The sequence below is a fragment of the Ananas comosus genome, linkage group 8, assembly GCF_001540865.1.
Source record: "Ananas comosus cultivar F153 linkage group 8, ASM154086v1, whole genome shotgun sequence".
NCBI lineage: Eukaryota > Viridiplantae > Streptophyta > Magnoliopsida > Poales > Bromeliaceae > Ananas > Ananas comosus.
Window position 1 is genome coordinate 11,559,188 of NC_033628.1, and position 102,869 is coordinate 11,662,056.

Here is a 102,869-nt window from a genome sequence, read left to right on the forward strand (position 1 = left end):
GAAAAATATTCATAGGGGGGTTACGATATGTAAAATGACCATTTTGCCCCTCGCCATTGTCGTCTTCTTCCCCATCTTCCTCAGCCCCCCCTTCGTTCGGCTGCGATTCCCACCTCAATCGGCCGCGATTTCTCTCCATTTCCTTCTCCACCTGCTCCCCTTCTCCTCCTGCACCCTCGCCGCCCTCGATTTCGGCGACAGTAGGAGAAAACCGAAATGGGCGACAGTAGGAGAAGGGCAAAGAAGGCGAAGGTGAGGCGGCGGAGGACGGCGAAGGGGATGTGGGTGAGGGCGAGGCAGTGGAGGACGGCGAGGTAGCTAGGCGGCGAGGCGGCGGCGAGGTGGCGAGCCGGAGGGAGTCGAAGCAACAGGGAGATGGCGGAGGGATATTTTCGGCATAAAAATATATTTTTTAACGGAACCTTGACGGAACCCTAACGGTAGGGGGTGAAGTGCACATTTTTTATTTTACAGGGGGGCAAAGTGTAGGTTTTTAAATGTCAGGGAGGGAAAGTGAAAAAGCAGGTTATTACAAGGAAATTTTCTGTAATTTAGCCTTCACAAATTAATAAAATTATATAGGTTAGTGAGGGTGGAGGAAAACTTGCCACGTGGCAAAATTATTGAGAATTCATATAGATTAATAGATTATATATTTTTTATGCCAAAAACGTTTTCAATCTTCTCTTCTGTTGCCAAAAATGGTGGAAGGCAAAATAATTATTTTGTCATCACAATTTACACTATACCCTTGTGACCATTTTTTATTTTACAATGAGGCAAAGTATAGGTTTTTAAATAACATAAGGGTAAGAGTAAAAAATTGAATTTTGAGGGAGAATTTTTATGTAATTTAGCCTTTAAAAAAATCATAATCCTAAATATTGAATACAAAAATTGGGCTGTACTAAAATGCACTTTTGACTGAAGAAGCCAAACAAATTTGTTGGAAGATGCAGGGGTGAAGCAGAAGAGATGGAATCATCAGCGGGAGGGCGGCGGCGGCCGTGGGAGGCAGCCGTGTGCACGATCGTGGCGGCGGACACCGTCGACTTCTGCTACCGCGCCTGCTCCGTCTGCGACCGCTCCCTCCCCGCCGACTCCCGCTGCCCCCTCTGCGCCCCCCGCTCGACACCCAACCCCCCTCCTCCCTCCACGCTCCTCTACCGCCTCCTCGTACTGTAACACCACCACCCACTCTTTTTTCTTCTTTTCTTTTTTCTTTTTTTTTGGCATAATATAATAATTTAATAGTTTGAGTTTTTTTCTTACGAACGACGATACCTAGTAGTTGTCGATTGCGACGGGGGAGAAGGTGATGGTGGTGGTGTGCTTCGACCGGGCGGCGCGCGCTCTGATGGGGTGCTCCGCCGACGAGCTCTCGCGCTTCTGCGCGGCGCACCCTTCCGCTGCGGCGAGGGCCGGGGAGGTTCTCGAAGGGGAGATGTGCCGGATGAGCCTGCAGGGGTCGAAGAGCGGCAACGCCGAGCACCTCCGCGTCGCGTCCGTGGCGCCGCTGCGCTCCGGCTTTCGCCCGGTTATCGACGCGCTCAGGAGCGTCTACGGAGTCGGTGCTTCAGATGCTCGCCAGTAGAGGAAGAGATGGATGTGCTAACGATTGGGATCGAAATGCGGTATATATTCATCGGCATGAATTCAAAACCATAGTTTCCTTGTAGATTTGATCGTGCCTTTCATTTGCTCGATGAAATGTTTCATGGCGTTTGCTCCGTGAGTGTAAACGTAGTTTCGCTCAACGAAGCTTAGCTTACTGTATTGTTCTAAGTTGATGGATTAATTGATCACGTGTATGATGTAGGATTTTTTTTTTTTTTTTTTTTTTTTTTTGGTATGATGTAGGATAGGATTTTGGTCGCAGGTGTTGCGTTTGCCATTTTGAACGGGTGGTGAGAACAACTGCTCCTCCTCTTCTAGACAGAGGGAGCTCATGAGGCAGGAATAAATCTCTTACTTTTGCTGGAAAAATAAGCAATTGGGTCGATCTGCTGTTAGAGTAATTTGGACCTATGAAAATAATAATCCTATATAAGGTTGTTCGTGGTTGTAATCATTATGAAATGATGTGGTGCTGTTTCATCTTGTACAATTTGGGCCTTTTATTCAAATGCTGATTAAATATCTGAAAGTGAAAGCAAAAGAGCGGATTTTGTTACAAGGTAGGCATACTTAGTTATTACTAAGAGTAGCATGTCTAATCTTATATTCTCCATGTATTCTCACGGTTACACAGAGTGTAGCTTAATTATTCAGATCTATCGTGAACATAGCTTAATTATAGCATACACGGACATGGCTTAGCTTAATTATTCTGATCAATTGTGAACTTTATTTGGATCTACAAGGACGGATGCAGATGCATGTTTATGCGAGTAGGAATCATACATTGTCATCGGCACAATGACTAACAGCCATTTGCACAATTGCACTGCCGGTACCTCCATTTGGTAGATTTTCTATTTTGAATATCTATGGAGATGAGAAACACCTTTTTTCTCTTTTCACTTTTAAAGAATTTTCTCAACCAAATAAACCTTTCACCTTCTCTGAGTCTAAAAAAATAATGTGGTATTACAATGAGATGCATCACATAAACTACTAAAAAAAGTTAACTCGATTTTATAGACTGAAAGACTCGTGTACATATTTGCTAAGTAAGAAGCCAAACAAGATCCACAGATCAACCACCCAGTTAGAAGGTCTTTGGTTTTGAAGCATTTATCTTAATCACCGCCTTTATGCGAACAGAGCCATTCGTATGACAAAACACATTAGCACAAGTATGTCTCATCAATCAAACAGTTATTAAATAAGCAGATATTCAAACTACAGAAGCTGCTACTGAGACGTGAGTCATGAAGCAAGATAACGGTATCAGACTTAACGTGTAATTAGATTTAATGATCAGCACGCCCTAATTCAGAAGGGATTTCAGCGAGCTTTCCCTGAGTCCACCTCTTCAGCATCTCTAACGCAGCATTAGGTTGATCCATAGGAACCATGTGCCCTGCGTCGTGAACCTGTTTGTACATAACAGTGTAACATTCTTCGGTTAAACACCCACCTTTTTTCTTAAAAAGAAAAAAAAAAAAAAAAAAAAAAAAAAAAAAAAAAAAAAAGAAGAAGAAGAAGAAACCAACACTCCAACAAGTTAAAGGGCCTTCTAACTCTGGTGGAGTTTTTGCAGAGGTTCGGTGCCAGTAGAGAGCTGTTGAAAACAGCAGTAAAACCTACCCGCTACAGCAGATGCAGAAGCTTTCTAAAGCAACTGTTGGGAGTTAAATTTCACTTCAACTTTCTGATGCCATAAAAGCTCTACATATTTGTTAAGCTTTACAGATTTTCTTCACCAAATGTTCGATACTGCCTTTCAAATTAGAAAAAAAAACTGTTCCAAAAGGTTGGCCAAACAGGCACTTGAGATGGAAATAAATGGTACCTTCAAGAAACTAAGTGGTCCGTGGCTTTTCAACACTCCAGCTTCTACTCCGTCCACCATAAACGGTACTTCAGATGAGGAGACAAAATCTTTCTGCCCAGACCACTCCATGGAGTGGACCCATCTCGAATTCCCTGCTCAAACAGCCAAGTAATTCAATGTGGAATAACAACAAGGCATAAGATGGTTAAAAAAAAAGAAAGAAAGAAAGCAAGAAACTGAAAAGGGTTACAGTTCTGGACTATTGGAATACTCTAACATATGAATTATTAACAAAAGAGCTGGATTAGCTAATGATTACCTAGCCAGTTGCAAATAAGATCATATTCTCCAGCGTAGATTAGCATGTTGATGCCATCCTCAAGAAGAGCAGGGATTCCTACTTCAAGATTCCTCATCCAGTCTGTGAGCAATGCCTGGTACACGGTAGGACTGCATGAAACAAAGTCTATGTTTCCAACTCCAAGGGTCTCTCTAACTGATTTCAAGTTGAGGAACTTTTCCATATTGGAGAAGTCGTAACAGAGGTCTCCTACGCATGGCTTCCTAATGTCATAGTACTGCATAATAACATAACACAGTGAGGATTAAGTTCAATTTCCAAGTGCGGAAACAGAAAAAGAGTCTCTCAGATTTTCTCTAACATTTGTTGTTCCAGCTATCCTCATGATGGAATTGAATATAGTATTGCAAACCAAATACGAAGCCAAGCAACTTATAGTCCCTGAGGTACCTGCAATATAAAAGCTATAGTATGAGACCCCTAACATGTAAAACTTAAAAAGGCAGAGTCAGATAATCTATGAGGCCTCGGGCTTTTTCTCTTTCAACAGGCGAGAGACAATTTACTCAACAACCAATGGAAAGGAACAAAGATTTTAAGTGGTAAACAAAGAAGTGGAACAAAATGAGTAAAGAAATCACAGTAACCAACAATAAATGGAAAGTGGGTATAAGCCATTATGATCTACAGCCAGTGTTTCTAAAGAACCTGCACATAGTGAGAACTTATAAAAAGGAAAAAAATGAAAATGCTATGAAAGTTTATCAAGAGTTGAAATGTCAGAGTTACCACAAAGTTTGATGGCTAGTTGGCATGGTGGATAGTACTTATTTATTCTTTTGTAGTCAGATGTACTGATTATCCCCATATCCAGTGCATAATCTGTATATGCTTTGTATTGGATTTCTGGATCAGTAAGCCCATTACCGATAGCAAAGCCCTGCAAACCAAAGAACCTGTAATCTCAGCTCTACAAAGTGGAGTTTGCTTCGTAAGACTAGAAAAGTACCTTGAGATTAATGTGAATGCCCTCGTTGGCTTTGTTTCCTTGGTGTACTCGACTTGCAAAAGCAGGAATATAATGCCCAGCATATGATTCTCCAGTTATGTAAAAGTCATTGTCAGCATATTCAGGGTGTTCAGAAAAGAAGGCCTGCAAAGAAAAAACATCAAAGTCTGACAATTCTGTTTGGATCATAACAGATTAGTAAGGCAGTGTAACAGAACTAATTGGTCCATTATGGAAGCTAAACACTTACTATGACAAGTCATAGACAAGTAGAAATAAAAAGGATCTTTAATCTTTTCACTAGTTCAAAAGAGAAGAGCATGGTAAAGTGCTATGAGAAGGAAAATAGCAGACTGTTGGAATGGAAAAAGCACTTCCTATTAATTGTTCAGCTAGTATAATTTGTGTCTATTAAGGTCAAATCCTCACTAAATCAAAGTGACGATTTCAACTTCCACATCTAATTACAAACTATTTATTTCTTGACAACAAAGAACTCAATCCGAAAATACAATAGACAATTCCTATACTCGTAAATCCAGCCTTCAATAGGTAGAAAGGATAGTGCTGTGTCAGACTACTTAATTTTACAAAGGTATCGATACAATTTTCACTTAATGTGTACCTGCAAAAAGTCATAGAGGTCATTACTAACGCCATTTTCATTGTGACGAATATCACGCCTATCTGAACTGTAGCTGAAACCAGTTCCGGTCGGCTGATCAACATAGATAAGGTTTGATGCCTGCGAAAGACATTAATACAAAATTGTGTCATATATAGTGTTAAGAAAAGAACTGACAAATATCCATCATCCTGTTATATTTGGCTTTTGTTTATGACGAAGGAAGATTTCTTACATAATACAGCATCAAAGACTTTCAAGTCTATACGTATGATAACTTGGTCTTTTGAATTATATGTATCTGGCACGGAAAGGTCATTTATTCGGCATAAATTGTGTTAGACATATTAGAGAAACCACTTCTTCTGTATTAACATATTACTTTTCGCTGGATAACGTAACCATACTCACCCCCTATGTCTCTATTAAAAACTCCACCACACAGTCAACCCCTCTTCTTAAACAAACTTCAAATGACGGTCATTTTTATGGCATTAATCTGAAACTAAGCATTACAATCTAGGTATGTACTTACTATATGTAGAGTTAAAGAATAAAACCAATTATAACACATATGTTGAGATCAAAACCAAATCTAACTTAAGCGAAGATGGCTGCTGTTGAATTAAAGCAATTAATTACCAAACTCTAGCAATTTTACTCTATACACATTGAAAAGAAAGAAAGGAAAAAAAAAAAAAAAAAAAAAAAAAAAAAAAAACATAAAGAGGAAGCTACACCATGAGCGATCAAGGCAAGACAACAAGTTTTATCTTCATACATCAGGAACTTAGTAATAGTTGTGAATTTTTATTCATTTCAGAGATGAAATAACAATTAAAACTTGAATTAACAAATAAAAACAAATATACTATACCTGATCCCAACCGAAGTTATTCCAAACAAGCGACATGTTATCCGCAATATGGAAAGGCCCATTCTCGTAAAAGAGAGCCAATTCACTGCTGCATCCGGGCCCTCCCGTCAACCATATAACAACAGGATCCTTCTTGCTGTGCCGTGATTCAAAGAAGAAGTAGAACATCCTACATAAAAACCAAATCCCCAGTTCATAATCACATCCCCAATTCTCATCAATTCCCACCTTTACAACAACAATAACCCATGAAATAACATGAAATCTCCCAAATTACCGACAAACCCTAGGATCAAAGCCCTAAATTGGGAAGATCCCGTAAAGAAGAAGGTGGGGGAGCATCTAACCTCGCACCATGGGTGTTGGGGAGGCGATAGTAACCGGCGTGGTGGCCGAGGTCGTCGACGGAGACCCCATCGGAGAGAGTTGGGAACGCAAAGCTCCTCTCCACGATCCTCTTGTCGCCATGATCGGGGGCGGAGGCGTCGAGCTCCGGGGAGGCGTCCTTGGGGAAGAGATTGAGCGCTCGGATGAGCTTCTCCGCGTGGGTGAGGGGGAAATCGACGGAGGAGGGGAGGCGGAGATCGTCGGGGAGGGAAGGAGACGCGGCGAGAGCGCTGGAGACGAGGAGACAGGAGAAGAGGAGGAGAGGGAGAAGGAGAGAGAGGTTATTCGCCATGGCCTCTGCTGAAGGAAATGGGAAAGGAAAACATTGGATTCGAGGCATATAAGAGGAGCGTAGAGTCCGATGTTAGATGAATGAAACAGGGAAGAAATTAAGCCTGAACCAGGTGTATTATACAATCCATAGACTACTCTTAATATTTAGTAATAATTAATATTATTATTATTGTTTTTCGTTTGAATCAGGAGCCCAACAAGTATTCATTCAAGATATAGCTTGATTATAAATATACACAATGTTTTCGGAGAAGTTCTTAGCACAATTCCATACAAAGATTTTAAAAAAATGGTAAAAAAAAAAAAAAGACAAATAAATGCTAAGATCACCATAAAAAAAGAATATAAAATTATGAATTGTCAAAGTTAACTATTTGTACTTCAAAAATTTACAAAAATCAATGGTATGAAAAATATATATATATGGTATTTAATATATGAAAAAAAGTCTCAAAATTTATGATTTTAATATATAGAAAATTTTAACGCCTCTAATAAAATAAATTTGATTGATAGTATTATAATTAAAATTTTAGGCGTGCAGTACACATGGTGTATCAAATACTTTCCGATAGAGACAGAGAATGATGCGGGAACGGAATGCTAATAAGCGGGAACAACTCACCATCGTAAGAGGTTGGGAACAAATTGATGCGTAAGGGAGAATTGCACACTGAGGTTCATCAAGAAATTAACTAAAATTAAAATAAGCCATTACTTCGTTGCTAATTCTACAAAAAATTAGTTAAAGGCCCTATTTCAAAAGTCAACATAGGAAGAAACTAGTAGATGAATCTCAACTATGTTATGGCCATCCTCTTTTTCTTCAAAAATTTGTAAATATTAAAAATTTCACAAATCTTCCGCATTTCCCACACCTTGCACTATCATTAGAGAGTGAAAAATAGAGAGTTTGATGTCCCTACCTTAAGGTCAAATTTAAATGCATAAATATCTTATTTGACATATCTTTCTAATTTAAATAATTTTGACATTTGATAAATAATAAGTAATAATCAAATGCCCAAAATTAAATTACTATATTTAGTATTCAAATTATTTTTGAATAAAATAAATTACCACGTAACAAAATATACTATCCTAGTAAATTACAAATATCAAGATATTTCATAGAGCAAAAATCAAACTCTTTTCTTATAACCGCACCAGAAAATTTTTACACCGAATAGACTAACAAACAGAGCCTTTAAAAGGTAGAAGCAAGAAGCAAGTTAAAGGGCTGCTGAGGATAATTTCGTGAAAACAAACGGCCATCAGAAAAAAGTGTGACCGTTGGAGGAAAACCACAAGCCTCACCTGAAACAAAGAGGTATCACAGTTGCGACCATTCATCAAACTTTCCATTGTTATCATCACAATATAGAAGCAAGAACAGCATGATTTTATTTCTGTTGTTGATTTCCTCATCTTCAGGTGACTAGTTTCCAGCCAGGTGGCCACAGTTCAACATATTGTTCTTATGTTTTATTCTATTTTATTTTATTCTTTCACACCACAAATTGTATATGCAAAAGAAACTACATAGATGACCTTACCAGTGTATATGTATAGTTGCCCCAATTTCCTCTCCGGTCCATTCTTTTCATACAGCAGTTAAAAAAAGAACCTTAAACGAAGGAAGAAAGGCCATAAGGTTGAACTAGTAAAGAAGATTCAAAATGAAAAAACTCGAGCAACTAACCAAAAGAAGAAAACCCTTCGTCATTCTAAAAAAGATTAAAGGTTTACCTGGTAAAGAGGATTCCCAAAAAACAAAAACAAAACAAAAAATGTACAATACGTTGCAATTGATTCTTTGCCACCTAAGGAAGAGCACCCTATGCATGCAGAGGCATTGAGCTAATAGAGGTGAGGTTTCTGGCACGATTCACAACAAACACCAGTGACACAGCTACAACTACAATCTTTACGGAAGAATCTCATAAGCAGCTTAATTAAAATACTATATGCATCAAAGGCATCAAAGATGAGTATAGACGGCAGGGCCAAAAGCTCGCTTATCAAAAAACCATATTTACAGAAACAAGAGCATGATGTGAAAAACTAAAAGCTACTGAACACTGAATACCTGCAGTTTCTCCTCGCTCACACAGCCGAGGAATCTCGGTCCTGTAGGGCACGTTGCATACCTTAAATCAAGGATTGGAGATCTATGTGGCTTGAGAACAGTATACTCCTGAAAGGAGGGAAGGCTCCAAATGCGCACTCCATGTAGTAATTCATCCCCATAGGCAAAAAGCGAGTGGCTACTTCTAGAGGATATTATTGCAGACTTGCACATACGAAGTCCGCTCACGTTGCCATAACCGACTTGGTCTTTATGAAACGAGGTGCCATTAACCCTCTTGATGAGGACATGAGAACCTAACTTTCCTGAATTAGAAAGCATAGATGAAGGTGATACTGATATCTGAGATGAAATGGCATTGGCATCATTTGTCAAGTCAACTTTAGGGCGAAAGGATGCTACTATATCATCACTTGATGGACTGCCACAAGCAAGAGAGATGCATACACCTTGGCTTTCCATTTCAGGTATCAAAATCGGCCTGAAAAGAAGTGCGGAAAAGGAAAATGTCAATGATGTGTAAAGTAATGCAGTAGCATGTCAGAATGTGCCTAGTTATTCATTCATCAAAAGATCAACTGGAAAAATCATCAAGTAACACAGTTAGTTTGATAAGCAAATAAAGTTTACAATTAATATGGAGAAGACCAGGTCAAATTTTACTTCAATGGCACTAGGGGCAACAAAAGCTAGAGTAGAAGGGTTCTAAAGTAAAAACTAAATTCAACAAACACTTGAATTACAGATTGACAAAAGAGAAATTTACTATTTGAAGCCATTACCAACCTTTCTCCATTGCTATTAATGTCCCACAAGCAAGTTCCTACAGAGGAAGCTGTGAGGACTTTCTTCATTCCATTCTCATGCACAATAGAGTGTATGGTATGAATTGGATGCATAGACAAACCATCCATAGAGTGCATGGGCACTGCTGTTTGACGAACATCGAACACCAAAAGCATACCATTCTGAGGAAATAAAGGGGAGAATTAATTACCTAAAGTCTGTCTTCGAAGAAAAATTATTAGCTAAAACAACTATAAGGAAACTGCATGAAGAACCAAACCTGCAATCCAGTATAAATATGATATGAACTGCTGCAATCACCCGAACAAGACCAGGCAGGTGCCTAAAATTATCAAAATTGATTTTAATAGGCAGTTTTAACTAAAGCATCACTATGGGAACATAGTTAAGCAAGTCAGAATCAGATTTAAGAAAAAAAAAGGTATACAAACTTATCCAAATAAAAAGGCGAGAAGCGAAGGCTAAGATCCACAAATCTAAATTAAACCTTAGAGGCTATCCACTAAAACACTATCACATATGATGTCTTTGTGTAAAACAATAATATCGAAGGTATTATACGTAATAATAATTTATAAGCACCTTCTTTTCAGGTAGGAAGTGAACAGTTTAATCTACATCAGACTACATAGTAAAATAGCAGCGAATTTTAAATTCGTGCCAATATAAGAGTGCAAGGAATCACCGGCAAATTGTACTGGAGAACAAAATTGTTGCTTGTCATGCTGAAACCCAAAAAATCTGTGTTAATAATCCCTTGAGCAATATACCAAAGTAATCCAGAAAATCCTTTAATGAACAGTCATTCAAACCTGAAAAGCGACAATTTTCTGCCTAGCGATGCAAGAAGTGCAAGCCTGTTAGGAAGGATGTGGAGATCCCTAATAGCTTTAGTATTTGGCGGAAGCTGAATCTTCTCTATTTCCTGTGGAACTAACAAGCTAATCTGCATGAAAGAAGGATTATACAGCAAAATACACTTTCCTCAGAAATTTTAAACAAGGTATAAGTTTCCAAGGTCTTGAATCACTGGTTAAAGCTTCTATAAAAATACCTTACTAAGGACATGTTCCCCGCCCAGTCCAGGTGCCTTCCCAGAGACAAGTGCAATCCTGCTAGGCGCATCTATTCCCATAACTCGAGCTCCATCTATCGTTAATTCAATCTATCAATGGAAGGAACAAGAAAAACAATGAGGATAAAGCTAGTGCAATCTGCTCCTTCAGCAGCATGCTTTTGTTAAGCCTGAAAGAACATGCAAAATTAACTTAGCATGTACAAGAAGGTAACATCGCAAACATAACTAATCTAATCTGTATATATTCAACTTAGTTAATATACTCAAGAGTTTTGACTATAACTGGAGACATTACTAAACAATAGGTCGAGTGAATGGATGAAATACCAAAAGTTTAGTGTAACAGTGTCAGGTCATAAATGCTCTGCACTTTTCTTGTAACTAAACAGCTGATAAGTAAACTTACAATGGTAATTATGTCTAAATGCTACAAACGATCTTATAGATTCTACATCCATGCACATACATAACCTTCTTTTTCCATTTTAATCTTATTCCCTTCTAATTATATATGTAATGGTTAATCTGTTACATCATTTAGATTACACTTGATTTACAAAATAATATACACAAAACAATAAAAGTTAAATTTATGTTTGGCCCAGATACACTGAAAAATTTAACACCAAGATCTACTCATTCATTATAAAAACAACAAATTGAAATACAATTATGAAGATGGTTGACCTGTAAGACAAAATTGCACAGAGAATAACTACCATCAGAACAGTCACTGGACATATTTGCACTTCCTGCAAGAACATATCCAATCATAGTTAATAGACGCTTCCTTTAAAAGTTATGCCAAGATACCAGACAAAACAGCCATACTGTCCTGCAAAAGAATTACCAGAAAAGGTTCCAGCAGCAGACTTAAGCCTTCGGTCAACATGTCCGACATGTGCTCTGAGTATTGGTCCACTTGATGAATGTTCCAAGCATGCCAGTTTCTGCATAACGAGAATTATGACAAACCTCCCAAGGTACAAAAACAATCATTGAGTAAAGCAATATAAACTATCCATTACCTGTCTGTCCTTGGAACTTTCTCTCACTATTGGACGCTTCTGCAAGCCATACAGCAAAACATAAATAATCACAATGGGGTTAGAGAAATTTAGGACTGCACTATCTACCAAAGTTTCAGAAGTCATGAATCCTGTCAGTAAAACTCAAAAAACAACTTCTGAATAATACCTTGTGTTTGCTTATCTCCTCCAATAATTGTTCTCGCTGCATGAAAGTTTGAAACACATTTAATAACTGATATGCAACAAAAGAAGTTCTTATAATACTTCTACAGCAAAAATGAGGACAGATAGCTTGAAGCGAAGTAGCTAACTCAACATATCCGGAGTCAAAGCCACACGGCACAGTTCAAGAATGTAATTAAAACAGTCACATATTACAGAGCCTTGTTCCATTTTTTCATTTAGATTCAATCTTTTTTGGACTTGATAAGTTTGCAAATTACAGCATATATCATCATACTGTGGCACTTAATAGGATACTTATTTACTCAAAGAAAAAGGAGAATAAAGGGCAAAACCAGCTATCAAGTTTCCATTGATAAGTTTCACTATCATTCATTTATACAGATGATCCTCACAGCATGTAAAAAGTGAAAATGCTAAACAAAAAGTGCAAAGGAATACCAATTGAGAAGCTTCAAACAAGTTAAAAATGTTAACAAAATAAAGAACAACTCATCCTACCAAACAGAAATGATAAATAAGTACAAAATGGGCATGCATGACTCACCTCTATCATAAGGGATTCATGTTTTTCTCGTAAAGATTGCAATTCCTGTACAGACCAAGAAGTTCAGATATTAGAATGCCAAGCATGTCTCGAAAGAACAGTAACAAAACTCGACCTTTTCCAGATCATCATTTGGCACAACTATTAGTGGTGCATATAGATTAATAATCTCCTTTTGACGGAATTTCCTATTACACTGAGGACACTGCAAAAGATGAAAAAAAAGAAAAGAAAAAAAAAATCAGCTCTGCAGACAACAAGGAATTCTAAGTAATTAACATTAGTTAATATTCAATATAGAGTAACTGAATGTACCTTCCCTATTTTCTTTCCACACTGATGTAGCCATCTCTCTAGGCAAGATCTACCATACACATGTCCACAAGGAATACAACTATATTTAGACAATTAACCCATTAGAACAAATGCAAAGAACTTTTCTTTTAGGATCATAAAAATGCAAAGCCACTAAGCAGTGTCGACAGACAAAATATAGCAAGTCTAACTCAAATTTCAGCTCATGAGACGATTGATCATAGGAACTAATGCTATAGAATACATGTGTATCCATTCCCTCTTAATTATATCCTTCTAGAAAGTCTCTAATATTATTTAGCGCATACTCCCATTTATTGGCCCTAATATCCTATAATTTAGCATACGTTTGAATCACCTGGTCAGCAATTCAACCTGAATTGTCACTTAACCTCAGCTAAAGGTTAAAATCCAATCTAGGTTACAATGCCATCTAAATTTTTCTTTACAGTTTCCTTCACAGTCATCCTACATGTCAGGGGAAAAAAAATGCAATAGTTCTAGTCCTTGCTCACTGTTTACCTCTAAGATAACAAGAACGCAGTCATTAATCTCCTTCTAGGAACCCAGAAATTCCAGCATCAAAGGGCCAAGAAGCTTCATTTCCGTGTTTCAAGCACGATGTTTCGTAACAATTAATGTCGTGCTTGGAGAGATGGCATACAATACGTTTCAAGAAGATTCGAAGAACAAACAGTAATAATAACTCCACGACAATTCCCACATAAAACAAACAAGAACTGTAACAAGAATGTTAATCATCAATTCATGATCAAGATTTTCTTCCTTACCAGACCCTGTGAAGACCCTCGGAAGTCCACATCTCTAAACACACGGGGCAATTGGGGACAGAGGGCTTATCCAACCCAGCCCCATGCGGCGTCCCTGATCCCGCGTTCTCCGACCCTCCACCTCCGTGGCTCTCGCAATCATCCCTTCCCTCCTCCTCACCCTCCTCATCCTCTTCTTCCTCTTCATCTTCCTCTCTCTCTGCTGCATCTCCCCCTTCGTCCATATCTTCCACATTCGCCATGAACGGCACCACTTCCACCTCCCATCCGTCGCCTCCGTCACCCTCCTCCGGCACCACCATAGCCGGATCCGAGAACGGTAAACCCATGTTTCTCCCGGCGGCGTAGGCGGCGACTAGGGCTTGGTATTCCTCGTAATCGGCGTAGGGATCGTACTCCTCTTCGCTCTCCCTGTTGGGGTCGTACTCCTCGTCGCTCTCGTCTTCGTCCGCTTCTTCTTGGCCGTGAGGTTCCCTTCCTGATTCGCCGGGAGGGTTATTCGACGCCATTGGAGATAGAGAGAGAGAGAGAAAGCGAAAGCGAAAGCGAAAGCGAAGAGTTTAGGGTTTCTTTCGAGAAGGGGAACCGGAGCGCTTAGGACAGGAGAAGGTGAGAGGGTGAGAGGTGCGTAGGAGGCGGGAGAGGAAAGAAGCGAAAATGCAAAGTTTGGCGCTGCGAACTCTCCCTGCGTACTCTCCCTGCGTTTATATTTTGCTGGGTTTTCCGATCCCGTTAAAGAAGTGGGCTTTTTGGGCTTTCACTTTGTAAGGATTTGGGCTTTGATCTGAAAAGAACAGTAGCTCGGGCATCGGCATTACCTGTCGATTTTTCTATTTTTATATCTTTATTTTAATCTTTAATATTTTCTCCCTTTTTTTTAAATAATGAGTAATAGTATGGAACTATGGATTAAAGATTTTTTTTCGGATAAGCTATGGATATGCCGGTATGCATGCATGAAACCATTGAAAAGAAACAATTAGTTCACCTAGTAGACAAGGCACATCAACAGCTATACGAGGATTCATATGCAATATGAAAATCAATACTCTTCCTAAATATCGACTTTGGTATTGTTTTGTAATGGAGAGCGCGTGCTATAATGGATCAGTTTAAGAATTATAGGATTGGAAGCATATTATGCATTTGTCTCCTGAGATCCAACTGCATAGCCAATCATGAAAACCCAGCCCATGCAACTGGTGATGCACTTGTCTCATGAGATCCAACTGCATAGCGAATCATGAAAACCCAGCCCATGCAACTGGTGAGTTTTTTTGAGAGATAGGTAGCACGCTACCCGCTTCATTTATTTCATTTATAAATAAACTTAGCTGAAAATGTGAATCAACTAGGATTCGAACTTAGGACCTCAAATACCAACCACCAAGCCTTTTGTCACTTGCTCTAGGAACAGTTGGTCTTGAGAGAGCTTTTATGTTGGTTCATGTGAGTTTTGTTTTTTCCAAATATCATTACTTTTCAATTTTTTGTACTGAGGCTCTATTTTGAAGCATGGTGACGGTATGTTTGCAGCGCATATTAATCATTCGAGCGCAAAATTGATTGTTTCGAAATTCAACATAATTCCTTTCAATACGAAAAATGGTTTCTTATAGTGCCTTACCAACTACAATGCCAAACCAGGCCTTAACCATTTGGACAACAGGCCCTTAGAAAAGAGAGTTATAAAAAAACAAAAATAAAAAATAAAAAAATCCTATGTAGATCTAGTCCACTCGACTTCAATTGGGGCCGATTCATATAGCGCGCCCAATACGAGCCCAATAAGACGATCTCGGTGTCTCCTACTGGACTTGAACTTGGTCGGGCTCGACCCGTTTACACAGTAGACTCATTCGCGCCGACCACTCTCGAGTGCCGTGCTCCACAAGCTAACCAATACGCTTTTCCAGTTAAAAAAAACCCATTAACCCGTTTCACTAAAACCTCTCCACTGCTTCTTCCGTGTTGTTTCTCGGGCTTTCTTCGTCTCCCTCGCGAAGAAGCGAAGTAGATCCCAATCTCTCCTCCTCCTCCTCCTCGTCCTCCTCCTCCCATGGCTTCTCGCCTCCTCCTCTCCTCTCGCATACGATCCCTCCTCTCCCCTCATCTCCGCTCCTCCTCCCTCCTCCTCCACCCCCACCCCTCTCCTCCTCCCCCGAACCGCGATCCTCTCCCTCTCCTCCTCCTCCGCCGCCCCGCGCGCGGCAGCTCCAGAACCGCCGCCTCTGGACCTACGCCCTCACCTTCGGCTGCGTCGCCGGGTTCATCGTCATCGTCCTCAGCAACTTCCAGGACCAGCTCGTCTTCTACATCACCCCCACCGACGCGCTCCAGCGCTTCGCCGAGAATCCCTCGAAGAACCGCTTCCGCCTCGGCGGCCTCGTCCTCGAGGGCTCCGTCGTCCACCCCTCCGCCTCCTCACCCGAGATGGAGTTCGTCGTCACCGATCTCATCACCGACATCCTCGTGCGCTACGAGGGCTCCCTCCCTGACCTCTTCCGCGAGGGCCACTCCGTCGTCGTCGAGGGCTTCTTGCGCCCCTTCTCTGCGGACGTCAACGGTCCCAATCTCGCGGGCCCCAAAGTGTCGGAGAAGGCGAGGAGCATGGAGTGCTTCTTTAAGGCCACCGAGGTGCTCGCCAAGCACGACGAGAAGTACATGCCCAAGGAGGTGGCGGAGGCGCTCGAGAGGAACAAGAAGAAGATGGAAGCTGCGGCTGCTGCCGAAGGTTCGGCGGAGAGGAGTTGAAATACCCAACCTTAAACCCTAATTCAGGTTCTTACCAATATTTGATACCTCATCATTCATTTGATTATAAGTTTTGCCGAGCTTGATTAAAAAGTTCTAATTTTAGACCAATTTTTGGGATTCTGCGGCTCCTAGCTGTTGTAATGAGACAATCCACAGTTTTGTACTGGGAATAAGAAAAAGAGATGATATCATTTTTTGCTTCCCGAGAGGCATAGATGTGGAATTCAGATGTGGTTGGTTGCTTAATGATCTGCAGTAATCGAATAGATATATGATCTTACAAGTTCTTCTTTTGTTATTGCTCGTCGTGATGCGTTCTTGCCCTAAATTGCTGCCCAGGGTTTGCGATTCTTTTTTGGCCTATATGCTATGATTCATTGTATTTTTACTATATAATCCATGTGAAAATGAAAAACTTGACTCTATTCTAGTAGTCCATTTAAGAACTGTAGGCCCATGTAAATAGTGAACACGGCTGGAGTAGGTTTCTTAACTTAAAATTACTTCCCAATTTAGTTATACATTTTTCCTTGATAATATAAGTATGCAAAGAATTTACTTCCCAATTTAGTTATACATTTTTCCTTGATAATATAAGTATGCAAAGAATAAGGTTTTTCCTTGTCTTTTCTCCTTCTCTACTTGTGAACCTTCTCCTTCCGAGCTAGATTATTATTATTATTATTATTATTGGCGTAAGGTTTGCTACGCCAGTCATTGTGTGTTAAGTGCTTTATTATCCCTGTAAAATTTTTATTCAGTTGGATCGATAGTGATGTTGTGTATCAACATGTCCACCAAGTAGCATAAATCAACGAGCCCAGGAAACTTGCATGGTATAGAATTCCTTCTGAGAGTTGAAACTGTAGCAGAACTTTTGTGTGGAGCTGATCAAGTTCTGTATTAGGTTTTAACTAAAAACATTGAAGTATAAGTTTTGTGTGGAGGGGTTTCTGTCTGTAAGGTTTTAACTAAAGCTTACTCTTGAGGCCAACTTTGTTGTGCGTAAGAACATAATGTTGCTTTACCGATTGTGTTATTTTACTGTTGTTTTTCATGAAGTCGTGGACTTATAATGGATCTCAGGTTCTTGTTCAGTTCAGAAAATCCAATTTCTGAACAAGGTTTACATTATCATTGATTATGAAATTCAGGGTAAATCTAACTACAGTATGCTCAATTGCCATTTGTTAACTGTACAAGTACAACATCAGAGCTTGAAGTTCTCACAATTTGAGTATCAAGCGTATCCTCCCCATAACATGGTAATATCAAGCTTTTTCCTATATGCATGACCTTATCTCGCTTTTTCCTAAATGCATTACCTTTTCAGGCTTCCTATTCGCTCCCGCTCTTCATGGTTACATATCTTTCTCCAATCCTTTCACATCACCAAATTCACCACAATACCACATGCAAAAGACCAAAATAAATGAAAACCCAACTCATGTCTAAGCCTTTTGACATGCTAGGGTTTTTGTTATTCATACTTGCTTGGAAGTCAAAAAGTTACTCTGTAGCTTATTGTTTTGATGCCGAAGGCCAATAGAGCTAGTTGATGCTCCTACCATGTATTATTAGTCAAAATGTCATTAGGAAGAGGATGATTAAACACCAGTCTGCTTCTATTTTGCAAAGTTTTTTGTCAATCCTATCTGAAGGAAGAGAGAGAATCGTTGCAGGTTTTCGTACTTAGATCAGTTTTGAGACAAGTAGTTTACTCTGAATATAAATGTTCAGAGTCTAGTTTTAGTATGTGAACATGAGTTAATAATGGGTTAACAACCCCAGCGAAGGTAAATTTATAAAGACCTCAAGAGACTCTGGCACATACAGGAGTTTGAACCCTTCTTTTACTTTCAAGTTTTATCCTCTTTGGTCAATATGCTTTCCCGTCCAGTTAAAATGCATATACTAGAGTTCTTGTTTCGAGCTGATTTTGAAATATTTGCATAATTGCATGTGTATTGATCCTTTCTGTATCTTATTTAAAAATAACCAGAGCAACTGTCGTTGTTATAACTGTACAGTTTCATGATTGATTAGTGAATGGTTACTTGACTCAATATTTTTCCATTTCCGAAGGTGCTGGAAAATTTTGATTCTTTTTTAGGTTTAGCTTTAGCTAGAGAAAACGGAGAAGCATTTGTTACGTAGGCGATTCATTCATCAGGTTGAATCCACTATGCTTTTCCTTTTTGAAGTTTGTTGAATCTTCATCTCGAATATGGTACACCTTGATTTGTCACTTGTTTTTCCTTGTGTGTAATGCTTGAACTCGTACTTCAAAATTATCACAATCAAATGAACGGGTACTGTTATTTCGAGAGATTCTGACCTTCAAAAATTGAAGGATACAGTTAGTAAATTTATGGAGTTAGTTGATTCAGTTTTTTTTTTTTTTTTAAAAAAAAAAATTTGGACTTCTTAATCATTCTTAATGATCAGCGCTAGTAAGTTTGAGCTCTTTTTTTTATCCTTTTCTTTTTAATATTGTGGAGAGGAACTATTGTTAAGTGATTTGTATGATTTAGTTGAGAATCTGTATCATCCGACTTCGGGCATCTGTTAGACCTCTGGTCTCTAGATTTACTTGAAGTAGTGTTGGTTGGATACTCCTGTTTTGAATAATAAGGTGTTTACGGGCAACTTCAGAAAAAAAAAAACTATAGTCCACAGCACCGGAGCAGGGCAATCTTAAAACTATTGTGTCACCTCTCTTTGAATCATACCTATTGAATCATCTCAATGGAAAATAACTGATTATTTTTGTAGATTGCAGCATTTTGTTGCAAGAAATTGGAGACCAACAACGAAAAATGATGTCAAAGTCGCTAAGAAGTTAATGAACAGGTCTGAAACTCTAATCAATTGGTTTCTTATTTTGGCGTAAAATGTTTCAAAATACGTGGTTAAAATATGGACACATTGAATGAGGCAGAACTTAGAAATTAATAGAGAGAAGGGAGTCCATCTTAGACATGTCTTGGTTCAAACCAGCTCGGGTGCTGTTATACATGTGGTTCAAACCAGTTTACAGGTCAAATAAATGAAAAGTTTTTAAATCCTTTGTTCAAACTTTTCCTTTATTTGACCTAAATCAACTCTCAAGTGGCAAAAAAGAACTCGGACGCACGATCTTAAACAATTAAGTAAGAAATTAAAAAAAGTTACTAGCTGGAGGTTGACCTCAAAAGAAGTGTGAGATTTGATCCCGCGCCATGCTACTGTGATCGTAGACACACCATTTGGACATAATCTTTCAAAAACTTTTTTTATAAAGGAAAAAAAATGCTCCCAATAGGCAATAATCACATGCATGCTGCTTCCTCAGTCCCTCATTATGTGGGGACTCCAACTGGCCTAAACAGTAATGAAGCTCTTAATCTTAATTAACTGGTTCGTCAAATTTAGATCATGGCAACTTTGAACCCGGTAGTTGATTTATAGTTCGATAACTTTGCTATAATTATAAATCATGTTAAAACTTAGTTTGAGGTAGATGTTACTCCTCCTAATTATTAATCTGATTGAGAGGGTAGTGCAAGGTTGCTTAGAATAATGAATTGCATATTCATAAATAACACTATCCATAGTCTGATTAAGTCCATGGATTTTTCTCTCCTGAAAACTTCAAAGACAGATAAAAACTATTTCACTAGAATAATCGAGCATTTTCAAAATGATATAATTAAGGTAAACACGTACAAAACTTATTAGAACCATGGGTCATTTTAAGTCGGCAATTCAATATTTTCAAAATTTTAATTTTAATATTTAATCTTTCAATTTATGTAATTTGATTCAGACATGTTGACTTCAAATTTTAAATGTGTCTTTTATCTTTATAAATTTAGGTACCATATTTATTTAGCTCTTACAACTATAAATTCATTAATATAAGCAATTGGTTTAAATTTCAAACAAAGTATAATTGACCGGCTCAAATAACATAAATTTTAAGAAATAAATAGTAAAATTAAAATTTTAAAAAATTTAGACAATCAATTTAAAATGGTATTTGAAATAAGTTCACCTACAATCAATCAATTTACCCACGAAAACGAATGTCCATTATGAAAACATCTTTGCCATTTTTAATTACTAAACACAATATCAAATGGCGTCATAAGATGTATATGATACCACACCCACTGTTGCTTACACAGATGGCAAAGCGTACGAACAATCCATTACAGCAGAATAATTCCCCACCTATAAAAGCATAACGACGTTAGAAAAGTATAAGGACGCATAATAATAAGCATAAATCGGTTTTGGTTTGTGAAAGCGATACTCCTGCTACCAACCGACCCAAAACTACCCAAAAAAGCGATTTCACCAACAAAGAGGTTTAAATTCACAAACTTGCAGGAAAAGCACCCTTTTCTAACTTCCGAAGAGAGATTAAAAATAATCCATTTCAGCTTTTATGCCACCGCAAAAGAAGGAAAAAGAACAGTATAGTGACCTGCAAAGTGTAGCATGTGAACCAAGCTCTTGTGAACTCAATTGTTGAATTATTACACACTCCAAATCAATATCTCTCCCCCCTTGTTAAATATTGGTATCAATAGACGAGGACCACAACAACACCCCATTTATTATCATCCTCTAAAATATTAAAAAATTAAATAAATAAATGAATAAATTATCCCTTCCTCTTTCCCTTCTCCTCCTTCCTTTCCCTTCCTCCTCCTTTCCTCAAAATCCTTCTACGTACAGCTTAGTTGAATAGTTTTAATAATAATAATAATAACAATAATAAAGAGTAGTATTAAACAAGTGGGTATAAAAAAAAAAAAAAAAAAACCACTTCTCCTTAATTTTCCCTTGATCTCTACTCCATCCACTTCATCTGAAAATTCCATTTCAACCTCTCTGGGTTTCATTAATATTTTGCAGGTGGTTTTAAACTCGGAAAATATGAGCTTCTTCTTCCCCAACCACCACTCTTCTTCTTCTTCTTCCTCCTCCCGCATGAAGCTGCTCCCGAGAAGAACCCACCACTTCCCCCATCATCACCACCACCACCACCAGCACCACCACCATCGGCGTTCCCAATACTTGGAGAAGCTCAAGAAGTACTACAAATGGCTCCTGTGGCTCTCCCTCTCCCTCTACCTCTTCTTCTCCACGGCGACCTCTTCGTCCCCCTCAAAACCACCCCTCGCGCCGCCCTCTCCGACAACCCCATCGCCACAACAACTATTACTAGTAGTACTAGTAGTAATACTAGTGCTTCGTCGTCGTCGTCGCCGCCGCTGCGGATCTACGTGTACGATTTGCCGGCGCGGTACAACAGGGACTGGCTGTCGAATCCGCGGTGCGGGAGCCACCTGTTCGCGGCGGAGGTGGCGATCCACGAGGCGCTGCTGGCGCACGGCGACCGCGCCCTGGACCCGGCGGACGCCGACCTGTTCTTCGTCCCCGTCTACGTCTCCTGCAACTTCTCGACCCCCACGGGCCTCCCCTCGCTCCGCCACGCCCGCCCCCTCCTCTCCTCCGCCGTCCGCCTCCTCTCCTCCCGCTTCCCCTTCTGGAACCTCTCCCGCGGCCGCGACCACCTCTTCGTCGCCTCCCACGACTTCGCCGCCTGCTTCCACCCCATGGAGGACGTCGCCGTCGCCGACGGCATCCCCGATTTCTTAAGGCACTCCATCCTCCTCCAGACCTTCGGCTCCCGCCGCCCCCACCCCTGCCAGCAGGCCGCCCACGTCGTCATCCCTCCCTACGTGTCCCCCGACATCGCCCTCCACCTCCCCCCCGACCCCGCCGCCGTCCCCCGCGACATCTGGGCCTTCTTCCGCGGCAAGATGGAGGTCCATCCCAAGAACATCAGCGGCCGCTTCTACAGCAAGTATATATATATATATTTTTTTTCTTTTTTACCTTTTTTTATTTAATTTTAATTTTGTTTATATATATATATATAGGAAGGTGAGGACGGAGATATTGGAGAGGTACGGGGGGAACCCGAGATTTTACTTGAAGCGGAAGCGGTATGCGGGTTATCGGGCGGAGATAGCGCGGTCGGTGTTCTGCCTGTGCCCGCTGGGGTGGGCGCCGTGGAGCCCGCGGCTGGTGGAGGCGGTGGTGCTGGGGTGCGTGCCGGTCGTCATCGCCGACGACATCCGGCTGCCGTTCCCGGAGGTGGTGCGCTGGGAGGAGATATCGCTGGCGGTGCCCGAGCGCGACGTGGCGCGGCTCGAGGCCGTGCTCGACCACGTGGCGGCGACCAACCTCTCCGAGATACAGCGCAACCTGTGGGACCCGGCCAAGCGCCGGGCGCTGCTGTTCCACCGCCCGATGGAGGAGGGCGACGCCACGTGGCAGGCGATGAGGGAGCTGCGCGCCATGCTCGGCCGGTCCCGGCGGAGGAGGCGGCCGCGCGGCGAATCCGGAGCCGACACGTGGAGGAGGTAGGATCTTTTCGATGCGCGGTCGCGGTGGTTGTTGTTTTTTTTTGTTGCTGTTGTTGTGGGCATCAGCTGGCCTGGTTTTTTTTTGTTTTCTTGGTCTACTCGTCGTGGTCACGACTCACGACTCACTAGAGAGAGAGAGAGGAATGTGGGCCCCGCCTCCCCGCTATACAGTTGTTAGATTAGATAGTACGTGCTGAGTTGGTACTCCAACACGCTGTTTATAAATTTTTTATTTAAAAAAAAAAAAGAAATTCAACAAAAGGACGTGAAGAAGACTAGATCCATTCAACAAAAGTAAAAAAAAAAAAAAAACAAAACAAAAGCCTGGATCTCAATCCGTTTGACGTGTATCTGTCTGTTCTTAGTAGAAGAAAAATGGATGGAGTTTTCACACTTTTCAATTACAAGTCATGGAACCACCTCTGCGGCTCTGCCACTCTATTATTATGATATAATAATAATGATATAAGAGCAAATCTTGCTAATATATTCGAAAGTAAGTGTACATTTTGTACTTATGTTAGGTAAATTGCAAATTTGGTCCTCCAACTAGGAGAAGTTTGCTCCTTTAGTTCTTCAATTTTTTATTTATTACAATTTCTAACTCAAAACTGTTAAAATTATTATAAACAAACTTCATGATTAAATTTAGTTAATCAACTATTAATGTGTCGCTAATATAAAAATGATATAACAGTATTATAATTGATGATACATATAAGATATTTTATTATTTTTATGTCAGCAACATGCCACATTTGGTTAATTAAAGTGGTCGCGAATTTTTATCACAATAATTCTAAAAAATCGACCCAAAACTTATAACAAAATTCAAGTTTAAGAACCAAAGTATCTTGCGCTCTATAGTTTGAAGAGCAAATATGCAATTTTTTCCCTTTTATTTTTTCAAGAGACCGTGCACGTACACTAAAATGAATGTAAATCTTACCCCTCTCGTATCCAAGGGCCAATTTTCTTTTATTCTTATCAATGTTTTGTTTTAATACTAAAGATTTTGAGTGACAAGATGTGTATCTTACATCTATTGTGGAATGTGCCGGTAATGTTTTTCTCTTTTCAATCCAAAGTCTAGTTTTTCTTTTTTTTATTAGTCTTATTGCTTTCGTAATTTTTTTAATACTAAAAATTTAGAAGTGTTGTCTACAATTTTTGAATTAAAATTTACATGCAAAAGTGACGGGTACAAATAGCATTCCTCTTTATGGTATTCTTAAATTTGAATCTGTGCTGTACTGGGCCGGGCTGGGTCGCCTAAAATTAAACCATGGCTCAGGACGGCCCATAATCCGGACTGGGCCGGGACGTGCCGGCCCACGAGTTAGTACTTTTCCTTGGATCAAAATTTTATTTTTTATATATATATATATATATATATATATATATGAATTTAATGAGTTTATTAGTTATCAATTTCTATTTATCTTATTTTTTGCTAAAAAGTATAATTATAATTGTTAAAGTTGATAAGTTTATGTAAAATTCTATTCAAAAAAATGAAAAGGAAAATAACAAATACCAAACAAGGAAAGTGTCTTGACCCTACCGAAAAAAAGATAGGGAGATCATAAGTAGGGGTGGAACTGGGCCGGGCTTGGATCGAGTTATACTATACCCGAGCCCGGCCCCAAAAAAATCGGGCTTAGAGTCCGGATTTTACCCAATTTTTAAAAAACTTAAGACCCGGCCCAGGCCCAAGTCAAATGCCCAATACCCATCGGGTTTTGTGGAGGCCCACTTGATATATTTGTCACATAACACAAATATAAATTTTTTTGTATAAAATAAAAATAAAATAAAATATTCTCATATTAAATAATGTATATTATATATAATGTTAAGATATATGAATATAACTAAGTAAAATAATAGGTACTATATATTTTTACTTATAGATATGTATAATTGTATGTAAAAATATTATTTATAATATATACTCATCTGGAAACTAAATATTTAGTTATATTTATAACATATCATCATATATATATTTCTTATATGGACAAATATATTATATGTATATAACCAAATATCTTATTTGTACGGCTCGGGCTGGGCTTGAACATGTTCAAATAGGCCCAAATTTTTTCGGGCTTAATTTTTAAGGCCGGGTCAGATCCAAAATTATAATTTGGATAGCCAAAGTCCGGTCCATACATGGCCCATCAGGCAGGACCTTGTTTAGGCTCGGGTCCAGTTCAACCCCTAATCATAAGTTAAAATAAGGCCCACCATATAAGTACTACAATAGCTTTTCCTATTTTTCTGGTAACTTTTTAAGTGAAATTTCTATGTTTGTGTAACTACATGGTAAAAAGAATTCACATTTGAATTGAGTAAACAAGCAGTAAAATATGAAAATATCATAATTAATTATTCTTTGTAGATATTAGCCCATAACCTAATCCTGGTTTTCACTGCTCCTCTTTCTCTATTAATTCGGTTTTAAGTATAAGTATTATTATGAACTGTAAAGCGGTTTGTTAAACGAATGGATGCATGCGATTCCAAGGCTAGGGAGCAGTTACTTTTCTTTTTTTTGTGTACTAGCAGTGCCTGCTAACTTGAGAATAAGTTTATTATATAACAACCACCGACCGTCCCTATAGCAAGTGGCAAAGGGCTTAGTGGTTGATACTCGAGACCCAAGTTCGAATATTAGTTGATTTACATTTCTAGCTAAATTTATTTTTAAATGAAATAAATGAAGCGGATAACGTACTACCTATCCCTCTCTAAAAAAAAAAAAAAATTTATTATATAACAGTCACATACTCACATCATATTTATTTATATTTATATTTTATATGAATCTTGAAAGCAATTGGAATGATTATATGAATCTTGAAAGCAATTGGAATGATTAAAAACGCCACGCAATTAATAGGACCACTATATTTTGGACTTTTTTTTTCTATCTTGGACTTTATTTGATCTTTGGTCGCATCCCAGTTGCGTAAGGCCCGTCCAATATAGGAAGAGCAAAGTGATGACGCGGCACAATCACAACCGTCCGATATACGGGCCCACGTGTCGGTCTCACAGCCATCTCATATAACCGTTACACTGATTCCTGTTCCCAGGCTACAGATCCGAGGTATCGCAAGACGATACTCTCTCTACTGATGTATAAAATCCCAGATACTTCTTCTTCCTCGTCTATTCACTCACTCTCTCTCTCTCTCTCTCTCTCTCTCCTCTTTATCAGCGTCCCACGGAGATATTTCGCGACGCTATGAATCGCCTTCAAAGCCTCTTCATGTGAGAAATTAGCAACTACGACCTTTAATTTTCTCTTTATTTAAGCAATTCCTTGTTTAATTTTAAGCAAATTTTGAGCAGGGAGTATCCGATTTTGGGTTCGAGATCATCGATTCGACCTACGCAAACCCTAAAACGCCATTCAAGAAGACCTCCGGCTTTGAATTTGGCATGTGATTAGTTCGATTTCTTTCTTTGAAGAGATTATATCTTGGATTTGGATTTGAATATGTTTTTTTTTTTTTTTTTGTCAGGGGATGGTTCGTGCTGATCTTCGAGCGAATGTCGCCAAGAACGTAAGATATTTCTCAAATCGAGTAATTTATTTTCCTATTTTGTGTTTCTTGGGAAAAGTTCGCGAAGAACAAGTGTAGTACGTTTTGAAGAGTTGTTTTCATACCGTTGTTTGATTAGTATACAGAGAGTTCTATGAACGTGGGATATCAAATTTTGAAACATTTCAGAGAGGGTTCTATGAACGGGGTATAATTTTCTGAAAAAAAAAATTAGGTACAAGGAGGTGAAGATATAGAGCTTATTGATGAAGCCCTAGTTTCAATCATTGCGTGGTACAAGATTTTTTTTTTTTCTCTCTATATGATATGCTTTGGGGTCTTATGTTGTTTTCTTAGTCGCAGACCATTAGTTAGATGATGATATTATCCTGTTTGTATTGTTAGATGCTGTAATTAAATGATGATGTTATCCTTTTTGTATTGTTAGATGCTGTAAAAAATGATGATTTTTGAACTTTTTTTTTATAATGCTGAACACATCAGCACAGTTCTGGAGAAAGAATCACCAAAATTCAGCTTACGCCATCGTATGTTATATGGCTTTGTGATAAGTAAACCAGTCCGGCTACCAGATTGCGAATTGCTAGCTAATGTTGTTTATTCTAGGCATCGGAAGGTCTCCTTTTTTAAAAAACTTTTTTGGTTGACAATGGATAGACTTTTTTAGGCTCATTCTGGTTCTGCTGCCAGCACTGAGAAGAGTAGCTCTGAGGCTGAAGATGTGAAATCAACGATATATAGCAGTAATATGACGGAAGCGATGGGGGCAGGTAAATTTTTATAATTTTGATGCTTCCTGTCCTTACTTATCTGTTGGTTTAGCCAATATCAGTTTGCGTCTTGATCGAGAAACACCGTTCCTTCAAAGAAAATGCAAGTTTTGTTTTGTTTTTTTTTTGTTTTGTTTTGTTCCTTTCCTTAATCTTTTCTGGCATGCATGATGAGTATGACGAATCAGTGCTGAAGCATATTTTTGAAAATTGTGATTCAGTGTTGACATATAGGCATGAACTTGGAATGAACTACACTTTTATTCGACCAGACTTGATTGTCGGCTCTTGCTTACAGGTTCTTTTCTCATCTTCTTTTCTTTTTTCCTACTAAGCTTATTTCTTTCCTCTTTTCTACATCATTATTTGATGTTTTTAAATTGCAGACCCCATTAGATGTCGACAAGCTTCAGAAGATTGGAGTGAGAACCATTTTTTGTTTGCAACAGAATTCAGACCTTGAGTATCCTGGCGTGTTGATAATATATCGTAGTTATATCTTGAACTTTTGAAATAATGTTTACCTGAAATTGGCGATGATAACAGCGATGACAAATATGTACCATCTTTGGCATCCTTGAGGAATGATTTGTAGTTTTAAGCATAGTTGTCTAACTTACTAAAAGATATGAGAGTAAGAAAAGCTCTGCGGCTGTTGTATAAAATCATAAACAGATAAAATAAAGAATTGCATCACTAAACAATGTTCAATTGGGCATAAGTTCTTTAGAATGAAGAAAGATCCAATTTCCTTTCTCCATGCTTAATCTTTTGCTGTTAATAAAGAAAATATTTTAATTGATATATTTTTATGCTCTGGCATATGATCCTTTTTTGACCCCTGCTATTTGTTTTCTGCCATTCTTTACTCATTTGTTACTTTTAGATTGGTTCTTCGACTTTGGAGAACTTGCATGGTAACAGGAGATAATGGGCAAGCATCTCTGTTATTTGTGTTGCTTTTCTGAAAAAGATGTTTCAGGACTAACATTTTTCAGACCAGGATGATAGAAAATTTTAAATACTAAATCAAGTTAACAGTGCCGTCCAACATTTGGAGGAAGAAACTTTAATTTATTTGTTGCAGCTATGTTTTATGTGCTAGTGCACATGGTTACTTCAAGGACCTTTTGTTGTTAAAGCATCTGTTTTGCATGCTGTTCCCAATGATGATGTTTGGCTGATCTTGAGGTTCTTGACCAGAGGCTGTTCATTGTCTGATTTATTTTCTGACACATTTATGTAGCGAAGAAATCCAAATTGAGTTTATTCAATTTCTAAAGTTTTGTATGACTCGTAAGTTTGAGATGCCATTTTAAGTGATCAGCAACAACTGAGAAAAGCAGGACTTATTAAGGACTGGGAACTAATATTTTCCTGTGAATAGCTTTCCTCTTCTTGCTACAAAATTTTGAAATGCCTTCAAGCTGATAAAGCATCTATTAAAATGATGTATCCTTCACTGGCGACTTCAGATACTTTGGGGTTGATATTGGTGCCATTCAAGAATATGCCCTGAAATGCAATGGCATTGAGCATTGCCGTGCTGAAATCAGGTGAAGTTGCTTTTCGAATTCATTGGTAGCTCTATCCTGTTAGCGGACGTCAACTGAATGCCTTTTCTAGCTTGTCTTCTTTTTGTGGATTATTAATTGTATCCATTGGGCATTGATCAAGTTATTTTGTTTACCTATACGCGAAACTAGAATTTTATATATATATATTATATTGCCCATATCTGAATTAATCTTGTGTAGCCTTTCTTAGTAGTTAATTTATCTTGCAAATTGTTTACTTTAGAGTAAGGTAAAATAGCAAACTCCTATAGGTTATGAATTGTCTACTTTATCTATGGCTACTCGTTTACCTTGCCAGCTAGGTTTCGATCGGCGGTCTGTTTTTACCATGGATCTTAATCCATCTGAGTTGGTAAAGATAATTTGCGGACTGTAGAATATTGAAGCATTTTGTGTATTCTGGAGAACTGATATGTGAAGTCTGCTTATGTCCTCTCTTTCAACATTGGGAAACAATATGCTGATGCATCTTAGAGATGCTTGTGTACTAAAAATCGTGTCACCAAATTCTAATCCCTTATCTTTTATCATATTTTATTGGCATTTTTTTTTCTTTTTGTTTTTTCTTTTAGATGAAGCCTTCCTACTGTTATCTGGCATCATCGATATAACATGAATTGTTAAGATGCCCAAAGTCTTTAGCATGCATGACAGATACTTTGAAGTGTTAGGCTTCTACATGTTCTGATGTGAGAGAAAGCAGGGATTTTGATGCATTTGATTTGAGGATGAGGCTTCCTGCTGTGGTAAGCAAATTGCACAAGGTTGTTAACCGTAATGGTGGTGTGACTTACATACATTGCACTGCTGGGCTGGGACGGGCCCCTGCTGTTGCGGTATGGAAACTAGTTCATTAATGTCAAAATCACTTTCTTTTTACTTGCTGTCATTTTTTTTTATCCTTTCAAAACTTGATTTGCCATTGTAATCCATCAACTTTTGCTGGTAGAACCAAATAGGTGCTATTTCTTGTTGCATTCCTTTTGCAGCATTGTTTCAGTTCTTGTTAGTTTGTGAAATTGATTGAGAATTGAGAATTGAGAATTGACTGGAAAAATGAACTTCCGTGAATTTGGTGTAATGAATTATAAAAGCCGGATATTGTTGGGTTGGGTATGATCATACGCTATGTTATTTTCAAGCTTTCTTTTTTCTAAAAATATGCTGTGATTGGATACTTCGAGCGTCTATTCCTGTTTTGCCTCCCAACTTGATTCGTATGCATGTGCAAAGATGTAATAATTAGTACGATAATAAACCTTAAATATTAATTGCAAAACAGAAAAATATTCTTATAACTTGATTTAAGGATTTTTGCCACATTATAGTCCTATTCCACATAAGTTACTAATGTTACTAGTGAATATAAACTACATATGAAGGAAGACTGTTTATTTTTCTTTTCCCTAGACTTGATGGACCTATTTGTAACACTTTCTGTGGTTGACTGAAGAATCAAGAATGCTTAATCATTTGTGGGAACATATGAATTTTCTTTATTCATCTTATAAAACTTTGATGTTTTGAAAATACTTTTGATCTCTTGTCTGCAAGTGATTTGACTATTAAAATCAAGCAACCCACTTTCCTCGTATGTTTCTTCATCTTCAATAATATGTTTGATCGTTTCTTGTTATACTCTTTAAGTTTATTAGTTGTCAGTTGGTAATTTTGACTACATTATCTAGGTCGAAATTCATTTCATATTTTTTTTTTCTTCAGCTGGCATATATGTTCTGGGTTCAAGGCTATAAGCTTGGTGAAGCACATCAGATACTACTGGTAATTCTTACCAAGAAGTGCTTAATGTATCTTGCTTAAAAAAATGAGTTCATCAAATTTTTCGATATGCCGTAGCTATAATCTTGTTCCTCATGTCAAACATTTGCACTTGATCTTTAGACTTTCCCTGGCTTAAAATGTGGTTAGGTTTGCATGCTTTTGTTGACAGGATGTTGTTCTTGACCGCTTTCAGTTGTTTCCTGTTAATGTGTCATTGTTTTGTCAATGTGACGTGCCGTTTTTCTTTTGGTTTTTGTGTTACTATTTTATCTGTTGATAAAAATATCATGATTTCGCCAATCCCAATCCTTTAAAATAGTTATTGTCTCTGTATCTCTAAGTTCTTAGTGGTGGTATTTTTCTGTTTCTCTGCCGCAAAGTATGCTTAACATCTTTCTCCATGCGAGAGTTTCTTTCATTCTCTTCATATTAACTTGCTGTATAGTTTTTTGGTATATTTTATATTAAAACTACATAATTGGGCTAGTGCATGCTGCATTTCAGTTGGATAATCAATGTTTGTGGGAGGAAAGGGTACTTTCCTCTCCCATGTTGATGAATTTTCTGCAGATAATAATAAATGAATGTACTGTTTGATACTTCAGCCAATATGATTGATCACATACAGAATAAAACCTCATTGATTGGTGCAAACCCTACTATAAGTTGCGTATATTTTTGGTGACTCTAGGTAACTATATGCTGCCTGTTTTGTATCATCTTTTTTAATTTGAGTTACGTCTTTCTCTGTAACCGTTAATGTAATTACCGATACTTGAGTTAGTTTAACTTAATGCAAAGAATTATTGCGTGCTTTATACTCTTGACTTACATATTTTCCTCTGTTGGTGTTCTGGTAGAATAAGCGTGCTTGTTTTCCAAAACTGGAAGCCATCAAGAGTGCAACTGCTGATATAGTAAGTCACGCTATCCTTGTACTTCATTTAATGTATTACGATGGTTTTCTCTCCAGGTATTGTAACATGTTTCTCTTTAGAAAAACTGAAGACAGTACTGATACGTCTATAAGTTGGATAGTGCTGTGATTATTCTAAACTGTGGCTTATGCAACTTTCAAGCATACAGAAGAACCAAGTAAAATATTTGTTTGTTGCCCTTTTGGTCTTTTGAAGAAAATACTTTCCTCTATAAGTTGATGTACAAACCTGAAATATCCAAATCCTGCTTCCTCTGTTTATTTAACGTAACATTATAGTTTGTTTTATAAGTTCTTACTCTAGATCATATGAAGTCTTATTCCATTAGCATCCGTCACCACTGTTGTTTCATATGGTTTATTTTCAGCATATGCGAGATTTCGGGATGGGCAGTTTATTTTTTAATTTTTCTTTAATTTTTGTTTTTCCAGTTCCGCAGGAATGTTCTAGGACGGTTGAAACTTTGAACATCACCTGAACAGTTTCATTCATTTCATGATGTATAGACTTGTTATTTATTACTAATTGTCATTGATCTGTCCTTATATTCAGCTTACAGGCCTATCAAAGAATCGCGTGACTCTAACATGGAAAGATGATAGTTGCTCCTCAGTTGAAGTTTCTGGACTCGACATTGGATGGGGGCAGGTAACCTTTTCACCGTGTTCTTCTGGCCATAAGGAAAGCTTAGAAAAATGCCCATCATCTTAGTCTTTCAATTTTTCAAGTAGATATAATCTCGTATTCATGCCCGTTGTCATGTAGTTGGTTCATTTTTGCAATTTTGAAGAACAAGGTAGTTGTAAGCTGAGAAAAGATTGAAGCGCTAAGATGGAAGCTCTTTCTTCCGCAAGAGTATAACATTCCAGTTTCTTCACTTGAGTTGCTTTACATGTTCATGACAATTTCTCACTTTATTTAGAGAATTCCTTTGACATTTGACAAGGAGCAAGGGTTATGGATTCTTGAGAGGGACCTACCTGTGAGTACTCGAACTTTTTTCTGGTGACTATTTAATGTTAGACGAGAATTTTTCCTTTGATGAGCTTCCTTCAACTTCTTTTCATTATTCTCGTATTATTGTAATTCCTTGTTGTGACTTACAAACAATAATTTGGCATGGTTGATGAAGTGTTCTATGAGTAAATCTACTTAGAGATTGCGGTCATAGTGATGTATTTAAAATTTACCGTTGTCTCTTTGTACATTATCAGCAAGGACACTATGAGTACAAGTATATTGTCGACGGAGTTTGGACATGCAGCAAGTTAGAACCACTAACAAGCCCCAACAGTGATGGGCATGTTAACAACTATGTCCAAGTAAGACTGTACTTAAGCGAGGATTTTTTTTTCTTTCTTTTTCTGAATCAAAAATATTTATTTATATTGAACGATTTTACACTGCTTTCTTTTCTTGCAGGTTTTCAATAACGATTCAAGTGCTGAACTGCGAAACCGATTAATGGCCGAAGATGTTGATCTGACAAAGGGGGAGAGGGTGATGGTTAGAGAATATTTAGAGCAACTACAGTGAGTAACAAAAGGTTAGTTTGATTGGATGCTATAAACGGCTTTTTCTTTTTTCTTTTTTTCTTTTTTTTTTGGGAAAACTTCAAATACCACCCCCTGCGCACTTTTTCACTTTAGTACTTTATGGTTTAAAGTGTATCAATTTAGTACCCTGTGGTTTCACACTTTCTCACTGTAGTATCCTGTGGTTTAAAGTGCATCAACTTAGTACCCTATGGTTTCATTTTTTTCTTTTCATCGGCTCCTCTGTTAATATTTCGTTAAATTATATACAAAAAACTTCAGATATCCGACCTAGGTTTATTGAATATTTACTTTAGTACCCTTTAGTTTTAATCTCGTCATTGATTTTTTTTTTCCTCCGTTAATATTTCATTAAATTATATACAAAAAACTTTAAATGCCCTACCTAGATTTATCGAATATTCACTTTAGCACCCTTTAATTTTAACTTTGTCACTGATTTAACGAAAAAAATTAGTGAAATGGATAATAAAAAGAGAAAAATGAAACACGGGGGACTAACTTGATACACTTTAAACCACAGGATATTAAAGTAAGAAAGTGCGAAACTACATGGGTTAACTTGATACGTTTTAAACCACAGGGTACTAGGGGGGTATTTGAAGTTTACGTTTTTGGGTTTTTCCAATAGATGATCATTAATGATTAGTCATTTTAGATCAGATCATGGAGCAAATGATCGCACTTTAAATGCAGAGGCGCTTTAAGGATCACTGATCATTGAGCATGGTATGTATAATATTTGTATAGAGATATAGAAGTAAGTTATTATTCGTAAGCTGTAATAGAAATAAGTTATTATGTGCCTGCAACATTCTACTATCTACTTGCATGTGCTATTGTTGGATCGACTCCAATCCTGGGTTGGTGTAATTCACAGTTTGAGACATTCGCCACATTTTCATGAATCAAAGTATCCAGTCATTTAATATACCTTTTTTTTTACGAAATTTTATCTCCTTGATGTAAGCTACATTTTCTATGGGATTTTTTTTTTAATTTAACCTTTTAAAAATTTATAATTCGCCAAATAACTTTGTAAAAAATTTATTTGTTGAAATAATTTTATTTTATCCGATTCACTTGGTGGGTATAAAAATAATTAAAAGGCGGTCAATTATTTATACATTTTAATAAAATTTAGAAGACGATAAATCATTCACCGTCTTTTTTTTTTCTCTAGTAAGAGTAGTAAATGATTCACCGTTTTTTTCTTAAAATGCAAAACGGTGAATAATTTATTATTTCTTTCTATTCTTATATATAATTTTAATAATCACACAAAGATTTCACCAAATTATATATAATTTTAGTAATTTAAAATATCCTAACAACTTATCAATATAATTATAATCATAAATAAAAATTTAATAATCCTCAAACAATTTTAACGGCTTCGAAAAAATTTTCATGACTTATAAAAAAAGAAGATAACAATATTTGGTATTGGAGATTCTAACTTAGAAGCGTATTTATTTTATATTTTCAGCAAATTCATTCCAATAAATAAATAAATAAATAAGGCGAATAGTTTATTATTTTTCTCTCAAAATTTTTTTTTTGTAAAAAAAAATAGTATAGACTGTGTCATGCGGTTTTCCAAATTGCATAAAACTTCGTATTATGTAACGGTAGGCTTCTTCGTTTCTTCGAATTAACAAACGAAAACAGCAAAGGAGTAAGTCCATTGCAAGGTAACTTAATATTTAAGGTATAAGTGTCCTCGGAAAGCTTACGTTTAAAAATATAGTATCTTAATACTGGAAAATTTTTCTCCTTAATGAAAACTTTTATTATGAGCCCAACTTCAACAGCTGCATTAATACATAACACGACTCTGAAAGTTAAGGTAATCACACTTTTACAAGAACCGTTTAGCCTGTAAGATGCCGTATATCGAACGGGTGGATCAAAAGATCCTCGATTCGCACCGAGTAAGGGCCTCGGTAGAACAAAATGCTATGTTTTGTGGTGCTCGATCGATCAATATCGGACTCGGATCTTGCATATGCTTACCATTCGTTTCGGCTCACGATCCGATTGCTATCCCCGCCGCATCCACGTAAGCCACGTAAGCCTCGGAAGGGTCAGCTGCATGCTTTGGATTTGAGCATGAAAATGGACTGCACGTCTAATTGCGATGGTGTGCGCCTCACGTTGTCTTCAACCTCCCTCCCACCCCTCTCTATAAAAAGAATTACATAATAATACTTCACGATCTAAGGGGAATTAAGTTGGAATGGAGAGGCGTTTTTCGATTGTGGCGTCGCTCGTCGCTGCGGCGGTCGTCGCGGCGGTGAGCTTAAACGGCGCGGAGGGATGGTCGACTTACGACGCGAAGGCGTTCCACGTCGTAGGGAAGGTGCTGTGCCAGGACTGCTCCAAGGGTTGGAACCAGTGGGCCCACGGCGCCACCCCTATCATAGGTATATCCCCATAATTTACACAATCATAACACCACCACCACCGATAATCTGATTGGCAGCGAATATTCTTATTTTCGAACATTCAATCTATATGTATATATGTACTATATATCTCCTAACAGGGAGCAAGGTTGGAGTGACGTGCATGGGGCCGCAGGCGCGGGTGCTACTCCACAAGAGCGACGCGTGCGACCGCCGCGGTGAGTTCGACGTCGTGGTCGACAAGTACGTGAACGGCGTGGAGGTGAACCCCGAGGAGTGCACGGTGCGGCTCGTCTCCTCTGGCTGCCAGAACTGCACCGTGATGACGAACTTCAACGGCGGCAAGGACGGCGTCCGCCTCTCCCGCCCTTCCACCGTCTACCCCGGCCGCATCGCGTACAAAGTCGGGCCCTTCTACTTCACCACCCCCAAGTGTGATTTGCCACGCAAGTAATCGATCTGGAATTAATGGACTGAATCAAGGAGAAGTGCAACCAATTTAATTGGTTTTTAATTTGAACACGTAATAACGGCTACGTGGTGTGTATGTTTTAGTAATTGGTGTTGTTTGTATTAAGAAATTAATGTCCAATCATGTTAATCCCCAATCCCCAATAGATTTGTTGTTGTTGTATCTCTTCCTTTTCCAAAGGGCTTATATTTGAGAATAATTAACACGGCACACTTATCATTAGTAAATATTATTATACAAATTAATACGTCTATAATCTATTTGGTTGGCTTTTGGGACGATGTTACCGGGAAAACTTTTTCTTCGGATCTCTTTATAAAAGATAATATTGGGAGATATTAAGATTTTCCTACTTTCTAATTATTTTTTATGTTGCAAGAAATAGTTTAATCATTAAAATTTAAAACACTAGTTGGATAATAGTTTACACCAATTTATAATTCTTTTATAAAACCGTTTTGAAGAATTTTGCTTCGATGCAGGGATCGATGGTAGTTTAGATTTGTGAGGAGTGTATGTGTTTGATTGACAAATCAAATCATGCCAATTTCGAGTTTATCTTAAGTATTTATAATTTTTTCTTAGATGCTATCTATTTGAGTTTGGAGGATTAAATACTAATTTTGGGCCATGTAGGTACGGTATGTGCATAATATTATATATCATATATGCTAATTTTTGCGGTCTCATAGTAAAATAGAAAAGCATAGTTTGTATGTAATCTAATCAGAAAACCAAAAAAAGTGTATTTTATTTACTTCTTTGATATCAAATAAGTACTTAGAATTGGTCTAAATAAATTCGTGTTCAACTTCACTTACGTGCCACGATGTCTAAATTTGTTACCCTACTCTTTTATGTCTATTTTCTATTTTCTGATGAATAAAATTAAACTGATGTTGATCCAATCCAAACCAACGTAAGCATGGATCGAGTTTGATTACAAATTACTCCTCAATCCATATATCAACATTCCCTTCGAACCTGAAACTTAAATAAAAAATCCCGCATTATTTTAAAGAAATGCGTAAAGATATAAAATTATATATAGCTAAATAAAAATGTGAAGTGGTTGTTGTTGCTAGTTATATTGAAATTACTCTTTTATCCCTGAGGTATATTACTGGTTGCATTAATTATTAAGTAGCCCATGCCCCGTTTTCAGCTTATTTCTGTTTCTGTTGCGGAGAGTGATGAGGTCGCTGTTTAAGACAATTCGAGCTTTCATTAATAAATTAATAAATAAATAAATAAACCCGTGAGTGAAGGGCGACGGTTGTTGTTAATCCAAATCAAGAATCTCTTCATCAGCGTTTGGATCTCCCCCCACCCCACATCCACCCCTACTATTTAATATTTCCTGAGCTTCCCTTTCCCCACTCTCTCTCTCTCTCTCTCTCTCTCTTACTCTCACTCTTTCTCTCTCCGCCCACACCGAGCTCGCTTCGGGGAGAGGGGGGGGGAGCGATGTTTCCAGGGGTCTCGAGGAGGGGGCCGCCGCACATTGAGAGCCCTAGATTTCCGATGGGCGGCGGCGGCGGCGGCGCCGGGCGGATGCCGGATCGCGGCGGTGGCGGGAGGGGGCGGCGGAAGGGGGTGGTGCGGTGTCGGAGGCAATGCTTCTTCGGCGGGCTCGTCGTCGTCGGGCTCGCGTTCCTCGCCATCGCCGTGTGGCACGACCGATCCGTGGCCGTCGACGAGCGGCTCCGCCGCCTCCGCAGTGGAGGCGACGGGGACTGGCGCCGCCGCCGCCCCGCGGGGAGCGTGCTCCGCTTCGTCCCGTCCTCCCCGGCCCGGTGGTGGTCCGAGGAGGAGGGGGGCCTCGACCGCGTGAGATCGGAGCGGGCGATGGACGGCATTCGCCCGCCTAGGTTGGCGCTCGTGAGTGCTTCTCTTTTAGATCTTTGCAGATTAGGGATATCATGCTTGAATCAGTTCTTGATCTCCTGAAATAGGTCTTTGATCTCCTTAATTAGCTTCTTGCTTGGAGTAGTCGATGCGTGGATGCACGGAGTTCGCGTAACGATTTTAGTATTTTACTATGTCTCTATCACTGGGAAACAGTGCCTCCTTGTACTGTACTGTTCTAGTCACGAAGATGCTCGCCTGAGGAGTCTTAGGCTATTGGTTAAAGAACTTACACGTGATAAATTTAGCTGTTCTTTGTGCTTGCTTCCCTCTGGATCGTCTTGATAAAGAATCTCTTATTTGCGATTCAATTGTAGATAATTAAATACAAAAGAATTATAGGCCTACTGGTTCATGTTTGATATGGTCGTTGATTGTGTGGAATTCATTCCTGTTCTCATTAATTTTATATCAGCTCTAATCTTCCTACTGTGTGTTGCCTTTATGGAAGTTCATGTCATTTTCTTGATAGAAAATGTTTTCTCAATTTTTTATACCAAGGATCTTGAATGAAGAGTGTTAGGTTATTAGGTTATGCCTGAAGTTGGTATCGGCTGCCAGGTGTTGGTTCTTGATCTAACCACGGAGCTTTTGGCCTCAAAATTTGTTTTGTCAGTTTTTGTTGGACAATTCTCACTTACTCTTGTCATTTATTGTACAATTTTTTTTTGCCATTGCCTTTTAAATCTTACTTAATTTGCATTCCCTCAATTACCCCTTGAGTACTATTAGTTTCTGAATTTAATGTACTTGAATTTCATCCATAAAAAATTATCTACGTGACAAATGGGATGTGGCCGCTTTTTGCTTACTAAACAGGCACTTCTCTTAAGATCCTTTTGCATCAATGTTGTGATGCTAATGGACCCCATATGCTAGAGTATTATTATAATTATTATTTTTTGACAAAGGATACGAGTATTTTCTTACAAGTACTTTTTCTATAGCTACTCTTTAGGTTCACAAATAAATCCGCTGAAACCATTTTGATACATCACCCAGATAGCATATATGCAAGAAGAAAGTTTATGGCTTGGGGAACAAGTAGCACAACTTTTCTTTTTCTAAAGTGTTATAAATCCTAACGAGACATCCAACAATTGCAAAAAGCTACAAATTTATATACTTAAATAATTATCCACTATCCGGATTGTTATTATTATACCCTATTATGTTATTAATGGTTTTTATCGCGAGATTTGAGTTTTGATACAATATGGATGATGAATGATACAAACTCTGCTATGAAACTCGGAAAAAGGAACTCGCAGTTTTGAGGTAATCTAAGGAAAGTAAAACTTGACATTTGCCTTCAGCTTGTAACTTTTGTGTCATAGTGATCATTTAGATGTTATTAATCTCTATTTGGTTTTTAATATTTATTTATCAAACTTTGGCAAGTGTAGAAGTGAAGAGCTTCACCGACTTCTTAAGTTCCATTTGATTTAAGGAACTTTCAGAGTCGCGTAATTTTTTTTTTTTCTTACGAGGATTAATCAAGTTGGAATTTCACCAAATCCATTTATGTTTTTGTAATGTTTTGGTTACAACTTCTCTTTTATTGGATACAATTAAAGAACCTTATTACCGGGTAGCTAATTTACCTCCTTAGGTTCGTCTGTTTTGCTTGTTTGTTTTAGTGTGGTTATTCTGTGGAAACAGTAAACCTCTTTTGCTGTTGCCGAATGATGACCCTAGAGTCTTGATGTTGGACCACATTGTTAGTCATGACAGTTGACAAGCAATTACCATGCCCTATATTACTGCAATGAAGGTTTGTTCCTATGTAAATATATTGATTCTTCTTGCTGAGTTCTTTGGTTTCCTTTCAATTTGTGACTTCATAAGTTCTATAATTGAGAAAACATTTTTTTTTCTGTTGTACAATGATATATCTGTCTTTCTTGACTAATCTTGTTTCTCTAATTGTGTCAGGTCATAGGAACTATGGATGTAGATTCACAATCTTTGATGCTTTTGACTCTGGTGAAAGGTCTTGCTGAGCTGGGATATAGGTTCACTGTGAGTAACTTTATAAGCCCTATAGGGGATCGTGCATTTAATGCAGCAGAATCTCTTTCGTTGGGCTGCTTTTTGTGTATTTTCATTATTATTCATCTGTTACAAACTGATGTAAATTACTCGCCTGATATTTGATGATCCTAGGCATATGTATTTTACTGTTTGGGAAATATCAACAAAATATTTGGGGGCATAGGGGATCAGAGGCGGGTTATTAAACTTACCATGGTTCTTGCTTTTACGTCTTATTTGACTGGCTTTTTGCCCTTGTCATTTGAAATGTGAAAATCAAACAGGTTTTCACATTAGTGGATGGAGATGCTCGTTATTTGTGGGAAGTTTCTGGTCACCAAGTATCTCTTATAGGATCTGAGAGCTCTGGCTTCATTGATTGGTCAAAGTGAGTTTAACCCTTCAAAATGTCATTTTCTATAATATTTCTATATTCAATTAGCTTTTCTTCTCATGTTGGCTATTTGATAACTTTCTGATAAAATCTGTTGCTTTTCCTTTATATAATTAGTTATGAAGGCATTATTTTGAGTTCTCCGGAAGGCAAAGGGCTGATTTCAAGGTGCGTTCTTGTTTGGCTATCCAGATAATTGGATGAGCTGTAAATTAGTCTATTTCTTTTACTTGTCAATGTGCATGTTTTGCATGAGTGATTTTCATTATTTGTTTATATTGAGGTTCGAAAATTATTTGCTCATTTTTTCCAATTGGCCTTTCTCTTCTGTTTTTGATGTTTTTTGTTGCGCAACAATGCTACACTGCTTGATGATGCAACTAAGCTATTCTGCACTATTTTAGCCTTATGCAGGAACCATTCGTGTCTGTACCAGTTGTCTGGATTATTCAAGAAGACATTCTCGGGCAGCGTCTAAAACGTTATGCAGAGGAGCAGCAAGATCTTATGAGCCAATGGAGAAGTGCTTTTAGGAGAGCTGATGTTATTGTATTTCCAGATGTTTCCCTTCCTGTATGTACTCTGTTCTCTTCTATTGCTGACAGATTTGATCGAACCTAAAAGCAAAGAGTGACTAACCATTTTTTCCAGATGCTGTATACTTCGCTTGATACTCGGAACTTTATTGTGATTTCTGGATCTCCGGCAGATATCTGGGCAGCGAAAAGCTACAGTCCATCTATTTCCATAGAGGATTTGAGGGAGTCTTATGGATTTAGCGAGAGAGACCTCATGATTCTAGTTATTGGGAGCAGTTTCTTCTATGATGAAATACCATGGGATTATGCAGCGGCCATGCATGCCTTAGCACCACAGATTTTAAAACTTACAAGGGTATTAGAAAATCAAGTAGAGTTTGCCTTTTTGTTTGGGAAATCCACGGACGATTATGGGTCTGCCTTTCAGGTAATAAGAAGTTCAATGAGTCTTTTATGCTGTCTTTTTGCTGAGCTTCCTCCAACTAGTATTTTCTTGATATTTGGTTCTTAAAGATAAGTTATTTAACCATCAAATAGCTGAGTATCTATTTCTCTAAGCCAACTGTATTTTTAATAAAATCATGAACACTAAGTTGTTGCCTGTACTCAGAAATATAGAGTGATGATGAACCATTTTGTGCCTTAATGTCCTTTGTTAGTTTCTTGATCTGTATGTCTGACCAACATTTTATATAGATTCTGAAAATAGTCAGCTTTATTTTTCTTAGCGACTATTCTCATTTGTTAATAATCAACTCCTTGCTCACTTGTTCTCTTATTTACCTTACTATCTGCTCTACCTTATATCATTTTGTATACTGTACTGCTTTTTTGAGTAATTTGCTGTTCACTCTCTTTGTGTGCAAGAAATATTCTGTAAGTTTTAGAATCAATCATCACTTTAAGCTTGGACTATGGAGTTGCTTGCTGTCGGCTGAGCCGCTATCATGAAGCGTGGGTCAATATTTTACTACCTATTGATAGCTTCTTTCTGTTTTTCTTTTCTGGATAATGAGACAATAGTTAACAAATTTCATATTCTTCTTGTCTATGAATTTTATTTTCAGTGCTGCTGTAGCTGCAAACTTTAAAATACTTGGTCACATTTAATGATTTAATCTCACAACAAACTGTATTTTGTAATATATCTTGTTTGCAATATTTCTTGTGATATCTTGAATCCTTTTTGAAAGAGGGGCTAAAGAGCTTGACCCTCTAGGGTTGTATTAACGAGAATATATAAAGGATAAGTATACAGGTCAACCTATTATAGTAACTAGAAGTACCATTTAGACCTACATCATATATGGCAATGATACACAATACTAAATACAGACCTACACCATATATGGCAACGATATACAATACTAAATGTAGACCTACACCATATATGGCAACGAAACATAATACTAAATATATCGTAACATCCCCCCGCAAGCTAAGCATCCATCGGACGGATGCGAAGATTGGTCCACATAATTGAGAACCGAGAAGTCGACAACTGTTTGGTGAAAATGTCAGCAAGTTGCTTATCAGAAGAGATATGAACTAAGTCCAAATCACTAGATTGGACTCCTTCCTACAAAAATTGATGATCAAGTTCGATATGCTTCGTATGAGCGTGGAGATGATTGGCAGCAAGATATGTGGTGCTAAGATTATCACATAGATACAAATAGAGCTCCATAAGGAGACACCAAAGTGACGAAGCAGACGTTGGAGCCAAACTATCTCTCGGTAAGCGTGTAAGCCATAGAACGATACTTCGCTTCAGAACTAGAACGATAGATAGTACGTTGCTTCTTAGCCGACCACAAGATAAGATTAGGCCCAAGAAATATGCAATACCCCAAAGTAGACCTTCCTTGGTATCGTAACATTTTTCTGTCTTGACTTGAATAAGATCAATCATTTTTTTTCTGTTTTCTTTGTTTCTTGATACATGCGTTTTCATAGTGGGGATGTGATTTTAACTGCCTACTCTTGCAAATATGTTGACTTAATATTTCCTATCATATGCTTATTTAGCAAGATTGAATTCATCATTGTTCTGTTGGATAGGAGCTTGCAACACATATGGGTTTTCCTGATGGATCTGTGAGGCGCTATGCAATGGATGGTGATGTGGATACCTTGCTAGCTATGGCCGATATTGTCCTCTATGGTTCCTTCCAAGAGGAACCTAGTTTTCCTTCATTGCTGTTGCGAGCCATGTCCTTTGGAGCTCCCATCCTTGCTCCTAATTTGACTATTATTAAGAAATATGTGAGTGAAATTCTTGATCAACTCATTTTTATTGTATGTAAACTATTAACTAGTCCAATCTTCTCCTTTTAAAACCAAGTTCCTGTTGGCAGGTTAAGAACGAGGTGCATGGGTTCCTTTTTCATCCTAGTGACCCTAGCACATTGTCTAGAGCATTCTCGCTTGTCATAGGACAACATAAATTGTCTACGTTAGCTGGTTCTGTTGCTTCCAAGGGCCAATCACTGGCTGAGAACATGCTAGCGTTTGATTGTATCTCTGGTTATGCAAAGCTTCTTGAGAATGTACTCCAGTTTCCTTCAGAAGTAATTCTTCCAGGTCCTGCGTCTGAAATCAGACAAGATACTTGGTTATGGGATTTGTTTGCAAAGAAAATCAGAGAGAAAAAAGCGCAATACGAGAATCATGGTAGTAACTACACAAGCATTGTGGATTTACTGGAGATACAATCTGCTGAAAATCTCAGGGTTGCAAATGATACTTCTGTTGATGACTACCCCACTCAGTTAGATTGGGATGACCTTGCTGATATGGAAATATTTGAAGACATCGAGAGACGAGAACTGCAGGAGGTGAACTGTTCATTTGCTGTGACCAGCTATTGTTTTCTTGAATCTTCACTGCAAAAAGACTAAATATTAGTTTCATGCTCCTAACATATTTCTTCACCTGCAGCTTGAAGAAAGGGTCGAAAGAACTTCAGAATCGTGGGAGGGCGTGTATCAGAAAGCTCGGAAAGCAGAAAAGTGGAAGTTTGAAGGAAATGAGCGAGATGATGGTGAACTAGAAAGGATCGGCCAGCCAGTTTGTGTCTATGAGATTTATAGTGGTGAAGGAGCCTGGCCGTTTCTAAATCATGGTTCTATGTTTCGAGGAATCACTCTTGTAAGTTCTATTACTTGAACTACTTTTACCATGCACTTTGTATTATTTTTCATCCGCTTGATTACTTGTTGCTAGAAGCTACCATTTTAGAGGGTTTTCTCGAAGTATCTTTTTTTCAGCATCCCTACTTTTCTTCTATTGCCCTTCTTGTGCATTCTAGAATTTATTATTCCTTTACGTGCAATTTATTGGCTTCTACAAATTTGTGCTTGCCTAATTTTTATTTTTAATTTTTAACGGAGGGTTCATATGTGCTATCTTTTCTCACCATATATGTATGTTCTTGGAAGGACTGAATTGCTAAACTGTTAATATCTCAATAAAGGTCAGAGTATTGGGTGGCCATTAAAGCCTTGAAAGATGGCTTTCAAATTTTAGTTTATCCCGTGCATTGGTACAGGGCTTGGTAGAAACTTCATCTCCCTGTTACTTATTAACTACCAGATATAAATTGAAAATTAATTAACGAAGAAATAGCAATTGCACCCCACTCTAACTTGCTTAGTGACCCTGTATTCTATAGATCTAGCTCTTATGTTCTCTGACGTTCATTAAATTGTTACTTCACAGTCCAAATACCATCATGTCAATGTTTTGTTGTTTTCAGTATTTCATAGTGTGCAGTGGACTACAATTATATTTCGCAGCATGATATTATGTGACTTGTAATTTCACAAAATAACTTTATATACATACACTATTGCAGTCCAAGAGTGCTAGGAGATCAAAATCAGATGATGTGGATGCTGTTACTCGGCTTCCAATTTTAAATGAGACATACTACAAAGATATCCTTTGTGAATTTGGTGCCATGTTTGCTATTGCAAACAAGGTGGATAGCATACACAGGTTACCATGGATTGGTTTCCAGTCATGGCGTGCTGCTGCAAAGAAGGTATAGACCAAATTCAAATTATTCACTATGTTTTGGTTTTGTGTTATCAAACTTGTTTGTGGATGCTTGTTAGGCATTGTTTACAAATTTTTTTTTCATTTTTACTGTTCCTTTAATTTTATATGTTTTAAGGCATCTAGGAGTCAACTCTGTAGTTTTGTTATCATTGCTTAATTTATAATTTCAAGTTAAAGTAAAAAATAAATTAAGAACAATAGAGTTACTACTGCATTCTCGTTTTTTCCTTGTCAAACAAGAAGTTACAGATTACATAAATATATATTTTGCAAGATATCCAACAGAGAGTGTCATTCCCTTAACCATATAGAACTTGAAGAAAAATAAAAACAAAATCAAGAGGAAATCAGGAAATGTATACAATGGTGAAACGGGCAACAAGAACAGATTTCTGATAGTCTCACTGTATCATGCAAGTTAGAAAACCTATATTTTGACTTATCCTTTAAATCACACAATTTGCTGATTATGAGATAAAAAAACTAGGTCTAGATAGAAGACATAATTTGTTAGGTGCATTTCCTGCTGGGAGAAAAAGCACAGAAGGCTTAAATTTTATATTATCTTTTATCGGTGGAAAGAACAGCCCTGGATTAGAATATTAGACTTCATTGAATACGAAAAAGAAAATTCATGCTAAATTAGGAATGGTGTTTTTCCTCCTGTTTACCTATGTTAAACCATCGATTATACTAAAAGCTTAAGCTTACACTCACCCTCATGTCTGGGCTCGAGACTTTTGAAAGGCCTAAGGTGTGGGGTTGAATTAAATGGGAGAATTAGAAGTAAAGCTGTCCAAAATACCCGATATCCCATACCCGACCCGAACCCTACCTGGACTTGATAAAAAATAGATAGTATATGGGTAAAAAAATTACTCATTAAAGTTTTAGGTATAGGTCTGGATACTTTATACCCATAACTGATTTGGATCCGACTTGAACCCGACCTTTTAATGGGTAGGGTTCAGAAGAGTTTTCAAATCCGGACCCGAACCCGAACCCATACCCTGACCTGGTGAAATACCTAATAGTAAATAAAAGGGATTTAAAGTTGAGGGATCAATTTCAATAGGACTTATTGATTAAGGGTCTTTGTGTATTTGCATTTTAGTGAAATCCCAGTCTTTTTGTTTACTCCTCTTTTTTTTTTTTTTTTTTTTTACTCATTTTTTTTAACCTTAGCTATTCTGTTTACTGCTTGAATCTTTCTTGAACGAATTTTATTGGACTGGGTGCAACTCATTAGAACGCGAGTTTTCTATAGTGGGAGGTTTATGGTTTGTCCATAAATTGTTTAATAATGTCTATAAAAAATATATGCATACGTGTACCTATACGCGATTTAAACACGATCCGTATCCGGTTTTAAGTGGGTAGTATACGGATAGTCACAATCCAGACCCACTCAAAAAGATCCGATGGGTATATTATTAACTTAAGTACCTAGACCCGGATCCGACCCGAAATTAAATGGGTAGGGTATATATATTTTTTCTACCTATTTTTTTTAAGGGTACGGGTACAATATATCAACTATTCAGACCCGACCCGGTCAACGGATACCTTTAACTAGAAGTTTGTTGGGTTTGAACCCGGGACATCGTACTTCGATACCATGTTAAACAACTAATTATTCTGACAGTTTAAGCTGCAAGAAAGCTGTGTTTTTTTACTTTTTTTATCTTCCACAAGTAGGTTTATTTCGAAACACAATGTATTGGCGAGAGATTGCTATTTTTTTTTCCAACCAGGTTTCTTTGTCTAAAAGAGCCGAGGAAACCTTGGAGGAGATGATGCTGGCAGACAATAAAGGAGATGCCATCTACTATTGGGTGCCAGTGGATATGGATCAGGATGATGCTGAGAAAAATATGAATCTCAATTTTTGGTCCCTATGTGATCATCTAAATGCTGGCCGTTGCAGGTGTAATTTCTATCTCTTTTATGTCTTATTTCAGTGTTTGGTGTCTCTTTTACTGTCATTAGGTTGATTGCCTGATAAATTTCTGCAGTGGTCAGTTTGAAGGCGCTTTTAGTCTGATGTATGGTCTGCCAGAGAAGATGTCTGCCCTGCCCCCAATGGTTGATGATGGTGACCATTGGTCTAGCCTTCATAGCTGGGTGATGCCAACTCCATCATTCCTAGAGTTTATCATGTTCTCTAGGTAACTTATTCTTGGAATGTTATTGGTGTGGTCACTATCGCTCCTTGGCTTGATGCTCGATCCGCTGCTTTTCAGGATGTTTGTTGATTCACTTGACAGCTTGAATAACTATGGCAGTCCGGCTACATGTATGCTAGGATCATCAAATCCAGAGGTCACTTGTTCTTTTTCTATGATTTTTTTTGGTTTCTGTTGAGGCAAACACGTACGAACGACCATCTAGTTATAGGTCATTTGGAAACAGGTTTCTGAACTTTAGTTTTTTTTTTTTTTTTGATTTGGACCCCCCAATCCCTGTTGCTTCTTCTTTTGTTTTTTTAAGTGAATCAGTATCTGATTCTTGATTTCAGAAAATTCCATCATAACTTGTCTTCCTCATCGTTTTTTGACAGAAATCTCTGTAACTTGACTGAGCATTTCTGACATGAAGCAATATTCTGCAGCTTTTTTTAAAAAAAAAAATTACAGAAAGACAATTATCTGAAATCAAGTAATTTTTTAGTTGAAGGGTTTATACAAAATACTTTCTACTCCAGGGATCTGTTTTCCAAATATCCTATAGTTGGAATGGTGTGCGTGCATTTTTTTTTATTTTCATGGTATGGTATTAAAGTTGCGTATTTGGCGATTTTTTAACCTCAGAAAAGACACTGCTACTGTCGTCTGCTGGAGCTCCTTGTGAATGTCTGGGCTTACCATAGTGCCAGAAAGATGTTTTATCTTAACCCAGTTACTGGAGAGGTCGCAGAGCAGCACCCTCTCGAGCAAAGAGATATGTGGTTGAAGTACTTTGACTTTGCATTACTGAAGAGTATGGATGAGGATCTCGCAGAGGAAGCAGACGATGGCTTAGAAGTGAAACTAAGTCGCCGTTGGTTGTGGCCTTTTACCGGCGAAGTGCATTGGCAAAGGATCTTCGATAGGGAGAGAGAGGAGAGGTACAGGCGGAAGATGGATAAGAAGAGGAAGGCGAAGGATAAGCTTTTAGATAGGCAGAAGTTTGGATACAAGCAGAAAGCCTTGGGACAATAAATCAAAAGATGATAGCAACTCAGAAGAAGGGGGAAAAAAAAAATCACCAATAGTAACAGTTAGATCCCACCAGATCACATTGGATTGCAATAGAAGGATAACAAGTCAACATGGATGTTGAAAAGATTCACGCAGTTAAGTTTGGTAATTCTCGGTCGGACTGGATTTACCAGGAATGACGGTGTCAATGTGAATATATTCTTTTTGGCCCCTTAGTTTCATCTCCGAAGGAGTATGATGGTACGAGGAGCTAGGCAACACAGATTCATAATTCTTTTGTTGGTTCCCTTTTATTGCTGATGACCCGAATTTTAGGATCTTAAAAGTAGCTTACCACTGATTGTTACGTTTTCTCCGCTGATTCTTTATTACCTTATGCATAGTTGTAATATCTGATTCTTGTACATGGACGATAGTAAAGGAAAGTTTTGATGGGAAATGGTCTTCTCGGAAAGGTCATAGTGTCATAGTGGTTGACTCGTTTTAACTCTGTCATTTTCTCTCCCTCAGCAAGTGGCTAGAATGCATTTTTGTTCCCTCAATATTCTTTATTACTCAATATTTTCTTCAAGTTTTATAGCATTTTGATTGATATTGGCGTCATCTGACAATTGATTTGCAGATCACAAAATGGCATCTCAAATTGTCAAAAGCGCATTACTCTTCGTAAGAAGAAAATATGTAAAAAGAAGAATGCGGTTATTCGGTATGCCCTCTAATGTAAGCTGCACATGGTTGGAGCTTACAAAAAGACTTCCAGGTGATGCCATGGCCCATGGGTATCTTCTCAAAGTGAATTTTTAAGATTACATTGTAAGTGATACTAGACAAGAAAAGTAGATTATATAGAGAGAGAGAGATGAGCTAGTGTCATAGTATATAAACAGTATTTATTATCAACTTTTTCACACTTGCATTATTATTACTACTTCATCAATTTTTACTAAATTCCAAGCATTCAATAGTCAAAAACTTGATAGTAAATACTATTTTTATATTATCAATAGTATTGTAGTTGTCTCTATAAATATATTGATAAATAGAATGAACAAATGAAATATAGATTTTTTTAAAAAGGATTAGTGAAGTTGTAGGATTATAATTTAAAATAGGTCGTAGACCTGCCGTTGTCTCGGTGCGATAGAAAGAAGTATATATTAGACACCAATATAATTTACCCATCGTTTGTGCGCCGATCCGTTCCGCGCTGACCAATGGCAGTAGGGTTCTTCATCTGGTTTACTGCAAATTAAAAAAAAAAAAAGTTAGAAGAAATAGATAAATAGATAGATGCCTTGCATTGCCATTTTAATTTAATTTTAGTTGAATAGTCATCTTCGCAGTTCCATCTCGTAACTAATCTTTTCAACCTTTCATCCTCCTTCTCGCTCCGCCTCATTATTATTCGTCATTAGTCATTACTTTCCCTCTTCTATTTTCCCAACACCCCGCCGAAGCCTTCACAATCCCGACTCCCAGTCCCTCCCTCCTCCCCCGTCTCGATCCGACCGCCGACCGACCACCCCAAAAAAAAAAAAAAAAAAAAAAAAAGGAAGAAAACCCTAACGCGCGGCGTGGGCGTGGGCGTCGGCGTCAGTGTGATGGGATTGCGGCGGGATCGCGCGAGCTGAGGATGCGGCGGGAGAGTGCCTTGTTTGAGACGCCGGGGCCCCTCCTCTTCCTCCCCTTGCTCCTCATCCAGGGGGGCGGCATGGATCTCTCCAGGGTCGGCGAGAAGCTCCTCAGCTCCGTGCGCTCCGCCAGATCCCTCGGCCTCCTCCCCTCTCCCTCCGATCGCCCCGAGGTCCCTCCCTCTCCCTCTCCCTCTCCCTCTCCCTCTCCCTTCCTCGCTTCTTTCATTCTGCTTATTCGCTGATCTCTGATCCGTGACGCGTAATGTATCGGACGAAGAAACTTGGATCTCGATCGTTCAATTTTGTGTTCTAAATCAGAAAAATTTTGAATTCAACTGGATTTACTGTCGTTGGAGGTATTGTAGTAGTTTAGTGCCGCGTAATTCTACTCTATTAAAACAATTAATTGTCGGGAGGTAATGTCTGAGATGTTTTCTGTCTAAATTTCGATTTACAGAACGTCATTTATTTCTCGTCACGAAACTCTTTACTGATTTCAAGATTCCGGCGCAGCATCTGATTGTGACATTTTCTTGAATGGAACCCCGAAACTGAAAAAAAAAAAAAAAACGAAAAAGAAAAAGAAAGAGAAAAAAAATTGTAGAAAATAAATGCTGATTGTTTTTGGTTATTTCTCTGTAGGTTCCGGCTCGGGCGGCGGCTGCTGCTGCTGTTGCTCGTGCTCTTGCCGGACTGCCTCCGCATCAAAGAATCAGCCTCCCGTCAAGTTCTGACGAGCTGGTTTCCATTTACGGAAGCTACCCTCAAGATCAAACTATTGAGGAACTTGAGGAAGACTTCTACGAGGAGGTTCTGTTTGACCATTTCTTTGCTATAATCTTATTTCTGACTGAGATTTGAATACTTACTTAATATTCCTCAGTTTGATTCATCTCCAGGTTTTTAACTTTATGTACATTTCATTTCGTGACCTTGTTTGTGAACTTTTTTCATGTCTCCTTCTGTCTGGTTCCTACATGAGTTGTAAAAATTATTTACCGGTATTTACTTGCAGGTTTTTGATCCAGTTAGGTACATTCTGGATAATATTCCGTCCGAAGAGGATGATGTTGCCTACCTCGATAAGCAGGTTAGCAAGGGCTGTTCTTTTTCTGGCTCTTCACTCTGCAAAATTGCTTTTTAATTTAAATTTATTACATTCTCAGGTTGATTTATGATTTCTTAAGTTTTAAGCTTTTAGTTGTATCATCATTTTATACAAGATTTCTGGCCTTGTACATTCAGTTGTTGTTGTTGTTTTTTTTTTTTTTTTTTTTTTTTTTTTTTTTTTTTCCAAAATATTTTTTATTGTCTTTCTTCTTCTACACCTTTTTTTTTTTTTCCCTCTCTTGTGGAATTTTTTGCAGTTTCTCGATTGTAAAATGATGCAGTTTCTTGCTTGATATATGCATTTTGCTTAGTAAGAAGCTTGTATAGGGCTCTCAGTTTTATTACTTTCAACAATTCTTAAATTGCTTTCTGATGAAATACTACTGTGATACTTCCGCAGTCTACTCTTAGATTAGCACAGCTTGATAAGATCGCTGAACGGCTATCACGCCATGTTATGGAGCACCACGAAGAAATGGGTATGTTTCTTATCCAAATTTAATGCAAAGTGAGAAGTGTTGTTTGTCTGGAACTTTAGACGAGGTTTACTTGATCTTTATTGGATTCATTTCTCTTACATGATCTTGCATAGTTTGTCATGAAATTCTATTTCTTGCTTGTATGTCTTCTGTAGAGTGAATTACCACCTCGTTTCCAGCATCTGAGCACTTTCATTTGCTTCTTTGGAGTTCCTTTAATGCTTATATATGATATGATATTTATGTGTAATACATGTCGCTAAATGCTGGAATATTATTCTGTCATGAAGATTCTGTTGCCATGTAATTTAGCAGTTGCGATAATTGTTGCAAGCCTTGAAGCTTCTATAACTCTGATTGGATATATTTTTCTCACTCTGCATTAACTTTTCCTTGTTAGTTTTGTATTATCTGTTGCTTTTGATGTACCAAAGTCCAGTCCCTTTTAATTGGTAGTAAGTGTTCACTTTGATCATAATATATTAAACATTTTCACTCTAGTGGAATTTTCAAATTTCTGATGCTTTTGCTTTGATCAGTGAAGGGGATGCAATTAGTGATGGAGCTAGAACAAGATCTGAAGGTTGCCAATGTCATCTGCATGGTATTATCCTAAGGAACTTACTAAATTAGTAAACACTTTTTCAGTAAAGCTTAACAATTATAATTTTGTAAATGTTGAGGATACATTTTTTATTTAGTTGTAATAATAGTTGGTACTTCTTTCAATCAAATTAACAGAATGGAAGAAGACACATAGCCTCGTCAAAGTATGAGGTTTCGAGGGATCTTGTTGTGAACACAAAATCGAAAAAGAAACGAGCTTTACTGGTAATCATGCTATTCCATATTATTGTTGTCCTTTGTAGATGGCATAACCATTGCAGTAAGTGCTTGCTATGTTTTTCTTGGTGTTCTTGAGTTCATTGGATTTTGCTTTCTTTACTGGCTGTTGGAGCTGTCCGCGCTGATTTTCTGACAATTCACTTACTATTCTTATTATTGCCTCCTAATTTTCTTAGAATCTGACAACCATGATTTGCTTATTATTTAATGATAGCATGATTAAGTGAATCTAAATGGAGGAATCGTATCCACATAACCCGGACCAAATAATTGAGACTGAAGGCTTTGCTCTGTTCTTGTTGTTCTTATTGCTTAAATGAGTTTTTTTCTCTTTTATCCAAGGCGTTAATATTTGTTGTCACCATGTCATTATATTGGGAAGAAAGATGCTTCTATTTGTATATAAAATATCGACATGTAACTATTATCTGATTTATCTGATATAAGTATTTTATTTTTCATTAAATTTTTGAATGCTAAAATCATTTTGTAATTAGATATGCTGCTTTCTATTCTATGCTTTAACTTCTGCTAATTGCATAAGCTTAATAGATATTCCTTTTTTTAAAAAAATATATGAACAGTTAGGTTTAGTTTGGTATTGAGGTCTATCTAACGCTATTAGATAAAATGGAGTTGAGGAAAAAGCATATAGGGATATGCTTCTGCGTTCTCCGGTGGAACCGCAGAAAATATATCGTAACTGACTCATTGCGATATGTGGAACACAATATTACGTATGGAAACAAACAGAGTATTTTCCCATCGTCGTTTCTCACCACACGTAACGCAATCTCCCCGCAATCCCAAACGAAGCCTTAGTGAATCTTGGAATACCTAGCACTTTAACCATCTCGAAAGAACTTTTTGTAATTTTATTATTGAGTAATACGTGCTTCTCATTTTTTGATGAGCTCATCTCGTTAACAGCGCTACACATTCATGTTTCTTCTTGATCTAATGATGATTCGAGGTGCATGAATAAAAGGTGTAAAATTTTTGTACTTAATGCAGGACATGCTTCCAATTCTTACCGAACTTCGCCATGCATTAGACATGCAGATGGAACTCGAATCTCTTGTTGAGAGCGGAAACTACTACCGTGTATGTTTTGTGTTGATGTGTTCCTTTAATGTATATGCATCGTTATGCTTTTTGTTCATGTTATGATTAGATTAACCATTTTGTTGCTTTTCTTTCTACAGGCATTTCAATTATTGCCTGAGTATTTGCAAGTTTTGGATAATTATTCAGAGCTATCTGCTGTCCAAGAGATGGGCCGTGGTGTAGAGGTCAATATTAACTTAATCAAAAGCAAGTTTACCATTTTAGCATTTTTAGGGCAGATAGAGAAATACTTTATTTCCTTACTGAAAATGCAACTTGTCAAAATTTTAAGTAGTTTAATATTTCATAGTGATTTGTTTTTTCACTTGCTATGACTTTCATTTATTATTTTATCTCCTATATGTTGCTTCAAATTTGATGCATACTGGCTTAGATTTCTGATGTCAGAATATTGACAGGCATGGCTAGTGAGGACAATTCAAAAGCTGGATTCACATTTATTAGGAGTTTGTCAGACATTCAAGGAGGAAAGCTACATAACCGTCAGTATATCCATGTGTTGGTAGTGATAGCTATAATTTTTTTTTTTTTTAAGCACTATTTGCAAGTGTTGAGCCTAATTTCGTTTCATTATTTCCATATCATTTCACTTGTTATGGAGACTTATCTGCATAAATATCATCACTTGTTCTATTTACAAAATCATGTAGAATCAAACTACTGGGTTGATTTATGATGAGATACAAATTGATTTAGCCAAATGTATGTTGATGTTTCAACCTTGAAATGCCTTGCTTACGTTTCTAGTCGTAGTGTTGGAATGTTGATTGCTACCACCTATTTGATTTGGAGTTTCCATCTTTTTAAAGGCAATTTCATTGTTCATTAACTATTATTTGGTCTTCATTTTGTTTGTTAACCAACTGTCAAATACCACACTTTTTAGGCAGTTGATGCATATGCATTAATGGGAGACATTGGTGGTATGGCTGAAAAGATACAAAGTTTCTTTCTGCAAGAAGTACTCTCTCAGACACACCTCGTGCTGAAAGACATGGTGCAAGAGGTACTAGCTTTGATCTTCAGTTTCTTTCCTTGGCTTATTAACTTAAATCCAAATATTCAATTTATTTCTTATTCATTTTTATGTGCATAGAGTCTTGGTTACATTTTTGTGCACTAACATGGCCCAATCAATTAAATATTTATTTGATCATCACGTATTATGTCCCAGTGCATAACTTTTTATTTATCTCTTCAAGCTCTTCCCAGAAAATTGTCGCATGATATGTGGACAATTTATTTGTCCTCTGTTTCAATTTTTCCTCTGTTCCCATTTTCCTCTCTGGTCTCTTTAAACAAAAACTGTAGACTGCTTTGGCGAATACAATGTTTAGAGTTACCATTTTCCTTACCACATCTTACTCCAATAGTTTACCTAGCATTTCTCTCTCACATGCTTTCGTGGATACTTGATATCGTGGTAGACTTGTAGTGTTCTAAAACCTTGCCCAACAGCTTACGCTTGCTCAGAGAGAGGCTTATTGGGTATCATCGAGTTACCACTAGCTTATAGATACTTATATAGAAACAGCATATTTTTCTCCTTCTGTAGGGAATCAATTTACCAGTTTGCTATAATTTCCGATGAAGAATTGTCCTGACATCCTATAGTGATGTGAGATGCTCATTATGTTGGCATTTAATATGAGACAATTTCCCTTGAGCTGCATGCTTCTGTTGGCTGTATAAGATTAATGTTCTATATAAACCAACATATACTGCACGTATAACAGAGGATAGTTAATTCTCCCTTCATAATTTGCATTCTTTAAGCATTTTTTGGGTTGTTGCGAGTGGAATCTATTTGCAGTAATCTTTTGACTTGTATTTGAGGTACCATTTCTTTCTAGAATATTTTCTAAATGACTTGTTATAATGGCAGGAAACTGGAAATAGCTTGCAGATAAACAGGTGCATGCTATATCTTTCAGTTCATTTCTTTTGTTGCACAATGAAAATTCTACTTGTAACTTTTGAATCTGGATTAGCTTACTTTTCCTGAGATTAGAGATTTTATCTGAATGTTCAGAGTGAAGATATTATCTTATTACTATGTACTTCTTTGTTTTAATATATAGGTTCTGGAAGCTATTGATATAATAATTTAAAACAAGCATTAAAGTAGGTTAAGTAGGTTATAATTCAATTTGCAAGTAAACTGAAATCTCATATGTTAGCACTTGGGTTTCATGATAGTGATTAACCATCGGGAACTTGCCGAGTGGGGTTCTTTTGTGTGGAAGAGTCGTAGTTGAATAAATGAACATAAGTAGTTTAGAATTTCTCTTGGATTTTTTATTTCTAATTTTTAGATTAAATGAATATTAACTCAAGTTTTATTGTTATACTTTGTCAACTTGAGCTCATATTTCCTTAAAATAATTAAGCTGGGAATTGATATAGTTTGCATTAACTTTCAATAAATATTGTTATAGATTCAGTTATGGTGCATTCTTACTTGTAGAGAGTTGTACTGGGGGTCAATACTTCATGAATATTTTGTACTTTTCATCCGTGCACTAGCGAACCCTATTTATACTGGTTTTGGTTTTAGTGTGCAAAAACTTTAGATGCTTTTCATTTTATTGTTTTCACTTTTTTGTTATGATGTTAGCTTCTGGATTGTGTGGGATGATTTGTCCACACTACCGACTGTAACCATGTGTTAAAGTTCTCTTTGTACATTTATTCATTTCCCTTTTTCTACTGCAGACTTACATACAGTGACCTCTGTGTTCAAATCCATGAATCCAAATTCCGGCAGTGTTTGTTGAAAACCTTAGAGGCATTATTTAAGCTGATGTGCTCATATTATTCTATAATGAGTTTTCAGCCAGAAGAAATGGTAAGGAGGTTATCTCATATTTTGCTGGAACAACTTGTTCTCGTAATTTCATTGCTATTTATAAGCTTGAATCGTGTCTTCATTAATTTGGTTGAATCGAATCTTTTAGAATAAGTAAGTCATGGAGAATTTACCTTTCTCTCATGTAGATTAAAATTTTTTGTCCGTGCAATTATACTCTACATTCTTGTTTTTGTTGATCATTTATATACATCCTATACTTTCTATACTGATCATAGCATATGCCTGGTTGCTGTAGGATTTTGAGTCCGAGACATCAAATACTGAGCTGAAGCAAAATACTGTATCTCATAATTCAGAAGGAACTTTAGTTGGTTCAGGTGCAGGGGTTTTTAGCGATTCGGGCGTGCAAAATGGATTTATTTGTGAATCGGTGGTCACCAATGACAAATTTGATGAGTCAAGTAGTAAGGGAATAACACCTCTAAAGTCTTCTTCATTACATACTGAAGCAAGTGCTTTTAACACTATGGAATCAAGCAGTGATTCTCCGTTTTATCAGTTGAGAAAAGAGGCCACTGCATTTGTTGCACACGCGCTCGAAAGAGGTCGAAGAAATCTTTGGCAACTCAGTACTAGTCGTGTAACTGTTTTGCTGTCTTGTTCTGCTGTTTGCTCAACTAGTACTCACCAGTTTTTAAGAAACTGTGAAGACCTCAATATATTTATTTTGGCTGGCGAAGCATTTTGTGGAGTGGAAGCTGTTGAGTTCAGGCAGAAGTTGAAAATCGTTTGCGAGAACTATATAGTGACTTTTCACCGTCAAAATGTATATGTATGTTAAGCTATCCTAGCACTTTCTTCTTTCATCCGAAAAGCCTTAATATCAACAGTTTCTTTCAGAAATTCGAGTTCTTTAGGTTCTATTCACTGTTAGTTGCATTTTCTCATGTTAGCTGCATTTTGTATTTCCATAATGTATAAATGGGGTACCAATACTGATCACTTTTCAGTTAATATGTGAAGGCAAATTTTAAATCTCTTTGTAAGACCTACTTTTCCAAGTTTTCTTCAACTGGTTGTTTTCATTACATTACAACTGCATTTTCTGATTTTTCTTATCAGCTTTTGCTCATCTACTTTTTGCCTTGTTTGAGTAGTGTTGTGTTATAGCATTTTTCCATGTGTAGCACATCGACAGAATTTTGTTCGGTATTCCTTATAGACGATCTTATAATTAGCGATTGGGTGATGCCCTTCATTAAGCTATTACTTCAAATCCTTACCCTCCATTGATTTAACTTTGCTCGATTGTAATTTTTTTTTTTTTCCCCCTAGAGACATAAGGTTTTATCATTGAGATTGAAAGTGCTAATTGAATGAACAATATCTGACTACTCATAAGAACTTAAAAGGAAGCGCCTTACAGAATGTTTGTCCAAAGTCAAGTGTTCTCTATTCATAGAGGCCTGTTTGGCCCTTTTGTAGGGTGTAATGCTGTTTGAAGAAGTTCTGGCTAATGGTACTGTTGGAATCTAAATTTGTACTTCCTGCAACAGAAACTTCAGAATTTTCTCTTTACCAAATGCTCTGTGAGAGGCTGTTGGCCACTGAAAGTAGAAGCATAAGCAGGGCCATGGAGGTCCACATTAAATATGTGTATGGTTTTCAGTTGTGCTTTTTTTTTTTTTTTGAATATTTGTCTATGTAATGGTTTGCATGTTGCGTTTTATAATTAGTAGTTTTTGTGCTTTATTACCATTTACCATTGAATTTTTGTTTCCATATCTGCATTCCTGGAACTGATTTCAATAATCACATTTTACAATTAGCATGGGCACATCTTTAAAAGCTAAAGTTTGTGGCATTGCAACTTGGGTTGATTTTACTCTGATTTCAACAGTTTCAGTTTTGGTTTATTCCTCATGTGGAGGATGGCTTTACATCATGTTGCTTACAGTTTTTCTACCTTTTCTGATTGTTGTGCTGTATCAGGCTCTCAAGATGGTCCTGGAAAAGGAATCTTGGGTGAAAATGTCAGCTGAGGCACCTCAAGTAATCAGTTTGGCTGGCCTCACTGGTGATGGTGCTCCATTAGTTGTTTCTTCTCTTGGTAGTACATCTGCCATGTCGCCTAGCTATAGGAGAAATTATGACGATAGTGGAAAGCGGAAGAATGGGTTTGCATATTGGCTTAAGACTGAAAACCCTTTCTCTTCAAAGCTGGAATATGGCTTGAAGGAATCGCCAAAGGGTCGCCTATCAGTCAATGGGTCGGATGGCCCAATATTAGATGGTGGCATGCAAAATAATAGGACACCTGAACAAGTTCATTCCCCTAATCGTGGATATGGAAGTAGTTCTATTTTGGAAGATGAAAATGAAGATCTTCTTGCTGATTTCATTGATGAAGATAGTCAGTTGCCCAGTAGAATATCAAAACCCAGAGTTGTGAGAAGCAATTCTGCACATTGGAATGATGAAGAGATTTCAGCCCAGACAGGGTCTTCACTTTGTCTATTAAGGTAATTAGCCTACATAATTCATGCTAAAACATTAGAGATATCTTATTATACTTATCCATTTTTCTTGGGACTGAAGCTGTTCTGAAACATGAATCAGGTTGATGGACAAATATGCTAGGCTGATGCAGAAATTGGATATCGTCAATGTTGAGCTTTTCAAGGTTATTAGTTATTAGGCAATCTTCTGAAGTTCCTGCTTCCAAACCTGGCATGGAAGTTTTTGAATCTATTTTGTTCTCATTTAGTAAATAAATGCAGGGCATCTACCAGCTATTTGGCATATTTTATCACTACATCTTTGAGACATTTGGGCAGCACGACAGAAACCAGAATGGCAAGTACTTATCAGATAATTTATCCTGTGAGGATCTTCTTCTGCTGTAATTGTTATCTTTATTGGCTTTGATGATTGATTTTTACAAGTACTGTTCTTACGTTTAACTTCTAATAATTATTGTTATATCCAGATCGGTTGAAAACTGCTTTGTCAAAAATTACGCAAGATTGTGATCAATGGATCAGACCTCAAAGTGCGTCTTCTTTAATCTCATCACCTTTGTCGCTGAATTCAACTTTAACTCAAATGGATATAATGCCTACTGTGCCACCCAGCACATTATTCAGCCATGTGCCGAATACCTCGTTTGGTTTAAAGGTATATTTCTACTGTGGATTTGCATAAAAGTAAAAAAATTAAGAAACTTATTGTCTTGCTAGAATGCATATATTTTAATATGAATGAGTTGCTTCATGTTTTAACACTTCTTTAATGATGCCGCAGGAAAGATGTGCAGCGACTGAAACAATATCGTTAGTTTCGCGAGTATTGAATAGATCTAAACCTCACCTACAGTCAATGTTGTCACAAAATAATTCTGCCATACTTGAAGATTTCTTCCGAAATTTGGTAATAATCCTATATTTCTTCTTCTTTTCTGTCTTTCTTAGATTGGCCAATTCTAGGCATCTTGTTTAGTTACTTTTTTTGATGCAGGTGGATTCTGTTCCAGATCTGATTGAGCATATTAATAGGACAAGTGCACGTGCTCTACTACATATCAATGGGTACAATATTCATAAGAGCTTGAATGAGATTCTGCTGCAGATCCTTTTTTATCCAAATAGAACTTTTGATCCTTGTAATATGTAGTTGCTTTTCTTTTCCTTGCTTCAGTTGTATTTTCTGGGCCTTCTACTTCTCTACTAGTTTGTCCATAGTTCCTAGGGGTATTATTTATGGGAGAAATGTATCTGGCCACCTGAGCTGTTGCACTTTTGAAAATAGCATTCCAAACTTTCAATACTTAAAAAGCACTATCTAACTATCTTTCTGTTTTAATGAACCTCATCCCCCTTGTTTCGTTCAGTTATCCTCACAGATGTTAGTTAAGTCATAAATGATAGTCAAATGAGAATGCACCTAAAGTCACTTAGGGATTCATATCATTTTGACGAACAATGGTGATAATACTATCTCAGGTATCGGCCTATGGATTTACTTCTACTATTAGGTCTAACAGACTGACCGCCAAACAATTACTTTTGTTAAGTTTTAAATAGAAACTTTGATTAAGAATGGATCTAACATGCTGTGAGCTGTGTTTGGCTGAAAATTCTGAACAAAGTTAACATATTAGAAACTTATAAAGCAGGTTTCCTAAGATTGGCCACTGTTAAGGCAAAAAAGAAGCTGACTTACAATGGGTTGATTTTCACTATGTTGTCTTTGACTTTAGCATATTAGGTATTACATATCTGGAAAAAGCAGCCTGTCTTTCTTTAATAGATCCATTATGCATTTTTCACTCACCCTTTCTAACATGTTTACCACATTCAGGTATGCAGATAAGATTGCCGGTGCCAAATGGGAGGTGAAAGAGCTTGGCTTGGAACACAATGGGTCTGTCATTGCTTTCTATCTTTCAATGTGTTTGAATATTAGATAAAATTTTCTTACAGTGACTCACTTTGTGTTTTTTTATAAGGTGCTCTATCTTATTTTTTATTATCGTCTTGTTGATGATACTATCAATGGCTTACTGGCTTAAAATTGTTTACTCATTATTGATATATAGATTTACTTTCAAGAAAATACTCACCTATTGAAAGTTTAAATTCATATCTTGTAGTAGCATTTGATTACCTCTTGATATCGACCTGCAATAGCATCATAGACCTCTTTCAGCTTTTGTAGATGCATAATTCTACTGAAAGTTGAGCTTTGCAGTCAAAACTATAAAATTGGTATATGCCAGAAAACATGAGACTGAACAAAACAAATATTGCTGCATAATGTGAAACTTTTCTTCAGTACTATTTTGTAACACCTTTAAAGATGTTTGCACTATAAGATGTATTTTCAAGTGATTATAACTGTAGGATAAGTAAATTGCTTTTTTTTAGCATTTTGAAGATGTTGTGATGTGATGTGTTCTCAAGTGATTTATTGTTTTTCATGCGGATGTTTAATTGTTATTTTATTCATACGTCTCTTATGTTAATAGATATGTTGACTTACTGTTGGGAGAATTCAAGCATTACAAAACAAGGTTGGTTCACGGGGGAATCCCTAATGAGGTATTTACTCAACTTGCAGCCGCCATGAGTTATTATCTATGTTTAGCCAATGCCGCTCAAATGTTAGCTCCTTCTGCTCTCTCATAAGTGTTTAGTTTTCACTTCATATATTTGTATATAGTTCTTTTGCCACTGTGATACAACTCAGAAGCATTTAATCCTCAATATGCAATGAGCAGCATTTAGGTATGCTGGCGACAAATATTCCTTATGGAATGTGCAACATGTAGGTGATGTGAACATATTTTCCATATGAATATACTGTTGTTAATCATTGTCAACAATGTTTTAAGGATACCTAGGAGAGAATGAAAAGTTTTCTCTGGCCAAGCCATTGTAAATGCGTCAACTAGTTAGCAGTGCAGGTTCTCACTTGTGGGTCATACAGTGAAAATCTTAGTTCGATTCTTGGTACCAAGTGTTTGGCAAAAAGAAGGGTTTCTGTTTGCGAATCATATGTAGGTACAAGGAAAGGCCTCAACATTGAATTTGGTTTAAATACCAAATGACATCATAAAATAATAAAAATCTAATTGAAAAAAAAATGGCAGCAGCACCAATGTGGAGGAAATCTACATTCTTTGCTACCAATCAGTTAATAGTGAATAATGTCACTGTTTAAACTTTTGATTATCAAGTAATGGTACCTCTTATTGTTGTCATCATCAGATCCTACAAGGCTATAGCTTCTGTTTTATGATCAGCAAAGTATTGTCTTGATTATCTGTTCAACTTTACTGCTTTCCTTTCTTCTTTTTTTGGGTAAAATGACATCTTTTGCGGTGCTTGATCTTGTTCCTGGTTTCCAGGTTCAAGACCTCCTTCTGGAATATGGACTTGAAAATATTGCGGAAGTCCTTATAGAAGGCCTATCACGAGTAAAGAGATGCACCGATGAAGGACGAGTATTAATGTCGCTGGACCTTCAGGTTTTTTAGACCTATGACAAGATACCACTGATTTTAACACAAAGGAGGAAAAATGAAGGTAGTGCTAATTCTGCTCTTTCTTTCAGGTGCTAATTAATGGGCTGCAGCATTTTGTCTCCGTGAATGTGAAGCCAAAGCTGCAAATTGTCGAAACCTTCATCAAGGTAACAAATAGTTTTCATTATTGAGTAGATACATACTAGGGAAATTTTCTCCATAGGTTAAAAACCATCTGTAGTATATTCTCCTAATTATTTTGAGAGCCACAGCAGAATGCAAAACAGCACAACAGCACTACTAACTAATCGTGCATTCTCCAATAGAGTGGACTGTTTTTTCTCAGTTATTCATTAACTGTTTTTCCTTCCTTACCAGTATTAGTAGTTAGTTGTGGTTTGCTTGTGTGTTTTTCACATCTGCCATCGATAATTGTTGATAATTTTTCACTATTATGATCACTGTAAACTCACTGGCGCAATTTATGCACGTGATGGAACAGGCCTACTATCTCCCAGAGACCGAATATGTTCACTGGGCACGCGCTCATCCTGTAAGAAGATATGCTTTAAGTTGTGTGGTGATTCCAAAGTTTTTGACGGTTTAATACTTGTATAATGTTCTCAATGCGCAGGAGTACACTAAGAGCCAAATCGTTGGGCTAGTAAACCTGGTAGCAAATATGAAAGGGTGGAAAAGGAAGACGAGGTTGGAAGTTCTGGAGAGGATTGAAACGGGATCGTAGATGACGGCCTGCAATTTTCCTCTTTTTTCCTTTTTTTCCCCCTTGCGGCATGTAGAGTTGTAATTTCATTCTTTTGCACTTCTTTTTCTGCTGTATTATAGTTACGTATAGTCCCTGTCCCTTTCATCCGGGTTGTATATCTCTTTGGACTGCTAACATTGTATCATATCATCTAGGAAGAACCAGGTTTATCCGAAATGGATCGACTCAGATGATAATATAGATAACTTGTTCCCTGTGAAGCGGGGGAGATGCTCGAGCGAGAGATCGTATCGAAATAGATGGAAAAGAAGAAAAGTGAATTGAGATGTAATTGAATAAACTACCGGCGAAGTGTCTACACTTCCAATTTGATATGAGAATGTGAGGTACTGTTGCCTGCTTCTGCTTCTGGTTGGAGACACACATTTTCTTTTTTCCCTTTTTTTTCTTTTCTATCCCCTGCTCCTTCAATCTCTATTATTGTTTTGTGCTCATTCACCACCTGTACTAGCAAACCTAACTACTTAATTTCTCTTCTCCCTTTGGTCTCTCTCATCTAATACGACTAATTAAGAAATGTTGTGATCACTTTTCGTTTACTCTCAAGTAATATGAAATGAAGTGATAGATCGACACAAGTAAGGATAGAAAGCATTTTTCCTTGCTATGTGTTCCGAGGATGTATTTCACGGTCTCTTTAAAGAAACATCAAGCAGAACGAAGTTCGAAAAGTTTAAACATAGATTATTTCGCTCTAATAACAACAAGACACCAATCTTTTCCAACAAAACAAAAGAGAAGAAGTTAAATAACCAAACAATAACTGGTTCGTTAACAACCGCCGCCGAGTATAATTCATCTACTTGTCCGTTACATACATAAAACACGTACTTAACATCAAGAAAAGCTACACCTACACAGTATCATCGCAGAAGAAAACGAACTGCTAAAAGCTACCACCCTGTGGCCGTCGCAGCCTCTTCGCGCTGCATTCCTTGGACCGTAGCCAACTTTCGATCTCTTCAAGCCTCACGCTTATGAGCTCCAGCTCCAGCAGCCTGCGCTTGCACGAAGGTGCTCTCGGCGGCTTCTTCGGAGCCGGCGGGCAGCTGGTGACTTCGAATGCCAGCCTGCTTCTTCGGTCGGTCGGCGTGCGGCATTCTTCCTCCTCGTCCCGTGCCGTCGAATGATCGGCAAACGGCAGCACGACCGAGATCGGCTGCAGGGCGAAACCCGATAGAGCGCGAGAGAACTCCGGCGAAGCAGACATCGTCCGAGTAGTCCTAAGAAAGATAACGACCTCTTGGTATTAAGAGTCGCTATATATATATATATATATATACACACACAGGTACGTAGGGTGTGAAAAGGGGTGGGTACGAGACTCGTGCGGGGGAAGGGAGAGGTGCGGCTTCTCCTAGCTTTCCTAAGAAGCCTCTTCAGAAGAAGAGGTAAAATAAGAATGGTGGTTGGTTTTTTTTTTTTTTAATATTATTATTATTATTTGATCAGATGTTGTCGTCGTCTTTTCCGGTTGTTGAAACGCCGACACGGAACATCGGATCCCCCTGGGCTCCAGATAATCAACTGTGCGCCCGTGGACTCTGAGATTTATGGCCAGTGTTTTTGAATTTTGGATGCTCTCTCGGAGAGTTTAAATAAAAAATAGCTCTCAAATACATATTATTTAACTGGGGAAATTGCTTCCAGATAATTACCTATTTCGGTTGTCTAAAATATTACTTAAAAAGAATCCTGTAAAGAAGCTAGAAACATTTGTAGCCGTAGGATCATAATAGCATCAAAGCGGGCCCACACAGCATGGGGGCAAAACAAAACGAGTGTAACATAGGATGCCGCATGGGGATTTCAAAAGCGCGTCGTGGACCGATATTTTCAATGCCAAGGGCGTTGCGTCGGTCGCGGCGCTTTTATCTCTTTTTGACAACTTCGCACGTGAAAAATTATTACGATTAAAAAACTCGGCACGTGGGAACCACGCGATAAGAATGGCGTTTATAGTTTTGGGTTTCAGCGCCCACATTTTTGGTTGAAGTGCCTGAGTCATTATTACTTATCCGGTATTTGAAAGTGTTTTTTAACCTAACAAATTGAGCAAAGAAATCAGTAATTCGTATGATCTTTCTTTGAGACTTGAACTATAATGAGCGTAAACTTGGTGTTAAAACTGGACCCGAACAGATTTAACTCGAGCCATCCGAGTCTCTGACTTACATTTTTGCTGGTTGGATCGGGCCCGGCATTGTTTTTATCATTCGGCCCGATAAAAACGCCAAAACTAATCAACTTTTGTTGTCGATTGCCCCGGCGCAATCTCCGCATTTCGAACTAGACTCGGACCGACAGTAGATGTATAATTCTGGGCCGTAGCGGATTCGGTTCCCGCAAAGGCCCGAAATCCGGCAGCGAGGGATGGAACAAGGGCTTATAAAGCCTATAACGTAGGGCCCATTTTGGTTCTGTGGTAAGAGTCGTGGAGTTGGTTCGTGCGTTTTAATGGGCCTTAGTGTGGTGGAAAAGAGCCAGAGCATCTTGGGCCGTGGGCTCTAATTGGGCCTAACAGAATCCCTCGGTCACATAGACTTGTTTAGATCTCACTTCATGCATGGTTCTCTATTTCCTTATTTTATCTGCTACGCTATCTTAGTTCGAAACAGAGTCCCACGGAAAGTGTGTGAACTTAAGACTAGGGTGGGCACATGAAAATTTTTTATTTAAGATACTTTTTTTTATTTATTTTAAAAATATATGGTATTTGATGGATAATCCAATTAAATAAAGACACGTGTACAAGCATTTAAGTATCCGTTGCTCGGCCCTCTTTACAGTGTACCCCGCCTAATCCGTTATACGCTCCTTCATCGGACTCCCACACCTCTTCTCCATATATTGATGATGTATCCCTCCATTTAAGGAAGAGGAGGAGCGTCGGCGAATCGCCATGGCGTCGTCCACCATTTCCTCCTCTTTGCTCTCGCCCCCTCTCCTCCCTCCCTTCCCAATTCCGCCATCCTCTCGCCCTCGCCTCCGCCGACTCCCTACAAAAACCCTAACTCCGATCATCTCCTCCTCCCACGGCGGCGGCGGCGGAGGAGGAGGAGGAGGAGGTGGAGGTGGAGGTGGAGGTTCGTGGGTGAGCCCCGATTGGCTCACCTCGCTGTCCCGCGCCCTCTCCCTGTCGAGCGACGACTCCGGCATTCCGATCGCCAACGCCAAGCTCGACGACGTCTCCGACCTCCTCGGCGGCGCCCTCTTCCTCCCCCTGTTCAAGTGGATGCGCGACTACGGCCCCGTATACCGCCTCTCGGCGGGGCCCCGCAACTTCGTCGTCGTCAGCGACCCAGCCGTTGCCAAGCACGTGCTCAGGAACTACGGCAAGTACGCCAAGGGGCTCGTCTCCGAGGTCTCCGAGTTCTTGTTCGGCTCCGGATTCGCCATCGCCGAAGGCCCGCTTTGGACGGTATAATTCTCCCTTTTGCGCATTCTCTTTTATTTTATTTTTTAGAAGTTTCTTGATTGGTTGTTGAATTCAAATATGTGCATTTGAGATGCTGTGTGATGAATATCGATTTCTTTCGTGTTTTGGACATATGATTATGGTTAGATCAAAATAGGGGTTAAATCTCGAAAGGAGCTTGTAAGCTTCACTGATAGTATGGTTTGTCGAAAACCTCATATGGGGAAGCGTTTCTCCTCCTGTTCCTAACTGTTTTCATTGGACATGCAGCTTGATGTTATGCTGATTTTTCGTGCTAATTAATTTGATATTATGATTTTTAACATATTCATATTATTGGTAAATTTAAATATTTAAGTCGTATTAAATGTGGGTAAATTGCATCAGTTGTCCTCAACCTTCTAGCATAGTTCAGTTTGGTCTTAACCTTTGCATCCCATTGCAATCTCCTTTTCGTAGAATTCGTCCATTAGTTTGAACTGTAATGTCCACTACACCTTGGAACTGCAATGTAAACAACTTGAATCAGTTGTGTAGTTGAGTTGATATTGCTTAAATGGAACTAACTAGGACTTGTTTGTCAAATTTACGGAGAAATTTAGAGGACAGACTAGGAATGCAGCTGGAGATAAAAGTGGAAATCAATCATACTGAAAGTATGCTAGAAGGTTTAGGGCCCATGGTGCAATCTACCCCTTTAAAATTCTTACTGTAAACAGATATGTGTTTGACAATCATGCCAACTTGTATGTTGCAGGTGAGACGCAGAGCAGTTGCCCCATCTCTTCATAAGAAATATCTGTCTGTGATGGTTGATAGGGTTTTCTGCAAATGTGCCCAAAGATTAGTGGAAAAACTTGAGAAGTCTGCTGTGAATGGCGATGCAGTAAATATGGAAGAGAAATTTTCTCAGTTAACTTTAGATGTGATTGGTTTGTCTTTATTCAACTACAATTTTGACTCCCTTACATCGGATAGTCCAGTTATTGATGCAGTTTACACTGCACTGAAAGAGGCCGAAGCTCGTTCTACAGATATTTTACCATATTGGAAGGCAGGTTCTTACTAATTCTCCTTTATATGGGTCAATCCTTAGGGCTACTGGTCAATCCTTAGGGCTACTTTTACCATTTTTCTTCTTTCCATCTGTGCATTAATAGTCTATGGCAAATGTTTCCAAAGCATGGCAAAGGGCAGGTACGTAGCTTACCTGCTGCAGGCACTTAGCAGAAGGCAGCATTGTTCTTTGTAATGTTTGATTTTGACTCGTTAGGATAGAAAGTTTAAATCCTTAAATTATGAATGAATTTAGTTAAGTGAATAGTCGTATATTTAGATGGCTGAGGGGCCTTATAGATTCAGAACTTATCGTCAGTTGTCTCGACATGTGGATATTGTAAATCAAATAATCAAAGTTGGCAAAGTATTAAATATTCTATTGCTAAGACAGGTTAGCAAACTACATTTGTAGTTTTGTACTTTATAGAATTCCATATGTCTGTATTTTCAGAGATATGATACTTCTATAACTGTTTAAGCAACTCAAGATCATTACTTTCTGATTTTCATTTCTAGTCTAGTAAATCTGTTTTTATTGGCTTTGTTTTTACATTGTCTCGCCTTTGTTGTACATTGTCCAAATTGTTTTTGCTGGTTTATACTTTCAGTTTCTGATTGTATCATTCATTTAGCAGATTGACTTTCTTTGCAAGATTGTACCTAGGCAAATAAAAGCACAGAGAGCAGTAAGCATAATCAGGAAGGCTGTTGAAGAGCTTATTGTAAAGTGCAAAGAGATTGTAGAGTCAGAAAATGAACAGATTGAGGGAGAAGAATATGTAAATGAGACCGATCCTAGCATTCTTCGTTTTCTGCTAGCTAGCCGTGAAGAGGTCTTTCAATTATCTTAAGAGTTATGTTCTCCGTTTACTTTAAAAGCAATATCTGTCTGTAGTATGGTTGTGCAATAGAAATTGACAAAGATCATTTTCTTTTGAAATAGTTTTTTCACTGCATTGTTTATATTTGTTCTCTCTGCTGTGTTAGGCATCTCTACAAGGAAACCCAGATGTAGAACTACTCCTTTAGTTTTGAGGATGTTTAGTATACTTCTGTCAGTAAACTCATGCTAATAGCTAGCTCCATATCTTGGGAGGTTGCATTCTACTTTTGACATATCTCATCTCTGCATGAGCACCGTTAAAGTAAATCACCAACATAAATAATTGCAAGTTAATTTTTTCAGAAAAATTGAATAACAAATTACTTGTTAAAGAGCATCATATTGAGTGATAAAAAGAATATTCATACAATAATATGATTTGCACCTCAAAATTGTCCTTCTGTTTGTTTCCTTCCGTATAGATACTTGTAATAGCACAGATGTATCTAATATATGTTTATGCATTTGGCCAGGTTACTAGTGTGCAATTGCGAGATGATCTTTTGTCCATGTTGGTTGCTGGTCATGAAACAACTGGCTCTGTATTAACATGGACACTCTATCTTTTAAGTAAGGTACTCTATCAAGAACATTGGATTGGTGGTAATAAAACAAAAACTAATCTAATACTGATAAAAGTATTAGCAAGTTGTATTATAAATTTATAATAGAGAGACATAATTTTGTTGAGGGAACATACAGAACGATTTAAAAGGCATGCAATTTTGGTCCTAATCAATCCTTTCGTTTATCATTTTACATGCATTGCTTATCTATTGATGGCTTTACCGTGCTGAAGAATCCAGCAGCTTTAACAAGAGTCCAAGAGGAGGTTGACAATGTGCTCCAAGATAGACTTCCTAGATATGAAGATGTCAAAGAGCTGAAGTACTTAATGCGCTGCATAAATGAATCAATGCGCCTTTACCCACATCCTCCAGTATGTTTCATATACTTCTTAGATGTACAAGGTCATATTATTGGCATCATATTGCTGTTCTGTTTTAGGTGTTAATAAGGCGAGCTCAGGTTGCTGATGTGCTTCCTGGAGACTATAAGGTCAATGCTGGTCAAGATATAATGATCTCTGTGTACAATATACACCGCTCACCTCAGGTACTTGCTTTATCCCACTATTGCGTGAAGTTTCTTGTAACTGGGCTGATAGAATCTTCCACTTTTTACTCTAAAGAGTTTATCATGTTGGGTCGTATATTCATATATCTGTTATGGATTCACAGTTAAACTGTTAGTTTATACAAAAGTTATGTTAGTCATTTCACTTTATCTGAAATCTGGCGTAGATTTTTTTCCTTTTTTTTTTTTCTTCTCATTCTAAAACTTAGATGTTTCACCTTAAACCACTGAATATTAATAATTTATTATATACTTAATTAATAAGAGTGAGTAGCTTTTTCCATCTTATTAGAATCTCTGTTGATTTTTGCAAGGTCTGGGATAGAGCAGAAGAATTTGTTCCTGAAAGGTTTGACTTAGAAGGACCAGTTCCAAACGAGACCAACACAGATTTCAGGTTTGTTATCGAGTTTCTTGTAGTGTTGTCCAGGTGTCATAGTAAAGGAGTTTCTTACAACTACCTAGTAAGATCACAGCTTTTTGTGATTCCACAATCATAGTTTCTGGCCAAAAAGTCAGCTTGTTCAGTAGATATTATTGTCCATATGCTTAGTCTTAGCTTATTACGTCTGCCGTTTTCTGACCTGTCATAGGTTTTGTTTAGATTTATTCCTTTCAGTGGAGGACCTCGTAAATGTGTGGGGGACCAGTTTGCTTTGCTAGAAGCAATTGTAGCACTGGCAGTTTTCCTGCAGAATATGGATTTTGAACTGGTCGCTGATCAAAAGATCAACATGACAACTGGGGCTACAATTCATACCACTGATGTAAGTGGGCTGTTTGCATCATTTTGTATTTCTTTCATATTTAATACTGCTAGGCTGCAAATCTATAGCAAATTGACTGGAAATTATTATACTGTGGAACAATTTATACGCGAACCACTTTGGGTACAGGAACAATTTATCTATTTAACTGACAAGGGTGGCCACTTGCCTTTTATGTGAATATACTAGTACATTGTTAAAAGCAAATCTTTACTTTCCTAATTCCTACTGACTGCAAAGCTCAAGTTCTCAATTTCACAATTTTTGAACCAGACTTTAAAGCTGAAGATGTCAATTAAGTTATTCTAGATTCGAGTTTTCATTTTCCTCTTGATTTGAGGCATATGAGTTTTTATTGGGCCAAACTCAAATATTTGAAGCTTAACGCCTAGTTATTTTGAAGTAATCATTGAAGCTTGCCTCTATCCGTGATTACCCTTTTCTTTGCGCAGGGCTTGTTTATGAGATTAAGTCCACGGAAAGTTCGGCATGGGCATGCTTTAGCATTCAGGTAATATCTCTTTCATCACTAATGCTTCATTTGTATTTACGCATGCAGAAAGACACTGATTAAATACAAAATGGTGTTTTATTCAGTGAGCGGAATAATAGAATATCTGCCAATTTTTAAGCAATTGAATCGAGAATTGATTTAATTATGCCATCATGCCATCAAGCCATCAAGCCATCAAGGGGAGCTCAGATAATTAAATTCCCATTACTGCAAGAGTTCAGGGGTAAGAAAAGTCGCGCCATCACGGGCAATAAGATATGCTCGGAGAAACATATTCTTTTTTTTCCTTGTGAGGAGCATCTTTCTTATCTCAATTTGCTGATACGGCACTGATCAACTTCTATATTCCATATTTGATGATTGATGAATTATTTCCTCTTCTTCAGTGAATCAAGTTAATTGGATTAAAGCACAGTAAGATACAAAATAAAAAAGGGCATAGAAGTATGCTAAGTGGTTGGTGTGAAGTTCTAAGAATAGTTACTGAGGAAACTGATGGTTCAAGTATCATTATAAGAAATTTTCAGCTAGTCTCCTTAGCTGTATTGGGTGATATAAATGGATTGAAACTTTAGAATTTATATACAAATTATACTATTCCAGCTACTTATGCTTGAAAAGGTCAAAAAAGGGTGGCATATATCTAATATTTCCTATAATTTCTTATCATAGCATATTTCTGTTATTTTTCAATTATTTTTTAGTGCCTTTTCAACTGAAAAAGTCGGTCATTGGGATTCCCATATACTTTAATTTTTTTCTTTCATTTTTCTGCTTTATTCCTTTGAATTTGCCTATATGGATGCTTGAGCACTCTCTATATGTTTGCGCAGCATGCGTGACTCCTGGTATTTATCTTTAAATACAGCTTATGCTCTTCCTTTATATTAGTGATCCTGCAAAGTTTACATTCATAATCTTAGTGATTGTTACTATAATAATGTACATCTGCGAATGCAACCTCTTTTACGGATGCATGCACACGCATGTAAAAACACATGAATTTGTTGGTATAAATCACCTCAAATTTGCTGAACCTTAATAGTTTGAAGGTCTCTTTTTAGATGAAAGAAAATAAAAAAAATTCATAAAGCGAGCATGATCTCCAAACGGGTAATTACATGCCCATGCAAATGCCTACAAATTCGTCCCTCGAGTGCTGGACCAGTGCGTGGGTGCCTACAAAAAATGGGACCAACGCAGGTGTGGTACGAAACTAGTACTTGCACCAAGTGTATCTGGACAGTTCGTGCAACACACTGGATGCTCTATAATAGTTTAACGATAGGTGTCTTAATATTAACATCTAATCAAATAGACACTATCTATAATTTCCATCGGTTTAACTTGCACAAGATTAAATGGCTCCTGAGAGCCCATTAACGCTCTTGGTTCAAGAATGGAGGGGGTGGCCAATGAGTATAGTAACTAGTAAATTTGAGCTTTCTAAAATTTTAGTTGGTGATTTGAAATTAATCTAGTTTAGGAAATATTTGGGGTTTATGGAAAATAAAAGATAATCGACGATACGAGTGAATTCAGTACTCTACTTTATCAAATGTAATTACTTTGGTTATTTGTAAGGCTTGGATGATCCAAGCTACAATAATAGAGTTTGGTAATTGATAAGTATATCCTAACTAATTCTTAAATAGCATGGAAGTACATGGTTCGTGTACATATCACCGATCAAAAAAGTTATTATGAGCTAGACAATGAACTACGCTCCAAGAGCTAGAGCTATAGCGAAATTAATTGGATGCTTCACCTGGTACTGGAGCATAATCATTACTCTTTTATTACTTCACAGCAAAAGTGCTTAAACAAAGGAAACTTGCGCATGCAGTAATGAATAATAGATGTAAATTCACAAGATTCAGAAAAATTTAGCCAGATTTACTTTAATAGCTTTCAAAGCGCAACATTTAAAAAAAAAAAATAAATCCAAGTGAAAATCCAAAATCCATCATGCAATCTGCAATATACAGATACAAACAGGAAAGAAACCAAAAGAAAAGGGGAGTAAGATTAAATCACTTATTGGGAGATTAATGATGAATAATGTGCCATTAGTAAGTTCATCAAAATTCAAAATCATCAAAAATCACCAAATGACCGGCTGCGAAAGAATGGAAAAATACAATTACAGCATCGATGAACATAACATACAAATTCCGCTGAGAAACTCAATGCCCTTGCAATTTAATCCCTTTTTTCTCCTCCTACCTACTTGTTACAGTATGGAATATGCTCGGATTACCTCAACGATGGGTGCGCGGCACAAAGGACACTTGCCATCCCCACGAACCAACTCATTTGCGCACTTTGAACACGCACACATGTGCCCACATCTGAAAACAGAACTCGTATACATCAATATACAAAACATTAACTGTATAAGTTAGGCTCGTATTTGAGTATCTAGATGTGACAAATAAACCGACCTGTAAAGAAGGGAGTCGATATGACCATCACAGCAGACACAGCAAGTCCCTTTCCTCACATGACTCCATTTCGATCCATCCTCTGATGTCTCTGCACCCATTCCTGTTGATTTTTTCCAAATGTCATTATTCATAAGAGAGGAATTTGGCAATTGTCGAGTCATTTGGCCCATGCTTTGAGCTTTTCCCACTAAAGAGAATTTAGACCTTGATGTAAGCACATTCAACTACCTACTTGCTTATAGCGACATAAGTTACATATTTATGATTGTAACTCTTTGAGGAGTGCACATTCTACAGGTGCTATAAATCAATCTTGTTAACACAATTTCTGCAATATCTGCATGGACCAAGAAAATGTTAACTGACCTTGTCCTCCTGCAGATCGATTTAAAGCAGCTGAAACTTCCTGTCTGACCGAGCGTTGTAACTCTAGTTGCATATCCATGCATGCTTCTAACATCCGTTGCAAATTACTCATTCCCTGCTGTAGTCTGGCCATTTCAGCCCTTAGATCATTGATGATTTCCCAATCCTGCACCAAAAGAAGTTCGGTATCAAACACCCCTAAACAAACCTGTAGCAAGGAACTAAATTTCAAAAGATTACCACAGAAGAAAGTTCACAAGTTTTTATGCTCTTGTTGATTGTCAGGAATTTAGAATATGCAGGAAAGATATTTAGCACAGATAATGCATCATACAAACAGATTGCTAAGGCTCATGATTTGGTATGCTATTGTGCAACATTTTGAAGTATATATATTACTTAAGGAGTCAAACATTTTGAAGTATATGTACTACTTAAGGAATCAAACATTTGAAGCTCCAAGTTAGAGAAATGAATGGAAGATTTTATAAGCTATATAATCAGGGAAGAATAGCACACAATTTCTGTTCGATGCACGCTCTGTCGAGTCCAATCACTACGATGTAATTCTGAGGGCCGTAGAGGTGGGGGAGGAGGAACTGGAGGAGGTTGTAGCACAAGTTGAGGTCGAGAAACAGGATCCTGCTGAGCCTCGTTTGGATTATCACCTTCATTCTCAGCTTGATCTTCCTCAAGCGAAGCAGGAGTTGGCAATGTTCCTTCAAGATCCCAACCGAAGGGAGAGCGGCCTTGTCTTTGAACATAGGACTGTATTAATTGGTCCAAACTTTCACGGAAGCTACTGCTAAGAAGATTTGAAACGCTCCGCCTGCAAAGTATGAATGGGTTGAACTGATAATGGGCCAATGCATCACAAAGATGTTAAGAGTTTTCACAAAAAGAAGCCACCATCTTTTTTTGGGTTTTGCAAGTTTGATCAACGTTTTTGTTTTTTATAATTTTGGCCCAAGTGTTCCTTTAAGGACTGAAATATCCCTAACTCTCCTTGTGATGAATATATGCATCAAAGATTCTACAGAGGGTCATTCTGATCAACAAAAGATAATTTATTGAAAGTTACAAAAACAAACAAGTGAATAAAAGTTTCGAATGGACTTCTTTCGAAAAATGGTCAAGATCTTATGCTTTCTGAAAGAGGAGAATTACCTGCTTAGTAGCTCCCTGAGCTCCATGCCATAGACATTGTCATCATCAGGAAGACTAAACCTGCTGATTCTTCTGCTCGGAATGGACTGTTCACCTGTTGGAGGATCTAAAATTACTTCTTGCCAGTTTGTTACAGACTCTCGAGTATCATCCTCATGCCAGTCCTCGTTCACTTCTTGGAAATGGCTATTCTCTCCATCTTCATCTTCAGGTATCTCACGTGCCCATTCATGGTCCACATTTTCCCGCCAGTTCATAACAGGTTCTTCCTCAGTCCCCCCTCTTTCATGAAGCCCTGCACCATACTCTTCCTCTCGCCAATTTTGTTCTTGGGAAACTGAATCTCGCTGTACACTATCAACATTTGATATGCTTCTGTTTGGGATCTCAACAGTTGTGTGCACCTCTGTTTGTGGATGTACCTCAGTATTCTGAACGTTAGTTTGAGGAAGGATGGGGTTCTCATTTAATTCCTCTGATGCCATAGTCCTGTGAGACTCATCATTTCTCGAGACATTTGTGTTATGACCCTGTGGCTGGTCATTTCTGGAGCCATCATTGTTGCGCATACTAGAAAACTCTGAATGGCTACTTGCTTGACCACGGATAATGTTTTCAAGTCTGAAGCGAAGTTCTTCCCTAGTTCGAGAAGAATAGTATGTTAACATGGGGGACTTCCAAGCAACAATGGCACTGCAGCACTATGTCCTAGGAAGACGAGATAAAAATTCAAAATGCACCTAATTTTCTCTTGGAAATCACTCAAAAAAAAAACCCCTCTTGGAAGAAGACAGTCATGATATTTTACGCTGATCTAATTAAATCTGGAATCTGGACTAAATGGGATGCCGAATCAATATGACTAAACAGAGGAAGGAGGTTATTGGCATATCTGATATTAGGATTGGTCAAAAACTCTCTGAAGGTTTGTAGGAAAACAGATAATGGTCAAAATTGGCATAGTAGATTCATAATAAAGCAAGAGAAAAGTAGAGCTCTATATAGGTTTGGTTTTTCAAATTAAACATACTTGACTGTAATGCTTATCTTAAACACCCATAACTATTAACTATAGGAGTAAAAATTAACTTAATTTTAATAAAATGTTCTAGAACTAGCTAGTTGGCTTCCACTGGAAGTATGACGAGCCATGAGAGCATTAGGCAACGTTGAGACCTCAGAAAGTAATTTTATTGTGCAAGTCAGAAAAAAACAAAGGTGAGTTTGACATTAGATCTATTACATGAAAGGGATTTTTCTTTCTAACTTTTTCTTTCTTTCCTTTCACTTTAAGGAGGGTTCAAGGATGCGTATGTCTCCTATTTTTTTGTGGGCTCAATATTTAGTGCTTAATCTTGGTAAAAGAATAATATACTCTTGACAAACTTCTAGTGCACAATTAATAGAAATTAATGCATGTTTGATAGTAATCCAAATTGCAGTCAAAAGGTAAATTAAACTTGATCTGGTTTCTCTTTGAAGCACGAACATCCAAAACAATGTATTCTTGTAGGTTAGGACATGGAAAAGTATTATTATCACATAAGAGAGACACAAACCTATCTGCCTAGCGCCGATGGGGAAGATAGGTACTGCTAGGAGCAAAAGTCACATTATCAGTATCACAAAAAGGGTGAACTAAACCATACCTCAAGCCAGAGACAGGATGCCGCTGTCTCAACAGGCCTAATTCTCGAGCTGCCATGGATGGTGGTCTCTCATCCTCTGCAGGCCTTCCATTACGCAAGAATCTACCTCGAAGGAATGACTGGAAAACGGCTATTATCAGACCCCTTAGACCAAAAATTTTACAAGCAGAACATCTACTTACCAATGCTTAGAAGCTACAAGTAAAACTTTTAGTTATGTGTTTCCAGAGGGAAAGTGTGCTCACAATTCCAGGAGTATACACTGTAACTTAGTATGCGAAAGTTTTATTTCATCATGGCTATAGGCATCTGATTAAACATTAGATGGTTAGGGCATTTGTCATGGTTGACTGCCAGATGTTTTTACGACAGAAAGGAAAAATTGCGTTACATAGTACGTAAAATAAGAATCTTCAATCGTTCTATGTAATTGATCTCTTTTTAATGAGTAGCGACAAAGTTAGATTAAGTATATTGACAAATTGAAAAGCCAAGCATTTACTTTCAATTTTATTGCCTACCGAATGCATTTCAAGAAGAGATTTCGAAATAGCAAGCAAATCAAATAACGGCCAGGAATCGACAACTGCTATGTTGATCACATAAGATTTTAAGGAACACATGATCTAGTAATTAAGATTGAAGATGATATACAAGGTTGGTTGCTCAATGACCTGGATGCGCTGCCGGTGAGCGAAATCTGAAACGGCGCGATGCTCCGACAATCCCTGAAGCTCACTCTGCCTGTCTCTAACAATCCGCATGATGAGATCGAGCCGAGCTTGCCTTCCTCGCAGCCTCAGCAGGTCTCTCCTCGCATTCTCCGGCTGACCCTCCTCGTGGTCGGCGGCCGGCAATTCCCTCTCCTCTCTCCTACTCCTACTCCCTGGGGAGTCTCTCTGGCTCACCATCTGAACCCACTCCCTCACCAGCCTCACCCTCTCTCGTTCGGTCTCGCCGAGCCACTCCGCCCTCGGGCTATCGCCACCGGCGGAGTTGCGAGACGCCGCCGACGAGTCCGTGGTTCCGGTCTCCGCCGTCCAACCCCGAAGAATCTGCCTCACTCTCTCCCTCTCAACGTCGCCGAGTTCGGGGGATTGCTCTCTGCTGGACCCCCTACCGCCGTCGTCGTCGTCGTCGTCTTCGACGGGAAGCCGTGGGGCCCAGCGACGGGCTTCGGCAGCGCGGCGCTCCGGCGGGGCGGGGGCGGGAGATCGCCTCCGATCCCCGGCGGATTCGGCGCCCTCGAGCTCGCGCCAGCGCTGGAGGACTGAGGAGGCGCGCGCGGCGGCGGGGCGCTCGACGGGGGAGCGGGACGCGCCGCGGGACTCGCGGAGGAAGGAGGCGTCGAGCATGGACACGGTGTGGAGCCCCGCGAGCGCCATCAGCTCCGACTCGCGGTTGCGGCGCTCCATGGTGGTGATCATCATCTCCTCCGCCTGGCGCGCCACCCACCGGCTCATGATCCGCGACTGCCGCCGCGCCGCCGCCGACGTCTCCGCGATGTCGTCCCCCTCCAGGTCCGACCTCCGCCTCCGCCGCGCCACCTGCTCTCCTCCTCCTCCTCCGCCGCCGCCGCCGCCCTCGTCCTCGTCCCCGCCGCCGGAGCTGCATGCGGCGGCGGCGGTGGCGGAGCTCATGCACCCGTCGATGTGGCCGCGGACGAGCTCCTCGAGTCCCCGCCGGAACTCCCGATCGGCCGCGCCCTGCTTCTGACGGAAATCCGCCATTCCCCTTCCCCCGCAACCTCCGATCGAACGCGTTAGGGTTCGCGCATCAGGGCGAAGAAACCCTAGCGGAATCCGATCGCAACGAGCATTTCCTTCTTCGGGTACTTATATAGAGAGTAGAGCTCGATTAATGCTTCGACATTCAGTGATTAAAAATATTAGCTAATGACGTGGTTGGGAGTGAGTGAGGATTATTAATAAACAAGACGAATACTAGGAAGAAGAAGGATAAGAAGAATAAGAAGAGGAGCGCCTCGTCGCAGATCCCAATATGAGAATGAGGCAACGAAGAGAGAGAGAGAGAGAGAGAGAGGAGCGGAGAAGAGGATGAAGCGAGAGGGGAGGAACGAGGGAGAAGCGGCGAGTAACTAAAGAAACGAAAAAGGGGGAGTAATATTCTATATTTTTTTTATTAATTATTTAAATTATTAATTAATATTATAATAATCACTCAGCGTCCACGTCGTAATTCCGAGGGCACACTGATGGGCTGCCACGTGGATTTGTCTCTTTCGATATCTTTTCACGAGACCAAGGGAAGCCGAGGAGTGCGAATTATTATTATTATATATATATATATATATATATATATATAGAGTAGGACTACTGTGCTATTAGAAGCACAGCAGGGAGGAGATATTGAAGAGAAATTTAAGGAGAAGAAAAATTGAAACACTTAATTTCTCTCCAATATCTCTTCCCCCTTTTATTCAAATCACCCATCAAACTTGATGGGTGGTTAGAAAGTTAGGCACATAAATATTGCTGTGCTCCTAATAGCACAATAACCCTACTATATATATATATATATATATANATATATATATATATATATATTTTGCACTTAGTACTTCCAAAAAAATAATAATAATAACATATGAACTTAATAAGATTTTATTTGCATAAATAATTTTTTCTTTTTCATAAGAGCGCTTAACTAGTATTTTTAAGTTGAACACGGTGATTCAATCATCGCGTTTAAATACGGTAATTGAATTACCGTATTTTTTTGTATTTTATTTGTCACTAAATAAAAAAATTAAAGTATAGATATGAACACGATGATTCAATCATCGTATTTAAAACAGTAATTAAATCACCGTATTTAAAACGGTAATTTATTTACTATATTTAACTTAAAAATATATGCAAGAAAATGATGATTTGTGCAAATATAAATTTATTATGATCATTTATAAATTTCTTCTAGAGAGACTAAATATTAAAAAGTCCTTTTATTTTAATTATTATTATTATATTATTCTGTTTGTTTGAAACAGTCAGAAATATAGCTTGCTGGCTACTAGAAAATTATTTTCCGTTCATTTAATTATAAAAATAATTTAATTTGAATAAAAAATTTAAAATTATATTAAAATTAATATTTTCATTTTAAAATTTTTATATAAAAAATAAAAATTATGAAAAAAATTATCTTTTATAAAGCATTATTTTTCATGTTTTTTATAGAATCCTAACACCCTATTAGAAAATTAGAAGCAAAAAAGTTTTATGTGTCACACTTATTTAAAATATAATTTTAATGTGTAATTATTATATTACTTTTTATTGGATTCTTATTTATTACTTGACACAATAAAAATTAATTTGAAATAATAATTATATCTATTAGAGACAAAACAAAAATATCATAATTATTGGGAGGTGGAATTTTATTGGGAGTGGAGTAGGTGTGGAGGGTGCATGTGAATATTATTATTATTATTATTATTTTTTTTTTACGAGAAAATGGTTTTGTGGCTCGAGCCCAACCATTGTTTTGCTCCATTTAAAACGGTCAACATGATCCAAGAACTAGCTTACAACAGCTATAACTAGAATTAAGAGCAGAGATTCATTTTTCTAATTTAAAATTCGCATTTTTGTTTGCGAAACCTTTTTACATCTATTTGTAGAAAATAAAAATATACTTAAAGAACAAAAAAAGATAAACTAGTACCACACTCTCCGTAGTTTATCACAACTCTTCTATAATCTTCCCAATTGAAATCGTGATTTCTAATATTTGGGCAACTTTCTTTTTAAAGTGTATTTTTAGAGTACCTTTCTCTTTAATAGTTTTCGGTCGTAGATTGTTTAAAAGGGTTATTCACTTGAGAGGTCGGTTTCTCTGCAATCAATGTGCAAAATAAATCTCGCACACAGAACGATTGAAACGATTGAACCGTCTATTTGTGATAAGATACCTTTAGATTATCCAATGTAGATGCTCTGAAATTATTTAATTTGTACTCAAAATAGAAAAGCATCTTATACCCTACTTGGGATCAAAAATGAGATTATGTTATGTGTGACAAAAAATATAATAAATTTTTTTTATGTGTGTATATATATATATATATATATATATATATATATATATATATNATATATATATATATATATATATATATATTCTGAATATTGATCAAATTTAATATCGAAACGCTTAGAAGTAGAAGTTTTGTGTTTTTAAGAGCACAACAATCTTATACAAAGTTTTTTTTTTTTTTGTGTGTAAGAATTTAGTATTTATCACAATGGATGTTCTATTAGCAGTTAGGCAACTTCAATCAGGTCATGTGTTTTGATATTTATATATATTTTTACTATTGGAGGACCCCATTTGTGTTCGAAATTGTGCAAGTTATTTTATGAGGTACCGTGGATAGATGTGTGAAAATAATTAATATCATCCTTATCAAATTCAAACACAGTCAAAAGATGCTGCAATTCTCACTGTATTGGATCCCTGATCAGATTCTGAGATAAGCAATGGTGGAATAATTTAATACTGATATATTTTATCCCAAAAAATTACAAATTCTCAACTTGTTCTACTATAAAAATACAATTTTAAAGCTTTCTCCCAGATGAAACAACCCTAGAGAGCACCTGTGATACGGCTCGTTTGGCCAAAAATTTTTTTCTCTCGATTTGATAAAGAAAACTTAAGAAATAAGATTCGCGGTACATGGTCTCAAGTTAATTTTTTTAAAGTTACCACTCTGTAGTTTTATTATCATCAGGAAATATTATTTTTATTTTTATTCAAACTTTTTTTTAACGTCTGGACTTAACTGGAATAAAAAAAATTATGTGAGCCGAGGAGTCTGAAAAAAATTCGAATAAACGAAGAACTTTTTTATCAAATTACTATGCCAAAATTAATGTGAAATAATTGTTGTTATTCAGAAGCACTAAAATCTGACTTTTTTAATATTTATATTTTAACAAATTGGTATACCTTAGAAAAATTCAAATCCTTGGCCATATCATAAGTAAAATTAATCTATTTACTTGGAAACTTGGGCGAAGTAGCAAGAACATGGCATAACTTTCGGTCAAATTTGAAATGATAATTTCTCGTAGTTTCAGGTGTAGATTTCAAAACCAGGTGTTTCTGACTTTGCATAACTTAATGATATTATAAGAGGATTATATATGTTTATATGTATATTGTACATATGTATATATATATAGAGTAAGGGTACTATGCTATCGAAAATACGGAGCGGTCGTGCTTCCAGCTTTTCGATGTTTGGCTGTTCGAATCTCGATCGGCTCGTTTAACTTGATCTATGAGTATTTAGTACTAGAAAATAAATTTTATTATTTCAAGATATCATTTGCCTTAGTGATCGAATGAGTTTCAAAATGCAACAAATTTCAATGGCGCTTAGTAGTCACGTTTGTAAGTTTTAACGGTTGTAGAAAAAAAAAAATATATACAAATACTGTGAAATTGTTGTTTTGATAGAAAATTCTTTATTACTATATAAAACAAGATCAATATCTTTGATTTAAAATTTTATTTGTATGATTAATTACATTTTGTAAGATTTTTTATTTTCAGCCGTTGATTTTTAGCCTTGTTCATTTGGCAAATTGATTATCGTAAAATTATAAAAATTTATTTTCTTAGGTACTTCAATACTCTAGTCAATTACGGAGCGATCGACGTTCGAAAGTCGCAACATTGAAAACGAGCCTGGAAGTTTACGGGAGGCTAGTGCTTCTGATAGGCATAGTTTGCTCAACTCTTCTCTTCTTATCTCTCTCTATATGTCTATCTTCTCTTCTCTCTCTCTCTCTCTCTCTTATTATATATATATATATATAGATTGAGCTAGAATACTTTATACAAGTATACCTTTTGCGTGCTATTAGGATTTAGCCTTTGGATCTACTCCTTGGATTATGAATTAACCTGGATAGAACACTATCACCTAGCACCACTACCACGCTTCATCCCAACACATAATTTCTCCATTTAAAGGCTAAAAACTCAAGAGAAACACACATTGATATTTTAGAAGTTATTATTAGCTCAACTGTGTATATTATTATAATCTCTATCTCTCTCTCTATCTTAGTATATAATATATATATTCCAAAAGAGGACTTACAGAGGATTAGGAATATATTATATATATATCTCTGTTGCGAATATATATATAATATATATATATATATATTCCAAGAGGAATACAGAGGAATTTAGGCACTACCATGTGCATGTGAAGAGAACAAAAACATTTGAATTTTATTCAGTATCATAATTTTAAGTCATATCAATTTAATTCTTATTAATTAAAAGATTTTGTTCAAAATTAGTTCTTAATGGCTATGATAAATCTTTGTAAGACCTCTTATATCTTTTTGCTGTGCAAGAGAGTAGTGTAATCAAGTATTAATATCATCTTTGGTTTTAGCTTTAAAAATATAAAAACATATAAACTAATCTTAAATTATGGAATTTTTTGATTTTAGTATCAATCGTTAAAATTTAATTTTACTATCCAACTTTTCAATTGTATTTTTAGTCAGTCGACGATACTTTGGATATTATAAATTTAATATATGTATACCTTTAAAATTATTGTTAGATTTTTATGAAATTCTCCATTACAAATTTAATAAATTAAAGTGATTTATTTAATTTTATAGTCAAAATATTTAATGACGACTTAATAAGCAAATTGAAAAGGTGATGGTAAAAATCAAATAATTTATAATTCAGATAAAAGTTTTGTAGTGTTATCTAACGTTTTTTTAATTGGGGTTTCCAAGTACCACCAATTATCTTTGCAAAAATATTTAGTACAGAGCACTCTAATAAAGCCAAATTGAAAGTTGTGGAGTTAGTAAAATCAAAATAAATTTTATAATTCAGATAAAGTTTGTACTTTTATCTAAAGTTTGTTTACTTGGGGCTTTCCAAGTACCACAAATCCTTTCTTTTTCAACAAAATATTTATTTACAGAGTTTTAATGAGATAAATAGTGAAATAAAATAAAAAAAGGAAAGTAGGCGAGGCTTAAAGGGATGTTCCAATTCCATATCATGACTTTGTCCCCTTGATACTATCAGTTCGGTATAGGGGTTTCACAAAGTTCAATTTCCTAGGAGACAACGCATTTTAATGGAATTTGATCCAAGTTGTTGGAGTTTTTAGCTTAGATCTTACAATCCACAGATGGGTCACAAATGAGGCGTACTTTAGGATAATCTTTCTCTCCTGATCTGTTTTACTGGTTCATTTATTTGCATTTACATGTGGGGGACAAACACTCCATAGTGAATATGATATTGTTGTTAGCTTGATTCTTTGGAATTAATAGTGATATTTACTATTTTTGCCTAGAGGTGCAAGGAATTATTAGCAAAATGCATTAGTATAACATCAAATTCAAACTGCCAGCTGTATAATATTATGCGATACATTGCTACAATTTAGTAGCTAATCTCTCCTGCCTTAAAGTGAGTACGAGATACTTTAGGCTAAGATATGTCGCACTGTTTGCTTCTACTTCACAAAAGACTTCAGGCATGCAAGGTAGTTGACAGAAAAACAAAAGATTTAAACTTCACAAAAAAGTTGAAAGATTGAGTTCTCAAACAAAAGTTTCATGAAAATTATAAACGATACACAGAAGGAACTAAGTAACAAAGCAGTGGATCGAGGAGAGAAAGCACAGAACAGTTGCTACGGCTCAAAGCGGTTCCTTTAGTCATTTAAAAAGTGCTTTTGGTGAGAGGCAGAAGACCTGATTTCTAAGGTGTTGTATGCTAGTCAACTAAGCAGAATCATAAGATTTTGGGCATGATAAGAGTGCATGTAATCATGGACTTAATAAGTCTTTTTTGCTTAAATATTCATCATCGAATTAGAGCATATGGAGAGTATACCCATGGAGGTCCAGTGGACAGTGGGTTAGTTGCAATGAACATAAGCTTATTTTCAGTAAGCATAATAAGTTGTCAAAACAAAACAAAAACCATGAGGCTCTGAGTCATTGATGGTAGTGTGGTTTAAATTATATGTTTACAGTTGTATTATAATGGCAATCTATTACCTAATATGATGCCAGTTTTCCGGTACACGAAAAGTTTAAAAACTGATATGAAACAAAGAGCAAAGAGTCCCTTAGAGCTTAAAATACGTGAATTGTCACACTCAATTAATCATGCAATGGAAAATTCTTGTTCACCTAAACCATATTAGGAAAGGAAAATGTTACAAAGACTTATGAAACTTTAGCTCTTTTGCTAGTTAGGCGTAAGAAGCATAGTCGGCCCAAAAATTTGAAAGTCCGGGGCCTGTTACGAAGAGCTGAAGTTCACACGGGTCTTTGTACATTTTTAACATTAGGAATGTTATGGAAAATGAAAAGTCATGAATAAGATTATCTTGTAAAGCATTACATTATACTGAAATGGTGGTACTAATAGAACAAAGCGCTTTGCCATAGATTATTCAGTGAACAGTTGGTGCTACAGATACTGATGTGCAGGTCCACAATAACATGTTTTTTTTTCTTAGTTGAGACAAAATAATTCATTTAAGTACCGGTATTATAAGGTGATAAAATGAATATGAGTATCTTTCGTATTCTATTGTTTTTCTGAAATGTAATTTCATTCTGTGTTCGAGTCGACTTCAAATCTGAATTTCGAATTACATCTTAGAATTACAACTTAGATCATGTTTCCAGGACCCCCTTACGTTACAAAGTTAAGAAGATCCTTATAAGAATTGAGACTTTCATCAAGCCGACTGTGCGATTGTTAGGACATTCGCAGCAGTTCTCTGGAAGAGCCAGGAGTAAAAAATTCGTAGAACAGATTACGTACGCGCACGACGCCGTCAGGATTAACAGGGAATACAGGCACGATGCGCAGCAAATGTTCTGTTGGATTTCTTAAATTGCTATTAAAGTTATTTAATGGATCAATTTGATGTTGCTTAGATTTATCTATGCAAAGTTTTCTTGTAGCTAACCTAACATACAAAGAGTTAACGATAGGCATTAAATTATAATATTAATTTAAAAAAAGAAAAGAATGTAAGGAGGTAACTTAGCTATAGATGTGAGAGAATGACAGATGGAAGGGGCCTTTTTTTAGAACTTTCAGCCGAGAACCATCTCTTTTCTTTTTCTGCTGTCTGATCTTCATACTAGTCTTCCGCTGGCTCCATCAAGATATGGAGGATTCATGTGGAGGGTAGCGTCATTATATCTTTTTAACTCCGCTCTCTAATGACGCTACCTTACGAGATTGCTACTTTATAGATTCTCGCTCATGGCTTTTTAGATTTCACCGGTTATCGATCGCTTCTCCAGAGAGAAACTGCAGATAAAGTCATGGATTGATTTCAGCAATAAATATAAATTAATACAATGTTTACGATTAAAATAATCCATGCTTTGAGCTATAGTATATGACAGAAATCCTGTAACATGAAGTTATGAATAAAGGACCGAATTTAAAATTTTCATTTGTCAAAGACAAAACGAGCAGATTTTTAAAATAGCCGTATTAGTTACCATCTAAATATGATTTAATAATTGCAGATATATAAGAGTGTTTATCTATTGGTTTCAAATTGTAGAAGGTAGTGATTCTGTGGAATAGTAATGTTCAAAATCAAGCTGTTGTTGTAGAATCTACTCCAAAAAATTACATTATATTTGGCATAATAGCTATGGTTGGCAAGTTTATATAATTTGACACATTCTGAAATTCAGAGTTCTGTACAGAATTAATGAAATTTGCCAACTATGATACCTAAAAGAGCATTCAGAAAGTCGTTTGTCGTATTTTTGCTAATTTCTTATTTTTACTAATGAATATCCGTTTTATAGTATCAAAAATTTAATTTTTATTACACTAAAATAATCCTGAAATGGACTTAATCACATATCTAAATGTCATGACAAAACAAGTCTAAAAGCTATTTAAAAACAATGGATTTATTTATCTCAAACATAAAGAATCAGTTACCTTTCAAGTTGCGATTATATACATCTTGCTAGCCTCCGAGTCTCAGCAAGTTCAGCTCAAGCAATTGGATTTCAAAATGAAGATTGGCTTATTTTGACTTAGTGAGCATCAGTTGTGATTGGGGAGGCATATATTACCCTACAAAAACAGCTATAACAACTTAGAAAGATAAAAATGAAATCTCAGGTATTTAATTATTTTTCCCAATAACAACAATAAAAATCTCTTGTTCACGAATAGAATTCACCATGAGAGACAAACTGAAATTATGGAATTATGAGGATTAATACATGCCGTATATAGTCAAGAGATTATGGATAACTTTATTCAAGGTTCATAAAATAATATAAATTATATATATAATCTTGTATTGACATAAAATGCTGTTAAAAATCGGAAGTTTATACTTAAAAAAATTCATCTTCAAACATATAAACATTTACATGGAATAATCGAATAAAAATATTTGATAAATTGGGACTCTTTAATGCTTACATCTTGTGATTTTTCATCCGGTTGCTCTTTCTTTAGCCACACTTCTTCTCCATTGAGTGAGCTTCCTCATGAATTCGTCTTTCTCATGCTCAAAGAGATTGCAATTTCTCTGGTACTTCATATTTGTTCTTCATACTCTACTAATTCTTTAACTCTGTTTCAATGAGCACATGAGTGCTTCTTTGGCGGAAAGATCACTCTCAACCTTAGGAGTTGACTTCTAGGCATTTTGAATACGGCTGTTATCTGTCTCACTGTCAAAGCTTCTGCAGACTTTGAGACTTTAATCAAAAAACTCTTTCGTCCTCAATTCTTACATATTTAGATGATGACTTGTTAATAATTATCTAGTTTCTCTTTCTAAACTTGTGCCTATCGAGACGACTTTTAAGCGCCATGATGTCATCTTGAGATGGAGACTGGATTGTTTGAAGCTGAGCCTTTAATTAAGAAATATTTTCTATTATTTGCGTTTTTTTAATCAGTGGTTTAAGTTTTATTTCGTAGTTATTTTGACGTATTCTAATTTTTCTTACATAGATTTACATCTATATTAACCTCTGATATGTTCATGTCAATTCATAACATTTCCTCACTTTGATTGGAAGCATAAGCAAATCAACGTAATCCTTGAATTTGTTCTTAGATCTTGCACGAGTGTTTGTTAGTCGAGTTTCATCAAGCTTTCATCTGAGGTCATTGCATCTAGAAGATTAGTATAAGTTTAGCCTTATATGTTGAGCGAGGCATAGAAGACCTCATGAATTGGACATCCAATGGCAATTTTTCTCTCTCATCATGAGTAGGAGGAACTTGTGCGGTGAGATTCGCACCTTCTCTGTCAAGATTCTCAATCAACTATCTTTTCCTTTTCCATCTGATTTAACATGAGATGTGATCGGTTCGAGTTATTTCTCTTTCATGTTCTTGATGCTCTTGGAATATATTCTACTCTGAAAGCAAAGATACTTAGAAGGTATCCTATTGAGGAAGAAAGTTTTAACTGCTAAAGCTAACTTTCTAAAAAATCAGTTATTTTATTTTGTGATTCTTCCATTCCAGCTCTCATGGTATTAAATGGTAATGAGCTACAATTTCTTCTTTTCGTAATAGTTGTTATTGTTTGAAAGGGAACTTAAACTCTTGCAAATGAGAATCTCCGCGGTAGCTTGTAATTCGAATTGGATTTCTGAGAAGCCGGATTCCTATTGTGCCTCTATCAATCTTTTTGAGCTGTCTTAAGCATTTTCTTTATGTTCAAGCTTTTGGATGCTCATGTCTCTTTGTGTCTTTCAACTTTATTCCTAAGATCAGGATAAGAGTCTGAGTCTTCTAATTCAATCATTTAGACTCCTTTATCGTCGTATCCTAGCTGAGCTTCTAACCCAGATATCGCTCAGATAATTGTAAATTCTCTGTTTCCAACTCAGAAATATGCAACTCAAATCAATTTTGACAGATCTCTAGTTCCTATGGACTTCTTCAAGAATTCTTTTAGTAGCGACATGAGTATCTACCGTGTTGGTTAGAACTGTAGATCATGCCGTACATCATCAAACATTTTTGACGTAATATACTTCTTTTAGCCACATGTCCATTTTAAAACTTTCCTTAAACTGGAGCTTATCTTACTTTGAATATTATAAATGAAGGCTTTCTAATTCGGTTTTTGGATGATGTACAAGTAGTACTATTATTCATTTTCTATTAACATAAAGGATGGTTTAACCTGGTTATCTCGCATTTGCTTTTCTTCAAGACTCCATTGATTCTAATGCTTTGTCTTAGGTTGTATCTTCAGTTTCCAGGTAGAGAGTTTTCCCGCATAAAGCGTTCAACTTAAGGATTTTTGCCATAGCATCTGCTTGCTTTCTTTGACCGTCAATATCTGTATTTTGGAGCTATAAAATCAATATTTACTTCGTTTCAGCTATGTGTCGGAGAGTCCAATTATAACACAGGTTCTTGGCAAGATGTTAAGAGAAACATGGATTCTTTATATCATTTCAGCAGGTTACTTGCCATTCTGAAGTCTCCAGATTGGAACTTTTCTGGTCACCCACTCGGCAAAACCATTCTTCTTAAAGATTTTCAAGTCTATTTTCGTAGCTAAGATAATTAGGTTTCTTCTTCTGACTTTCGCTTGCTTTTTTGGAGTTCTTTTTTTCAGAGCAAGTTTATGTCCCTAAAATTTTGCAGTCAAGCTACAGATCAGCTAACTTATCTCCGTTCTTGATAGCTGTAGGCTTATTATATCTCCCATGAAACATCTCCGTCAGTTTAAGATCCTCCCCCCACCCAGTTTGATGTATATGTGTGAAGGTAGCAAGCAATTGGTCTGGTATCAGCTCTCAAAACACCAAAATTTCCTACACTCTCTTTTGTTACCTTATTTCAACTTTTCATTTATATAGAGTTCTAGATTTTATCAGTAAGTCAGCACAATCCTTCTCAAAGTCCTGTAATTTAGCTTTAGACTATCGTTTCTTTTTAAGGTCAGATTGGTTTGTTGACTTTTATGAAATGGGGCACTTCGCCTCATAATAGCTAGCATGTGAGCTGCGAGATATCAACTTCTGCTTCTCTATCGTCTTTCAGCTCACTGATAGAAATTAGAGACGAGTTCTATATTTGATTCTTGGGATTTCTTTAAAGCTGGAAGATTAAAGTTAGCATTCGATCTTTCTGGAACTTCACTCATACTTCAGTTCTTATTGCACATTGTCATGTATTCAATTTGGGAGTTGCCATTAGTTTCTATGTAACGATATTATGCCAATGATGATTTATAATGTTCCATTTCTTGTCTTGAAGTGTATTGCTTCAGCCCCTGCAGTCGAGGAGTTCCATTTTCAGCTCAGCCTTTGTAATCTTAGATTTATCAGAATTATTTCTTTAACATATCGAGGTCAAACGCTTTAATTGCCGAGAAATGTCTCTCCCACATTTTTGATTCATCGGAAGTTCTTCAATATATGCCTCTTCAGCAGATTCGAAGAAGATCTTTAGATGAATAGGGGCCGCAAGGAAATAAGTGAGAAAGGCCATGCGAATGCTGGCATGGAGGTTCTCGTGAGAGTTAGAGAGCAGAGCTTTAGAAGCGAAGGATGAATTATTCGGATTAGAGAGTTGATTCACCACGTTAGTTGTCATTGTTTGTGCAGACTAACATTGGATCCGGAGAATTCTGTTGGGCCATGTTACGACTATCTCCACCAGTTGAAGTGTTTCTGGGGGTTGAGAAAATCGTTTGTCAAGGAACTGTCTCTGAATCAGAACTGCGTGCTGACCTTGATGCTGAGAACTTGGTGTTCTGGAGAAAGTACAAACGACGGGGGAGACAAAAATGTCAAAGGTATTAATCAGAGATAATACAAATTATAACGAAGAAAATTATTATCAGTATTAACTTTTTCTTTTATTTTTCTTTTCTTTTTCTTTTCGTTTTGGTCTGAGAAGATCAACATTAACATTGCGGCACATGAATCTACTTTTCTTTAATGAACAGAAAAAATTATTACTTTCTACTTCAATAAGAGATTTTATTTTCTTCGCTACAAATAATAATTAAATAAATACATAAATTTCTTAATGTGTTTCAACAAAAAACCAAATTCATGAATGAATATGTATAGTTATAGAAAATGTTGACACGATGTAGGGAAAATGGGCGTATAAAGTGTAAAAAAAGAATAAGTGTTATAGCACAAAAAACGTAGTAGGATTAGAATTGAAGATACTTCATGGTCAGCTGAGGAGGAATCTCAAGAGGATATTTGAGATGGTGTATGAGAATTCACATAGATGAGAATTGCACAGATGTTAATAAGAATGGGTATACAAGTAGATAAAGTGAACAAATAAATTAGAGTGACAAAATTTTCATGGATAAAAGGATTATGAGTGTCTTTAGTGAAACAATGAGAAAAATAATTGAGAGAGCAATCATATTTTGTTTTGAGTAAGAGCTTCGAACTTATTCCAGGTTGTCTGGATATGCAAACCAAATGTATAGATGAAGATCATGTCTGTTGAACATCATCGATACAGTCTGACTTGCCTGTCAATATCATTATTTATAGTCTTCGATTCTTCGAGGCCGGAGATGTGTCATTCCTGATTTCCATCCTATATTTAAATATAAGATATATGGATTGAATATAGGTAGAAGAATCTCGGTCAAAAGATAACATGAAAGTAACAGAATAAAACTACCTGAATTTAGATTTTGGGATATACACTGAATCTTTGAGCTGATTATAACGATCAAATAAAATTTATCATCAAAACTCGGAGAAAATGAAGTGGATTTAAATATCAAATCGAACTGCAATTATGTACGATATGCAAGATATAGAGTGTCAACAATTATAAAAATTCATAGGGAGATGATAATTGATGATGAAATATAGTCGGTCTAATGCCACACGTTATAGACACCTCTGAAAGAGAAATAACTACTGGTCATCATCAGTCCATAACTTTAATATCACGCAAAATATAGTCAGCAGTCTAATCATGGTGCGTCCTGGTGTCTCTTATTGGAGAAATGGTTTATATAGCACTTAATATAATTCACACGTCGCTTGACCGCATTTCATACACCTCATTTACCATTCAAAACTAAAAAAGAAGAAATAGTAGTTTACCGATTCACATTAAGAGATGGGATTCAAATGTGGGGACGTTTTTTATCATCACAATGACACAAGTTTCAGTCCATCAACACAACTAAGAAATCATGATAGACTAAAATGTGCTTCAAATAGGAATATACAACTCATAGCATGGGTTCAAGATAAAGATGGTTGGAACTTAAATTTTTTGGTTAAGGTTCGATTATTCTAGATTGAAAACCATTTATGAACTTAAAATTTAATAAACTTCTTAAGAAAAGAAAAAAGATAATAATTCAATCAAAATATTATTTCATAAAGAGACAGAGAGTTAAATGTTGACAGTTTATGCTAGAAAAGTCAAGATAGCTAGTACGAAATAATGATCAAAGAAAAGACAATGAAAACACAAAATAAGCGATAATATATTGGAGAAACAGAATGACTGCAATAACAGTCCATAATTGCACTTCTTTAACGGGCAAAGATAAAGACTAGGATCTCTGAATGTAACATATAGGATAGATTTACTATGGGTTCTCAAAATTACCAGTCTAGCTGATCCTGCAATAATAAACAGACAGAATCGCAACACCTTAGCTCCAGCAAATAGAAATTGAGCGCGAAGCTTCTTGAAACATGAAATATTAAAACCGAAAGTACAATATCGAATGACGTTCAAAGAAAATTTTACGCAAAAAGATAATGCAAATTACGGCGCGTCAGACCATGGAACAACATCTTGAAATTGATAGACTTTACCATCTCTTTTGAAACAATCTTTAGATAAACGATATTATTCTGATATAAGCAGGCCATAGGCAAGTTCATCGCGGGTCCGTTTTACTAGACTTAGCAATTGCTTTCCTCTTGTCTACGAGATCAATAGGAAAGAAATAAGCTTGTTATCATCATTAGGAACCTTTAGATAAATACAGCAAGAAGTCAAAGAAGGTTAAAGGATTAATGAGTGAAAAGTTCGACGAAGAAATGGATTTCACGAGCTGAAGGTGAATGATCAATTTAATACGGATCATAAGAATAATAAATTCAATGACGAAACATTGAAATAGTTAAGATGCAGAAGGTCATGCTGCCAGTTTTAAAAATTTATCAAATATCATCAAAAAACTTTAATAAATTGAAATGTGCGACATAGGAATTACCAAATTATCATAATTTAATTCAACGCAAAATGTACTATTTTCTCAACCCTAGAATTGGAACATAAGGGGTTAAATAAGTAACAACAAGAACAATTTTCCAAACTAAAACAACGGAGTGCATCCAGATAACGTAAATATCGACACTTTACAGAGATGCCACAAAAAAGCTTAAATCCCGAAATGAATCAAAATTCAAACAAATTCAAATATCAAATCCAAATCCGACGCTTTACGCATTGTTAAGAAAAAAAAGGGAAGGATCTAATACTTGAAGAGCCGAAAAATTGAGAGAATTTGAATTCGAATCTCGTTCCCCAATCGATCCGATTTGTGCCTGTGCTAACTTGAACATCTCTCTCTCTCCCTCTCACCCTTCTTTATCTCTCCCCTCTTTATTGTTCCCATCCCTTCACTCGCTTAAAAGCGAAATTAAATAACAGCATTAACATGGAACCGCAAACAAGAAAAGAACAAGAAAGTGCGAATCTTTGAAGTGGAGAGATCGCTCTCTCTTTTTATCTCACATCTCTTTCGCAAAAAGAGAGAGAGAAGAGAGAGGAGAGAGAAAGAGGGGACGGAAGTTTTTAATTGATGAATGTGATTATTATTATTAGTTAATGTACTACTACTTTTTTGGGAAATTTTCTAAGGTGGTTTTGGCGTTATAAAGTTCGTTCAAGAGCGTAAAAGGATCGATTAACATGAAATATTAAAAAATAAAAAATATATAATATTTTTTAGGAAAATAAAAAAGAAATAAAAAAAAAAACACGTCTAATTTTTAGACACGTTTGGAGCAACTTTGTATTGCCGCAGATCACGAGGGGTTGGCACACGAATCGTTAGTGAAAAGTCTATCGTTAAAAAAAAAAAAAAAAAAATCTGTAAATTAACGTTCTTTTAAAATTAAGTGTTGTACAATTTAAAATATTAATCTAAAATTTATAAGTTTAAATAATATAATGTGAGTTTCACTTTAACTTTAGTAAACCAAAAAATAATAATAATAATAAAATTTTGATACACTGAAAAGACATGTGTGCTTTTCAAAAGTTAAATAAAAATTAGTTGGATTAATTGAACAAACTGTAATCAATTAATAGAGTTTAAAAAAAAGAAAAAGAATAATGAGGCTGTACGGCTAATAGGAAATTAACGGTGTTGATTTTGATTTGGGCAGTATTAGTTAGAAATAGACGCAGACAATAATACTTAGCGAAGTAATATACACAATAAAAAGTCCTTTTCTTCAGATTCGCGCATCATGCTTTGTTGATCGATGCGTTTAGTGGTATATCGACGATAAAATTAAAATTTGTGAACCAAAAATTTTAGAATAATTATAGTATATAAATTAAATTGGACTAATATTTTACTCGACTATAATATTTTGGATGATGGCTAGTAGATCTATAAAGTTAAAAAAGAGTTAAACTATTAGGACTAAAATAATTTTAGGAATGATGACATTCTGAAAATGAGACGTCAAGTTGGTTCAACTAATTACCAGCGGATATGTGAAATGAGTATTTTGAGCTGAGGTGAGATTAGTATAGCGGCAGAGTTGGACTCTGCTGATTGAGTTTAACCCTTTTATCGGCGAGAGCACAGGTGAGAGTCCAGAATATTTTAAAGTAGTCATATATTAAGATAGAATATAAACTAAATCTCTTAATGATATAATATTATTGAACGGTTGATATGTCCAAGTCCTCATGAGAAAGTATAGCATCACAAAATGATAAGGAGAATAATTTCTTTAAAAATATTTGTTGTAGTAACATCTTCGACTCGTTGGAATCGAGTATGCATAAAGATTGGAGCTTTAGTAACCCCTTCTCAGGTTAGGGCATGTATTTAATAGTAATTCTGTATACTCGAAAAAAAAAAAATATATTTAAGGATTGTGGGGAGTATTTTATTGAAAAATATAATGAAAGTCAGGAAATAATTCTGTATATTAATCTTAGCATAATATGGAGCGCATAAAGTTGGTGTTTGGTGTGTTCGTTTTGTACAGAAACTATAAAAAGAATGATTGGTGTGCTTGTACACTTTAACTACTCTTGGTTAGGGCGAGTATGGGTTTATGCGTAAGGACAAAATTAATAAATAATTGGAGATTACAAAGCCTCAACTACTGTCGCTGATTAACCGTCTCATATTAAATTATGATTTAAAACTTGTGTTTCTTATTAATGCACGATTAATTTATTTTACTTAAAGAAGCAATGAGCCGCGTTAAAAATTTCAGTTCCAATCCATAATATAATAGTTGTTTATTGTATGTTCAGAGTGAATTTGTTAAGTTCTTTAGTATCTGAAATTACCAAACGTAAAGAAAACTAGGTGTTTGGATAAGAATCAATAGAAAAAATTATTGTAAAGGATTATACATATTATATATAATATATATATTATATATTATTAATATATATATTTATATATATATATATAGTTATAAAATTAAATTGTTTTTTTCTCCTAATAGCAAATTGCATAGGCTACCTATTTAAATTATAATTGATAGTGCATATCTCTCCATTGGCCCATCTTGATTCTACAAAATAATCTTTGCTACGAGTCATCTAACAGCAACAGAAGACATGTCTTGTGGTATTGCAATTGAAAAAAGATTGCATCAACAGTTAAACATTAACTTCGATATCCTTTCACACCGGTGCATGCGTTCTTTTTTGAAATTCTAATGTGAGTCCTTGTGATAACGCCGAAGCTATTGATTAGGGAGACATATGTGACGTAAGTCTGGGACAGATGGATAGATAGGATTGGATAGATTCGACAGAGGCAAGATAACAGATTGTGCCTGTTGGATGGTTATTTGGGAGATGTTAGACGCGTTGATCTTTAGAAGCCAGGCCGGACCCCCTCCTGTGTATTAGTAGGATTAAGAGATTTTGCATTTTTGGGAAACTGTTTATATACCAGTAATCGGAAGGACTCAGTTTGTAGTGTGTAGTTTGATAGTAGTTTTTTTTTTGGTGTTTTTTTTTTTTGCCCTCCGAGGTCGTTGTTGCCTCACCATATAAACAAGTTTATTTCTCTTCTAATGAATGAAGCAGGAAATGCGTGCTAACTTATTTCTAAAAAAAAAACAGTTAAACATAATAATTTGATTTGATTGGTTCACAATTATTGTTGTTAGTAAAATTTTCCTAAAAATATTCAAAGTAAAAGGCGGTAAATTACACTCTTGTGTCATCAAATATAAGGAGCATCGTATTTTGATCTCAAACTTCAATTTTTACAGGTTTTGTTGAAATGTTATGATTATAGCCAGATCGAAGTCTTACAATCCAATTAGTTGTTAAATATTAACGAAATTGTTTAATATAGAAAGTAGGTGAAAGTTTATGCATTCATGAATCATTTTATATCGATTTATCGATTATTTAGTTCAAATAAAATTTGGCCGGAAATTACAACAAATTAAAATTGAGGACCAGAAGTGGTAATTTACTCAAATAAAAGTTAAAATGGATTCAGGAGTATTCCCCAAATGATTGAAAAAGTTACAAAAAAAAATCTCCTATGCATTGCTCATATAATTGTAGGTCTGTATTTACGCAAATCGGAACAATATTCTTCGTTGAATTCACTTTCAATAATATTAATTAATGTCTCTAATGAAAAAAGAAAAAAAGATAAAATAAAATAAAAATAAGAAAAATGAGAATGAAAATATTCCTAAAGTTAGGTAAGGGTTTGGTTGGAACAGGTCTTGTAGATGAAGATGAGGGATAGCTAAATGCCTAAATGATGATGTGCCATGATAGAATCTATTAAGCTGTTTAACAAAATCAACATGCATGTGCTAAATTATCAGGGCCTTTTATTTATTAATTATGCCTTAGTTTTTTTTTTTTTTATGGTAATAGAGAAACAAAAAGAGCCATATCAAAACTATTAAAAATATGCGCAATGAACAATCATAAGGAGAAGGTTCAATTGAGTTCGGAATAGAGTGGATAAAGAAAAATCCAATAAAATGCAATTTGAAGTCAAAAAAAAAAAAGATAATGATGGTCCTTGGTCCAACAAAGTTTAAGATGGGCCTCGCCCAATAAATGGGCTATTTCTACGGTTTAAGTTTTGAATTGAGAGGAACCACTAGACCTAAGAGGATGCACGGGACGGAATCGTGGGGGCGAGGACGCTTGCCCCGCCGCGTCCCCTGATTCGTGAATATTAAAAAAAGTAATTCTCAAATCGCGCCGTCTAATAATCCACCCGGCGGTGCTCGAAATTACACGAACTTAATAAATATATATAACCCCTGAACTTCGTGGACAGATAAAAAAAAAGTTATCTCAAATCCTCCACCGCTCTAATAATCACCCGCGGTGTGCTTGATCACCCTAAAATATATGATGTATATAATAATATATATAGTATATATTAATATTATTTAGTATATATTATATTTGTACATATATTGTATAATTTTTATAGTATGTTGTAATATAATATATTATTTTCGCGTAATATACTAAACCGTGCGTAATTTAGTGTAAAAATCATACAAAATATTTATTAACAATGCATATGTTGCATTATTTATACAGATATTGTACTATTTTGAAGAGCTTGTTGCACTATTTGAAAGGATGTTGCACTCTTTTATTTTATTAATTATTCTTTATTCTTTTTATTTTCTCTTGAATGAGATTTCTTATTTCACGAGAAAGGTACATGCATGTAATTATGGTTTAGCAGTTATCATTTACAAGAAATTTTATACTTTATTTAATATGGAATGAAATTTAATTTTCAAAAAGAAAAAGTGTAACACACATCTAAATGGTGCAATATCCTCTCATAATAGTGTAACATTTACACAAATTGTGTAAATATCTGTACAAATAGTGTAAAATATGCACCATCTATATTTATGTTGTATAATTTTTATAGTATGTTGTAATATAATATATTATTTTTTCGTAATATACTAAATTATGCCTAATTTAGTGTAAAAATTATGTAAAATGTATATTAACAATACATATGTTGCACTACTTATACAGATATTGCACTATTTTGAAGAGTTTGTTGTACTATTTGAGAGGATGTTGCACTCTTTCATCTTATTAATTTTTTTTTATTTTCTCTTGAATGAGGTTTTTCGTTTCACGAGAAAGGTACATGTAATTATGACTTGGCAGTTGTCGTTTCAAAAAGTTTTACACTTAGTGACTTAACAGTTGTATTTTCTAGGCATTTAAAGCATATAATTTTTATGCATTTTGACAGAAGGGTAGTTTGGTCATCCTTCTGAAAATTCGGTCCGAATCTGCAAAAACTAAAAAGGTGGCCCTTTTTTGCAAAAGCGCAAAATTAGTGGATTTTTTATGCAAATTGGCCTTTTTTCTATGAGCCTCTTCTTGGTTTTCACTTAAAGTATTTTCTATTACAGTTATTTTATATAAAAATAATATAATTAAATTTATATATATATATATATATATATATATATATATGTGGGAAATAATTTTTTTTTAAAAATATTATTTTAACATAAATTATCATATTATTTCTAATTAGATTCTCTATCGACTCCATAAAAGGACTTAAAATTGCTCCCCCTTACTCCCCTCACCATCCCTTCATTGTTACCAATTAATTAAGTGCCTCTCCATAAAATGCCAAAGCTATAATTAACTATTAGTACATGATCCCTTGCTTCTTTTTCGCTCAAAGAGAGAGAGAGAGAGAGGAGAAGGAAAAAAAAAAAAAAAAGTAAGAAAAAGGGGGAGATGCTAGTTATTGTTTAGTTGGTAATTAAAAATGTATGGATTCTGCAACTATAATTCCTCAGCTTTTAATATTTGAATGATTTTGCCAAATTCATTAGTACGTGGTTTTTCTGAGATTTTCAATAGTTTTGATCACGTTTCAGTAAGTAAACTTAAAATATTAACAGTTAGTACGTAGCTAATGGAGCTATTAAAACTTTTAAAAAATAACTTAAATAAGTTGAGGATTTTAAATAAAACACTTTTATGATCTATTCCGTAATTCCGCAATCATTCCAATTGTTATGTTTTGGATTAAACATTTATAATTTTTAAAAAAAGAAAAACTACTTGTTAAGATGAGAAGGAAAAGAAGAGCACTCCAATTATTCGAGGTTGTACTCGATCACATCTCCACAACCTATCATTTGTTGTGACATATTATTTACAAAGCTCCAAAGAGTACTTAGGTGCCAAATGTGTATAGTTTCTCATGTGCTCTCGCATTCTTGGAGTTACCTTGAATGAATGGAATAATATCCGTTACGATAGTTGACAGATCATAGCAGGTGCCTTAACTTTAGGGTACATTTATTAATTACCTTTCAACATTTCTTTTATTTTTTCTAAAATTACATCTTTTTTATTTTTGGTCTTTGTCGAAAATTGATTTGGTAAAATGGACCACAATCGCTAGTGGAATTAATGACCAACTGAGGAAATTTGAGCAAGGAATCAAACTGAATTGAAGTCAATCGAACCACGGAAATGTGGTTAACCGAATTGAAAAGGCCAGTGTTTGCTTATATATTCACACATTATATCGACATTTTTAGCTCGATTTCAACTTGAACCTTCACAAAACATGTTTATTAGGTGACATTAAATGGAACGGTTGTTGGTTAATTAGTTTCCTTAGCTTGATTCATCTCTACAAGAATTATACTAACTGATTTTCTATTATCTTATTAAACTATGCTCGTAAAGTGGAAACTTTAGATACCATTACATTACATGATTATTATAGTTTGACTTGACTTCAGAATAGATTTTTCGCTAAATTTATTTTCTAAATATTTTAATATTTTAGATCAAGTTCGACGAAACTGATCATTGACTCAAAATTTTCATAATCGAAACAGCTTAGAAGTACGAAAGTCTTTGTGTTTTAAGAGCACAACAATCTTACTACAAAGTTTTTTTTTTTTTTTAGTGTGTAAAGATTTAGTATTTATCACAATGGGAATGTTCTACTTAGCAGTTAGCACTTCAATCAGGTCATGTGTTTTGATTATTATATTTTACTATTGGAGACCCCACTTTGTGTTCGAAATTGTGCAAGTTATTTTTCATTGGGTACCGTGGGATAAGATGGTGAATAAATATCATCCTTATCAAATCAAACACCATCAAAGATGCAGCAATTCTCACCTTGTATTGGATCCCCTGATCAGCTTCTGAAGATAAAGCAATGGTGGAATAATTTACTACTGATATACTTTTATCCAAAAAAATTACAAATTCTCAACTTGTTCTACTTAAACAATACAATTTTTAAAGCTTCTCCCAAGATGAACAAGCCCGTAGAGACACACCATGTGACTACGGCTCGTTGTGCCAAAAATTTTTTTTCTCTCGATTTGATAGAAGAAACTAAGAAATAAGATTTCGCGGCTACATGTCTCAAGTTAATTTTTTAAGTTACCATCTCTAGTAGTTTTATTATCAATCAGAAACATATTTTTACTATTTTTATTCAACACTTTTTTTTACGTCTGGACTTAACATAATAAAAAAAAATTAGTGAGTCCGAGGAGTCTGAAAAAAATTCGAACGAAGAACTTTTTTATTTCAATACTATGCAAAATAATGTGAAATAATTGTTGTTATTCAGAAGCCACTAAAATCTGACTTTTTTAATATTTATATTTAACAAATTTTATACCTTAGAAAATTCAAATCCCTTGGCCCATCTCTAAGTAAAAATTAAATCTATTCTTGGGAACTTGCGAAGTAGAAGAACATGGCAAACTTTTCGGTCAAATTGAATGATAATTTCTCGTAGTTTCAGGTGTAGTTTCCCAAACCAGGTGTTTGACTTGCATAACTTAATGATATTATAAGAGGATTATATATGTATATGTATATGTACATATGTATATATATATAGAGTAAGGCTACTATGCTATCGAAAATACGGAGCCTTCCGTGCTTCCAGCTTATTTTCGATGTTGCGACTTTCGAATCGTCGATCGGCTCCGTTAAACTTGATCTAGAGTATTTGGAGTACCTAGAAAATAAATTTTATTATTTTTCGATATCATTTGCCTAGTGATCGAATGAGTTCAAAATCAACGGGCTGAAAATATAAAATCTTTACCAAATATGATGATATGACATTAAATATTTTAGATCAAAGTTACTTGATGCTGTTATATATATAATATAATATATATATATATATATATTATATATATATATATATATATATAATATATGTAGAGTGGTGGTATGCCTTATGGACAACACGAGCTCTCCTGCTTCCAAGTTGTTTTTCGATTTTGGACTTTCGAATCGACGATCGGGCTCCGTTAGAGTTGATCTAGAGGTATTTGAAGTACCTAGAAATAAATTTTGCGATTTTTGCGAATATCATTTGCCTAGTGATCGAAGGGTTCAAAAATAATAATTTTAATGGCCGTGTCAGCGGTGGCAAGTTTAACGCGTGTAGAAATATTCAAATCACATGAAATTTTGAATACGAAAATTCTTTATACCATATAAAACAAGATCAATAACTTTGATCGAAAATTTTAATGTCATATCATCAATATTTTGTAAAATTTTTATTTTCAGCCGTTGATTTTGAGCCACTTCGATCACTAGGCAATGATATCGAAAAATCAAAATTTATTTTCTAGATACTTCAAATACTCTAGATCAAGTCTAACGAGCCGATCGTCGATTCGAAAGTCCGAACATTGAGAAAACAAAGTGGAAGCACGGAGTCCCCGTTCTTCTATAAGCATCCTAGCCCGCCACCCTCATATATATATATTCCAAAGAGGACTACAGAGAATTAGGCACCTACCATGTGCATGTGAAGAGAACAAAAACATTGATTTATACAGTATCCTAATTTAAGTCATATCAATTTACATCATATTAATTAAAGAATTTATGTTCAAAATTAGTTCTATAATGGCATGAATAAATCTTTGTAGACCTCTATAATCTTTTGCGTTGCCAATGGAGTAGTGTAACCCAAGTACTTAATATTCACATTGGTTGTAGCATTATAAAAAATTGATAAAAACATATAGAACTTATCTAAATTATGGAATATTTTGATTTAGCTATCCAATCGCTTAAAATTTTAATTTTATTATCCAAGTTTTCAATTTACTTTTAAGTCAATCGACGATACTTTGGATTTAAAATTTAAATATATCTATACCTTTACAAATTTAGTTAGCATATTTTATATAATTCTCGCAACTACAAATTCAATAAATTAAGTGATTTACTTAAATTTTATAGTCAAAATACCTTGGACTGACTCTGATAAAGCAAATTGAAAGGTTTAGTAGTAAAAATCAAAATAATTCATAATTCAGATAAAGTTTTGTACTTTTTATTTAAAGTTTTTTTACTTGGGGCTTCCAAGTACCACCAATCTATCTTTTTGCACAAAATATTTAGTACAGAGCATTTTAATGAGAAAAAATAGTGAAATAAAAATAAAAACAAAGGACAAGTAGGCGAGGCTTAAAAGGGGTTCCCAATTCCTATCATGCATGCACATTGTCCCCCTTACTACCTATCAGCTTCTAGGGTTTCAACAAAGTTCCAATTCCCTAGGAGACAACGCATTTACATGTGACATTGATCCAAGTTGTTGGAGTTTTCTAAGCACTTGGATCTTCAAATCCACAATGGGTCACCAAATGAGGGTACTTTAGGATACATCTTTCTCTCCCTTATCTGTTTCACTGGTTCATTTCTTTTCCCATTTACATGTGGGGGGGGGACCAAACACTCACTAGTGAAATAGTATTGTTGTAGCCCTGTTCTTGGAATAATAGTTGAGAATTTACCTATTTTGCCTAGAGGTGCAAGGGACTTATTAGCAAAATGATTAGTCATAACATCAAATTCAAACCCCTGCAGTATAATATTATGCGCTACAATGCCTACAACTTTAGTAGCTAATCTCTCCTCCTAAAGTGAGTACCGAAGCTACTTAGGGCTAAGATGGTCGCACTTTTGCTTCTACTTTCAACAAAAGCAGCCTGCAGGCTGCAACAGAGTAGTTGACAGGAAAAACAACAAGATTTCAACCTTCAACAAAGAAGTTGAAGATTGAGATACTCAAACAAAGTTTCATGAAAAGTTATAAAACCATACAACAGAAGCGAACA

General features: G+C 36.5%; 11 protein-coding genes and 1 long non-coding RNA gene across 26 annotated transcripts; 8 read left to right on the forward strand and 4 right to left on the reverse strand.

Annotated features, from left to right (window-relative positions):
* On the forward strand, nt 835-2,173 carry LOC109714184. Of its 5 annotated transcripts, none has more exons than XM_020238661.1 (3): nt 835-1,176; nt 1,255-1,634; nt 1,880-2,173. In XM_020238661.1, exons 1-3 carry the CDS (start codon nt 976-978, stop codon nt 1,950-1,952), a joined length of 654 nt encoding a protein of 217 aa, XP_020094250.1. In that variant the 5' UTR covers nt 835-975; the 3' UTR covers nt 1,953-2,173. The 5 variants fall into 5 exon arrangements, with proteins under 5 accessions (XP_020094250.1, XP_020094252.1, XP_020094254.1 ...); XM_020238663.1 differs by having other exon boundaries at nt 836-1,176; nt 1,861-2,173; XM_020238665.1 differs by having other exon boundaries at nt 839-1,176; nt 1,292-1,634; nt 1,861-2,173.
* LOC109714180 (serine carboxypeptidase-like) lies at nt 2,610-6,956 on the reverse strand. The gene is made up of 9 exons (XM_020238656.1): nt 6,599-6,956; nt 6,252-6,420; nt 5,375-5,494; nt 4,750-4,893; nt 4,530-4,680; nt 4,102-4,190; nt 3,759-4,017; nt 3,458-3,591; nt 2,610-3,038 (listed from the first exon to the last, which is right to left on the reverse strand). Exons 1-9 carry the CDS (start codon nt 6,928-6,930, stop codon nt 2,916-2,918), a joined length of 1,521 nt encoding a protein of 506 aa, XP_020094245.1. The 5' UTR covers nt 6,931-6,956; the 3' UTR covers nt 2,610-2,915.
* On the reverse strand, nt 7,425-14,438 carry LOC109714179 (E3 ubiquitin-protein ligase RFWD3-like). Of its 3 annotated transcripts, none has more exons than XM_020238653.1 (15): nt 13,774-14,438; nt 12,983-13,061; nt 12,783-12,872; nt 12,668-12,712; nt 12,104-12,139; nt 11,935-11,973; nt 11,757-11,856; nt 11,594-11,658; nt 10,883-10,993; nt 10,641-10,774; nt 10,514-10,553; nt 10,088-10,150; nt 9,808-9,989; nt 9,022-9,502; nt 7,425-7,605 (listed from the first exon to the last, which is right to left on the reverse strand). In XM_020238653.1, exons 1-15 carry the CDS (start codon nt 14,280-14,282, stop codon nt 7,465-7,467), a joined length of 2,115 nt encoding a protein of 704 aa, XP_020094242.1. In that variant the 5' UTR covers nt 14,283-14,438; the 3' UTR covers nt 7,425-7,464. The 3 variants fall into 3 exon arrangements, with proteins under 3 accessions (XP_020094242.1, XP_020094243.1, XP_020094244.1); XM_020238654.1 differs by lacking the exon at nt 7,425-7,605 and adding an exon at nt 8,066-8,249; XM_020238655.1 differs by lacking the exon at nt 7,425-7,605 and adding an exon at nt 8,251-8,559.
* LOC109714657 (cytochrome c-type biogenesis protein CcmE) lies at nt 15,922-16,776 on the forward strand (the record flags this gene model as incomplete). Its single annotated transcript, XM_020239352.1, has 1 exon — nt 15,922-16,776. A coding segment is annotated over one exon (606 nt), but the record flags the coding sequence as incomplete, so codon positions are not given.
* LOC109714036 (probable glucuronosyltransferase Os03g0107900) lies at nt 21,183-26,064 on the forward strand. Its single transcript, XM_020238433.1, has 4 exons — nt 21,183-21,707; nt 21,770-22,390; nt 22,467-22,952; nt 25,926-26,064. The coding sequence occupies exons 1-4, from the start codon at nt 21,457-21,459 to the stop codon at nt 26,029-26,031; spliced, it is 1,464 nt and encodes a 487-aa protein (XP_020094022.1). The 5' UTR covers nt 21,183-21,456; the 3' UTR covers nt 26,032-26,064.
* On the forward strand, nt 26,091-34,103 carry LOC109714034 (phosphoglucan phosphatase DSP4, amyloplastic). Of its 2 annotated transcripts, none has more exons than XM_020238430.1 (15): nt 26,091-26,234; nt 26,316-26,403; nt 26,489-26,530; nt 27,198-27,300; nt 27,522-27,598; nt 27,687-27,763; nt 28,776-28,856; nt 29,581-29,713; nt 30,600-30,659; nt 31,520-31,576; nt 32,150-32,245; nt 32,520-32,579; nt 32,812-32,919; nt 33,020-33,143; nt 33,812-34,103. In XM_020238430.1, the coding sequence occupies exons 1-14, from the start codon at nt 26,209-26,211 to the stop codon at nt 33,131-33,133; spliced, it is 1,122 nt and encodes a 373-aa protein (XP_020094019.1). In that variant the 5' UTR covers nt 26,091-26,208; the 3' UTR covers nt 33,134-33,143; nt 33,812-34,103. The 2 variants fall into 2 exon arrangements, with proteins under 2 accessions (XP_020094019.1, XP_020094018.1); XM_020238429.1 differs by having other exon boundaries at nt 33,817-34,103.
* On the forward strand, nt 34,736-36,260 carry LOC109714035. The gene is made up of 2 exons (XM_020238431.1): nt 34,736-35,579; nt 35,702-36,260. Exons 1-2 carry the CDS (start codon nt 35,393-35,395, stop codon nt 36,013-36,015), a joined length of 501 nt encoding a protein of 166 aa, XP_020094020.1. The 5' UTR covers nt 34,736-35,392; the 3' UTR covers nt 36,016-36,260.
* On the forward strand, nt 37,318-48,712 carry LOC109714032. Of its 2 annotated transcripts, none has more exons than XM_020238427.1 (14): nt 37,318-37,914; nt 39,877-39,963; nt 40,260-40,363; nt 40,487-40,537; nt 40,774-40,942; nt 41,021-41,335; nt 42,970-43,173; nt 43,266-43,745; nt 43,849-44,058; nt 44,765-44,953; nt 46,725-46,897; nt 46,986-47,138; nt 47,214-47,292; nt 47,781-48,712. In XM_020238427.1, exons 1-14 carry the CDS (start codon nt 37,501-37,503, stop codon nt 48,168-48,170), a joined length of 3,018 nt encoding a protein of 1,005 aa, XP_020094016.1. In that variant the 5' UTR covers nt 37,318-37,500; the 3' UTR covers nt 48,171-48,712. The 2 variants fall into 2 exon arrangements, with proteins under 2 accessions (XP_020094016.1, XP_020094017.1); XM_020238428.1 differs by having other exon boundaries at nt 37,845-37,904.
* LOC109713943 (syndetin) lies at nt 49,554-63,352 on the forward strand. 2 transcript variants are annotated; one of them, XM_020238256.1, is made up of 25 exons: nt 49,554-49,974; nt 50,447-50,614; nt 50,820-50,894; nt 51,315-51,393; nt 51,933-51,997; nt 52,135-52,224; nt 53,254-53,343; nt 53,445-53,531; nt 53,766-53,849; nt 54,254-54,373; nt 55,253-55,281; nt 56,083-56,215; nt 56,475-57,011; nt 58,172-58,701; nt 58,799-58,862; nt 58,960-59,035; nt 59,169-59,356; nt 59,483-59,608; nt 59,696-59,766; nt 60,539-60,601; nt 61,206-61,278; nt 62,088-62,207; nt 62,294-62,371; nt 62,707-62,757; nt 62,839-63,352. In XM_020238256.1, exons 1-25 carry the CDS (start codon nt 49,804-49,806, stop codon nt 62,947-62,949), a joined length of 3,279 nt encoding a protein of 1,092 aa, XP_020093845.1. In that variant the 5' UTR covers nt 49,554-49,803; the 3' UTR covers nt 62,950-63,352. The 2 variants fall into 2 exon arrangements, with proteins under 2 accessions (XP_020093845.1, XP_020093844.1); XM_020238255.1 differs by having other exon boundaries at nt 49,557-49,974; nt 58,960-59,062.
* LOC109714357 lies at nt 63,655-64,628 on the reverse strand. Its single transcript, XR_002217325.1, has 2 exons — nt 64,312-64,628; nt 63,655-64,214 (listed from the first exon to the last, which is right to left on the reverse strand). It is a non-coding gene; the product is annotated as an uncharacterized LOC109714357 (long non-coding RNA).
* LOC109714203 (carotene epsilon-monooxygenase, chloroplastic) lies at nt 65,783-71,462 on the forward strand. 6 transcript variants are annotated; one of them, XM_020238706.1, is made up of 11 exons: nt 65,784-66,412; nt 67,167-67,463; nt 68,104-68,301; nt 68,825-68,926; nt 69,151-69,291; nt 69,360-69,467; nt 69,803-69,885; nt 70,093-70,255; nt 70,708-70,766; nt 70,933-70,992; nt 71,156-71,462. In XM_020238706.1, the coding sequence occupies exons 1-10, from the start codon at nt 65,894-65,896 to the stop codon at nt 70,964-70,966; spliced, it is 1,704 nt and encodes a 567-aa protein (XP_020094295.1). In that variant the 5' UTR covers nt 65,784-65,893; the 3' UTR covers nt 70,967-70,992; nt 71,156-71,462. The 6 variants fall into 6 exon arrangements, 5 of the variants coding, with proteins under 5 accessions (XP_020094296.1, XP_020094295.1, XP_020094297.1 ...); XR_002217260.1 differs by having other exon boundaries at nt 65,785-66,412; nt 70,853-70,992; XM_020238707.1 differs by having other exon boundaries at nt 65,783-66,412; nt 68,825-68,921; nt 69,158-69,291; nt 70,853-71,379.
* LOC109714162 lies at nt 72,772-78,503 on the reverse strand. The gene is made up of 7 exons (XM_020238626.1): nt 77,073-78,503; nt 76,399-76,517; nt 74,750-75,388; nt 74,102-74,411; nt 73,583-73,748; nt 73,214-73,316; nt 72,772-73,120 (listed from the first exon to the last, which is right to left on the reverse strand). Exons 1-7 carry the CDS (start codon nt 78,126-78,128, stop codon nt 73,003-73,005), a joined length of 2,511 nt encoding a protein of 836 aa, XP_020094215.1. The 5' UTR covers nt 78,129-78,503; the 3' UTR covers nt 72,772-73,002.

Bases quoted from the DNA above. Each gene is read 5' to 3' on its own strand.
- LOC109714184 (XM_020238661.1), top strand. From the start codon at position 976: ATGGAATCATCAGCGGGAGGGCGGCGGCGGCCGTGGGAGGCAGCCGTG. The intron at 1,177-1,254 runs GTACTGTAACAC...ATAATTTAATAG, and splicing joins CGCTCCTCTACCGCCTCCTC to TTTGAGTTTTTTTCTTACGA. The intron at 1,635-1,879 runs GTATATATTCAT...TTTTGGTCGCAG, and splicing joins ACGATTGGGATCGAAATGCG to GTGTTGCGTTTGCCATTTTG.
- LOC109714180 (XM_020238656.1), bottom strand. From the start codon at position 6,930: ATGGCGAATAACCTCTCTCTCCTTCTCCCTCTCCTCCTCTTCTCCTGT. The intron at 5,495-6,251 runs GTATAGTATATT...TGTCTTTCGCAG, and splicing joins ATAACTTCGGTTGGGATCAG to GCATCAAACCTTATCTATGT. The intron at 4,191-4,529 runs GTAACTCTGACA...TTTATATTGCAG, and splicing joins ACTAGCCATCAAACTTTGTG to GTACCTCAGGGACTATAAGT.
- LOC109714179 (XM_020238653.1), bottom strand. From the start codon at position 14,282: ATGGCGTCGAATAACCCTCCCGGCGAATCAGGAAGGGAACCTCACGGC. The intron at 11,659-11,756 runs GTAATTCTTTTG...ATGTTCTTGCAG, and splicing joins TGCTGCTGGAACCTTTTCTG to GAAGTGCAAATATGTCCAGT. The intron at 10,775-10,882 runs GTATTTTTATAG...TCTTTCATGCAG, and splicing joins GGGAACATGTCCTTAGTAAG to ATTAGCTTGTTAGTTCCACA.
- LOC109714036 (XM_020238433.1), top strand. From the start codon at position 21,457: ATGAGCTTCTTCTTCCCCAACCACCACTCTTCTTCTTCTTCTTCCTCC. The intron at 21,708-21,769 runs GCCCTCTCCGAC...TAGTAATACTAG, and splicing joins TCAAAACCACCCCTCGCGCC to TGCTTCGTCGTCGTCGTCGC. The intron at 22,391-22,466 runs GTATATATATAT...ATATATATATAG, and splicing joins AGCGGCCGCTTCTACAGCAA to GAAGGTGAGGACGGAGATAT.
- LOC109714034 (XM_020238430.1), top strand. From the start codon at position 26,209: ATGAATCGCCTTCAAAGCCTCTTCAT. The intron at 26,235-26,315 runs GTGAGAAATTAG...AATTTTGAGCAG, and splicing joins CGCCTTCAAAGCCTCTTCAT to GGAGTATCCGATTTTGGGTT. The intron at 32,920-33,019 runs GTAAGACTGTAC...CTTTTCTTGCAG, and splicing joins ATGTTAACAACTATGTCCAA to GTTTTCAATAACGATTCAAG.
- LOC109714035 (XM_020238431.1), top strand. From the start codon at position 35,393: ATGGAGAGGCGTTTTTCGATTGTGGCGTCGCTCGTCGCTGCGGCGGTC. The intron at 35,580-35,701 runs GTATATCCCCAT...ATCTCCTAACAG, and splicing joins CGGCGCCACCCCTATCATAG to GGAGCAAGGTTGGAGTGACG.
- LOC109714032 (XM_020238427.1), top strand. From the start codon at position 37,501: ATGTTTCCAGGGGTCTCGAGGAGGGGGCCGCCGCACATTGAGAGCCCT. The intron at 41,336-42,969 runs GTAATAAGAAGT...TCTGTTGGATAG, and splicing joins ATTATGGGTCTGCCTTTCAG to GAGCTTGCAACACATATGGG. The intron at 47,139-47,213 runs GTAACTTATTCT...GCTGCTTTTCAG, and splicing joins GAGTTTATCATGTTCTCTAG to GATGTTTGTTGATTCACTTG.
- LOC109713943 (XM_020238255.1), top strand. From the start codon at position 49,804: ATGCGGCGGGAGAGTGCCTTGTTTGAGACGCCGGGGCCCCTCCTCTTC. The intron at 53,850-54,253 runs GTCAGTATATCC...CACACTTTTTAG, and splicing joins AGGAGGAAAGCTACATAACC to GCAGTTGATGCATATGCATT. The intron at 59,063-59,168 runs GTGAGGATCTTC...TGTTATATCCAG, and splicing joins CTTATCAGATAATTTATCCT to ATCGGTTGAAAACTGCTTTG.
- LOC109714203 (XM_020238706.1), top strand. From the start codon at position 65,894: ATGGCGTCGTCCACCATTTCCTCCTCTTTGCTCTCGCCCCCTCTCCTC. The intron at 67,464-68,103 runs GCAGGTTCTTAC...TTCATTTAGCAG, and splicing joins ATATTTTACCATATTGGAAG to ATTGACTTTCTTTGCAAGAT. The intron at 68,927-69,150 runs GTACTCTATCAA...ACCGTGCTGAAG, and splicing joins CACTCTATCTTTTAAGTAAG to AATCCAGCAGCTTTAACAAG.
- LOC109714162 (XM_020238626.1), bottom strand. From the start codon at position 78,128: ATGGCGGATTTCCGTCAGAAGCAGGGCGCGGCCGATCGGGAGTTCCGG. The intron at 76,518-77,072 runs GTCATTGAGCAA...GCCGTTTTCCAG, and splicing joins CTCACCGGCAGCGCATCCAG to TCATTCCTTCGAGGTAGATT. The intron at 74,412-74,749 runs GTAATTCTCCTC...CATACTTTGCAG, and splicing joins CTCAGGGAGCTACTAAGCAG to GCGGAGCGTTTCAAATCTTC.